The 115907-nt window shown below is 38.9% G+C and overlaps 12 protein-coding genes and 1 pseudogene across 15 annotated transcripts; 7 read left to right on the top strand and 6 right to left on the bottom strand.

Annotated features, from left to right (window-relative positions):
* Window positions 1-10755: 10755 nt before the first annotated feature.
* LOC136241608 (uncharacterized) lies at window positions 10756-12542 on the top strand. Its single transcript, XM_066032846.1, has 8 exons — window positions 10756-10903; window positions 11083-11240; window positions 11429-11548; window positions 11600-11971; window positions 12030-12097; window positions 12147-12212; window positions 12298-12344; window positions 12399-12542. Exons 4-8 carry the CDS (start codon window positions 11908-11910, stop codon window positions 12454-12456), a joined length of 303 nt encoding a protein of 100 aa, XP_065888918.1. The 5' UTR covers window positions 10756-10903; window positions 11083-11240; window positions 11429-11548; window positions 11600-11907; the 3' UTR covers window positions 12457-12542.
* A 6103-nt stretch (window positions 12543-18645) lies between these two features.
* On the bottom strand, window positions 18646-20607 carry LOC136241604 (WD repeat-containing protein 86-like). The gene is made up of 5 exons (XM_066032840.1): window positions 19869-20607; window positions 19593-19813; window positions 19248-19383; window positions 18923-19026; window positions 18646-18869 (listed from the first exon to the last, which is right to left on the bottom strand). The coding sequence occupies exons 1-5, from the start codon at window positions 20443-20445 to the stop codon at window positions 18771-18773; spliced, it is 1137 nt and encodes a 378-aa protein (XP_065888912.1). The 5' UTR covers window positions 20446-20607; the 3' UTR covers window positions 18646-18770.
* LOC136241605 (deoxyhypusine hydroxylase-like) lies at window positions 20551-22235 on the top strand. The gene is made up of 2 exons (XM_066032842.1): window positions 20551-20691; window positions 20745-22235. Exon 2 carries the CDS (start codon window positions 20800-20802, stop codon window positions 21718-21720), a length of 921 nt encoding a protein of 306 aa, XP_065888914.1. The 5' UTR covers window positions 20551-20691; window positions 20745-20799; the 3' UTR covers window positions 21721-22235.
* Window positions 22236-23987: 1752 nt separating this feature from the next.
* LOC136241523 (low-density lipoprotein receptor-related protein 1-like) lies at window positions 23988-36102 on the top strand. 2 transcript variants are annotated; one of them, XM_066032750.1, is made up of 41 exons: window positions 23988-24084; window positions 24572-24697; window positions 24827-24949; window positions 25005-25124; window positions 25332-25445; window positions 25756-25869; window positions 25954-26073; window positions 26127-26249; window positions 26636-26758; window positions 26807-26938; window positions 26992-27117; window positions 27172-27288; window positions 27341-27469; window positions 27629-27852; window positions 27905-28074; window positions 28121-28521; window positions 28657-28929; window positions 28980-29111; window positions 29269-29385; window positions 29432-29548; window positions 29604-29726; window positions 29780-29905; window positions 29957-30082; window positions 30134-30247; window positions 30301-30420; window positions 30478-30600; window positions 30708-30779; window positions 30831-30962; window positions 31010-31412; window positions 32122-32666; window positions 32718-32837; window positions 33639-33749; window positions 33807-33926; window positions 33977-34099; window positions 34152-34274; window positions 34324-34723; window positions 34775-35187; window positions 35266-35520; window positions 35572-35659; window positions 35708-35765; window positions 35819-36102. In XM_066032750.1, exons 1-41 carry the CDS (start codon window positions 24012-24014, stop codon window positions 35909-35911), a joined length of 6762 nt encoding a protein of 2253 aa, XP_065888822.1. In that variant the 5' UTR covers window positions 23988-24011; the 3' UTR covers window positions 35912-36102. The 2 variants fall into 2 exon arrangements, with proteins under 2 accessions (XP_065888822.1, XP_065888820.1); XM_066032748.1 differs by having other exon boundaries at window positions 30657-30779.
* Window positions 36103-39096: 2994 nt separating this feature from the next.
* On the top strand, window positions 39097-40962 carry LOC136241273 (pro-epidermal growth factor-like). Its single transcript, XM_066032466.1, has 8 exons — window positions 39097-39101; window positions 39383-39436; window positions 39514-39576; window positions 39628-40039; window positions 40118-40372; window positions 40424-40511; window positions 40572-40617; window positions 40671-40962. The coding sequence occupies exons 1-6, from the start codon at window positions 39097-39099 to the stop codon at window positions 40439-40441; spliced, it is 807 nt and encodes a 268-aa protein (XP_065888538.1). The 3' UTR covers window positions 40442-40511; window positions 40572-40617; window positions 40671-40962.
* On the bottom strand, window positions 40792-44403 carry LOC136241527 (uncharacterized). The gene is made up of 3 exons (XM_066032755.1): window positions 43279-44403; window positions 41810-41884; window positions 40792-41753 (listed from the first exon to the last, which is right to left on the bottom strand). The coding sequence occupies exons 1-3, from the start codon at window positions 43418-43420 to the stop codon at window positions 40972-40974; spliced, it is 999 nt and encodes a 332-aa protein (XP_065888827.1). The 5' UTR covers window positions 43421-44403; the 3' UTR covers window positions 40792-40971.
* On the top strand, window positions 43866-45852 carry LOC136241528 (delta and Notch-like epidermal growth factor-related receptor). Of its 2 annotated transcripts, XM_066032756.1 has the most exons (6): window positions 43866-44337; window positions 44389-44807; window positions 44886-45140; window positions 45192-45279; window positions 45328-45385; window positions 45439-45852. In XM_066032756.1, the coding sequence occupies exons 2-6, from the start codon at window positions 44567-44569 to the stop codon at window positions 45529-45531; spliced, it is 735 nt and encodes a 244-aa protein (XP_065888828.1). In that variant the 5' UTR covers window positions 43866-44337; window positions 44389-44566; the 3' UTR covers window positions 45532-45852. The 2 variants fall into 2 exon arrangements, with proteins under 2 accessions (XP_065888828.1, XP_065888829.1); XM_066032757.1 differs by having other exon boundaries at window positions 43866-44807.
* Window positions 45582-50639, bottom strand: LOC136241525 (uncharacterized). The gene is made up of 4 exons (XM_066032753.1): window positions 50422-50639; window positions 48687-49896; window positions 46578-46652; window positions 45582-46521 (listed from the first exon to the last, which is right to left on the bottom strand). Exons 1-4 carry the CDS (start codon window positions 50581-50583, stop codon window positions 45740-45742), a joined length of 2229 nt encoding a protein of 742 aa, XP_065888825.1. The 5' UTR covers window positions 50584-50639; the 3' UTR covers window positions 45582-45739.
* A 64-nt stretch (window positions 50640-50703) lies between these two features.
* LOC136241526 (EF-hand domain-containing family member B-like) lies at window positions 50704-53393 on the bottom strand. The gene is made up of 11 exons (XM_066032754.1): window positions 53295-53393; window positions 53159-53221; window positions 52959-53102; window positions 52508-52688; window positions 52281-52391; window positions 52094-52223; window positions 51961-52044; window positions 51682-51907; window positions 51136-51636; window positions 50882-51082; window positions 50704-50833 (listed from the first exon to the last, which is right to left on the bottom strand). The coding sequence occupies exons 1-11, from the start codon at window positions 53337-53339 to the stop codon at window positions 50765-50767; spliced, it is 1755 nt and encodes a 584-aa protein (XP_065888826.1). The 5' UTR covers window positions 53340-53393; the 3' UTR covers window positions 50704-50764.
* On the top strand, window positions 53374-67477 carry LOC136241524 (cell division cycle protein 27 homolog). 2 transcript variants are annotated; one of them, XM_066032752.1, is made up of 21 exons: window positions 53374-53476; window positions 53531-53586; window positions 53639-53714; window positions 53898-54048; window positions 55078-55203; window positions 55258-55355; window positions 55656-55895; window positions 56324-56555; window positions 57785-57920; window positions 58469-58767; window positions 58933-58957; window positions 59005-59064; window positions 60183-60387; window positions 64906-65078; window positions 65125-65176; window positions 65369-65550; window positions 66194-66321; window positions 66367-66484; window positions 66532-66660; window positions 66886-66955; window positions 67197-67477. In XM_066032752.1, the coding sequence occupies exons 2-21, from the start codon at window positions 53557-53559 to the stop codon at window positions 67223-67225; spliced, it is 2559 nt and encodes an 852-aa protein (XP_065888824.1). In that variant the 5' UTR covers window positions 53374-53476; window positions 53531-53556; the 3' UTR covers window positions 67226-67477. The 2 variants fall into 2 exon arrangements, with proteins under 2 accessions (XP_065888824.1, XP_065888823.1); XM_066032751.1 differs by having other exon boundaries at window positions 66886-66960.
* Window positions 67478-82096: 14619 nt separating this feature from the next.
* Window positions 82097-87526, bottom strand: LOC136241440 (retinol dehydrogenase 12-like; annotated as a pseudogene).
* Window positions 87527-89867: 2341 nt separating this feature from the next.
* Window positions 89868-90854, bottom strand: LOC136241271 (uncharacterized). The gene has a single exon (XM_066032464.1). The coding sequence runs from the start codon at window positions 90852-90854 to the stop codon at window positions 89868-89870; it is 987 nt and encodes a 328-aa protein (XP_065888536.1).
* A 953-nt stretch (window positions 90855-91807) lies between these two features.
* On the top strand, window positions 91808-111409 carry LOC136240648 (rho-related protein racA-like). Its single transcript, XM_066031671.1, has 7 exons — window positions 91808-92021; window positions 99041-99304; window positions 99352-99475; window positions 101639-101995; window positions 102044-102407; window positions 102458-102758; window positions 111130-111409. Exons 1-7 carry the CDS (start codon window positions 91823-91825, stop codon window positions 111342-111344), a joined length of 1824 nt encoding a protein of 607 aa, XP_065887743.1. The 5' UTR covers window positions 91808-91822; the 3' UTR covers window positions 111345-111409.
* The last annotated feature ends 4498 nt before the right edge of the window (window positions 111410-115907 follow it).

Below are 115907 nucleotides of genomic sequence, written 5' to 3'. Positions count from 1 at the left end.
GTGGAGGCTGGGGGGTGGAGGCTGGGGGGTGGAGGCTGGGGGGTGGAGGCTGGGGGGTGGTGGGGAGGGCAAAAGTTAGACCTCAAAATGGAGGCAGACCACGATTGGAGTCCAGACACGAGATTACAGGGCTGTGCTGGCTCCTTAGTGGCTGATATGTAGCAAAATCAACAGAGAACACGTCTGGCCAACATTATAAGGCTGTCCACCAGTAAGCCACTGACTCTTGCCAAGCCAGGTCCTTCACAAGGCCTGAAACCGCCATTTGAGCACTCCACACCACCCAGAAAAGACGTGTGTAAAAACCAGCCTCGTGTAGTTTGAGTAGTGCTGAGGGTCAAAACTTGTAGTACGATGGTGTAGCTATCCACTGGTGGTGTTAGTTTGATTTTGCCTGATGTGCGATTTGGATCGGTTCTGTAAAATCTGGTCACATATGTCTTCTTTCAAACTATTCATGTCTTCAACTCTCAGAATCTAATTCTATTGTCACCGAAACTGTTGTAATTATTGAATGGTTAGTAATTCTGTTGGCTCCTTCCAGCTCAGAAGTTACAAACTTATATAGCTGCATACATCAATGACAAACTGACATGATTAGTGGTGAAATATGCCAGGCATGTACGTCCTTAAAACTAACTTTTTAACTTGTAAAATTAATATGTGTAAATTGATGTATTGGAATGAAAATCATAAAAAGTGGAAACAGCAATCATAAGAATCATGAAAATAACACCCAGGCAATGTCATAGGCTGTTGGTACTGGTGACTTCTGAATTTTACACTTGAGATCATGCAGTTTTCGCCAAAAAATGCTCTGTCTTATTCCACTTGGCACTATGAAAATTATTTTTTTACTAGGCTGAAAATCATGAAATTAATACCAAATATTTAGCAGGTAGTTAACTGGTTATTATTGTCTACTTTATAGTCGGTAACGAGTTACATTTACAAAGTAACTGTCCCAACACTGCATACCATCATGTGTTAAGCACATAGTACTACCCTCATAGTTCTATCCCTGGAATGTTTTCCTGTACAACACATTTGCATTGAGTCAGTGCATGCACTTATAAGTTATAAGTAACATTCAATCTACCCAGATGTATATTAAATTGCTATAACTGACCAAACTACCCGTCTCAGTACAATCTAACGCATAGTAGATTCACTTGCAAGAGCTCCTATTTGGGGTACTTTTATTGCATGTGTAAGCGATACAGTAATACAATTGGTGGTATCAAGTGCTGATTCAGAAATTTATCAAAGGGGCAGGTTTCAAGTTGGGCTGGAGAGTACAAATGAAGGATTGTATATACTGTCTGAAACACACCCATGCAGTATTTGCATGCTCATTCTAGGGGCTACGGTGTGCTATCATATGTGAAGCAGACAGCTACTATGAGGTCATAAAACCATATTTAACTTTTGGTGTACAGGCATGGCACCAGATGCTGAATTTCAAGAATGTTGCCTACGCAGCTTTAAATCTAGTAATGTTATTTCAAGCTGTCAAAATATGACTGATAATGTCAACAAGCATTCTTATTTTTTCATGATCTTTCAAAGAGACAGCAAGTTATATCCTTACGTTGTAATTGTAAAAATTTGGGAACAGACCTGCTACCCGCTAATGATGATAATGAAATGTATTCTAATTGGATTTGGGATTCTGCCAAATCTTGAAGTACTGCCAATGGACTGAAGCGTATTTTTAATAGCTTTGAGCACGTAATTACGCATTTTTGCTGTCACTATTGGAGCCAATCAAGCCAATTGCTGAATGCTTCAAAGGACAACTCCAGGAAGTATTCAATGAGGTCAAGCAGTGTTATGAGCAACTTTGGGTACAGCTATTATGTACCATGTTAAAATCAAAATGGAAACCACAGCAGAAGGCAACCTTGATAGTGCATGAGCTTGCTAGATGGCAAGCTCATTGTCATAAATTCTCTGCAACTTTAGAAGATAAATTGATAACTCATTTTTAAGTGGAATTGCAGACTCAATATTTTTCCCAAACTTATGAGAACTCCTGTGCATTGAAGCAAAAAGATCATTATCTTGTCACCAGGATTCATTCATAGTTACATGTTGCCATGACAGATAACAGACTGGGAAACCTTGAAGTAGCTATTGCTGATGCAGGGATCCACCCCCTCTGTATCAGCCCCAGTGGTATGGTGGTTGAAAGGCTGTGGCTTAAGCAAACTTTACTTATATTGATCTGTGGAGTCTATGGCAAGATTCTCTCACAAAACAAAGGAATGTAAACATTTGTAGCCACACATACTACACATGTATTATGCACACTTTCACTTTGTTGCCGTACGCACATCAGAAGCATAGAATTGTATTATTAAATTATAAAGCTGTGCTTTACTTGGACAAGCCTATAATAGATGATATGCTGCTTAAAAGTACCAGTTGATATGAGGAGTTAAAAGGAAATGTACACTGCACTATAGGTCAGGTGTTATAGTCACTGTATCATACTTTACACAAGAGTTGGTAAAAGAATACAGCATAAGTCTAGATATTTCTTACTGGTTTATCACTCTTCACTGCTACAACACCCCCTCAAAACTATATTGTAACATGACTCAATTTTTTCACAGTTATATGCATCAGTACAGCTAGAAAGGTCCTATCTACAAAGAAACCATTCTATCAGATGGCCAATTGCTGGTACACTTTATAGCATGATGAAAAGGTTGCTCTATATATATGTCATGCAGTTAAATTATTAATGATCCCCATGCCCGAGTCACCATTATCATTTTTGATCCTAACATTTAATGCTGGACAAAAGTTAATGAAATAAAACTATATGTACTGTCTGTAGTGTGCGCCATAAACAGAAGTGGTTCATTAATAAGGCTTCTAACACCTTACCACATGCAAAACAGCATCGCAGTAAAACACCTCTGACTCCCAAGATTTATTTCCATCCAGACCATTGTAGTCAGTACTGCTCCAGGCATGGGGCGAAGACCAAAGCCCATTTAGCTCTAAAGTGAACTAATGTAGGTATGAAATCATACACAAACAATGAATATAGACAGTTATACAGTTATGCTAGAGTTCCTGTGGAGATATATATATACTTGAAATTGACAAGGAGAAAACATCCTGACTGCCTGGCAGACTCTTGTAAGCATTTGAGCATTAATCAGATGGCTGCAGGTTTGAGGCTGCCCAGGTCCAGTCATGGATATTTTCTCCTTTCTCCACCTTTTCAAAAACACTTTATGTAACAACTTTAAACAGGCTGTAGGACCAGGTGTCCTACAGACCTTCAGCACTTGTGCTGTAAAGCCTTAATAAGTAAAATGCCAGTAACAAGTGAGTGATAATAAGCATCTAAATGTATGGGCTGCACACTGCAGTCATTCCTCCAAATATGCCAGTATCCTTCATTGTTGTATACTTTCCAGACACTAGTTCCACATGGTCAGCTTCTGGGATTATATGAAAGCCTTGTTGGCAATCTAATCATGTTGTTTGCTGATCTGTCTTGTTTCTTGGGAATATGTCTTCCTTCTTTCAAGATGCTTTCATCAGTTCCTAGATTAAGGTAAGTGGATAATTTATTCAAAGGATTCTTCTAGCTGTTTTACTCTTCTTGTCTTCTTTGGTCTGACTCTATATGGCTGCTATTAAAGTATGTTGCCATGTAGAGTCTGGCCATGCAAGCATGTTTGCAAGGTGAAAATGGCTCACTGGTAAGAACTCAGTTTAGTTGGACTCACCAAATTCCTGTTCTCCCACCATAAACAGCCAGCAAATTGCATCAGGGTTATTATTTCCAATTTTTCCAATTGGCAGTCCTTTCCAGATAACCAATCTGATCATCAAAGTGAGTTTCATCATCACACTGGAGTTGGGCCAACACTGCCACATACATGTCCACACATCCAATACATTTCTCCTTGAGATTGACTTGAAGCGTACTAAGCATTCCTGCATGTAGAAACGTGGTAGGTCTGATGACACTATTGAAAAGTTATTGGCGAGGTCACTAGTAATTTCACTGACAAGTGTGGTAGTCAGAGTAGCACATAAAGGAATATGTAGCTGGGAAAGGCTATACTCTCTGTCATAGCAGAAAGTTAATGTTGTCAGCACAAAACGTCAGGTGAGTTATAAAGGCATGTCAGAGGTGACAGGTATTATACAAGTAATTTCTGTAGCTAACATGTATGCAATTTAAGCAGTATATGCAAACACAGATGTACAGGTGTCTGACATGTACACCTTCTACTTATAGAGTTATTATGTTTAACGGAAGATGCAAACATGTACGTATACACATGGTTGATCAAATTAGTATAGATACCATTCAATAATAATGTCTTACATTACAAACCCATAATGCTCTCTTAATGGCTCCACATTATCTAATGTCAATTATATTTTGTCTTCCACACAATTGATGATTTAAGTAAAACTGAAGCAAGCAAATTCAGTAATGATTTAAGTCACAACAAAACACTCTATGTGTCTTTTAATTGTCCATGTACAATAAGCAAATGACTTTGAGCAGTAAATATTGGAGTGCTCAGATGATTGTTTGTCATGTGATACTTGCTAGTTACAAATTAGCTACAACGTATAAAATTTACTTATGCATACCACAATAACTGGAATATACACTATTTCACAAGCCTTACATGTTATACATTGTTGTACTTGGCTTCCTTTTCATTATCTATAGTACTTCCTCATTCCTAATAAGAAGTCACGGGCAATTCCCTTCTATTGCTTCACTAACTGATATCACCATGTTAGCTCCTTTGATCTGCCACCCATTCATTCACTGGGTTATATCACAGTTCCAGTGTATATTTCATTACACTGGGACACAATGGAGGCCAGGTGTTAACATCAGGGATTGCTGTCATTGGCTTCCATCACATCTGACATTTCCAACTGCTACTGCTGCTGTTCAGTGGAGCATTGCCACTTACAACACACTGCATGCAAACTGGTATAATAGCTAGGAGCTCTGTTAGTATACACAGTACAGTGTGGCAATGACCATATTATAACCTTGATGAGGACAGTGTACATTTATGGTATTCTTGGTTGTTATTTGTGTATTCTAATACAGCACTGGTACTGTATACAGTCATGATGTAATTGATATTGTGTGATTCATATATGACCTATCTAGAAAATAATATCAGGATAAATAGTGTATAGAATAACAATAATTTTAGTATTAACATGTAGCTAGTGAAACCTGCTTAGTGCTATTCAGACAAAACTATTGTGACCTGAACAGACTGCTGGTCATGGATCAGAATAGGAATTCTGGTTTCTAAGTTGGTTGGCATAGAGAGGTGACCTCTTAAGACAGATGGCTACTACAAGCAGGTTATTCCAATGAGTGCATGTGATTTGTAAGTCCCATCCATGCAATAAGAAATTAACCAGATCAATTTCTAGGCCATTCATCATGTTCATACTAATATTAAACACATAGGTGTTACCTATGTACTAAACATCTACAACTCAAGACTAATTATTACAAATTATACTTTTAAGTTACCGTTTATTGTTTCATCAACCTGTTGCATGATAAACATGTGATCAGTTAATATTTGAGAAAACTTCCTTGTCTTGTACCACCAAATTGCAGTTTCATAATATTTCAGTTCTGTACCAGACAAGTCATGGATTATATGATATGTTTGATGTGGCCACATAGCAGGCGGTCCTATTAACAAGATTAGGTTTAACTGCTGAAGCTATATAACTCATGCTTTAATTTCTGGACAGAAGTCCTGTAAGAAGAAATCGTACAGCTTTGTTTCAAATAAGTTTATGATATTTAGTTTATAATATTATGAGTTACTGACTACACGAAGTCACACATATACTTGTGGCATGGTCACTACCATGTTATTAAATTCAACTGGAGTGAATGGCCCACACATTAGATAACGATGAGATTCAGATGTTATTTTGTAATGAAATGTAATGAAACACTTTAACAGGTGCCTAGAAATGTCTCTGGAATATGCAGCTAATAGGGAGTTACGGGACATCTGCTCCATGAGTTTCAGTGATGTGAACAATGCAAGATGGTTATCCAATGTTGTATCTAGTATAGTCAGCAGTAAATCTACTTTTGACATGTAACATTAAATATTAAGGATATACCTTCAACAAACTGTACAACTTGTTTGTACGCATTGCACTGTATGGAGAAGACTTAGACTTATAATATTAGCAGATGCATATACATAGCCATATTAGGAATGGTGGTTAATGGAGGGAGTCATTAAACATTGGCCAACAAAACAAATTGATACTATGCAAGAACCATATATCCTCTATTTCACCACATTATTTTCCATTTTTGTCAGATTTCTGTGGAGACAATGAAACCACTGGGCTTCTACAGTACTACTGACACAGCAGATTAATAATTCAACAGAAATGTATGGAAACCACACAACACTGTTGTGACTTACAGACTGGTTCTATAGCTACGAAGAAATATTGGGTTTCCACCCCCAAGGAAGCACCACGTAACTATGGGAGCAATTTGCCTGATGCGTCAAAACAAAGCCACATATGGTGTCGTTGCGGTTCCAGGCGTCAATTTTATGAATGCACTTCCTAGTTATCATGCATCTGGTCAACATTAATTCCTATTAGACGGCCATACAGTGTAACAATGAGATAACTCCATTACATTGTTAGTGTAGCATTTCAGTAGTTACATGTACACATTCCTTGAGTGGGAGGTTGCAATTATATTCATTAGTTGTTCGTCCGCTAGACTGGTCATCCACACGTTATTGACACTGATCTAATCATGACAGAAAACTTATTCGATAGTGAAAGATGTCACCATATGAGTGGTGGGCTTAAATGGTACACTGATTGCTAACCGCAAACCATTGTTTGTAAATAATGAACAACATAGCCAACATTTTCAGTGATAAGCCTGCAATACAAAACAAGACATAAGCTTTTGAAAAGAGTGTTTTTATTAAACATGTGATTAAAAAGGTCAAAAACATGAAAAACATTTTAAACAGTTGTACCAGGTAATGAATTATCAAGAAATGAAATATCCCAGACTTTGACTGCCTTATCATATGAGCCAGAGTATAGGCAATCACCATGTACCTTCAGTGACATCAATGATAAGAGTCTTTATGGGATGATATCACTACACTTACATACCTGCATGCAATTGATAGGGTAGCTGTGACCTTTGAACAGCTTTCTACAAATGCCAGTCTTGATGTCCCACGCTCGCACCAAACCATCTCTACTGCTTGCAAACACCACAGTAATGATGACATAATTACACATCATTACTGTTGTGCCACACATGGAAACATTTAATAATTCATGTCAATTTTGTGCTGATTGTCTAAGCTTAGTCAGGGTACATGGGCTAGTCAAACCATTGTTTGTCCAATACTACAATCCTCAGACAAGGGAGGAATTAACTTAATTTAGCATTGTCGAAAACATAACATGAAATATGAATAAAGCAACGTACCGACATCGTCCTGAGCAATAACACAATTTACAGTGCTCTGATGGCCACGATACACCCTCAAGCATTCTGCAAACTCCACTTGCCAGCATCGAGCCATACAATCAGCACTTCCAGTAAACAATAGACTGTCTGAGAGCTGCAAAGGTTAAAACAAATGACATAATTTGGTCAGAGAGTAAGGGCTGCCCAGCCTCCCACTAGCCAAGTCACAACCAAACTAAACAGATTCGGTCAACAGATTAGTGTGAGTTATTACACTAGCCTTAGAAGTTCACTACACACACTTTCTCAGGTTGTTATAAAAATGAGAATCAATTAACCTGCGTACAAGTGACTGGCACTTGATGGCCTTCGAATACTCCGAGCTCAGCGGTTGGCCAGTTTCTACATTCCAAGACCTGGCAGTGCTATCTGATGAGCCAGTGAACAGTTCCCTATCTGGTTCACTTGCAGCCATACACAATACCACAGAGTCATGTCCTAATGACACTAGTATCACTTTGTAATGTCTGGCCATGCTTTAGCAGTATTATCTGCTGAACCTGAAAAATATGTCTCCACTGTCAAAATTATCATTACTAACACATTAATCATCCTATTTGTTCATACATACTGCTAAAATGCTGTTTAACCGTAGAAAGCACATGATGCTTTCTTACTGCACAACTCAGCCTGTTTTTAATATAGTTATGACTACTCTATTAGAGTATATTGATCTTTAGAAGGGAGGGTTTATAAATTAAGGCTTCAATGAAATTACACGGGGCTTTGGCCTGTCTATGCTCCCTCTGCTACACTTATGCTTATTATAAGTTAATTTCAAAGCAGTTTTCTTGGTCTGTTCTATAGCTAGTTACTAACTTTACATTCAGCTTCTCAATAATGGTAAGCTTAGGGGGCATCTCCAAACTGATTTTGGTATGCTTAACGTCATAATGACGTTAGGGGGGGGGGGGGGGGTTCAGCCCGTGACGTTATAATTTTTTATTAAAGCGGTTATAGTGTAAACAGCTAGGAACAGAGAAAGTGACGTGATTAAGCAGCAATACTGTTTGCGGACTATGTTTTCAGGTAAAGAATATAACGCTTTGTGCTTCTATTGCCAATACATTGTTTTCATAGTGTGACGCTACGGGGGGGTCTGAAATTAGAGTCACTATGACGTTAAGCGTACCAAAATCAGTTTGGAGATGCCCCCTTACAAAAAATCTTTGCGGTGAGGAAAACGGCAATACGAGCGGGGATGAAAACCTAACGATTTAGTTCATGTGACATATCACTATGATGTTCTATTGCAGACATGGGCTATGCCTATGGTCACCTACTGGCAGTGACAATTATTACAGTTTGCTGTACTCATTGTTGGGTGGTAAAACTGTGGACAACGAGATTACCATTGAAGTGTTGGAACTAGCTCTGTACTGGCAGTGGAATTGGTATGTCTCTCACAAAGTGTCTCTATTTTACGTTATGTTCATGGAATGCATAACACTATATAGTTACAGCTTTACCTTCATGTTTGTTAGCTATAATGCATGGGCACATAATATAGTCAGACCCTTCTCAGTTGTATTTTATTATTTATTATTAGCACTTTACAGTGACCAGCACTGACCGCCTACCACCCCCAGCACAAAAGGTATGTGTGCTGGACTCAACTGATACAAAAATACAATTGTCAGTTGTATTTGTATCCGACAACAGCTACTAGTACTTGTATCCTAGTATTTGTATTTGTATCCTGTATCCCTTCTCAGTTGTATTTGTATCCTACAACAGCTACTATTGCTGGAGCTTATAATGATAAGAACTTGATGCAAGGCTATGCTGTTGCAAGATAATATTCTATCATCAGTGCATGTTTGCATAGGAGCAGGACTGGGGGGACGGGGTTTCTTATTTAACAATCTGAATATTGCATCATCGTCATGCTTTACAATATAATGTAATTGGATCTATGAAACCAAAATAATAGCACGATTCTCAGTTTTACAAAGTATTCATTACAATGCTTTTGGTTAAAATGTCTGGTTCTTAATGAAGGAAATTGCAACAGCAAAAACCAGGCTATTGTCATATTCACCCGAGGGGTTGCCAACACCCACGCAAACTACTAAATTGTGTACGAGAGTCCCAATATTTAAGTATTTCAAAACGAATTTCTCTATTATTTCAATAATATTTCATGTATTTATAATTGGATTTCTCAGATAGTGTATGAGAGTCCCAAGACGTTAGCTACTCCTCGTACTCACCATTGTAAGGGAAATTTAAAGATGTTTTATTGCAAAAGCTAGCTATATCAGTGGAAACATGAAATATGAGTGTTTATTTATATCTGTTTCTCTGCTGTTTTGTGGTGAAAGAAGATTAGACAGGTTAAACCCTACACAACAAAATACACATGTACCTGCAAGCTTGTAGCAAATTATAATGCAATGGTTCGATTACATATAATGCTCCCTCCATTTGTTAGTATATAATGGGGACTCCCCCCATCTCTCTTGTTACTGTACGACAAGAAATTTTGAAGAAAGGAAAAGTTGACGAATCCACACTTCATCAGGATGAATTAAATATTGATAAATCATAGGCATTTATGGACATTAATTTTGATGAATTATAACTGATTTGTCTAATTCGTTAACTTTTTCTTTCGTCAAAATTTTCCTGTCATCCAATAAGCACCATAGATGTTTGAAGCTTTCTTTAATGTATAGCTATATAATTGGTTCATATGTCTTCTTTCAAACTATTCATGTCTTCAACTCTCAGAATCCAATTCTATTGTCACCGAAACTGTTGTAATTATTGAATGGTTAGTAATTCTGTTGGCTCCTTCCAGCTCAGAAGTTACAAACTTATATAGCTGCATACATCAATGACAAACTGACATGATTAATGGTGAAATATGCCAGGCATGTACGTCCTTAAAACTAACTTTTTAACTTGTAAAATTAATAATATGTAAATTGGAATGAAAATCATAAAAGTGGAAACAGCAATCATAAGAACCATGAAAATAACACCCAGGCAATGTCATAGGCTGTTGGTACTGGTGACTTCTGAATTTTACACTTGAAATCATGCAGTTTTCGCCAAAAAATGCTCTGTCTTATTCCACCTGGAGTGAATCCACTATGAAAATTAATTTTTTACTAGGCTGAAAATCATGAAATACCAAACATTTAGCAGGTATTTAACTGGTTATTATTGTTGACTTTATAGTCAATTGAGGTGACACCTCAGTTTATGATGGAGTTACAGGGATTAGAGTATGGAGCTAGAGACAAGGGGTGTACCCAGTGTGGCCAGAGCTATTGTTCTTGCTAATGCACCCGGTGACCTGAAAGATTTCGTCTATATCTTATTGAGGTAATTGTACTGTGGCAAGTATCACATAAAGTTTCATGTATATATGTCTGTGTGCAACAAATGAAGTGAGTCTGCTGTAATTTTTGAGGTGAACCAATTACAAGTGTATTCACAGACCAAATAAATATAACTTCTTTAACCTATACCCACCTGACAAGCAATACTTTGTTATCTTTTAGAGAGTTCAATTCCACGGTGGCTGAATTGCTTCCTGAGTGATCACCTAAAGTTGAACCAGCAAAGGGGCTGCAATGTTCCATGTTTGTGGTTTGGGGTAAGAGAACAGCTAATGGACAACTATTTTCTGGTAGGAATCTTGACTGGAACAAAGACACTGGTGAGTGACTACAAAATAACAGTATATTTTTTTTACCACCGTAATTTACTCTATTTTTTATTCTAATATTTTTGTATGCAAAACTTGTACAAAAATTTACATGAAAATTTTTATCACCAAATTTTTGCATGATAATAAAGTGAATTACAGTATATATGATTGATTGAACAAATATGGTCTTGTTGCAGGTATCAACAAATACAAGTTGGTGGTGGTGAATGTACCTAAAGACTCATCTACCTCAGTTTCCATTGGGTTTGCTGCTCTTTATGGCACCATTGCTGGAATGAGCTCACAGGGACTGACAGGTAAAATATATTCACTCAACATTTAGGTATGTCTCGTCTCTTTGGATGAAGGGCTTATTGAGTCAAACTTTTGATGACCAAGAACAAGTGTTGTTGGAGACATTGAACTGGGGACATTCTTGTGCACCACCAATGACCACCCACTACTCCTGCAATTGTAATGCCTGGGCAAAAGTTCTCCTTTGATAAATCAATGTTTTGGGCGGAAGCCAGGTTTTGCTTACTGCTTAAAATTTTACAACCCTAATAATGCCAATGGGGCACATATTGGGTTCCCTCTCAAGGAGGCAGTGTGGAGGACCAATCATGCTGTAATAAGGGAACACTATGAGTGGAGCCAGAGCCCTACATCCTGGTCCATGCAGCGATACATGTTCTTGCATGAAGCATTTGTTTATTATGATTCACAAAACACACTGATTGGTGAGTATTTTGACATATGTAACAGTATCGTAGTTATTTCATTATTGCTGGCATCCAGATTATCAGGAGGCAGTTAATATCACTTCAATAGCTGGAGATAAAGGAAAACATGCATACTCTTGTGAAGTAAGTGATACCTACACTACTACACTACCCTGCCACCACTGCACTATAGGACAACACCGATGGGTCCAATGTAATTAGTGTGACATTCCAGCCACACACATCCAAGTCCATTCTGGTAAGTTACTTCCTTGAGTGTTGCAGTAGCTTTTGAATAATTGTAAGCAGCATTATGTATAAGATGATATGTTATCATAATATAGTATGCTGCTTGGGAGAGTGGTTCAGGAGACAAGTGGAGACCGGGAGTGTAAGTGATGTGGTGGTTACATGTGACTCTTATATAATTTCTTATCACTTACAGATGCTCTACTTACATCAAGTTAGAGATGACAGATTGGTTTAGTAAGCCTGGCTGGTAACTCTTAATGCTTTCTTTGAGTACATAATGTGAATAACAGCTGAATTGCTTATTGTACAAAAGAATACAAGAAATTATATATTTTGATACACTTTTTCTATTTTCATACATAGCTACATACCATCATGTGTTAAGCACATTAGTACTACCCTAGCTCCTGTGGAATAATAGTTCTATCCCTGGAATGTTTTCCTGTACAACACATTTGCATTGAGTCAGTGCATGCACTTAAGTTATAAGTAACATCCAATCTATCCAGCTGTATATTAAATTGCTATAACTGAGCAAACTACCCATCTCCTTCATAGCAGGTACAATCTAGTGCATGGAACTTCCAACAGGCTCACCACTCCTATTTGGGGTACTTTTATTGCATGTGTAAGCGATACAGTAATACAACTGGTGGTTCCAAAGAAATTTATCAAAGGGGGCAGGTTTCAAGTTGGGCTGGAGAGTACAAATGAAGGATTGTATATACTGTCTGAAACATACCCAGTATTTGCATGCTCATTCTAGGGGCTACGGTGTGCTATCATATGTGAAGCAGACAGCTACTATGAGGTCATAAAACCATATTTAACTTTTGGTGTTCAAGCGCTGTACCAGGTGATGAATTTCAAGAATGCTGCCTACGCAGCTTTAAATCTAGTAATGTGTTCCAAGCTGTCAAAGTATGACTGATAATGTCAACAAGCATTCTTATTTTTTCATGATCTTTCACAGAGACAGCAGTTTTTTGAGCACATGTATGATTGAGTGCTTGTGTCCATCTGCAAAAAAACAACTTATAAATTAGAGTTGTACATAACAAGGGGATAAAACATCGCCATACATTCACTGCAATTCTAGAGTTATATCCTTATGTTGTAAAAATTTGGGAACAAATCTGCTTACCAGCTAATGATGATGATGAAATTTATTCTAATTGGGCTTGGGATACTGCCAAATCTTGAAGTACTGCCAATGGACTGAAGCATATTTTTACTAGCTTTGAGCACATAATTACACATTTTTGCTTTCACTATTGGAGCCAATCAAGCCAATTGCTGAATGCTTCAAAGGACAACTCCAGGAGGTATTCATTGAGGTCAAGCAGTATTATGAGCAACTTTGGGAAAAAGTATATCGTAAATGCTGTAATTTGTACTATGGACATACAGCTATTATGTACCATGTTAAAATCAAAATGGAAACCACAGCAGAAGGCAACATTGCAACCTTGATAGTGCATGAGCTTGCTAGATGGCAAGTTCATGGCCATAAATTCTCTGCAACTTTAGTAGATAAAATAAAATTGACACCTCATTTTCAAGTGGAAATACAGATTCAATACTTTTCCCAAGCTTATGAGAACTCCTGTGCATTGAAGCAAAAGATTAAAAGATTATAGGATTCATTCATGGTTACATGTTACCATGACAGATGACAGACTGGGAAACCTTGAAGTAGCTATTGCCGATGCAGGGATCCACCCCCTCTGTATCAGCCCAAGTGGTATGGTTCTGGCTGTGGCTTAAGCGAACTTTACTTATATTGATCTGTGGAGTCTATGATAAGATTCTCTCACAAAACAAAGGAATGTAAACATTCAGTTTTTATCAGTCACACATACTACACATGTATTACGCACACTTTCACTGTGTTGCTATACGCATATGAAGCATAGAATTGTACTATTAAATTTTAAAGCTGCATTTGCTTTACTCATAAATTGGACAAGCCGATATGCTGCTTAAAAGTGATAGTTGACTCGGGCATAGATGATATGCTGCTTAAAAGTACCGGGTGATATGAGGAGTTAAAAGGAAATGTACACTGCACTTATCTATAGGTCAGGTGTTATAGTCACTGTATCATACTTTACACAAGAGTTGGTAAAAGAATACAGCATAAGTCTAGATATTCCTTACTGCATGGTTTATCACTCTTCACTGCTACAACACCCCCTCAGAACTATATTGTAACATGACTCAAATTTTTTCAGTTATATGCATCAGTTCAACTAGAAAGGTCACCCTTAACCCTATCTGCAAAGAAACTATTCTACCAGATGGCCAATTGCTGGTACACTTTATAGCATGATGAAAAAGTTGCTCTATATGCAGTGCAATATATGTCATGCAGTTAAATTATTAATGATCACCATGCCCGAGTCAACGTATAACTTTCTCCATTTATTTATCATGTTTGATCCAACATTTAATGAAATAAAACTATACTGTCTGTAGTGTATAAACAGAAGTGGTTCATTAATAAGGCTTCTAACACCTTACTACATACAAAACAGCATCGCAGTAAAACACCTCTGACTTCCAAGATTTATTTTTCCATCCATATCATTGTAGTCAGTACTGCTCCACGCATGGGGTGAAGACCAAGGCCTATTTAGCTCTAAAGTGAACTAATGTAGGTATGAAATCATACACATGCAATGAACACAGACAGTTATACAGTTATGCCAGTAACAAGTGAGTGATAATAAGCATCTAAATGTATGGGCTGCACACTGCAGTCATTCCCCAAATATGCCAGTATCCTTCATTGTTGTATACTTTCCAGACATTAGTTCCACATGGTCAGCTTCTGGGATTATATAAAAGCCTTGTTGGCAATCTAACTATGTTGTTTGCTGATCTGTCTTGTTTCTTGCCAACATGTCTTCCTTGTTTTAAGATGCTTTCATCAGTTCCTGAACTAAGGTAAGTGGATAATTTATTCAAAGGATTCTTCTAGCTGTTTTACTTTTCTTGTCTTCTTTGGTTTGACTCTATATGGCTGCTATTACAGTTACCATGCAGAGTCCATGCAAACATGTTTGCAAGGTGAAAATGACTTACTGGTAAGAACTCAGTTTAGTTGGACTCACCAAATTCCATTGTTTTATATGAATAACGTTCTCCCACCATAAACAGCCAGCAAATTGCATCAGGGTTATTATTTCCAATTTTTCCAATTGGCAGTCCTTTCCAGATAACCAATCCAATCATCAAAGTGAGTTTCATCATCACACTGGGGTTGGGCCAACACTGCCACATACATGTCCAATACATTTCTCCTTGTGATGTACTAAGCATTCCTGTATGTAGAAACATGGTAGGTCTGATGACATGCTCTATTGAAAAGTTATTGGGGAGGTCACTAGTAATTCCACTGACAACAGTGGTAGTCAGAGTAGCACACAAAGGAATATGTAGCTGGGAAAGGCTATACTCTCTGTCATAGCAGAAAGTTAATGTTGTCAGCACAAAATGTCAGGTGAATTATAAAGGTGTATCAGAGGTGACAGGTATTATACAATTAATTTCTGTAGCTAACATGTATGCAGTTTAAGCAGTATATGCAAACACAGATGTACAGGTGTCTGACATGTACACCTTCTATTTACAGAGTTATTATGTTGACGGAAGATGCAAACATGTATGTATACACATGGTTGATCAAATTAGTATAGAGGCCATTTAATAATAATGTCTTACATTACAAACCCGTAATGCTCTCTTAATGGCTCCACATTAACTAATGTCAATTATATTTTGTCTTCCACGCAATTGATGATTTAAGTAAAACTGAAGCAAGCAAATTCAATAATGATTTAAGTCACAACAAAACACTCTATGAGTCTTTAATTGTTCATGTACAATAAGCAAATGCTTAGATTATGACTTCAGGCAGTAAATATTGGAGTGCTCAGATGACTGTGTCATGTGATACTTGCTAGTTACAAATTAGCCACAATGTATAAAATTAACTTATACATACTAGAATATGCAATATGTCACAAGCCTTACACGTTATACATTGTTGTAGGCTTCCTTCTCATCTTATGCGCGCTATCTATAGTACTTCCTCATTCCTAATAAGAAGTCGCGGGCAATTCCCTTCTATTGCTTCACTGACTGATATCACCATGTTAGCTCCTTTGATCTGCCGCCCATGCATTCACTGGGTTATATCACAGTTCCAGTGTATATTTCATTACACTGGGACACAATGGAGGCCAGGTGTTAACACCAGGGATTGCTGCCATTGGCTTCCATCACACCTGACACCTCTACCTGTTACTGCGGATGGTGCTGTTCAGTGGAGCATTGCCACTTACAACACACTGCATGCAAACTGGTATAATAGCTAGGAGCTCTGTTAGCATACATAGTACAGTGTGGCAATGATCATATAACCTTGATGAGGATATTGTACATTTATGGTATTCTTGGTTGTTATTTGTGTATTCTAATATAGCAGTCATGATGCAATTGATATTGTGTGATTCATATATGGCCTAGCGAGCAAATAATATATCAGGATAGAATAACAATAATGTTAGTATTCAAAACAATTAACATGTAGCTAGTGAAACCTGCCTATAGTGTCCAATAAAACTATTGTGACCTCAACAGACTGCTGGTTGTGGATCAGAAGAGGAATTCTGGTTTCTAAGTTGGTTGGCATAGAGAGGTGACCTCTTAAGACGGATGGCTACTACAAGCAGGTTTCGGTGTATATATAGTAACAATGCATGTAGAAAATTGATCTGAATACAATATACCCATTACAATGTAAATCTATCTTTGGCAAAGACACTGCCGCAAGCTGATGCAAAGATATATCATTGTTCAGTATATAATGTACACCTTTGTAAAGAAGCACAGTGCTAAACATATATTTCAATGAGTGCATGTGATTTGTAAGTCCCATCCATGCAACAAGAGACAAACCAGATCAATTTCTAGGCTGTTCATTTTCACACTAATATTAAACACATAGGTGTTATCTATGTACTAAACATCTACAACTCAAGACTGATTATTACAAATTATACTTTTAAGTTACCGTTTATTGTTTCATCAAATGTGATCAGTTAATATTTGAGACTGAGAAAACTTCCTTGTCTTGTACCACCGAATTACAGTTTCATAATATTTCAGCTCTGTACCAGACAAGTCATGGATTATACGATATGTTTGATGTGGTCACATAAGAGGTGGTCCTATTAACAAGATTAGTTTTAACTGCTGAAGCTATATAGCTAATGCTTTAATTTCTGGACAGAAGTCCTGTAAGAAGAAATCGTACAGCTTTGTTTCAAATCAGTTTATGATATTGAGTTTGTAATATTATGAGTTACTGACTACACAAAGTCACACATATACTTGTGGTGTGGTCACTGCCATGTTATTAAATTCAACTGGAGTGAATGGCTCACATATTAGATAACGATGAGGTTCAGATGTTATTTTGCAATGAAATATAATGAAACACTCTAACAGATGCTTAAAAATGTGAACAAAATTCTCTGAATTATATAGCTAATAAGAAGTTGTGGGATATCTGCTCCATGGGTTTCAGTGATGTGAACAATGTGAGATAGTTATCTAATATTATATCAAGTATAGTCAACAGTAAATCTACCTTCAACATGTAACATTAAGGATATACCTTCAACAAACTGTACAACTTGTTTGCACGCACTGCACCGTATGGAGAAGACTTACGCTTATAATTTTAGCAGATGATATAATGCATGTCACTATATTGGGAATGGTGGTTAATGGGGAAGTCATTAAATATTGGCTAACAAAACAAATTGATAATATGCAAGAATCATATATCCTCTGTGTCACATTTTCCATTTTTGTCAGATTTCTGTGGAGACAATGAAAGCCACTGGGCTTCTACAGTACTACTGACACAGCAGATTAATATTCAACAGAAATGTACGGAACCCATACAACACTGTTTTGACATACAGACTGGTTCTATAGCTACGAAGAAATATTGGGTTTCCACCCCCGAGGAAGCACCACGTAACTATGGGAGCAATTTGCATGCGTCGAAACAAAGCCACATATGGTGTCATTGCGGTTCCAGACGTCAATTTTATGAATGAACTTTCTAGTTATCATGCATCTGGTCAACATTAATTCCTATTAGACGGCCATACAGTGTAACAATGAGATAACTCCATTACATTGTTAGTGTAGCATTTCAGTAGTTACATGTACACATTCCTTGAGTGGGAGGTTGCAATTATATTCATTAGTTGTTCGTCCGCTAGACTGGTCATCCACACGTTATTGACGATGATCTAATCACGACAGAAAACCTATTCCATAGAGAAAGATGTTGCCAGATAAGTGGTGGGCTTAAATGGTACACTGATTGCTAACCGCAAACCATTGTTTGTAAATAATGAACAACATAGCCAACATTTTCAATGATAAGCCTGCAATACAACACAAGACATAAGCTTTTGAAAATATTGTTTTTTATAAAACAAGTGATTAAAAAAGGTCAAAAATATGGTTTAAAAACATTTTAAACAGCTGTACCAGGTAATGAATTATGAAGAAATGAAATATCCCAGACCTTGACTGTTTTATCATATGAGCCGGAGTATAGGCGGTCGCCATGTACCTTCAGTGACATCAATGATAAGAGTCTTCATGGGATGATATCACTGTACATACCTGCATACAATTGATAGGGTAGCTGTGACCTTTGAATAGCTTTCTACAAATGCCAGTCTTGATGTCCCACGCTCGCACCGAACCATCTCTACTGCTTGCAAACACTACAATAATGATGACATAATTATACCAGGACACTGTTGTGCCACACATGGAAACATTTAATAATTCATGTCAATTTTGTGCTGATTGTCTAAGCTTAGTCAGGGTACATGGGCTAGTCAAACCATTGTTTGTCCAATACTACAATCCTCAGACAAGGGAGGAATTAACTTAATTTAGCATTGTCGAAAACATAACATGAAATATGAATAAAGCAACGTACCGACATCGTCCTGAGCAATAACACAATTTACAGTGCTCTGATGGCCACGATACACTCTTAAACATTCCGCAAACTCCACTTGCCAGCATCGAGCCATACAATCAGCACTTCCAGTGAACAATAGGCTGCCTGAGAGCTGCAAGGGTTAAAACAAATCACATAATTTGGTCAGAAAGTTATGTACACATTGCAGGCTGCCCAGCCTCCCACTAGCAAAGTCACAACCAAACTAAATAGATGTGGTCAACAGATTAGTGAGAGTTATTACACTAGCCTTAGAAGTTCACCACACACACTTTCTTGGGTTGTTATTAAAATGTAAACATTCATTGAGAATCAATTAACCTGCATACAGGTGACTGGCGCTTGATGGCCTTCGAATACTCTCAGTGGTTGGCCAGTTTCTACATTCCAAGATCTGGCAGTGCCATCTGATGAGCCAGTGAACAGTTCCCTATCTGGTTCACTTGCAGCCATACACAATACTGCAGAGCCATGTCCCTTGTATACTACAACACTAGTATCACTTTGTAATGTCCATGCTCTAGCAGTATTATCTGCTGAGCCTGAAAATTACGATTCCACTGTCAAAATAATCATTACCAACACATTGTGACTAACCAGTAATGAGGAGGGCTTTGTGTTGTGCTGATGAGAACCGAGTTGTTGTGGATAATTTTCTTTCAATTTTAGACCGGGATTTTCTTCTCTCTGGTCGCCGGTCTTGAGTCATGAGGTTAATGAATAGTAAACATGATATGGATCTTGTATGTCCACGGTAGATGTGCAAACACTGGCAGGTCTTGAGGTCCCAGTGACGAGCAGTCTTATCCAGGGCTGCTGAGAACAGATGGTTACCGTGGATTAACACCTGAGTTATAACTGATTCATGACCAATAAATGTTGCCAAACAGCAGCCAGAAAAGACATCCCACTTTTTGATCAGCTTATCAGCACTCCCAGTTACTATGACGTTCTCGTTCATGTCAATACAACTAGTGTACTGTGTGTGACCTGTCATTTGCGATTCTAAGCTGAATGTGACTGACTCCCACACTCGAGCGGTGCTGTCTTCAGAGGCAGTACCAACAAGGCTGCCATCCGTACTAATACACATCGCATTGACACTGCCTTCATGTCCAATTAATGTAACTGGCCACTTTTGTTTGGGGGAGAAGACACTTACAGCGGAACCCATTATAGCTGAGTAGCTCGACAAGGCGGAGGTGACGTTCTTCTCGAGCCCTCTTCATACATCTGCACAGCGGGAGCCTATTGCACTCTGCAACAACAAATTAAGTGATAAACTTTAAATTGGAAATTAATTGTTTGCAGAGCCAAGTTTCTTTGACCTCCAACCGACAACGTGGGCGTTTGTTTTGTTTGTACGCTGAATGGCAGAACGGGGGCGTTAACTATGATCTCGATACTGACAGTAACAAAGGTATAGGTTCTGTTAAGGTTACTTTTGTGATGTGCGTTGTACTGTTCTTATAGGCGTTCTCCTAGTAAGAGTAAAGGTGGTGATCTTCAATTGGAATATACTTAACCAATGGCTGAATCTAAATTCTCTGAAGACACAATTTCAAAAGTTGGGATCATCCTAAATGACCAATCAACAGGCATGGCTGAACGATTTCGAGCTCTCTTCACACTACGTAACATCATGGGGGCTACTGCCATTAAAGAGATCTCCCGGTGTTTTACTGACCCTTCTGCCCTCCTGAAACATGAGTGTGCATATTGCCTTGGACAGATTCAAGATACCAGTGCTGTTCCAATACTCATTAATGTTTTAGAAGACCTTAGTCAGGAAGCCATAGTGAGGCATGAAGCAGCGGAAGCTCTTGGAGCACTATCCAGCACCACTACCCACGACATTGTTATTCCTGTGTTACAGAAGTATACCACTGATGCTGCTGGAATGGTAGCAGATACTTGTTGTATCGCTCTGGACCTTATTGAATGGAAACAAGTATATAATACAGAACTCTTGATGTCTCCTTTTAACTCATTTGATCCAGCGCCACCCTTTGAACAAGGCAATCTCAGCTGCTGGAGTAATGATTACTTGAATTCTTCTCTTAGTTTGTTTCACCGGTACAGAGCCATGTTTTCTCTGAGAAACATTAACAGTACTGAAGCAGTTGAAGTGTTATTAAAGGGGTTTATGGACAGTAATCCATTATTTAAGCATGAAGTGGCATTTGTACTTGGCCAGCTTGAACATCCAGCCGCTGTTGCAACACTTAAAAGCAAATTAGAAGACGTTACTGAGAACCATGTAGTACGTCACGAGTGCGCTGATGCGTTGGGTTCTATTGGTCATGAAGAGTATCGAGAAGTTATCCAAAGGTTCATCAGTGACCCTGAACCAGTAGTCAGTGAGAGTTGTATTGTAGCAATGGATATGTTCTCATACAAAACAAGTGATGAATTCCAGTATGCTGATGGAGTGAGTAGAGTAGAATAGTTGTTTACAAGGCTTGGTGTGTGATTGTATTGTTATAATAAAATTAGTTGTAAATTTATTTATTTTAACACTATTCAATTTGACCACTATACAATAGTAACATACTTTCATAGTAGTTTATCACAGCCAGTATTAATTAACTGAAGCCAGTGCTTGATTCAGGCTAATGTTGTGTCGCAGTTGAATTTCATGTACACTGCTCACCATACTGGCATATCATTACACAACTGGAAGGAACAATTTGCCCTATTTTGGTTATACTGCTAACAGGGTATTGCTAGGTGTGTGTCTGTTTCTGTTGAAGAGGAAATGAGTATGCTGTGTGCTATGGGTACCCTTTGAACTCGTGTTGCATTACACTGAAACCAGCAAGTACAAAGGAACATCTGTGGAGTCAGTTACATGGAGTTCAAACAATATACTGAACCTTGAGGAGAAATAATGCCAATCATATTTCTTGTTACTGTATGCACGCAATGACATCAATATTTATTGAGTGTACATGATCAGTGGTAACTAAGGTATCATACTGTTTCCATGTGTCATTCCACAACGTTGTCATGGAAGACGGGATGGTTTGATTTCTTGATCATTGTGAGCAACCTTACCACAAGTTGTAAACGTACAAACAATTGTACGTTTACAAATTTGTAGCCAATTACAGTGTATATATGTCTTCACTGTGAAAATGGGATGTAACTAGGTCGCCAACTCACAAATGCTCATTGCATTATATCATCTTGCCCAACCAATGAATAAGTGAAACACACTACTTTCAATATCTTTGATTTGGGATCTTCACTTAAAAATAATTATGTGGAAGGCATAATAATATTCTAAATTGCGTCACAAAATGTCAAGCATATAATCAGGCTGATCTGGTTAGTGTGTGGATTAACTGCAGACAGGTATATTTTACAAACTGATATATTACCCTTGTTATATACAGCTGTAGGGCTAATGATGCAATGTCGCTGTTTACATGGGATATGGAAACTGATACAACAATGAATGGCTGCATTCTTAGTAATTGTATCGTGTCTGACCACTATATTGTTTAGTACGTAGTAGCTCACAGCCCAACCATTCTTGACACGTCACTATCTAATTTTTCTACTGCACAGTGACACCACCTCTATGTTGTTATGACTATAGCTAGCGAGTGTAACACAGTGGTTACATAACTGCATGTAATATGAATGCAATAAGGTAACGGAAATATACAATAGTACCTGGCCCGACTGTAAAAGGGTGTAATAGGACATCCAGTTGCTTAGCAGTGGTTTATAACTCCCTACCGGGAAATTTATTTTTATACAATAAGTACAGATAACAATGTGAGTACTATTATAACATTGCATGGAGAGTATTTCTCAGCCAAAAGAATTTGTGAGATCAGCAGCCACCATAACTGCCCTCGCTTTAGTTTTGACAGATGATGCTACAGGAGCTCTGTCAATATAGTTACAAGTAACTAGTAAGTGTTGGGGCAAGAGTATGTAACTCTTGCTTGAAATCTGCATTTTAAAAAAAACAATCAAGATTTCATATACTGCAGCATATTAGCTCTACTTTTTTATTTTGTAGTACATATTATTACCAGAATTCCCAATTTACTTCTTTAGATGTGTACCAACAATTGGATCAGCTTGTTAATTCTCTTCAATGTTTTGTAGTCTGTAACTAGTTTAATATTTTGGAGTCGAACTCTGAAGTGACATCAGCTGAAACTTTGATATCTGTGTTACTATCAAAATGTGGAGGTTTTATACACACACTACTTTTCAATGAAAAGTTTAGTACCTGTGGATTAAAGGAAGCATAATTTTAGGACTACAGCTACGCTTATATAGGGACCAAGCCTTATTCTTAGTCTCGCCAGCCAGCCATCCAGTTGGTATCAGTCTTTTGTCAAAATACTGGCTGGCTTGTGAGACCATCTCTGTAGTGTATTTCTATAGGTATCCTTGGTCAACATTTGTGTCTGTTAAAAGACGGCCAAGTAATTTGCTGATATATCTTTGTAAATAGGATAATATGAGAGGAGACTATAATGTGTTTGTATTTCCCTTGAGAATCTCTCAAACTGTATAATTAATGATTTAATAAGAGCATTGTCAGGTGAGATCATATATATTTCATGCAAGATTCAATTTTAGTGCATTCTTTCCTAATTGAATATTAAATAGTTTGAATATTTAATTAATCAAATGAAGCCATACACAAAGCCATGTAGTGCTATAAAAGCAGCCAATGGTATGTCCGGCTGCATTTTACTACAACTGCTCACAATGTGCAGACAATTTCTACTAATACTGCTACTGCTGCTGACCTCAAGTCCCAACTTACTGTGGCAAGCTCAAGGTGAAACATCTACTGCATATCAGTTGTAGATAGTCTTGTATAGCTATGATGTGTAGTGTGGTGATGATAGTTATAGGAAGTGTATGGTATAGTTTTGCAGCAGCTAGGTTATTTATATATAGCTACAATATTATGTGAGTGTGTGCTGCACAACTTCTTGCACTATAACTATTCATTAGTTTATAAAACACAATTGATAACGGTATGCTGATGAAACTGGACAAGTGCAGAATGTGATAAATGCTTGTCCAACAATGATGATACCACTTCCTACATAATATTTTTGTGGCCAATTGCAACATGCAATTATTAATTGACATGCTATGAATAAGATTGAAGCTCTGCGGAATTCCATCATGGGATATAAGGGAAATGGTCTGTGGGTGGCTTGAAGGAAGCCAGAACAAGTTATAAACTACCTATGAGCTAATACACTGTACAAAATACAAAATTTGTAATACTTGATGTATTGTTGTCTACCATTTAGGCCAGAGTGGCTCTACATGTGGGATAAAGGAGTTTAAATGTGGCAATGAAGAGTGTATATTAGCATGGAGAGAATGTGATGGTCACGATGACTGCACTGATGGAACAGACGAACACCTCAATTGTGGTCAGTGCTTAGTTTTTCAGTTATAAATATCATTATGCCACAGTATATAATTAATACTGCCTATATGTGCCAACTGATGCATAACACACGACATTAAGCACTGCAATGTTATGTATGATTGCTGTGCAGGTACACTGACCACAGGATGCTCGGAGGGATTTCAGTGTGATAATGGCCGATGCATTTCTAAACAATGGTACTGTGACAACGTGAATGACTGTAGTGACAATTCAGATGAAATCAGTGGCTGTGGTTAGTGTATATAAAAGCTGTGGGGACTCGTATAATAATAATTGTTATTGTTTAGTTAAGTTTTGCACTGACGGAGAGTACCAATGTCATTCAGGTGACTGTATTCCTAATGATTATGTGTGTGATGGAGACAATGATTGTGGAGGATGGGAAGATGAAGAAAACTGCACAAATGGTAACTGATATTGTGTGGTGTTATCATCAGAAGTCCTTTGTTTCAAAGATGTGTTACTGTCAATGTTTGCTAAATAACACCTATGAAAAGAAAGTTTGCTTTTTATCTGTCACCCTAATATAATGTTTCATATTTTGTAGCTATGAGCCCTACAAAATGCCCCCCCCCCCGCCCTCATCTAGCTATGCATGGCAATTTTTTTTGCAGTAAGAAGTTGCTACTCCTTCGAATTTACTTGCAACAATTCCAGATGTGTTGACGAGATACTAAGATGTGACTCAGTTGATCATTGTGGAGACAATTCAGATGAAATTGATTGTAGTAAGTTGCCATACAATGGTGTACCTACATAATGCAAAGAAGTTAAGACAAAGAAGAGTGTATGTAGGACATTACATTAAGTAGGGCTAATGGCAATTTTGATTGTATAGCATGAAGCCAACAGTGGTCGGTTATTTTAGTGCACACTTTTGTTTTTATATGATTAAACAAAGTACTTCTAAATGGAGCGGAAGTATTGCATTACCTTGGTACACATGTTGTAATGAAGTGATATTATGAGAAGCCTGCATGTATATACTGCCCTATAGTCCATTTGCTGTGGTAATCTGTTCTATGCCTTCTTTTGCAGCGGTGTGTCCTCCTCATAGATTTCGTTGTAACAATGGTGAGTGCATCCCAAACACATGGGTATGTGACGAGGATAATGACTGTGGTGACAATTCTGATGAGCATCATTGTTCACGTATGTAACAGTATACACTCTAGTATATATATATATATTTTTTGAAAAGCTATTGTGATATTTGCCATTTGGTTTATACTATAGCGGCATCACCTTGCTCTGATGACCAGTTTGTGTGTAACAAAACTAGTGAATGTATACCACTGGAGCAAAAGTGTGATGGTGACGTGGACTGCAAAGATGGAAGTGATGAGGCTGACTGCTGTAAGTGAATGGTTGATAAGTGCTCTAGTTATTTGATGTGATCATGTATACAGGGGAATTTCGGTTATGTCCAGTGGAGCATTACAGGTGTCCTGCAAATGGTTTGTGTATTGGGCTTGACTGGGTATGTGATGGAGAGAACGATTGTCCTGATGGCACAGATGAGATGAATTGTTGTAAGTTGTCACTTAAATTCATGTACATCACTGGTAATGTGCCTTACAACTGTGCCATATAAGTTTGGTCTAGTCTAAAACTAATTTTGTTATCTTAACTTTGAACAGTATGGGCTTTTGATGTAACTATGCAGTTCAATGTTCTTTGCTAAATCTCTACAACCAGTTTATTAAAGGTGTGGCTACCATTTACTGCTAAAACCTTACAATAGGTAACTCAATTTCTGTTGGACAACTTTAGCACCGGTCATGAGGGCGCTTCTAAGCATTTAACCACACCTGTACATTTCTATGTCCTATTAACCAGGTTTACCTAACTCTACTGGATTAGTAATAATTTAGATATGACACATGGCTGATTAGAGATCTCACATCCATTAATTTAGCTGTGGAGTGCTCTAGTAAAGAGTACAGGTGTCGTAGTGGTGCTCAGTGTATTCCAGTGAACATGCGTTGTGATAACTGGACTGATTGCCTTGACTTCTCAGATGAAGATGGATGCTATGACAGTATGTAATAACTGTAATAATTATTACTATCATGGATCAATAATTCAGGGGTTGAGTGCACAGAAAAACAATTTGACTGTGGATTAGGCTCAACTCCTAGGTGCATTTCACAGGCATGGGTTTGTGATGGGGAACAGGATTGTGAAGATGGATCAGATGAGCTGAACTCCACTACTTGCAGTATGTTTCACAAGTCCATGTTTAGTTAAGGGTTAAATTCATGTGTCTTGCAGTGACACAGCGATGCAGCAAGGACAAACATTTTCAATGCCTCAATCACACAAAGTGTATTGACACTCACTTCCTCTGTGATGGCTCACCAGATTGTGCTGATGGCTCAGATGAAGGACTATTCTGCAGTAAGTTAAAATGATAGACACAAATCTGTTCCCAACTGATCCTGCTGCCTTTAGACTCCAGTAGTTGCCAGGATGTAAACTGTAGTTTTGGATGCATTGTTACATGGTCAGGAGCACAGTGTCAGTGTCCATCTGGCCATCAACTTGCCAGGGATGGAATAACTTGTGAAAGTCAGTGTAATAATATGTTGTACAATACTAAATTACAGTGTTTGCACAATAGGTATTGATCAATGTGCAATGAGCAGTAATATTTGCCAACAATTGTGCATCAGTAATGCAAGTACATTTGAGTGTCAATGCAGTGATGGTTATGTTATGAACACAGAAAAGAGCACCTGTAAAGCTAAAGGTATGTGTATACATGATCAGTGATGTAACTGTAAGAAACAGTCTATTAAATAAATATTTTTAGTCTGAAATTTGAAAAGGAAATCACTGTAATTCAGACATTGTATGAGTAATGCAATTATTTTTACTGTTAACTTTACATGTTATCTTTACATTTTAGGAGGAGAGCCACTACTGCTGTACACTAATCACCATGATGTGATTGGCTACAATTTGAGAAATGCTGCTGAAAGCCCTATCTTGCGGGACGAGCATGTTCCAACTTCTTTGGCTTTTCACTACAAGAAAATGCTCATTTTCTTTACCGATGTAGACAGACAAAGAATCTACAAATCTAACATCAATGGTACATTCTTAACACCAATTATTTCACAAAATTTAGCTGTAAGTGGTTGGAGGTGTAAAATGATGCAATTTTTACTCTGCTAACCCACAGAGTCCAGTTGCAATACATGTTGACTGGATTAATGATAAAATATACTGGAGTGATCATGGTGCTGGAAGAATTGAGGTAGCTGACTTTGACGGTAACAACAGAATAACATTAGTAGAGAGAAATCATACCCAGTACAAGCCACTATACCTTGCTGTAGACCCTCATAAGAGGTAACCAACATACTGCATGTTATATACATTATAAACATGGTATTAGGATGATGTTCTGGAGTTCAATTGGTAATAGTAGTAGGATAGAAGTAGCCAGTATGGATGGCTCCAGTGTAAAGAATCTGGTTGACACTAAAATTGGGACAGTATCTGGACTAACACTTGACTATATTCAAGAAAGGGTGTATTGGATTGATTATACATTGAAGTCAATAGAGTCTTGTACTTACAGTGGAACAAAGAGATTTACACTACTTCATAGTGCACGGTTAATTCAGCATCCATTTTCACTGGCAATATTTGAGGATCGCTTGTACTGGACAGATGTCAAACTGTTTTCACTGAGGACAATACATCGCTACAATGGTTCTCTACCTGCAACTCTTATAGGAGGACTACATACACCAAGATCAGCAGTAATCTACCAAGAGCAAGTTCAACCAGATGGTAAGGCAACATGTGTGGCTTATCAATTTATAATATGCAGTTACCTTGGAGAATGACAATTGTTGGCAAGGCTACAATGTCACTACATTGTCACTTCAAAGAAGTGTTATACATAAGTGCTTTGTCTGTCTCTAGGTAATAATTACTGTGCAGATAATAAATGCAGTCACAGCTGCTTGCTGTCCAGCATTTCGCCGAACAATTACACTTGTACTTGCCCTGAAGGACTAAAGCTAGGATCAAATGGCATTAGCTGCATTCCAAGTGAAACCCATCAACTTGCTCATCACCCATCATGTGACCTTGATAAGACTTTCACATGTTCAAATGGAATGTGCATTCATAAGAGTTTTGTGTGCGATGGGAATGATGATTGCGGAGATGGCAGTGATGATGTTGAGAATTGCAGTAGGTGGTATCCACTGTATCCACATTGCCCTTTAGTTTCTTACTTATAGCTTCAGTATTCTGTGGAGAAGGCGGGACATTCTTTTGCCCCGGGTATGTAACACTTTGTGCTAATACTTCTGCAATTTGTGATGGTAAAATTGATTGTCTTGATCATCGAGATGAGCCACAATCATGTCATAGTAAGTGCCAGTTACCGCCTTAACAGGCAGCACTATAAGACTCATTAGTCTATCAATTACAGTAGGACTTGTTAAATTATTACTAATTGTATTGCCATTGTCTAGTCAGTGGTTTTACTTTCATGTTACAAATTGTACATCTTTTTATGGTAAATAGGAACCTGTGAAGGACACGAGTTCACTTGTTCTAATGGTTTGTGTGTTGATGCATCCTGGACCTGTGATGGAGCATCCGACTGTGCAGATGGTTCTGACGAGACTGAGGCTCTATGTGGTAGGTATCAAGTTACCCTGTAATGGGTTTATGTAATATGTCACAGCAAATCAAACATGCAAAACAAATGAATTTCGTTGTGCTAACCATGGCTGTATCCCTAATGATTGGGTTTGTAATGGAAAAGCTGATTGCAGTGATGTTTCTGACGAGATCAATTGTGGTATTGTCCTAGTCATCACTATAACATTAGGCTGTTATAAACCATGTTTTGGCAGAGACATGCAAATCCAATGAATTCATATGTGGACAGTCTGCGGTAAACCATTGTGTACCACTGAACTTTGTATGTGATGGCATGGATGATTGTGGTGATGGCAGCGACGAGTCGCTAGATAATTGTATGTACTGTTAAGTAAACGTTGTCGTGGTGTAATTTGTTACTGTGTTGAAGGTACTAGCTTCACAAACTGTTCTATTAATCAGTTTACATGCACTAATGGTCAGTGTATTCAGCAGCAGTTTGTGTGTGACAGTGATGATGATTGTGGAGATAACTCAGATGAGCTGGAAGATTGCTGTATGTCCTGAGCTAAGTTGTGCTGCTACTATTCTATCATAATATCACTAGTTTCTCTACCGTGTGAGGGATCCAGTGTGAGATGCAACAATACTGGTGCTTGCTTGCCATTCTGGAAAGCCTGTAATGAAGTTGATGACTGTGGTGACAATAGTGATGAAGCCAACTGTCGCAGAGGTTACCACATTGTTGAATAATTCATTTTGTGTTACACTGTGATTATTTTAGTACCTGCTTGCGCCAATAATGAATTCCAGTGTTACACCCAGCATTGCATTCCCAAGGCTGTACATTGCGATGGTTTTGAGGACTGCGTGGATGGCAGTGATGAAGCCAACTGTGGTAGGAGAATTGAATACCTGTTAATAGTATAGTGTCCATATCATCATTCTCAGGTCCTTCCCCTTGTGTTAGTGGCATGTTTCACTGCAAACACAGCAATGTGTGCATCAATGCTACTTTTGTTTGTGATGGAGACTTTGATTGCCCTGACCACTCAGATGAAAAGCGTTGTGGTAATATATATGCCTTATGTCCTTCAATCCAGATGACATTTATTACATCACATGTAGGGATTGAGCCAAAATGCTCCAGTTTGCAGTTCAAGTGTTCCACTAATAACCAATGCATTGATACTGATTTGGTGTGCGATGAGAAATGGGATTGCAGTCAAGGAGAAGATGAAATCAGCTGTGGTTAGTTGACGCACAATGCCTGTACTGCCAAACAGCAGTGATTAGGATATTCATAGGGATTAATGAATGTGATATCCTTAATGGCTACTGTTCACACATTTGTGAAGACCAAATATCTTCCTACAAGTGCAGCTGTCTGACTGGAATGAGATTAAGGAGCGACAAAAGAAATTGTGAAGGTTATTCATAAGTTGTGTTGTCTATATATTTGGCTAAGTAAAATCATGTAGACATTGACGAGTGCTTGGAGGTCTTTGGTGTCTGTGATCAGGTGTGCACCAATGTGAAGGGCTCTTATCGCTGTAGTTGTGAGGACGGCTTCACACTTGAACCAGATGGTCACACGTGCAAATCAAATGACGGTAAATTATGATAATTAAGTGTATCTTATCAAAGTTAATGTACACAGAGGCCAGCCTCTATGTCGCAACTGGAAATCTGATAACACGAAAACTACCACATTCTCTTGCATCAAACAATGCAGTGCTGGCCTCTTCAGACAATACAATCAGAACTGTAGTTGTTTACAAGAATGATATGTTCTATGCTCCTGTTCATGGCTACATAATGAAACATAGCAACGTCCTTCGCTTCTCTTCTATAGCATACAATACAGATGCAGAGAATTTTGTTGCTATTGATGAAGTACTGCTGGACATGGCTGTAGACTGGGTTGGAGGAAAGCTATACTGGACTACCTCGAATAGTACTATCTACTGTTCTGATATTGAGCACCCACAGATTGCCAGAGTAGCTTCTGAAGATAGTGGCCTGGGAAGATTGGGAGAGATTGCGCTGCACCCAAAATCTCAGTAAGTACATACTGATTTACTTCTCAGGCACTGTAGCTTAAGACAAAACTCAAACATGAAAAAAACCTTATCCGGGCTCTGCCTTCTATACTCAGTCTACAGTGCATAACTAGTCAGTGAAGAATATAAGCTAGGATCACCAACTAGGAATGGTAAAAAAAAAGCAAACCCACATGTGACTTGGTGGCCAAAGGCCAGAGTTGATGGTCAACCAAACAAGGGAGACCATCTAAGTAGAAAAATTTTAACATGCAGACAAAGGCAGTTAGTTTATTATTGAGGTGGCCAGGGGAACCTAACAAGTAATTTGTCCAATAAAATAAAGTGGATAAATCTCACCATAGCAGCTAACAGTTCTAGAGCTGTACTCACTGATCTGTCACAACATGTCTATAATATGTACATGTGGTGTACACAATACAATGCGGTTTTGCTAAAAGCCAGGTGGTTACATAACTTTATCATACCACACATGTTCGTTTCCTTTATTCACAGCACCCTAGTCATCACAATTTTGAGGCTTCATGCACTCTGACCCTGATGAGGGTGTCTATGATAATAAGTATGACTTGTTCCACACTATAGACTTATTAACATGATACAATTACGCATATATGATTAGGACACGTGTTACTAATTATGTGACTATTGGTTGTCTTTTGATGATCAGGTTGAAGCCATTTACATTACAGCCATTTGTCCTTTACAGGTCTATGTTCATAGTAAACAAGAGACACAACTCATCTCTATTCCATATTGAGCGGTGGAGTTTGAATGGACAGTTCATACAAACGGTAGTATCCAGCAAGCTTTCCAGTCCAACAAGTTTGATAGTAGATTCTATCATTGATCGCTTGTATTGGTCAGACAGTTACTATGGATATATACACACAACTAAGCTGGATGGTACTGATCGGCAGACAATCACAAGTGGCTTGCAACCATTACGAGGCACCAGAAGTTTCCGATCACTGCGAAACATTGCTATATACGAGGACAAGATTTACTTCAGTTCTCGCAATTGGATTGGAACTGTAAACAGATTTGTGGTGAACAACGCCCCAGTTAACATCACCCATAACACCAATTATGTCTACGACTTGGTGTTTAATGCTTCAGCCATGTTTCCATACACTAGTAATCCCTGTCAAAACTCTTCATGTACTTACATGTGCTTGGCAGGATCCAATGGAACTCACTCTTGTGTGTGCCCCCCACAAGAAACTTTACTAGAGGATAAAATTAGTTGTGCCGGTTAGCACATGTCTTATAATATGCATCATAAAGTAGTCCATAATGTTATAGGTGTGAAGCCCTGCAGTGCTGATACTCAATTGTGCAATGTGACTGGTTTATGTCTTCCAGTTAGTGTTATATGTGATGGACACAATGACTGTCCTGATGGATCAGATGAATTTGATTGTGGTACGTTATGCTATATGAGAGTGTATGTGGATACATGTGCAGTTAGCAACAGAAAATAAGTATCTCTCAAATACCATTCATGGTCTTCCTACATGCTTCTATTGTGGTAGTGGTCAAATTATGTTTCTGATGATTGCCCTCAGGGTTACATATAAATAGAATTACCACATGTTAGGCATATAGTCAGCATTTAGTAGTTGTTGCGGTTTTGTTTCGTCAAATTCCAGTAGCAATTGTCTATCAGCTAAACATGTACATTCTAACCAACAATTATTTCATTAACCAGTTCAAGTGTGAAAATGATTGTCTGTGTTTACCATTTGACATTACGTACATACAGATGGTAGTAGCGTACTCCTACACAGTGGAGAACACTGATACGACATTTTCTGATGATGGCTAGACATGTTGCCTGTGACTTTTGCTATTTAATATCCCCACAGCTATAATGAGGAGGGGTACCTTCATGTACTCAATGTAATAGTTATCCATTGTTCACAGATACAACAGGTGTCAAATAACATCAGTCACAGGGATCGTTTGTACTACTGGAGTACTTCAGTAACAGTTATACAATGACTGTATGGTAGTCTAACTCATATCACTGAAACACATCATCAATTCTGATGTCTCAGTGGCATCTGGTAGAGCTAACAATGTAGCGATAATCAATGTTTGTACACTAATCACACACTTCAACACACTCTGTACATGGAACGCTTGCTTGAACAGGAAGTAAAATAATGCATGGGTGCTGCTAACAGAAAATGGTTATTTACTACAGTTCTATTTACACTACAGGTGGCTGTTCAGAGTCACAATTCAGATGTGCTGATGGTGGATGTATACCACTACTACTCAAGTGTAATAAAGTCCCTGACTGTAATGATAAAAGTGATGAGAACAATTGCTGTAAGTGTACAATTGCTCGTACTGAAATGTGAGATTAAAGTTTTACTTCACTCTTAGCTGCAATTTACAACTGCTCAGATGGACAGTATACTTGCATAAGTTCACAGTGCATAGCTCAGCATTTAGTCTGTAATGCTGAGCTTGACTGTGATGACGGGTCTGATGAAGTAGAATGCAGTAAGTGTATAATGTTCCAGTTGTCAAATAATGATAATAACATAATACAGATGACAGCTGTGCTGTAGATAATGGAGGCTGTGACCACTTGTGTTATGCAGCAGATGATAACACTCCCTACTGCTCATGCTTCACAGGATACAGACTGAATAATGACAGCAAATCATGTGTTGGTATGTGTTAATACAAGCCAGTCCATTTATCACATGGTCCACACATACTTAGACATTGATGAGTGCAAGATCAGCAGTCACTGTAGTCAAATGTGTCAGAACACAATTGGATCATTCCAGTGTTCTTGCTTTGATGGCTTCACTCTTTTGGAGAATAGAACTTGCAAAGCATTACGTTAGTTTAGTGATTGTGTGTTGTATTTGATGATGTACGCTGTAAATAGGTGAATCCATCTTGTTCAGCGTTGATGGCTCAAAAATAATGAAATACAAAATATCTACAAACACCTTCCAATACGTTTACACTTCTAATGAATTAGTGACCTTTATCAGTTTTGATAACAGAGAGATGAAGCTTTTGTGGTTAGAACACAACCAGGACACCATCTTTAGTTTAACTGTCAAGAAGTATCAAGACGAATACATTGTCACCAAGTCAATACTCATAGATCAGCTAATATCTGCGACATCATTTGCATATGACTGGATCTCACAAACAATCATTTGGTGTAGTGAAGCTGAGAGGAAGGTGATAGTCTCATCCCTTAATGGAGTCCATTACACACTACTGCAACTACCAGAGTCAATGATACCATCAAGTATTGCAGTAGATCCATTCAGACAGTGAGTAGTAACCAATAACATTTGACACTTGTGTTAACACTGCTGCTGTAGGTATGTATACATTACTACTACTAATAATGGGACAATTGTTAGGACTTCATTACAGTCACAAGATGTTAACCAGTTTGATGTACTGGTAACAAACTTAACTAAGCCAACACAGATTGTAATTGACTTCTACACTGGCTTGCTGTTCTTCAGTGATATTGGTCTTCATGTGATAATGTCAATGAGATATGATGGGTCAAATTTGACTGTAGTGTTGGGTCCACAGCATGTCTACATGCCACAGTGCCTGGCAGTGTTTGAAGATGAAGTGTTTTATTGTGAGACTGTATCACATCAGTTGTACCATGCAAACAAGTTTGGCCAATCAAGTCCACACCAATTAGAGGGTAACTCCAGTGCTCTAACACTTGTTCATCCATTACTACAGCCAGAAAAAGACCCCTATGAAAGACAGTGTAAGTTGTCTTGTGTCCGACTGTTGTATTAGAGTATTACCAGTGAGAGTTCTATTAGAGAAGTTGCTATTTTCATAGTGTCACAACCCTGCAGTGGAAACCCTTGTGGTACTGGTCTGTGTTTGCCAGCTAATAGCACTTTCCACAGATGCATGTGCCCCGATGGCTACAAGGTTGACCACACTAGAGGGTGTATCAAAGACCCCTGCCATGGGGAGCCCTGTGGACCTGGGGTGTGTCTGCCGGCAGGGGATGGTTACTCCTGTGACTGCCCACATGGATATCAATCTGAGGGCAGCCACTGCAATGCTTTACAACAGTCAGAAGAGAGAGGTAGACTATAATAGATATCATTCCTGACCTTGACGTGTGTTCACCTCACAGCTCAGAGCAAGGCTATAATTGCTAGCATCAGTGTTGTGATACTAATACTCTTTGTAGCTGCTGTGATCAGCATCATCATGGGATACAGGTTAGCCAGACATCTCTAGTACATTCACTCATTGTACACTCATGCCAGATACTACTACAGAACCCGTCAACTGTCAAGCGATGAAAGAAAGTTAGAGCCCAGAGATGTAAGTATAACTATAATGATGTAGACAGATGATTAATGTGTCTATTCTATTAGAGTGAAGAAACAGTCAGTTACACTGAGAATAGATCGGGCCAGTCATCACCTGATGACAATGCACAACATCACCTCATAAGCACACAATTTTAATGATGTTATCCGTCATTCTGTAACATAGTTAGATGAAGACTGGACGAGTAAAATTTATATGACAACATTTTGTACACGACTGACACTTTATACAATCCAAGACTGTATTACAAAAATTAAGAATGTTTTTATAGTTAGTAAACTGATCATTATACAGTTAATAAAAATGTTACATTTGACATTAAAAAGTTGATAAGTTATACTAAGTATTAAGGTTTGAAAGTTACTCTCTTTTTAGGTTTAAATGCCATCAAATGAGCAGGAGATAAGCTCTTTAAAAATGTGGACATGCGATTTGTGGGAGATTGGAGGGGTGGACTGTTGGGTGGATTGGACGTTTTAGGAGTTCCAGGAATAGAATCTTCAGGCTCTTCCATTGCAACAGATAGTCTCTTATTGAATCTGTCTGTTGGTTTAAAGTGAAGTATTTCTGATTCGTCATTACTAACACTGTCGCTTGACCCTAGTTTAAATTCACTCTCAGAAGTGGCAGCATGCATCAATCGTCTCTTACTGCGACATGTGCCTAAATCTCCCAACAAATCTGTTGACTGACTGAGAGTTGTTCCTAAACTGGTTAGAGTTTTGGACCTTAGGTCTTCTGCTGATCCATGTCTACTAAGTTTTGTTTCTCTGGGAAATGTAGTTGCACGCTCAACATCAGAAAAATGCTGAGAACCAAACAAATAATGTTCAACGCTGGCATGACTTGGGTTAAACTGGCTTTCTGATGTCATCTTGCTGTCTGATGTAAGCAATGTTTCACCGCTTTCACTTTTACCCTTGTCAGTTCTGTCAGATAAGTCCTGTACAACAACTTCAGGGATATCCAGATTAGAGGTGGCTGTTTTATCTTGCAGAAGTGACGATGATGGCAAATCATCTTCAGTGGTGGTAGCCACAGGCTCAATCGGTTGTTGGCTGGTATCAGTTCGCACACCACTATCACTACTTATGATTTGAACACGCCTACTGAGTAGATCATTCTCTTCTACATACACACATAGACCATTATACACAACCACAAAATCTCATTGTTTACATTACCTCTTATCAAGAGTCCATAATTTATTATGGACTCTTGCTCTTATCATATCATATTTTACTGTCTCAGTAAACTGCTGGCCTGCTGACTCTGTGACAGTAATGGTAGGAATTCCTACAGCAAGTAGTCACCAATGTGAAACACTGCCTGATCTTTTAACATACAAAAGGTTTAGGATATGTGGCAAGGAGGAAACTAGATATTAACTGAATTACAGTACAAAGGTCATGGAACACATATCATTATTATTCATTGTACATAGTACAAATAACTACAACACTTTCTTGCAGGTATGCAGGAACAATGTACTGCATAGGACAAAAAATCAACACAGGTATATTTTGATACATCGGACAACCAAGCGTTTTGATGAGTACATTTGATGAAATCTTTCAATGCTTGTAATACTCTAAATCTTAAAGTTGAAGAGGGAATTTTTTTTGACAAATAGAAAGTGAATCATTAGTTCTTTGTGCTGCTATATGCCAACATGTGACTTTAGTATCACAAACATGTACACTAGGCAGCAATACATTGTGCTTTGATGGGTAAAAGTCATAAACAGAAAGTCTTATTAAATTAAAATGTATGCTTTGTAGAGAATATTATGTTGATCATGAATGTCAACTCAAACTTTTTAAAGCTGAAGCCAACAACATGAGAGAGTTAATGAGAACAGTCAAGCACAGGAAATCACATGGAAACCATACAGGTTTTAGTTTGCAAACTGGACATTAATGTGATACATTAAGATATATTGATTAGTCTGCAATACCAACTGTTAATTAATAAAACATGCGTAAACAAACTGGTAAAAATAATTACCAAATTATATCAACAACAACAGGACTAGCTAGTAGGGTAACTTTGCTGATTAACTTTTACTAAAGATGGAACCATTTATGACCTTCCAGAACATCTTAGTACAACAACCACCTTTTATAATTTTGTGTTGGTAAACTTTGCAAACCAGGGAAAAGCAATCGAATGTCTTACAAAGGCTACAGGAGAACTGTAGGGACCTTTACAAAGTGTAATATAGAAGGACATATGGTTAGTATAAACTGTTAGCCAGTTAGTATAAACTGTTAGCCAGGCAGTATAGCCATCCACCATCTCGGCAGATGTCAGAATAAATGGTCTTCCATCTGGCATTTTAAATTTCTTAGCATTACAAAACACAACTCAAATATGTTTCTCTCCATATTTTTTTTGTTATGGCTGACATTTAAAGAATAGAATTTCTTTCTTTAAGCAATACAACGTCATGTAAGACAATTCCTTCACACCCCAACCCTTAACAACACAATTGCTTAAGTGTACTTGCATGTCAACATACGCACCCTCCCTGTCAACAAGACGCACCCTCCCTCCCTCTTCCGCACAATGTAGGAGAGTACACCATTATGGGATATACAGAGACATGGGATACTACTCATCATGTAGTTCAAGGTGTAATCAGTTTATCACACGTACACATTTGATAACATAATCACATTCTGTTAGTATATCACATCATACTACACAACAGCAGCTGTTCCCATCACACCAACACATACCAACACACATACCTGACTCTTTTAAGGTGGGAGAGGATGATGGAATTCGAACATCTAATAGTTTCTTTTCCAATATGAATGACCTGTTTAGTTCCATGTATGCACGTCTTCGTACCTTTGCGCTACTGCCTGACCCCGGACGTAGGTGTTTCATTTTTGTTCATACTTTTGATGTAGTTGCTTCAGGTTGTGATGGAGACTGGGAGCTTTCTTCATCTTCTTCACTTGATGAATCACTTGTTGACGACAGTTTATTGTACTTTTTATTTTCTCTAGACTTCTTGTATGCCTTTGTATTGTTTGAAGATGACAGAGCATATTTTCTGCTGCTGTCAACACTCTTTGGCTGATATGCAGTTAGTTTCTCAGCAGTATAAGAAAAGGGATGCCTGGTCAATAGTCTGGATTGCTGCTTAGGTACAATACGAAACAATTGTAGACCTCCTTTATGTCGCAGGATGCCACCAGAGCCTGCTCTCCTGGTAAACTTTTGTTCAAAGTTTTGAGCTGGGAAGAATGTGTAAGAAATTGATGGTGGTCGGGCAGGATACTGAGGCACCAGTACTGGTACTGGTACATACATGGGGTAAGGGTAGTACACCGGGGCTGCTGCAATTATCGACTTTGGAGGGATGCTGGCAAATCTCGGAGGTAAGGGGTTGTACTAAGGATCAAGTTGCTCAACAGTCAAATCTTCCAAATTTGCAGATTTCATTTTAGTTTTACCAATAAGGGGTTGTTTAGATGTAGGCGAAACAACTTTCTTTGATCTAATTTTTGAAAACAACTTTGGCACTGCAGGAGCTTTCTTGGTCTTAGGACTGAATTCCAGTGGTCTTTCACTATGAGTTTTTTTTTGTGAAATAGAGGACTCCCAGGCTCTTCATCGTTACCACTGTCATCAAGTGGAGTATCAGAAAAGTAAAAAATTCCTGCAGGTTTAGCTCCTGCAAATTTACTGGGAATACCATCAGGAGGAGTTGTGGACACATTGGCAGCCTCAAACTAGTTGATCGTTTTGTCCACGTACCTTCAGGTATTGCAGTAGACCCATTCAGACAGTGAGTAGTAACCAATAACATTTGACACTTGTGTTAACACTGCTGCTGTAGGTATGTATACATTACTACTACTAATAATGGGACAATTGTTAGGACTTCATTACAGTCACAAGATGTTAACCAGTTTGATGTACTGGTAACAAACTTAACTAAGCCAACACAGATTGTAATTGGCTTCTACACTGGCTTGCTGTTCTTCAGTGATATTGGTCTTCATGTGATAATGTCAATGAGATATGATGGGTCAAATTTGACTGTAGTGTTGGGTCCACAGCATGTCTACATGCCACAGTGCCTGGCAGTGTTTGAAGATGAAGTGTTTTATTGTGAGACTGTATCACATCAGTTGTACCATGCAAACAAGTTTGGCCGATCAATTCCACACCAATTAGAGGGTAACTCCAGTGCTCTAACACTTGTTCATCCATTACTACAGCCAGAAAAAGACCCCTTGAAAGACAGTGTAAGTTGTCTTGTGTCCGACTGTTGTATTAGAATATTACCAGTGAGTGTTCTATTAGAGAAGTTGCTATTTTCATAGTGTCACAACCCTGCAGTGGAAACCCTTGTGGTACTGGTCTGTGCTTGCCAGCTAATAGCACTTTCCACAGATGCATGTGCCCCGATGGCTACAAGGTTGACCACACTAGAGGGTGTATCAAAGACCCCTGCCATGGGGAGCCCTGTGGACCTGGGGTGTGTCTGCCGGCAGGGGATGGTTACTCCTGTGACTGCCCACATGGATATCAATCTGAGGGCAGCCACTGCAATGCTTTACAACAGTCAGAAGAGAGAGGTAGACCATAATAGATATCATTCCTGACCTTGACGTGAGTTCGCCTTACAGCTCAGAGCAAGGCTATAATTGCTAGCATCAGTGTTGTGATACTAATACTCTTTGTAGCTGCTGTGATCAGCATCATCATGGGATACAGGTTAGCCAGACATCTCTAGTACATTCACTCATTGTACACTGATGCCAAATACTACTACAGAACCCGTCAACTGTCAAGCAATGAAAGAAAGTTAGAGCCCAGAGATGTAAGTATAACTATAATGATGTAGACAGATGATTAATGTGTCTATTCTATTAGAGTGAAGAAACAGTCAGTTACACTGAGAATAGATCGGGCCAGTCATCACCTGATGACAATACACAGCATCACCTCATAAGCACACAATTTTAATGATGTTATCCGTCATTCTGTAACATAGTTAGACGAAGACTGGACGAGTAAAATTTATATGACAACATTTCGTACATGACTAACACTTTATACAATCCAAGACTGTATTACAAAAATAAGAATGTTTTTATAGTTAGTAAACTGATCATTATACAGTTAATAAAAATGTTACATTTGACATTAAAAAGTTGATAAGTGATACTAAGTATTAAGGTTTGAAAGTTACTCTCTTTTTAGGTTTAAATGCCATCAAATGAGCAGGAGATAAGCTCTTAAAAAATGTGGACATGCGATTTGTGGGAGATTGGAGGGGTGGACTGTTGGGTGGATTGGACGTTTTAGGAGTTCCAGGAATAGAATCTTCAGGCTCTTCCATTGCAACAGATAGTCTCTTATTGAATCTGTCTGTTGGTTTAAAGTGAAGTATTTCTGATTCGTCATTACTAACACTGTCGCTTGACCCTAGTTTAAATTCACTCTCAGAAGTGGCAGCATGCATCAATCGTCTCTTACTGCGACATGTGCCTAAATCTCCTAACAAATCTGTTGACTGACTGAGAGTTGTTCCTAAACTGGTTAGAGTTTTGGACCTTAGGTCTTCTGCTGATCCATGTCTACTAAGTTTTGTTTCTCTGGGAAATGTAGTTGCACGCTCAACATCAAAAAAATGCTGAGAACCAAACAAATAATGTTCAGCGCTGGCATGACTTGGGTTAAACCGGCTTTCTGATGTCATCTTGCTGTCTGATGTAAGCAATGTTTCACCGCTTTCACTTTTACCCTTGTCAGTTCTGTCAGATAAGTCCTGTACAACAACTTCAGGGATATCCAGATTAGAGGTGGCTGTTTTATCTTGCAGAAGTGACGATGATGGCAAATCATCTTCAGTGGTGGTGGCCACAGACTCAATCGGTTGTTGGCTGGTATCAGTTCGCACACCACTATCACTACTTATGATCTGAGCACGCCTACTGAGTAGATCATTCTCTTCTACATACACACATAGACCATTATACACAACCACAAAATCTCATTGTTTACATTACCTCTTATCATATCATATTTTACTGTCTCAGTAAACTGCTGGCCTGCTGACTCTGTGACAGTAATGGTAGGAATTCCTACAGCAAGTAGTCACCAATGTGAAACACTGCCTGATCTTTTAACATACAAAAGGTTTAGGATATGTGGCAAGGAGGAAACTAGATATTAACTGAATTACAGTACAAAGGTCATGGAACACATATCATTATTATTCATTGTACATAGTACAAATAACTACAACACTTTCTTGCAGGTATGCAGGAACAATGTACTGCATAGGACAAAAAATCAACACAGGTATATTTAGATACATCGGACAACGAAGTGCTTTGATGAGTACATTTGATGAAATCTTTCAATGCTTGTATTACAGAATACTCTAAATCTTAAAGTTGAATAGGGAATTTTTTTTTTTACAAATAGAAAGTGAATCATTAGTTCTTTGTGCTGCTATATGCCAACATGTGACTTTAGTATCACAAACATGTACACTAGGCAGCAATACATTGTGCTTTGATGGGTAAAAGTTATAAACAGAAAGTCTTATTAAATTAAAATGTATGCTTTGTAGAGAATATTATGTTGATCATGAATGTCAACTCAAACTTTTTAAAGCTGAAGCCAACAGCATGAGAGAGTTAATGAGAGCAGCCAAGCACAGGAAACCACATGGAAACCATACAGGTTTAGTTTGCAAACTGGACATTGATATAATACATTAAGATATATTGATTAGTCTGCAATACCAACTGTTAATTAATAAAACATGCGTAAACAAACTGGTAAAAATAATTACCAAATTATATCAACAACAACAGGACTAGCTAGTAGGGTAACTTTGCTGATTAACTTTTACTAAAGATGGAACCATTTATGGCCTTCCAGAACATCTTAGTACAACAACCACCTTTTATAATTTTGTGTTGGTAAACTTTGCAAACCAGGGAAAAGCAATCGGTTGTCTTACAAAGGCTACAGGAGAACTGTAGGGACCTTTACAAAGTGTAATATAGAAGGACATATGGTTAGTATAAACTGTTAGCCAGGTAGTATAGCCATCCACCATCTCGGCAGATGTCAGAATAAATGGTTTTCCATCTGGCATTTTAAATTTCTTAGCAATTTAAAGAATAGAATTTCTTTCTTTAAGCAATACAAAGTCATGTAAGACAATTCCTTCACACCCCAACCCTTAACAACACAATTGCTTAAGTGTACTTGCATGTCAACATACGCACCCTCCCTGTCAACAAGACGCACCCTCCCTCCCTCTTCCGCACAATGTATAGGAGAGTACACCATTATGGGATATACAGAGACATGGGATACTACTCATCATGTAGTTCAAGGTGTAATCAGTTTATCACACATACACATTTGATAACATAATCATCACATTCCGTTAGTATATCACATCATACTACACAACAGCAGCTGTTCCCATCACACCAACACATACCAACACACATACCTGACTCTTTTAAGGTGGGAGAGGATGATGGAATTCGAACATCTAATAGTTTATTTTCCAATATGAATGACCTGTTTAGTTCCATGGATGCACGTCTTCGTACCTTTGCACTACTGCCTGACCCCGGACGTAGGTGTTTCATTTTTGTTCATACTTTTGATGTAGTTGCTTCAGGTTGTGATGGAGACTGGGAGCTTTCTTCATCTTCTTCACTTGATGAATCACTTGTTGACGACAGTTTATTGTACTTTTTATTTTCTCTAGACTTCTTGTATGCCTTTGTATTGTGTGAAGATGATAGAGTATATTTTCGGCTGCTGTCAACACTCTTTGGCTGATATGCAGTTAGTTTCTCAGCAGTCGGTATAAGAAAAGGGATGTCTGGTCAATAGTCTGGATTGCTGCTTAGGTACAATACGAAACAATGGTAGACCTCCTTTATGTGGCGGGATGCCACCAGAGTCTGCTCTCCTGGTAAACTTTTGTTCAAAGTTTTGAGCTGGGAAAAATGGGTAAGAAATTGATGGTGGTCGGGCAGGATACTGAGGCACCAGTACTGGTACTGGTACATACATGGGGTAAGGGTAGTACACTGGGGCTGCTGCAATTATCGACTTTGAGGGATACCGGCAAATCTCGGAGGTAAGGGGTTGTACTAAGGATCAAGTTGCTCAACAGTCAAATCTTCCAAATTTGCAGATTTCATTTTAGTTTTACCAATAAGGGTTGTTTAGATGTAGGCGAAACAACTTTCTTTGATCTAATTTTTGAAAACAACTTTGGCAATGCAGGAACTTTCTTGGTCTTAGGACTGAATTCCAGTGGTCTTTCACTATGAGTTTTTTTTTGTTAAATAGAGGACTCCCAGGCTCTTCATCGTTACCACTGTCATCAAGTGGAGTATCAGAAAAGTCAAAAATTCCTGCAGGTTTAGCTCCTGCAAATTTACTGGGAATACCTTCAGGAGGAGTTGTGGACACATTGGCAGCCTCAAACTAGTTGACATACTCATCGTTTTGTCCACGTACCTTCAGGTATTGCAGTAGACCCATTCAGACAGTGAGTAGTAACCAATAACATTTGACACTTGTGTTAACACTGCTGCTGTAGGTATGTATACATTACCACTACTAATAATGGGACAATTGTTAGGACTTCATTACAGTCACAAGATGTTAACCAGCTGCAGTTTGATGTACCGGTAACAAACTTAACTAAGCCAACACAGATTGTAATTGGCTTCTACACTGGCTTGCTGTTCTTCAGTGATATTGGTCTTCATGTGATAATGTCAATGAGATATGATGGGTCAAATTTGACTGTAGTGTTGGGTCCACAGCATGTCTACATGCCACAGTGCCTGGCAGTGTTTGAAGATGAAGTGTTTTATTGTGAGACTGTATCACATCAGTTGTACCATGCAAACAAGTTTGGCCGATCAATTCCACACCAATTAGAGGGTAACTCCAGTGCTCTAACACTTGTTCATCCATTACTACAGCCAGAAAAAGACCCCTATGAAAGACAGTGTAAGTTGTCTTGTGTCCGACTGTTGTATTAGAATATTACCAGTGAGTGTTCTATTAGAGAAGTTGCTATTTTCATAGTGTCACAACCCTGCAGTGGAAACCCTTGTGGTACTGGTCTGTGCTTGCCAGCTAATAGCACTTTCCACAGATGCATGTGCCCCGATGGCTACAAGGTTGACCACACTAGAGGGTGTATCAAAGACCCCTACCATAGGGAGCCCTGTGGACCTGGGGTGTGTCTGCCGGCAGGGGATGGCTACTCCTGTGACTGTCCACATGGATATCAATCTGAGGGCAGCCACTGCAATGCTTTACAACAGTCAGTAGAGAGAGGTAGACTATAACAGATATCATTCCTGACCTTGACGTGTGTTCACCTCACAGCTCAGAGCAAGGCTATAATTGCTAGCATCAGTGTTGTGATACTAATACTCTTTGTAGTTGCTGTGATCAGCATCATCATGGGATACAGGTTAGCCAGACATCTCTAGTACATTCACTCATTGTACACTCATGCCAGATACTACTACAGAACCCGTCAACTGTCAAGCGATGAAAGAAAGTTAGAGCCTAGAGATGTAAGTATAACTATAATGATGTAGACAGATGATTAATGTGTCTATTCTATTAGAGTGAAGAAACAGTCAGTTACACTGAGAATAGATCGGGCCAGTCATCACCTGATGACAATGCACAGCATCACCGCATAAGCACACAATTTTAATGATGTTATCCGTCATTCTGTAACATAGTTAGACGAAGACTGGACGAGTAAAATTTATATGACAACATTTCGTACATGACTAACACTTTATATATTCCAAGACTGTATTACAAAAATAAGAATGTTTTTATAGTTAGTAAACTGATCATTATACAGTTAATAAAAATGTTACATTTGACATTAAAAAGTTGATAAGTGATACTAAGTATTAAGGTTTGAAAGTTACTCTCTTTTTAGGTTTAAATGCCATCAAACGAGCAGGAGATAAGCTCTTTAAAAATGTGGACATGCGATTTGTGGGGGATTGGAGGGGTGGACTGTCGGGTGGATTGGACATTTTAGGAGTTTCAGGAATAGAATCTTCAGGCTCTTCCATTGCAACAGATAGTCTCTTATTGAATCTGTCTGTTGGTTTAAAGTGAAGTACTTCTGATTCGTCATTACTAACACTGTCGCTTGACCCTAGTTTAAATTCACTCTCAGAAGTGGCAGCATGCATCAATCGTCTCTTACTGCGACATGTGCCTAAATCTCCTAACAAATCTGTTGACTGACTGAGAGTTGTTCCTAAACTGGTTAGAGTTTTGGACCTTAGGTCTTCTGCTGATCCATGTCTACTAAGTTTTGTTTCTCTGGGAAATGTAGTTGCACGCTCAACATCAGAAAAATGCTGAGAACCAAACAAATAATGTTCAACGCTGGCATGACTTGGGTTAAACCGGCTTTCTGATGTCATCTTGCTGTCTGATGTAAGCAATGTTTCACCGCTTTCACTTTTACCCTTGTCAGTTCTGTCAGATAAGTCCTGTACAACAACTTCAGGGATATCCAGATTAGAGGTGGCTGTTTTATCTTGCAGAAGTGACGATGATGGCAAATCATCTTCAGTGGTGGTGGCCACAGACTCAATCGGTTGTTGGCTGGTATCAGTTCGCACACCACTATCACTACTTATGATCTGAGCACGCCTACTGAGTAGATCATTCTCTTCTACATACACACATAGACCATTATACACAACCACAAAATCTCATTGTTTACATTACCTCTTATCATATCATATTTTACTGTCTCAGTAAACTGCTGGCCTGCTGACTCTGTGACAGTAATGGTAGGAATTCCTACAGCAAGTAGTCACCAATGTGAAACACTGCCTGATCTTTTAACATACAAAAGGTTTAGGATATGTGGCAAGGAGGAAACTAGATATTAACTGAATTACAGTACAAAGGTCATGGAACACATATCATTATTATTCACTGTACATAGTACAAATAACTACAACACTTTCTTGCAGGTATGCAGGAACAATGTACTGCATAGGACAAAAAATCAACACAGGTATATTTTGATACATCGGACAACCAAGGGTTTTGATGAGTACATTTGATGAAATCTTTCAATGCTTGTAATACTCTAAATCTTAAAGTTGAAGAGGGAATTTTTTTTAAACAAATAGAAAGTGAATCATTAGTTCTTTGTGCTGCTATATGCCAACATGTGACTTTAGTATCACAAACATGTACACTAGGCAGCAATACATTGTGCTTTGATGGGTAAAAGTTATAAACAGAAAGTCTTATTAAATTAAAATGTATGCTTTGTAGAGAATATTTTGTCATCATGAATGTCAACTCAAACTTTTTAACCCTTAAACGCGCATAAGCCTATATATAGGCAGATTACGCATGGTCTTGAAAACGCATAAGCCTATATATAGGCTTTTACGCATGGTTGTAAACAAAGCGCTATAACTTTTGAAGCGTTTACCATATGGCTTTGTAACTTGTGCCATTCTACTTGTGATGTAATAAGCATTAAAATGATACCTAGGGGTTTACCCTACGACCAAAGCATAAGACCAAAAATCGCCGTGAAAATAATTTTCAACAGCTAACCACAAAAAGTATATTACATACCTTTAGAAATGATCCATAACTCCTTGACAGTTCGTCCGATTTGCTTCAAACAAGTACTATTCGAATGGCCATATATAGCTGACGTGACTAAACCCACAATCGAAACTACGATTGAAGCGAAGAATGTGGTGTTGCGATAAAGCGAGACATCGATCTTCTTCGCTTTATAACAAGTAAGCCATTGTTGTTACAGTGGTTATTTAGATAGGGTTACGCGCAGCTGCCATTTTAATTATTACGTAAACACTAATCACATGACGCAATAAATGAATTTTTGTGGCAGGACGTATGGCTTCGTTTGTAATGGCTTCAAAAAGCACGACTTCCAGGTAACTGCCACCTCAAGGGTTAAAGCTGAAGCCAACAACATGAGAGAGTTAATGAGAACAGTCTAGCACAGGAAACCACATGGAAACCATACAGGTTTTAGTTTGCAAACTGGACATTAATGTGATACATTAAGATATATTGATCAGTCTATAATACCAACTGTTAATTAATAAAACATGCGTAAACAAACTGGTAAAAATAATTACCAAATTACATCAACAACAACAGGACTAGCTAGTAGGGTAACTTCGTTGATTAAGTTTTACCATTTATGGCCTTCTGCTAGGAAATCTTAGTACAACAACCACCTTCTATAATTTTGTGTTGGTAAACTTTGCAAACCAGGGAAAAGTAAGTCCAGTCATTGAATGTCTTACAAAGGCTACAGGAGAACTGTAGGGACAAAGTGTAATATAGAAAGCAGACCTGGACATGTGGCTATTACAAACTGTTAGCCAGGTAGCATAGCCATCCACCATCTTGTGCAGATGTCAGAATGAATGGTTTTACATCTGGCATTTTAAATTTCTTAGCATTACAAAACACAACTCAAATGTTTCTCTCCATTTATTTTTTTACGGCTGACATTTAAAGAACAGAATTTCTTTCTTTAAACAATACAAAGTCATGTAAGACAATCCCTTCACACCCCAAACCCTTCACAACACAATTGCTTAAGTGTACGTGCATGTCAACACGCGCACCCTCCCTCTTCCGCATAATGTAGGAGAGTACACCATTTTGGGATATACAGAGACATGGGATACTACTCATCATGTAGTTCAAGGTGTAATCAGTTTATCACACATACACATTTGACAACATAATCACATTCTATTAGTATACCACATCATATTACACAACAGCAGTTGGTCCCATCACACCAACACATACCAACACACATACCTGACTCTTTTATGGTGGGAGAGGATGATGGAAGATCTGATAGCTTCTTTTCTAATATGAATGATCTGTTCAGTTCCGTGGATGCACGCCTTCGTACCTTTGCGCTACTGCCTGACCCCGGACGTAGGTGTTTCATCTGTGTCGATACTTTTGATGTAGTTGCTTCAGGTTGTGATGGAGACTGGGAGATTTCTTCATCTTCACTTGATGAATCACTTGTTGAGGACAGTTTATTGTACTTTTTATTTTCTCTAGACTTCTTGTATGCCTTAGTATTGTGTGAAGATGATAGAGCATATTTTCTGCTGCTGTCAACACTCTTTGGCTGATATGCAGTTAGTTTCTCACCAGTATAAGAAAAGGGATGTCTGGTCAACAGTCTGGATTGTTGCTTAGGTACAATACGAAACAATGGTAGACCTCCTTTATGTGGTGGGATGCCACCAGAGTCTGCTCTCCTGGTAAACTTTTGTTCAAAGTTTTGAGCTGGGAAAAATGGGTAAGAAATTGATGGTGGTCGGGCAGGATACTGAGGCACCAGTACCGGTACTGGTACATACATGGGATAAGGGTAGTACACTGGGGCTGCTGCAATTATTGACTTTGGAGGGATGCCGGCAAATCTCGGAGGTAAGGGGTTGTACTGAGGATCAAGTTGCTCAACAGTCAAATCTTCCAAATTTGCAGATTTCATTTTAGTTTTACCAATAAGGGGTTGTTTAGATGTAGGTGAAACAACTTTCTTTGATCTAATTTTTGAAAACAACTTTGGCACTGCAGGAGCTTTCTTGGTCTTAGGACTGAATTCCAGTGGTCTTTTGCTATGAGGTTTTTTGTGAAATAGAGGACTCCCAGGCTCTTCATCGTTACCACTGTCATCAAGTGGAGTATCAGAAAAGTCAAAAATTCCTGCAGGTTTAGCTCCTGCAAATTTACTGGGAATACCTTCGGGAGGAGTTGTGGACACATTGGCAGCCTCAAACCAGTTGACATACTCATCGCTTTGTCCACGTACCTTCCACCTGACCTTAGCATAGCCATAACTGTTATAAGCAAGAATTATTCCTTTCTCCCAGTGGTCACTGACTTGATTGTAATACAGCACATCTGTCCCAGGTGAGAGAATTATACTGTCATTTGTGTTACCATCTAGCGACTTCAATTTTGTTCTCTCCAATAAGTAGATGTCACGGTCAAGTATGCTTTTTACCTGAGCAATTCAATAAATAAACAAATCTTTTGTTAACACAGCAGCCTCTATTGTCTAACATGTTACTTGCAAAACACATTAACACGAGTACTATTCAAACACAGACACTTGCAGACAGTACCCAATATAATGTGGTCTGTAATTGTTGCCAATTGAATGACTATACTTCCAAGCCTTGAGGAGACTTACCTTTTGCATATATATATACCTTTACTAGGTCAACATGTTGGATAAGACATCTAAATTGAGCCTCAGTTGTATGCACTCTAGCAAGGTGTTGAGACATGCACTTGGTATATGAAAGGTGTGCATCTTAATGATTAGACCACACACAACTACATGTAAACCATTACAATATGAAAACCAATTGCATTTTGTCATATTTCAAATTCCACTGAAAATTCAAAATTAACATCTTCATACAACACGCCACGACTCAAATCTACAAACTATCATGCAGTAAACGCCTCGGGGACATAACACAATGTTTAGTAAACAATGACAAAGTACAACGCTCTTGCTAACCTTGTAAACGTACGTGGGACCACACCCAAGTAGTTCACCAGTGTGCCAACTGCCTTTCCACTTTATGTAAACCGGTCTTCGCTCCTTCATGTGGCGGCGAATACTAGCGTTTACCATCAGATCCATAATCTTGCTCTTCCTAGGCGAATATCGCTTGTGCATAATTACGAGGCGAATAAATACAATAAAACAAAGTTAAGTCTCGTGGGACAATTAATGACGTAAAGCCCCGCCCGCCAGTCAGTCCCATACAGAGTTGGTGGGAAGCGATAACCGCAGCAGTTTAATTGAGGTATGAATTAATAGATGCATAATAATATTGTTAGTGTGTGTATTTGTGTGATCAAGTTGGGATAGCTATTTGAAGAGCTTGCACTTCTTCCATTACTGCTCTGAATGACTCCACACTGACCTATAAACAGCATATGTTTAGCAGTAACACACTACCATTATTAGATACCTCTCCATTCGGATGTCTCTTTGATGCTTCATCCCATAGTTGTTTGAACACCTCTGGTGGCAGTGATACTCCAATATTCTCAAATACTGTCTGGATATCTGACTCTGATCTTGGCTGGAAAAAGTCCTTTTCATACACTCCTCTATTGGAGTATATTGAAGGGTGTACTACACCATAAGCATCCGACTCATCTCCATAGTTCTGGAACATAACACAACAGCTCACTATCCAATATAACACAATGATGAACGTACTGTGTTATCAGACACTCTCTTGATCCTGGGGGCAGCTTTATCAGCTCTGATGGTAGGTACTCCACAAATGGGGTACCTTGCATTACTGATGTTACCCACTGTAGCACCAATTGCTTGAGATGATTTTCTGTAACTTCCACCTGGAGTATGAACTAGTATGGACTGTTCTTGTGCTGGTGGTGATTTCATGGTTACTTCTTTGGAAGGAGTGGCTTGCTGATCTTCACCGCCACTCGCATCCTCTGTACTGTTACTGGCAGTCATCTTGTTAGCTAGCTGTATGCTAGGGATGGAGCCAATTGTGGTTGAGTTAAGCTTATCACTAGGTAGTGAGTCCTTCCAGTTAATATAGTGCAATAATAATGGGTAGTGTACAAGGTCAATAGCCTCCGGGACTCTACACCAATTGATTAACATCTTCAACATGTCCTCCTCAAGTGGTACTCCAAACTGGAAGAATAGTTCCTGTAGAGACCCAATACCTATCACCCCTGCCATGTCCTACAGGACTAATGATAATTAACAAGGTATTGTAATTATTGTCACCTTATCTCTCTGTTGTAAAGCATCTTGTAAGGCTTCAAGGGAGTGAAAGTTGCTAAGTTTCAAGTGTTGCCGGATTGTTGCTAGTACACCAGCGTTAAACTGATCCTGGCTACTGTCAAATAATGATGGTGATGTTAGTTGTAGCAATTTGCCTGCTCCATACTCATCAGGTTGTACCATTATACCAAAAGTGTAGCCATCAGGAACATTTAGAGTATCTGCAATACTATTTGGTAGTGATGGTAGTAGGATAAGGTTGACTGGGTAGCTATAGCTTACGGGTCAAACACTTTGCCTAACTGATGGTGTGCTTTTTCTCTAAAGTCATCCACTCTCCTTACCACAATGGGAGCCTTGCGTTCACTGTAGCATTACAAATAATACCACAAACAGAATGTTAGGATTAACTAACTTTTGAGTCTGGGTTAGCCAGTGTAAAGAATCGCTGACTTGTTTACCTGTTGTGTCATGTGGGGTAGGTACACCATACAGGCTTGACTTGGTAAACTTGCTCCAATCATAATTCCTATCAAATGTCTCACCTAAGTAGCAACATACAGGACATTAAAACTAGCACCAAACCAGGGTTACTGACTAACCAACATCATAGCTGAGATGACTCTTCTTATATAGTTCACTACCAACTGCTGATTCGTCCATTATTTGAGCTGGAGTCTTAGCAGGGTTTACTACATCACCAGCCATGTCACCTAGACAAAAGGGTGTGTTTTACATTTGCAAGGTTTGCTGGGAGCCACAAACCAGTAGTTTATACAAATTCTCTTAATTGTGAGAAATATGTTGAGCATGTGTAAAGTCAACTAACCTCTAACCACTGGTCTACCAAATGTGGTTGTGAGGGTGTTTAGCCCCTCAGGCAGTGCTGGTGACTGGTCATGTGCACTGCCCAGGGGAGCATTCCTCCTACTAGCATACAAGCTCTCCTTAATATCAACTTGAGTTTGCTTGTAGATTGTGTTTGGATCAGGGTTGACAAGGTGGCTAGCCTATAGTGGAAGTACTTTCATATAAGGAATGATAATTACTTCCAGTACAATAGCCACAGCTAATTTAGCATGTTATGAATGGCATGTTACACATGTGGTAGATTGGAACCTGTTACTATTAATGGACACCTACAAAATCCACACATTTGGTAGTAGTATATAGGACACCTGAACACTATTGTGTTTTTGGTGCCAAAGTAGAACACATCTGTATGCTTCATCTTATGGTTTGACTTGCCTTATAGCATACGTTAAACACAGTACACTTACATCAAGACTTGATTTGGATGATACTCCATGTCTCATTTCCTTAGCCACTGGTGGATCATTAGTGAAAGAGTAAAAGACTCGTTGAGCCCCGGCTGCTGACTGGGTCATGCCACGGAATGGTCTCACCTGGTCTGGAGTACTTGCCTGTGCGTTTACATCATTACATGTGTACTATCCTACTGTAAATGATGTATACTAACTCTGTTTGACATTATATCCAAACATTGCCCAGCACTGCTCTCTCTGGGAATTCGTTTTCCAGCCTAAGAAATGAGTGAGCAGTTACAAATACGCACAATCAGTCAGGCAATATTAATTAAGACATCCGTCACTTACGGGTCTTATTCCAGGCATGTTGTCCCTTATAATCTTGGGCTCCATTGCTTCGCCTTGTTATTTAAGGTTTCTATGGTAACGTTCCCGCCCTTTTAAGTTTCTTATTAAAGCTCACCAGGTACTGTTTAAGAAGCATGGTTAGTAAACAGCTGCTATATCTTGTATAGTTATCGTTCGTACAGGTAATATTTGAACGATTTGCAGGTATAGTTTTAATGATTTTTATCAATTTGCAGAATTAAATGAGTGAGCATTATTTAGAATGACACTATTGAACCAGGAACCAGTTAGAGTAAGAGAACACTATTAACGTGTTTTATGATATTAATATTTTGCATGCACAGGCGGCTATCTGGTATGCTATCAACAATTATCAGTTTCAAGACGCGATATTTTTAGCTGAACGTCTTCATACAGAGAGTGAGTTGTATGAGTATTGTACTATTATGATGCTGTCTTATATCCAGACACATTTTTCTTTTGTGTGTAACGCAACATGCAAAAAAGGATGGGTCTGGATGCAAGATGAAAGTGGACATTTAGCTAGTTGTGTTGGAGAAGCGTGTGTTGTTATTACCTGTGTTGATGTTGTCTTCTAACTAGTTGGTACATCAGAGACAAGATACCTTCTGGCTACGTGTTACTACCGTGCTGGTTACAAGAGACAAGCCCTACACCTACTGAAGACTGGTGGAGAAGTGTTAGATGCTTCATCCAAACTACTCTGTGCTCGGTGTTATCTTGACTTAAAGGAGTAAGTTATGAGCTTAATTGTAGTATGTTAGCTGCATTGCATTAGCTGGTGATCTGGTTTGGGCATTCCTATCCAAAATATATCACCCTAAAATAAGACTAAGAGAATTTAGATAAAAAAGATACCTAAATCACCTATCATAAATGAGATAACAGTAGATCTTTGTAAATCAACCACAATCAGATGAACAACTTGCGGAAAGGTGTCAAATTAGTTGGGAAGTAATAAAATGTCTGACTTAACGAATACTATGTGTCAACAAATATGTAAAACTGTGTTTACAAAACAGTCCTGTGGTGCTACGTCATTATCGAGATAGTATCGGTTATCGAGATAGTCTAAAATGGTTGTCGCTTATCAAGATATAGCTTTTACTGTTATTGCACAGCTCTACCCTAAAACCAGATAGCTTGTTAGTATTGAGGCCCAAATGTGCCTTCAGGGTGACCCTAAACACTCCCAATGACTGATACCTTAAGGTTATTATGAGCTACTGTTTGCTTCTTTGTATCCTATTTTCTGTCTATAATTGCTGAAAAGTAATGTAATAACTCTTTATTATGAACTCATAGTATAACTGCAGCTGTAGACAACCTCCCTTGTTACATTGCTTTTTATTTCTATGATCATAAAATTTCTAGTTACGTAATACCAAAGGTATTGACAAAGCAATAGCTACAGTGTTTGTAAGACATTTAAGGCCTTACAAAAGTCTTGATAGTATGTACAAGGGATTAGAATTGGTATGGTATTGTAATCGTAACAAACTAGAAATAGCTGAGTACGCACTTCTATTGTCTTACTGCCAATTATAACTCTTTTCATTAAACTGTTTTTGTATGTTGTATACTTTTAAGAGTACTAGGACGGGTAAAGTGACAACACCAAGGTATTGCCTATCAAAATACTGATTAGAACTGTCTGTATACATTTAGTTTGAGAAGACACTTCTACACCAGACTACTTGACTTACACTTCCAGTGATGAATATACTATATTGATATAATGTAAGGTGATATATTGTTACAGGTACAAGGCTGGTCTGGTGGTGCTCAATGGTCTAGTGTGTCTATCAGATAATAATGAAGAAGACATTGTGATCCAGTTTGGGGCAGATGCTGGGCTAGCCTTCTGGCTACTCGGTGAACTGAACAGGTTAGTGAGTTAGCTGTGTTGGGAGGGTTGGGAGGATTAGTGTTGTTGTTGTAGGCTGTCTCACGTGTTTGATGAAGCTGTGAAGCATTACCGTAACAGCCTCAAGTATAATCCTTACCTGTGGTCATCTTTTGAGGCCCTTTGTCATTTAGGTATGTGTGTGTGCGCATGCACGTGTACGTGTGTGTGTATGTGTTTGCAGTATAATTACTATTAACGTATCACTACACTACACAACTTTGCTGCACATCTTGTGTATTGTACCTCCATTAATCCATTATCCTAAGGACAGACAGTCGGTCCCTTAGTGGTGGAAGGACAAGGTATAGCCTATTGGCTGTAGGAACTGATTAGGTACACATTCTTGTTCACTAAGTACACTGAAATAATTCAACAAGGGTATCACTGCTCCTCTGGCTCTCATTGGTTATACATGTTTACTGTCTTTGTAGGAGTAGATGTGTCTCCTGAGGAATATTTTATGGCAGAAAAATGTCCAAAGTTTCAAGCACAACACATGACTGTGCCTGACATTCAACCACAGAACATTCATCTTCCTGATGTAGTTGAGAAAACTGTGACTGAAGTAACTAGTAATGTAACAACCACAATGGAGACTCCTGAGCTGTATGCTAACCCAGCATTGGGATGTGCTCAGGCTTCGTCCACCCCTGATCCTTCCAGAGGACAAGGTGTGTGTGCGTGTGTATGTGTGCGTGCATGTGTATGTGTGGTAATGGGTACCTTGCGACCTAGGGAAGCAGCCCACCCGGCTGTATTGTCAATGGGTACTTGGCATTAAAGCGAGGAAACAAATGCCAACTATCCATCAGGGTGACCTGTCAGGTTGTCCCTATGGGAATTGCCTGCACTGACTCATAGCACTTGAATAACAGCATACAGTTGCCCCTAGTGCTAATTCACTGGGTAGACATGACCATGCTAGTATTCTAGCACTTTGAATTTTTGCTTTGTGTGTGTCCCTCTTTATAGGGTACTGTGTGAATATAATTAATGTTTTGGTCTATTATTCATGTTCCAATTTTTCTACACAATGAACCTATAGTACCCATTAATGAATGACTCTCTATGTGACATAATGTAATAATAGTTCTTACAGTTCCACAGAAGGATCACAATTTGGATAACATTACTGATCCATCCCCCTCATTATGGGGTAGCGTCAATTCACTATCTACTGCTCCAGGAAATTTGCTTCCTCCTGGTCTCAGCAGTGTTCGTACTGTACTCCATTTTGGGTCTGGTCGATCATCGGTTCCCAGTACTGGAGAGAAGAAAGTTCCAAGGGCCATTCTACAATCTGGTGGCTTGTTAACTCCGGTAAATCCAAGGTGTGTAGTGTGTGTGTGTGTGTGTGTGTGTGTGTGTGTGTGTGTGTGTGTGTGTGTGTGTGTGTGTGTGTGTGTGTGTGTGTGTGTGTGTGTGTGTGTGTGTGTGTGTGTGTGTGTGTGCTCGAATATATTTATATAAATAATTATACAGCAGGGCATGTCGTAGTATGAATGGTGCAATGCTATCAAGATTAAGAATAAGAATGTTATGAACTCTTGATGCAATCATACCGCAGAAATCATTTTGAAACTTTGCAACTTTATAGAGTAGCTTGCTATATGTGAGATGGGATACCTTTTTTTGCAGTTTATTACAGAAGTTTACGATTATATTACATGCCATTATCTTTGTTATTGTAATGCATGTGGGTGGTATTAATCATTAATGAAATATGGCCTCAGTGATGAGGGTATGAAGCACATCTTGGGTCACCGTCCTACTGTAACTGGTTTATAATTAGGTGGTTGAGGTTGCCGCTAAGTGAAGTTTTACTTTAACCAAATTCTGATTAGAGAATTTCTCTAGCATACTTGTAGTGTGGTATATATGATCAAGTGTTATGTGGTATGTGTTACAACTAAGGAACTAGCACCATATAGTCCTGTAAAAGATAATTTTCAAGAGTTTATTTCACATTTAATCACAGAGATCATCCCAAACATGAGGGCATGTGCTCAACTTGGCCAGCAAGAGCAGTGCTGTGTTGTATTAAAGAGTAGAGGTGCACTGATAATTGGATTGGCTATCAGTTATCGGTTATACATCGGCCTTGTTTTTGCATATTGGTATTGGATTGGTAACATGTGTAAACAAGTAGCAGATAGAGTTATACATAAACATCTATTTTATGGGCACTTGTGCTCTGGTAATATCCTAGCAATGCCTGTTTATGTTATGTCGGCTGTTGATCACAGTCCCCTTTTGTCACTCTATAACCAAATTTAGAGTGCAAATTGTTAGAGAAAACGTCTATGCTACCATAGTCGATCAGCTTTGTTTATTGGCTTGATATTGATATTATTTTTGTATCGGTTGTTGGAATATCAGCTAAAAGTCATAGCGGTTTACCTCTATTAAAGAGCTTGGCTGATAACTGTATCACTTTGAATTTTCAGACTTATGTTCAGGAAAGAAGCCGTTTAATTTCTGTGCATTAATCTTTTCGGCATTAGGCACTCTCCTTTCCACAATATAAACTCTTGGTATTATTATAAACTTGTTACTATAGTTTTGGGATGCTATCGATGATGACTGGTACACACCTCACCACACCCTCACAAACCCCCAACAAGCCCAACTTGTCAGATATTGATCAGTCTGCCTCATCAGCTGTCACCTCAGCTCCTAGGAAGAGACATAACATAGTGAGTTAATCATGATGTAATTTAATCACCATTTACTATATTAGCAGTTGAGCAATGTCTAAAATGTGTTGGTTTGTGGTAATTGTTCATCTTATGATATCATGTTTGTGTTGGTGTATCTTCCTACCTGAAGTGTAGTCATAGACAGCATGTGTGGGTGTGTGTCTTATTTTTTTCATATTGAAAAAACTAAGTGTGTTTTGTGTGTGTGTTCAGGCATATGTGTATGTGTAATGTGTGTGTAATGCGTAGTATAGTGTGTTTGTGTATGTGTGTGTGTATGTATGTGTGTGGTATGTGTGTCCCATACTATTGAGATGTTTTACTAGAGGAGGTTTGTCACGTGTCATCATAACCTTATGATGTACAACTACACATCTAACCAGGTGTTAATGGCTGTTTATTTGCTAGTAAAGCAACACGCCAAGAAGATTGTGTGTTGATGTTGAAAAATGTAAAATTTCTTTGAGATCATAAGATGAGTGATGATGCGTTAACCAACCATTTATGTGGTTTCACAACATATAACATACTCCATTGCTCCACAGCCATCAATAGCTAGAGTGACACACTCGGGAGGTGTCAGGACCAAATCAAGGGTTGTTAATGTGGCAGCCGAGAACTTCACACCCTCTTCAGACACACCCCTGCCATACCTCACTCCAAAGGAGGAGGAGAACACATCAACCAGTGATGGAGACCACGCCCATGTTAGTGATGATGATCACAGATCTGCAGAGAATATGCAGCCTAGCTACACCCCCAGCAACAACAGCCACACCTCCATGAGGCCAGAATCTGCTCCACGGAGAAGTGCCAGACTGAGTACTGCCAAACAACAATCAAGGTATATACAAATCTGATTGTTATTGGTGTTACCCACCCAAACTCCCCTTCTTCATATTTCCACTAACAACAAGTGTAACAAGTACGGGCGGTTCCATAACAGGGGGGTTGGGGGGGTGGGACAATATTTTGGTTTTGTATTCTTGTTCTTCATGTTATTGTGTAGATTTCAAGAGCTCAGTACACCTGTGGTGAGTCCTTGTATGGAACAGGTAGTGTGTATTATGATCATCCATAGATCAAAGGAAAAAGCCGGGCTCAGTCCTCAAGGAACTTAGCGACTGATCGACTTAAGAAGGTTATTAGTTGCTAACTGTTTTGCACCTCAACTATTGCTCATTTAAACTGTTACCACTAAGCTTAAGGTGCAGCACTTCTTGCAGCCATGCTATTGTCATCAAATGAAAATGTTATTGTCATCAAATGAAAGTAGTCTGGATTAAATTTCTAGTCACTCATGTGAATGGCCATGTAGAGTTTGCATTAACTCAATTTTTATCCCAAAGGTTTGGAATAGTAGTGCTACGTATTTCTCTTGAGTACTTTTCTTTTTTAGCTGTTTTCTTTAAGGTTCAGCTCAATATGTACACTAGGGATGCAACAATATGGGTAAACTCCATATTGCGTATTGTTTTCAAAATATTACAATATATTGTTGTATTGCAATATTTAAATACGATGTTGAAATGTAGTAAAGTTAGTGTTGCAATTGTTTAAATAGCCCATATCTGTATGCTGAGGTACAGCAGACAGTATACCCACAGGTCAAGCAACCATCATCAAATGCATTTACAAGTAGCTAGGCTAGTACTACTGTGCTATATGTTCAGGGTATATCTTCTGGTCATCAATAAATCATCAATTATTACTTTCTGGTGCCTTTGGTGCTGGGTAATTATCCACAAACCACAGCTCTGCAGTGTATTGCAATACAGCAATGACAATATTGTATTGTATTGTGGTAGAAAATATTGCAATATGTTGATATATTGTTGCATCCCTAATGTACACACATACTTTATAGCGTAGGAAATGTGTTTGAAACTGTTAACTTGTACTAATATTCCACATGAGTGGCTGGAGACAACAAATTTGATTTCCACACAAGTAGTATTTGACCTGTCATGATTTATAATTACATTATAAATCATTACAATGTTAAATTTGCAATGCTAAAACAGCATATGTAATGATTTTCCCAAATAAAATGTACAATAAACTTGTCCAACCAAAACTTTTGGTCAAATGTTTAAAATGGGCAACTGTTATTGATAGCACTGTACTTGGTAGCAACTAACAAACCTTTGAGGTGTTATTGGAGTTGTTGAGCCAAGATGGCACTGGCCATATGCACATCAACCTACACTGAGAAAACATAGGAATGTTTAGTTCAGGCCGTATTATGTTTTACTGTAGGCTACAAAAGGTGGCAGTAGTTCTCAGGGTGTGAGGAGAATTGTATCATCATCACGACGATCAAGTCCACTCACACCAGGTAACAAGCAGAACATTCAGAGGAGTGGGGCAACTGTGTCCACTCCCAACATGGAGACAGAGGATGATGTACTGAAAAAGCCACCAACAACATCAGAGGAAGTGATGATATACTCCAACAGTATCTGTGAGTTTACTGATCTGCTTATTATGGTACCGCCCAAGCACAATGTTGTTTCTTGTGAGTGCACGCAATTTAAAAACTCACCAATTAAAGGGCGTGGCAGGCATTTGCTAGTGAGTCATTAAATTGCGCTTGGGTGGTAGCGTACATCCCATTCACATTATCTCGGATTGGGTTGACTTTAGTGTACACCACTATGTCTAACATAAGCTTGAAACTGATTGTAGTGTGTGTTGATAAATAAAACCCAGTTACAAGAAGCTGTACCAGAAGAGGTTGGTCACCCTATGACATCCATGTGTTTTGTGCAACCAAAAAGGTGCTTGAAATTGGCTTCATCAATATGAAGTCCTTTTATCACACTTCCAAGAAGTATTCTGTATAGAAAGGATTTGCTATAAATTCGCCAAAGTTTAACCCACCAATTACCTGTAGTGCCGGAGATTATAGTTAAAGATTGGGCTTGAATTTGCCAAAGTTTATTTCGCCAAATACGATTTAGCTTGCTATTCTCCAAAGTTTCCCTCTATATGGTACATAATGTAGTGTTTTTTCTTAGTTAGGAAAGCCACAGAAAGTATTGGAAGGGATTTGTGAACTGTAACTTTTTGATATTGGTTAGTGCATTAACCCTTTAAGGACCAGTGTCATACATGTACGTCCAAATATAGCCTTACACGAAAGCCCAGTGTCGTACATGTACGTCCAAGATATTAAGCAGTAAACAAAGAGCTATATCTTCGCAGTATTAGAAGCTATGGGCTTTAAACAAAGACGATTTTGTTTGCCATTAGTAGGCGATTCTTTAATATACAATACCAATATATTATGTGAAACTACGCTAGAAAAACTAGCCTTCTAATTTTAAGTATAATATATTTACACAACAACAAAACTAACCTTGTACAAATCTGTCCCTAACTTTTGCCTTGTTGCTGGTATTAAGCTACAATAAATTTCATGGCGCTCTTCATTTAGAGATGCATCTAATGATATACAAAATCACGTGATGGCATTCTTTAAAAAAAGTAAAATGATGGCTTGTAACAGATCGCATCGCGAAGAAGACAGATTGTCACCGGTGTTAACAAATCGCTTTGCTAGTTGAAAATGGTAAGTTCTACACACTTATAACTTAGATAGTTCTGCTTATTACTAACTAGCTGTAGTACCTGCCCTATCGTGCAGGGTGGTATACGTACTAGTAATAGCATGGGTAGCAGTGAAATTTGGGATAAATATCACGAGTGTTGTATTGGAAATGGGGATAAATTTCACTAGGCGAAGCCGAGTGAAATTTACCATTTCCAATACAACAAGAGTGGTATTTATCCCAAATTTCACTGCTACCCATGCTATTCCCAGTTAATACCATACTCGCTGCATATGCTGCATTAGCTTTGCTATGTACGCAATTTGTCACTATGTACTAAACACGCGTCGACACTAATTGGCGCTACATTGTTAACATAAATTCTACCCAATGAAATTGCAATTACAACTTTTTTCACTGCTGTCAGTGAAATACGGGATAAATATTTATACATATAGAAATTAAATGAAATTACAGTTTATTTGTTTACATCAGTAATGGACTGGTGATAATTCAGTAATGATACATGAGGCACTGTAAGAATGTCATTCCAGGCATAGGGTTTTGTAGACACTGCATACCATAGAATTAAGGATTTGGTTACTGTATTTGTATACACTGTAAGTGATAGGGTTATTGAATCATATAGATATGAATTCACTACAGTGGGATTGTGCAAGATAGCTACTATGTATATAGTGCAACATGATAGATGGCACTTTGTCCAGCATCTCAGTGTAAGGAACTGTGAGGGTAGTTATGCCTGTTGCCATTGGTGACAGCCATGTCCATTCTATTGCATGGGATAGGCATTGTTGTTGACTACATAATCCCATAGTTTTGCTGTTAGGCATGTATAGCTGAGCTATTTCATTAGCAGGATGATAAACATCCCCATCTACCATTGCATCCCGCAAATCCTGGTAGCAATCAGCTTGTAGTGACTTCTGTTCACGCCTGAGAAACTGTAAGCGCTCAGTTTCAATCTTACAGTAGGTGTCAACCAGGAATTGCTGGAAAAGCCGTTTAGCCTTAAGCATTACAGGCACTTGCTGCCTGACCATGATGTGGTAGCGGTAATACACCATGGCTGTTAATTTCCTACCATTAGCCAATTTCAGGTTGATGTGCCATCCATCAGTGCCATAGGAAAAGAGTAAAGGATACTGCAAAGGATCATATCCCCTATGAAGTTCAGAAATGCGTTTCAAAGACCCATCCCTATAGTGCAAAACTATGTCCCTATTATTTACATTATCATTAGGCATTAGCACTCCTACCTCGTCACACATCGGGTTATTATACCTCCTAGCATGCTCTCCTACGGGCCGTTTGTTCTCGTTAATCACTACCCTAACATTCGCTGGCTCATCATGCTGCTCAAATATTTCTTTAGCTACTTTAATAAGCTGAACATAGTGATTATTGTCATGCAAAAGCTCATTAATGCCCCTAACTATGTCAAGCCTTAACCCATCAACTATTCCACATCTAGTAGCTAATTCAGTTTGCTGATTGTCAATAAAATAAATTTGGGAAAATTTAGGAGACTCACCTGCTGATGGAACTATACTACCTATACGATGATAGACCTGACCCTGTACTCTCTAAAAGAAGGATTGAAGCCAGCCATAGTTATCTTGTTACAGCCGAAGCTTGTCATTTGAAATGCACTATTGTACTTACGTATGTTATGTAGAAAATGTCTACCTGCCGAGTCCGTACCTTCATACAGGTGTCTTAAGAATGACTGAGGCTGTTGAAATGCCTCTAACTGGACATTTCCCTTCAAGCAACAAAGGGATTCCGTCTCCTCGGGAAATTTTAATGCGCCACAGTGTGTGCATTCTACACTAAGTGCGCCTACATCTGTAATGTTGAAGAAGTTGTGTGGCTGATAGTTAAACCCCCTAAAGCTTGGGTGTGTGCTTGCACGTACCTGTTGTCTGCGTGTGGTGTTAGCCTGCTGCTCCTGAGCTCTGTAGCGTGGATCAGCCCGAGATTCTTGATTAGCAGTTGTATTTTGTTGTTGCTCCTCCCTCCTTGTGGCTGGGTCCTCACGCGCCAGTCGACGGGCAGATGCATCGCGGATCCGTTCCTGTGATCTTCTTTCTTCGTCCTGGCGGGCCACGCGATGGGCTTCTGCGTCACGTTGTCTTTGTCTATGTTGTGAGTCGACTTCACACCTGGCACTGGTCGAGGTGGTAGCTCGAGTTGAAGCCTCCTGGCAGTGCAGTCTTTGTCGTTCTGCTTTTTCCTGTCTCTTCGCTGGATCTAATCTTTGGTTCTGCTTGTGTCTCTTTGCTTGAGACGCACAAAAGGTAGACGATCGTTTTCGCTTAGGCGGCATGCTTACACAGCACATCAAATGAAATTTGAATTTGCAATGTCACGTGTGTACAGTCTTGGCAAATGTAACGTGTATGATCATGTGTTTACAGTCATATACAGTACAGGATTCGAACTCACGGTACACATTGAAGTTTCAAAAGGTACCCAGAGTGACTAAAAGGTGCACTGAAAAGGTACCTGAACGAAAAAAAAGTGTACTGAAAAGGTGCCCAAATCAAAAGAAAAAAAGTTATCACCAACTGGAATTGAACCCACAACTTCTACACGTAAGGCGGCTGTCTAACCCATTCACCTACCTGCCCTACACCCGAGGCTACACCTTTATTTTTGTCTTATAAAGACCTGTACAAATGGACTGAGATAGGTGTCTACTTGCGGTTTATAATTTAAGTCATTTTTCTTCTACACCTTCGCGTTTAAAGAGCGGTAACGGACAAACGATAGCTTGCACGAACTTTTCGAAACCGTCATTGTAGAGCTGGATAATGAGCGCTTATTTAGACACAAAGATGCTTCGAAACGTGCAGCGGTTCAAGAGTGCATGCCTGACATCAAATGGAATGCAGACAGACGGACGGACGGCTTTCAGTCTTATAATATAGATAGGTGAATCTGTACTACAGTTTGTATTAGCCCTTACCACTTCCTGGGAATTTGGTGATTCTACAAACTTGCTAAGTAATAGAATACGCCAATTTCATAAAACTTGCAGGTTTTCAGGGTAGACACTGCGTAAATTACTGTAGTCCTTAAAGGGTTAAATATATACTTTGTTGCTGTGTGCTCCTTTGGCTGGGAATATCAAGAATGGGGCTTACTGGAAGCATGCTGTGGACATAGAAAATGCTTCCCAACTAATAACACTTTAATTTTGTCATCCCAGAACATGTTCATGTTGCATCATAGCCAGGGTCAACTACATGTGTCCACTGATCTGACACACTTCAATTGATTCACAGTGTATATTGTTTATTCCAACCATACCATGCTATACCAAATTAGGAGATAGTGTGAATGAGGTGTTATAATGTGTAACTTGTAGTATTGTGATTGCTGACTGGTATACTATCCTATAGCTTCTCTGATGAAACTAATGGCTAGTATTGCTACAGCCTACAAGGCCTTGTCACGGTATGAATTGGTGCAATGTTTAGAACTGTTCTCAGGACTGCCCTCTCACCAAATGAACACCTCGTGGGTGTTTAGTCAGTTAGCAAGAGCTCATTTTGAACAGGGTAACTACAATGAGGTTAGTGACTGTTCTATTAGAGTGTTTTGTAGTTATATTATTTTAGGCAGTAGGACTGTATCAACAGGTTCAGTTACTAGATCCATACAGGTTCCAAGGTATAGTGGCATCTTAACTAGTCATTGTGTATGCTCAGATATACTTATATCCTAAGTGATAGCTTACTAAGTGATAGCTTTGTTTACATTGGGTAACGGTCCATTCACAGCAGTGGCCCAGATATTATGTATATGGGCCATAGCAAAACTCAGTGTGTCTATCTATTGATAGCAGCAGAAACTATTCCATAGGTATGGAGTACTATTCAGCCTCACTATGGCACTTGGAGAAGACAACAGAGTTGTCCCTACTAGCTGACGACCTCAGACATGCTGATATCCTCAGACCAGAGACATGGTGTGTGATGGGTAACCTGATGAGTTTGAATAAGGATCATGAGTCAGCTATTAAATTCATTGAGAGGGCAATTCAGGTATGTTAGTCTGTCTGTGTGTAGTGCATACTTATGTGTATGTATATTTGTGTGTGTGTGTGTGTGTGTGTGTGTGTGTGTGTGTGTGTGTGTGTGCATGTGGGGCAGCATAGCCAAGTGGTTAGGGCGTCTGCCTGGTAATCAAAAGGTTCCAGATTTGATTCCCAGCTGGGTCACTTTGGTGTTGTTTCCTTGAGCAAAAAACTTTACTCACATTGCTCCAGTCTACCCAGCTGTTAAAATGGGGATGGTGCCAACTGGGAAAGCAGCCCACCCAGCTGTAACATCAGTGGGTACCTGGTATAAACTGGGGAAGCAACTGTCCATGTCTCAGTTGAAGGTCCAGGTGGGACTTTGGGTGCCCACACCTTCAACTGTGAGACATGGTACAGCCTCCTGCGGGTTACTAGTCCTGCCCCAGGAGGGCATGCCTACGCTGACTCATAGCACCTGAGTAGTGTGCGGGTGCCCCAGTGCTGGCCACTGGGCAGCGTGACCACCTAGCGGCAGCTGAAGGCTTTGCTTTTTGTGCGTGTGTGTATGTGAGTGTGTACGTGAGTGTGTGTGTATGTGAGTGTGTGCGTGCGTCTGTGTATTATACTGTCATGGTTTGATCGTTATACACTTGTCACTAACATGGTAGGTGTGTCCCCAGTTTGTCTACTCTTATCAGTTACTCAGTCACGAGTACATTATCACTGAAAATTATGATAAAGCCTTACAAGCGTTGAGGACAGCAGTCAGCATCAACCCCAGATCATGTGACTCATGGTAACCATCTTATCAACTACTATGTAGACAATAATCCCATCACAGGTTTGTTATGGGGGTGATCTACTACTTACAGGAGAAGTATCGCTTTGCGGAGCATCATATTAAGAAAGCCATTGCCATAAACAAGAATAGTAGCTTAATGTACAGCCAACTGGGAATGGTTAGTGAGTCATGTGACATCATGTGATGCATATACCACACCCACAGGTATACAGTGCAACAGAGGCTTACAATGAAGCATTAGAATGTCTGGACAGAGCAGTGAGGTTGGACCCTTCTAAAGCTCTACCAAGGTTTGATCGGACGAGGGTACTACAAAAGGCTGGGAGGCTACAGGTTAATGTGGTACAGTGGACCCTTGGCTATCTGAACCCTCAATGGTTTCAAGTAGTCACCAAGATGTTTAGATAAAGGAACTGTTTGGACATGCAAAGTTATACTTAAATACTATAACAGAACATTATAGTCTAGCCATTTTTCAATTTTGGTGGTGTAAAGAGGGTTGGATAACTGAGAGTCTGCTGTAGAATTGTAAGGGTGTGTCACTATCATGTGATGCAGGAAGCTCTTAGTGAACTGGAAGAACTAGCCAGACGAGTACCTAAAGAAGCACAAATCTACCTACAAATGGGTAAGGTGAGTGATGCTCAAGTAATGGTGGTGGTAATGAAGTGGACATTGGCATTGACAAAAGTTAGCGTTGTACCACTCTTACTTCAAGTTGTTGATTCCTTACAAGGTTTTTGTGGTCTGTTGATGTATCTTTAGCACTTATAAAAATGTATAATTTTGATAGCTATATGTTAAATAGTGTTCTTTGCATACTAATGTGTACATGATATACACGTCATCTTATCGTGTTCCACACACAGATCTACCAGCAGTTAGGTCAACCCCATGAAGCTGTTATAAAGTTCTCTTGGGCTCAGAGTCTGGATAGTGGCCGCAGTGACAGTCAAATCAAACAAGAAATAGACCGCACCTTCCAGCAGTGGCCACGACAAGGAACAGCAGAAGAATTTGACTGTTATGCTGAAGTTGATTCTTTTAATTCTACAAACAATTCTGACACTGAAGACCCGATGGAGAATTAATTTCATTTCTATAAATCACTACTGAATTATATAAATAATACTCAATTTCAGAGTCAGAAGCCATGCCCGCTATCAGTTCAGTAGGACAGCCACTGTCCTCTTTAGCACCATCCATATATGCTGGGCCCCTTGTACTATGCTTTGGATAGGCACCATCTCTGCTTGAGTAGCAGGTACAATTTTGGTTCACATTTCAGAATCTTGCATGTGGGTAATTCCATTGTGACAGATACAATTCACACAACAAACTGACCTGTAGACAGTTACAGAAAGGATCTATTTTTGCACAATGTTTATTTAAGGCAAAAGCTTGACCTAGAGTATATATATACATTGATGCAGTTGGGTGGACAATTCTATGAAAATAGGATGATCATTTATTTTATGCCTCTGCTTCAGTGTGGTCCATGCCAATCAAGGTTGTCCTTACACTGCTCTGGAAACTGTAGTTGATTGGGCCCATCTTGTTGTTTGCCCAGCTTCTGCACCATTTCAATTTTTGAATGAATCCTAGGCTTGGGTAGCATACTCAAGAATTGGTCATACAAGTGTTGGTGGTTTGTTGGTAATATTGTTGTTGTGAGATGCGTGTACTGTCAAGAAGTAACCCTATAGTATTGTATGGTCAGGTTGTTTAGGGTATAGTTACCTTTTAGAGGTGAGTGACGCCTGGTAAATCTCAGCAAAGCAAGATATAACAAAGACAAAATCTGCCCATTCACCAGCACTCTGTGTTCATCCTGTTAGCCATTCAGAAATCCAAAAATGTTTCTTGTCATCAATTCCATAATACTGTAATATTGTTGGTGTGTCAAATGTTTTTAGCAAAATCCAAAAAAAATACATCTCTATGCCTTTAGCTAATCCTTCAGTGAGGGTAAGTGTTGCGCGAGTGTCTTGATGTCAATCTGTTGGGTTATATTAGAGTGGTGAATAGCATATTCCATCATCAACAAACAGAAGTCAGTGAGATAATAATAATTTGTAGGAATGCAAATTGTACAATTATTGGCTTGGACCCAGTCACTAGGAGGGCTCCTTCACTGAACAATTTATTGGGTGATATGATCTGTAGTATTGGTGTGATTTTTGCAGTACATGTATGATTTAAAAATATGGGCTGGGATACTATCCAGTCTTTCCAATATACAATTATACATTTAATACCTTAAGTAGAAAAATCAATTGTTATGAATCTTTGTAAACTGAGAGGGATCATCAGTTTTTATGAGTGTTAAATAAATAAAAATGGTTTGTTGTTGCTTGCTTTGTCAGTGGGAGAAGTAAGTATACACAGGGTGCATGATTTGTCTGTAATGAATTTCACTAATAATTTCTGCTACAATACTTACTGTTTTCACATGTGTGTAGCGACTTCCACTACTTTCTTGTGACCCTCACTACTGAATGTCACTATAGGTAGTGATGGTCACTACAGAAGTAGTAGTGAGTAAGTGACTGTCACTACATTAAAAGTAATGCTGAATATTGTGGCAGAAATTCAGGTGTGGGGGAAGGGGCCTAATAGAACAGTCACATTTTGTACATAGATTGGAATCCCCACAGGAGGTCCCAACAGGGTTAGCAGCCTGCAGTGTAGACACAATACTCTGAAATAATGAATAAATAACTAAGTTGAATAAAAAAGTGGTGATAAAGCATCACCCTGGAAAACTCCAAGCTCAATGAATAGAAAATATTAGTCTCTTCCAGTTCTTTGTAGAGATAGTTCCTGGTTATACTGATAGTTTTGAATAACAGCTGGTAATGTATGAAACAACAGGAAGCATACCTGACTGAGGAGAAGGTAACTTGATATTAAGATTTGCTTGACTCTAGTGTTGTATTAGGGTGACTGCTCTGTCAGAGTATGTCACCATCAGTGTTAAATTTGTTGTCGGATGTACTATTAGGATGACTGCTCTATTAGGGTATCTTGATGTAGTTGTTTCACTGGAATTACAGGTAGTCTCGTACCCAGACCGCTTTTTTTCTTTTTGTGTGGGGGCGGAGAAATTCTCCGCCCTCACACAAAAAGAAAAAAGCGGTCTGGGCACGAGACTAAATTGCAGGCTATTAAAGCATTTGTTTAATGACAGCAAGAGATGCCCCCCTTGTCCCTGGCGCTAGGATAAGTTCAGATCTATATAATCTTGCGCCGCCCGCCCCTTCGCAATGTAGCCTGGCACCGCGCTCCCACCACACAAAAAAGGTGGGGCTATTCGCTAGACTCCCTTGATCCATAGAGAGCGAACTCTATAGCGCGCTCTCTACTATCTATGCTTGATCACTAGACCTAGTCTCGCGTGGCCAGACCGCTATTTCTCCGTCACGGCGCTTATCGATTAGAGATTATAAGCGCCTACTGCGAAATAGGTTTCGCAGTAGGCGCTTATAATCTCTAATCGATAAGCGCCGTGACGGAGAAATAGCGGTCTGGCCACGCGAGACTACACTGGACCAGCAGATGGCTGAAGGAGGTTATGACTACGATTTCTTAGAGCCCCTTCCTGATAGGATAATATGTAAGATTTGCCAACTACCGTGTTACGATGCAGAAAAGAGTAGCTGCTGTGGTCACGTGTTTTGCAAGCGGGATCTGATGAAAATGAAGAGTTCATCTCGTGGTTATGTGTGTCCAATGTGTCGTGTGAAGCCATTAGTGACATATCCTGACCGAGCAATAGATCGTGAAATCAAAGAACTAAGGATTTACTGTCCATACAGTCGAGATGGGTGTAAGTGGTCAGGCGAGCTCGTGGGTCTTGAAGATCACCTCAATAAGGGTAGAAATTGTGTGATGCGGCGATGTAACAAGTGTAAACAACGTGTTCACCACACTGCAATGACCAGCCACACTAATAAAGAGTGTCCATGTCACTGCCAGTATTGTGGCATTACAGCAGGACGGGCAATGATCCATAACCAACACAAGGAGAATTGTCAGAAGTGTCCTGTGTCATGTCCAAACAATTGTGGGCTGAACAACATTCTCCGATGCGATATGAAGAAGCACAGACAAGAGTGTCCTCTTGAAATGGTACCATGTGCTTACTGTGGGGTAGATGTGGCTCGTAAAGATGAAGAACTGCACAAGAGAGAATCTGTTGAGCACATTATGTTAATGTGTGAGAGTGTTTACTCAGACATGGCTCACAAACAAGCAGCCGATCTTAAGAAAAGCATTGATCAAATCACTGTGTATAACAGATCTTGTATGAATATGATGGAAGAAAATTCTGCTTGTATGATTAGGATGGAGGAAAATTATAGCAAAATAAATTACTATTTCTGTTACATAGGTTTGGCAGTATTATTCCTTATCTTGATAGGTGCATCCTTTTGTCAGTTGGACCATAACGTGGAAAAGACCAATTTGTCGCAGTTTGATGAGATACCACCACTAGTTGCACCAGCTGTCCTGAAGATGTTTGGGTTTGCTGAGAAGATGAGGAATAATGAACAATGGTACAGTGGCCCATTCTTTGCTTTTTGGAAAGGGTATCAAATGAGTCTAAGGGTTGATGCCTATGGCAGTGGTGATGGTAAAGGTACACATGTATCTATTTTCCTATTCCTAATGAAGGGTCCTCATGATGATGAGCTAGCTGAATCAGGTCATTGGCCATTGAGAGGAAAATTTACTATAGAATTACTCAACCAACTCGGAGACATTAATCACTCTGTCTTTTCAGTAACGTTTGACACTAATACTCCAGGAAGTTGTGCAGACAGAGTTTGTCATGATGAGAGAGCTAGTGGGTGGGGGCTACACCAGGTTATATCTCACAAAGACATCCTCCATCATGGTAAATACCTTAAGAACAACATCCTATACTTTAGGATATCGTATGAAGCATAAAATAGTAATATACAGTAGTTGGTTGTGATGAGTAGATGTCTTATTGTTAGTGCATGCTATGCAATATCTCATATAATATGATATGCATAAGATAATTAGAAATTTTGATACAGTCTTGATAATTATTACGTATCCATGTGTGTGGAGTAATTGTGTAGGCAGCTATAAACATTTGTTAACTATTGTATATCAAGACACACGGTAGTGTGTCGTGCGGCCCAAGAAGCCGGCGCGTAACACCCATGAGTATATTGACAGGAAGGAAGAAAACGCAATTTTCGCACCTCCGTAGCTCTGTGCTGCCTTGATGAAACAAGACGATTTTTGCTGTGGACACTCCCTCCACCTTCAGCACTCCACATTCCAAATTTGAGCGAAATCGCTTCCAGCGTTCCCGAGATATGCGACTTCAAAAATTGGCTTAGTTTCTTCCTCTTTTCGCACACTTACAAAAACTGCTATAAAACGCGAACGCCATATCCGATTGCCTTGAAATTTGGCACACTGAAGCGGGGTATAAAGGCGCATCTCTGTACCAACTTTGGCTAGGATACAATAAACAGGAAAAGAGTTATGATCGATTATTCACGAAAAATAACACCAATATGTTGTCACGCCTACAGGGTAAACTGCGTACGGGAAGAAGCTGAAAATCGGTGGGTGAATAGGTTAACTATTAAACCTCAAACCTTTTGTGGTTTGAAAGAAATCGAGCTAAAAACCAGGAAGATACAATGAAAAAACCAACAGTGTGTAACAATTACACAATCGAGATTAGCTAATAAAAAACGATTACTTGCCATGCCTACCAGATAAACCACTTGGGGTAATGCTTTGAAAATCGCTGTATAGATGGAGTAATCATCTTAGAAAAGCTCTTCAATGGTGTAGAAGAATCAGACTTAAAGTAGGCATTCCAGCCCGATTTTTAAATTTTGGAAAAATGGGATTTTTATATGCTCAATAGATAGAGTATTGATTGCTGATCTCAGAAATATATAGTTTGTTGGGTTGGAATTAGCTACTTTGGCATGCACAGTACTTAAAAACTGAAAAAAAGGTACATTTTTTCTCCTGGGCTCCCCATACATTTAAAAGGGAAAAATGGCACAATTGAATCAGGAAGCCATCTAGCAATCTGGACTATCTTGAAACTGCAGTTGCTTCTAGCTGCAAGTTTGTACATGTAATGAAAGTAACTTCAGATCGTATCGGATCTCAGTGATCTTTGTATGCTTTGTGGTGAACAAATATGTCTCACCCACTGCACACTTCTCAATACAATGGTGTATACCCATAGCAAGTGGCTATCTCAAGTAAGTAAAACAGGGGCGTAGCCAGGGGGGGGGGGGGGGGGGGGTGTTCAAAGGGTTCGGACGAACCCCCTTTTCAGAGTTAAGTTTTTTAAATCGTGATACTGGTTAACTAGAACTGAATTAACTTACACAAATCCACTGAAATGGGTAGCTACAGGTCTTCAGGCAGAGGAATTCAAGTACCTCTACTCGCTATTGCGAATGAATTTATAAGAATACACATGTTTACACGTGTACACGTGTTTACATGTGCACACCTACGAAATAAATGAAGCGTAAAAGTGCTACCTCAGGTGGCATTCTAAAGTTTTTTTCGAAAAGAATCCATGCAGAAATCTAGAAGGCCAGATTCTAGTAAGTTGTAGCACATAGGCATATTTCTGTGCAAGAATTTTGTGGCTAATTGCAGATACAGCTGCACGTGGTTAGGCCAGCTAGTTGTGTTTGCATTATCACCTTCAGAATTATTATTGATCCATGTTTTAGGCTTGTCTTCCGAATCACGTGTGTCCTCATCTGATGTTCCACCAAATGTAAATGCTGAACAGCTTCCACCAGAGATTCAAGTTGGATCAACTTTAATACCAAACAATAACGAGGTAGATCACGTTTCTGACGGCAAATCTGATAAAGAAGAGCCACAATGCCAGCTGAATTTGCAGACAAGTCCTGATGGTAAGGTACCAGTAGTACATGGTACAGCTACTGAGATTGCTGCAAGTCATGTGAGCGGTGAATCTCAATGTTATTCTTTTGTGCGCAGTTCAGCAATAGAATCAGTAGATCATGAAATACCTCAAACTAATGCTGAGGTGCTTACTAGTAGTGTGTCACTATACTTATTTTCTAACCCTGCTGTTAAGGGTTCAGTAGATTTCACAACGTCTGTCACTACTGAGAATGCTGCAAGCACTTTGTGTAGTAAGTCATATTACTTGTTCAGTGATCCCATTGAACTGTGTTCAGTGCCTGGTGATACTGAGGTGCTTACTAGTAGTGTGACTGACGAGTCACAACAGTTAACATCTGAATTTGTTGCTTGTGATTCACAATTGCATATGGTTGAAGATATAGCCCTATCCTCTTCTGAGGAAGCTATATGTAGTATGGCTGGTGAGTCACACAACTTGTCTAGTGAATCTGTTGTACAAAGTTCAGCAGGTAGTATAACCCCCATCACTACTGAAGTAGCTGCAAGTAGTGTGACTAACACCACTAAATCTGGCTGTAATGATATTGGTACTTTGCTGCTTCCATCCAAGTCAATTGATGAAATAACCTCTATAATGCGCAACCTGTCCAATTCGGAAAAATATTCTCTCTTATTCAATCACATTGAGCCTCCACATGTTCTCCCATGTACCTATGCATTTGGTTGTAGCCGCAAATTTAATGTTGAATGGCTTAAAAAGTATGCATGGTTAAGGTACAGCCCGAAACTAGATGGAGTCTTTTGTGGTCCATGTTCTGTTCTTTTAACTGACAATAGAGCAAGCAAAGGTTTGTTTGTTAATAGACCTTTTTCACAATGGGTTAAAATTAGTGATTCTCTTAAGAAGCATGCAAAGCTTGTTTACCACCGCCAAGCAGTTCAGTCTGCAGATATATTAAAGGAAACTATTGACAACCCCAACTCTCGTCTTGATGTAATGTCTAGTAGCATTTTGCAGTCAAATATTACAGAAAACAAGCATATTTTTAAGCAGATTGTTCGTGCCATAGAATATTTGGCAAAACAAGGATTGGCATTTCGAGGTCACAGAGAACGTACTGAGAGCACAAGTAATCCTGGTAATTTCTTGTCATTGCTAAGGGTATTTTCTGAGGATGATGATGTTTTACGAACTCACTTACAAAAGCCTAAAGTTAAGAATGCAACTTACTTGTCACCGTCATCTCAAAATGATATAATAGAAGTAATTGGATTTGATTACATCCGGGCCAATATCATTGCAGACATTAAGCAAGCACCATACTTTTCAGTTATTGCTGATGAAGTGTCATCACATAACAGTGAATATTTGTCATTGTGTTTGCGATACATTGATGCTGATTGTGAAATCCAGGAGAAATTTGTAGCTTTTGTAAAGCTTCCTAGGATAAGAGCCTCTGACATTTCAAAGGCCATTTTGGACATGTTGGGGAAACTGGAACTGTCAGTTTCAGATTTAAGGGGGCAGTGTTATGATGGAGCCTCAAATATGCGTGGACAAAAATCTGGAGTGCAGAAGCAAATACGAGATTTGCAGCCGAAAGCTCTGTACACACATTGCGCAGGACATTCCCTCAACTTGGTAATAGTGAGTTCTTGTACCATTCCATCAGTGCGAAATTGCATCAGCCAGATTAAAAGTCTTACTATATGGATCAAATCCTCACCAAAACGGGAAGGATTTTTAAAATCCATAGTACAAAAGGGTATCCAACAGGGAGTAATTTCAAATCGCAGTCCAATTTTGAATGTTTGCATAACCCGCTGGGTTGAAAACATAAATGGATGGGAAAGATTTTGTCAGACCTTTCCATTTCTTGTTGAAATGCTTGAATGCATTATTTATGGAACAGCAGACAGCGATTTTGAGACATACAATGATGGTTGGACAGGTGAAGATAAGACAGCCGCATTGGCCCAGTTAAAGGCATTGGAAAGTTTTGAGTTTATTTATGTACTTGTAGCATTGCAACGCTCATTGATGTACATAAAGGAAGCTGTCATTAAGCTACAAGGCGAGCAACAAGACTTAGCTTCAGGAATAGCTCAAATTGAAAAGTGTGGCAAGGATTTGAAAAGTTTGCGGACTAATGCTAATGATTTTTCAAGTCGAATTTTTTACCATGCTTCTGCAATAGCTAAAAAATGTAACATAGCTATATCCAGTCCACGAATTAGCAGACACCAGCAGCATCGTGCTAACCAGCCAACAGAGTCAGTAGAAGAGTACTTCAAAGTTTCTGTAGTAATCCCTTTTCTGGATCATTTGTCAAGTGAATTGTCATGTAGATTTGATGCTCACATTAAGCAAGTAGCACTGGTACAACATTTAATTCCACGCAAAATCACACAAAGCTCTTCATATGCTGATATAGATCAAGTAGTGCAATATTACAAGGATGACCTCCCTAATAGATGCATTGTTGATGAAGAATTTGATAGGTGGAAACACAAGTGGGTATCAATACCTGTTAGTAAGAGACCGGAGACTTTAAATGAATGTCTAAAAGAAAGCTGTCTTAAAAGTCTTCCTAATCTCTTTGTTCTTTTACAAATCTTTGCTACCATACCAATGACCTCCTGTTCTTGTGAACGTTCTGCATCTGGCATAAGAAGATTAAACAACTACCTGAGAGCTACACAAGGTGAAGAAAGACTCGGCGCTTTGGCTGTAATACATAGTAACTATGGTACCCCTTTAGATAGGGACCATATTTTAAGACTGTTCATGACAAAACATTCAAGAAGAATGGAATGTGGGACACTTCTTTAGTAACTAAGTGTGTATTGTGTAGCTAACTATGACTATATTTATGATCATAATTGTAATTTTTAATTGACTAACAGCATTGCTTTTGATGTATATATTTTTATTGAAATCACCAAAAAAGTTAAAAACCGGATGATTATAATATGTATGCGTTGTCAGCGGCTGGGGGCTGTGGCCCCAGACCCCCGCTGTGGAGATTCTATACTTAGGGCAGAAGCCCCCTTTTGGAAATCCTGCCTACGCCCCTGTAAAAACATCAAGTTAACAACTTATAAAGGTAAACAACTAAAGTGGAGGTACCACAATGATGCAACAATACCTAAGGTGGAGTTGTGATTTCAATTATGGCATTGTTATGCCGACTTTGAAGTGGTTTATACTTTTGAGCTGATGACACAGCCATCAGAAAATTGCTCTGGAGCTGAAAATCGCTAAGCCGAGCGAAGTAACTACGCACTTTAAAGTAAGTACCAGTGACTACCTTCCACCCAACAGTACGTTTTTAGAAGTTTTAAAGTATTCTACATACATTGCATGGCTTGAAAAGATTACAAAACAACACAAAACTTACTTATATGTAATGCGCACTATAAAACTAAGATTTTCATGATGATCAGCGTGTGGACAAACCCCACAGCGATTTTCATCCTCATTGGAGCTCGGACGACGGAGCAATCCCAAGTTAAACACGAGTTGTCATTTTGAGCCAGGGTTCTATTGGGGAATATACGGAGAATTCTTTTATTAAAAAATCTTGGATACTGGAATGCCTACTTAAAGCCACGGAGTTATAACACGAAATCCAACTTGGTGCAGAAAGTGCGAGATCGAGATACTCTAATAGAGCAGTCATCCTAATAGAGCAGTCATCCTAATAGAGCAGTCATCCTAATAGAGCAGTCACCCTGAAGAGAATTCAAGAGATCAGCTAGAAACAGGTAACCTGTATAGAGATCAGCTACAAACAATTCACCGTGTAGAGTGATCAGCTACAAACAATTCACCCTGTAGAGAGATCAGCTAGAAGAAGTTACCTTGTAGGGAGTTCATACAACTATGGAAAGAGATAGTTCAGCTAGAAGAAATCACCTTGTAGAGTTCAGCTACAAAGAAACTACCATGTAGAGAGTTCAACTACAAACAAATCGCCCTGTAGAGAGATCAATAGAAGAAGTTACCTTGTAGATAGTTCAGCTACAAAGAAACCATCATGTAGAGAAATCAGCTGCAAAAAAAATCACCTGTAGAGAGTTCAATTACAAACAAATCTCCCTGTAGAGAGATCAGCTAGAAGAAATTATCTTGTAGAGAGTTCATCTATAAACAAATCACCCTGTAGAAAGATCAGCTAGAAGAAGTTACCTTGTGGAGAGTTCAGCTACAAAGAAACCATCATGTAGAGAGTTCAGCTGCAAACAAATCATCTGTAGAGAGTTCAGCTACAAACAAATCACCCTGTAGAAAGATCAGCTAGAAGAAGTCACCTTGTAGAGAGTTCAGCTAATAAGAACCATCATGTAGAGAGTTCAGCTGCAAAGAAATGACCTGTAGAGAGTTCAGCTACAAACAAATCTCCCTGTAGAGAGATCAGCTAGAAGAAGTTTCCTTGTAGAGAGTTCAGCTACAAACAAATCATCCTGTAGAAAGATCAGCTAGAAGAAGTTACTTTGTGGAGAGTTCAGCTACAAAGAAACCATCATGTAGAGAGTTCAGCTACAAACAAATCACCTGTAAAGAGTTAAGCTACAAACAAATCTCCCTGTAGAGAGATCAGCTAGAAGAAGTTTCCTTGTAGAGAGTTCAGCTACAAACAAATCACCCTCTAGAAAGATCAGCTAGAAGAAGTCACCTTGTAGAGAGTTCAGTTACAAAGAAACCACCACGTAGAGAGTTCAGCTACAAACTAGTGACCTTGTAGAGACATCAGTTACCTTGTAGAGAGTTAAGCTACAAAGAAACCATCATGTAGAGAGTTCAGCTGCAAACAAATCACCTGTAGAGAGTTCAGCTACAAACAAATCACCCTGTAGAAAGATCAGCTTGAAGAAGTCACCTTGTAGAGAGTTCAGCTACAAAGAACCATCATGTAGAGAGTTCAGCTGCAAAGAAATCACCTGTAGAGAGTTCAGCTACGAACAAATCTCCCTGTAGAGAGATTAGCTAGAAGAAGTTTCCTTGTGGAGAGTTCAGCTACAAAGAAACCATCATGTAGAGAGTTCAGCTGCAAACAAATCACCTGTAGAGAGTTCAGCTACAAACAAATCTCCCTGTAGAGAGATCAGCTAGAAGAAATTGCCTTGTAGAGAGTTCAGTTACAAAGAAACCATCATGTAGAGAGTTCAGCTGCAAACAAATCACCTGTAGAGAGTTCAGCTACAAACAAATCTCCCTGTAGAGAGATCAGCTAGAAGAAATTACCTTGTAGAGAGTTCAGTTACAAAGAAACCATCATGTAGAGAGTTCAGCTGCAAACAAATCACCTGTAGAGAGTTCAGCTACAAACAAATCTCCCTGTAGAGAGATCAGCTAGAAGAAATTACCTTGTAGAGAGTTCAGTTACAAAGAAACCATCATGTAGAGAGTTCAGCTACAAACAAATCTCCCTGTAGAAAGATCAGCTAGAAGAAGTCACCTTGTAGAGAGTTCAGCTACAAAGAAAGCATCATGTAGAGAGTTCAGCTACAAAGAAACCATCATGTAGAGAGTTCAGCTGCAAACAAATCACCCTGTAGAAAGATCAGCTAGAAGAAGTCACCTTGTAGAGAGTTAAGCTACAAATAACCATAATGTAGAGAGATCAGCTGCAAAGAAATCACCTGTAGAGAGTTCAGCTACAAACAAATCTCCCTGTAGAGAGATCAGCTAGAAGAAGTTTCCTTGTAGAGAGTTCAGCTACAAACAAATCTCCCTGTAGAGAGATCAGCTAGAAGAAATTACCTTGTAGAGAGTTCAGTTACAAAGAAACCATCATGTAAAGAATTCAGCTGCAAACAAATCACCTGTAGAGAGTTCAGCTACAAACAAATCTCCCTGTAGAGAGATCAGCTAGAATAAGTTTCCTTGTAGAGAGTTCAGCTATAAACAAATCACTCTGTAGAGAGATCAGCTAGAAGAAGTTACCTTGTGGAGAGTTCAGCTATAAAGAAACCATCATGTAGAGAGTTCAGCTGCAAACAAATCACCTGTAGAGAGTTCAGTTACAAACAAATCTCCCTGTAGAGAGATCAGCTAGAAGAAATTACCTTGTAGAGAGTTCAGTTACAAAGAAACCACCATGTAGAGAGTTCAGCTGCAAAGAAATCACCCTGTAGAAAATTCAGCCACAAACAAATTGCCCTGTAGAAAGATCAGTTAGAAGAAGTTACCTTGTAGAGAGTTCAGATACAAAGAAACCATTCTGTAAAGAGCTCAGCTGCAAACAAATCACCTGCACAGAATTCAGCTACAAACAAATCACCCTGTAGAGAGATCAGCTAAAAGAAGTTACCTTGTAGATAGTTCAGCTACAAACAAATCACCCTGTAGATAGATCAGCTAGAAGAAGTTACCTTGTAGATTATTCAGCTACAAACATTCACCCTGTAGAGAGAGCAGCAAGAAGAAGTCACCTTGTAGAGTATTCAGTTACAAAGAAACCACCATGGAGAGTTCTATGATAAATATATGTATTATATATATAATTTGTACATTTACTGATAAAATCAGAAATATTTAAAGTACATCTGCTTCACCTTTTCTTCTTCCTGTAGTAAAGAAAAAAAGACAGGTTAAAAAAAGTCCCAAAGCTGGCCATAGGCCGGCTTTGGGGTATACAAATACAAAAAGAAATGAAATCTAATCCAAAACAGCCAAGCTGTAAAAAAACAGCGCAGCCCTCAAAAAGGCTATGGTGAAAAAAGATGTGAAATCCAAGGTGGCGGCCAAGAAATGGCTGTGATGGTAGGTTAATGGTAAAAATTTTAATAACGGCAATTTAGGTGAATTTTTTTGCCAAGACCAAGTGGCACAAAAATTCACTTGAATTGTCATTATTAAAATTTTTACCATTAACCTACCATCACAGCCATTTCTTGGCCGCCACCTTGGATTTCACATCTTTTTTCACCATAGCCTTTTTGAGGGCCGCACTGTTTTTTTACAGCTTGGCTGTTTTGGATTAGATAAAGTAATAACAAGAGTACATGTAACATGATCATGTACTTTGGTCTAATAACAAATCAAGCTTCAAATAAGAATGTAGTTTCCAGTCTGAGCATTTTGAAAATGAGGTGAGGGAGGAAGCCTTCATTATCTTATTCATTATTGCATCAGTGATTTTATGCAAAACTAGCCATGAAATGATTAATATAATGCACAAATGAAGTCACAACAGTACTGTTTTCAAACACTACATCTCACAAGTCCTTTAGTTGCATTGAGCTCTATACTGGACCAGAGCAGTGGTGATGACTTGATCCACACAGCCTGGGACCTACATGTGCGTGTGTAAACATCATGACTTGTGTTTACATTAAGGGTTAATTCATTGATAGTCACTATCCCACTAGGGACAAAATCTTGGGAGTTTTAGAAGTACAAAGGAGTATTTAGAGTACTGAAAGATCATACAGGTAAAAAAAAAAAATCATATAGGTATGATACCACATTGAGAAATCTAAAATAAACAATTTTTAAAATGCCGTACAACATGCCTAAATGTAGACATCCATAACTTTAGAAATCCAACTAACAGTTTTTTAAAGTCTACTCATATACTTTGCAATATCATCATGATTGTATACTCACGAATCCTTGAATGTTCTCTTTGAATAAAGCCATGCAAAAACAAAGATTTCTATATAAATCTTGTTAGAAACATTTGAAAAGTCTGGTAAACAGTAGCTATAGCATAACTAATTATCATACATTCATAGGCTGCAATATTTAGTCAGTGTGCTGATGTATTGTCACTATTGCATTAAAGTGGTCAAATTATATTGAGGTTCATGACAATTTGCATTATACATTACATTAGAGCATTGCATTGGATACAATGACATCCACTAGTGATGAAATAAGTAGATTTACAACCCTTATGTATTGTATATAGCACATACTGTAGTATAGACACTGTATATTGACCGTATAAAAGTATATTTTCAGCAATATGCAATGTTTAATGCATGACACATGATGAAGCATCATTGATTTGCCAAAGTTTCCTACTACACGGTATACCAGCTACGGTACATTTGTGACAATTATAAGTCTTAACATCAAGGTTTAATAATTGTATCCAGGGCGTATTTAGGGGGGTTTTCCTGGAGGTCCGGAAACTCCCTCTGAAACCTTTTAACTTATAGGCTTGCAGTAGAAACACTGGACTATCTTAGTTTGGCAGTACAAATATACAGAATAATGGGAAATGGGCAAGGCGGTATAGCTACAGTGTGTAATAAGAAACCTATATTGATTCCTCAAAAACTGAGTAAGGGAGAACAATTGAAAGATTGAGATACTCTAATAGAACAGTCAGATGTATTCTAATATATAGAACATGCAGTCAAAACTACTCTAATAGAACATTCATAACGGAATACTAGTAACCAAGCATATATTATTATACTATCCCTGAAATCATGAATGTAGTAAATGTTGAAGCAGTTAATTAAATGTTCAAAATCTGTCAGTGGTTGAGGGCTGCACCCCCAGCACTTATAACTCACTACCAAATCTGGAAATCACCTTTGAAAAATCCTGGATACACCCTGAAATCACAGCCTCTAAGCAAAAATATAATTTTAATGTGTTACTAGCTATGCAGTATGTGTTTACAACTTGTAGTTTTCTGCATGAAAACCAGCAAATTACGTCAAAGGATTGACTTACGTGATTTCAACTGTGACTTGTGGTGATCTAGAAAGGTTGAGGCATTCTATCTATCAGAACAGTCTCACTATACATGACCGTATTAATTTGTGATAAGGGTTATCCCATTTTATCAACTTTGAAGACTCATAGCAATGGCTACTCCCTAGCAACTGTACATCATGTAAAATTAATTGGTAGGTTGAAAGTACTATAATAATTATCATTATTGATGCAAAGTATTTTTGACAAAATTAATTTATATCAGTGTTACTTGTTCCAGATTAACAGTCCATAAAATCACTCCTTTTGTAGTTTGGTCCACTCTTCACTTCTCTTCCACAAGTTCTCAGTTGCTTCTTCATCTAAGGTAGCCTTGCTAGTAGCTTTGATTTTGCAGTCAGAGAAATATTTACCTGATAAAAGTAACAGTATAGTACAGTACATTGTTATGTATCACACAACTGATTTGGTTTTAACACTCCTCCTCCCCCCCAACCATACATTAATACGATTGTGCTTTTGGTAATATCAAGAAAACAATTGTTGTAATGTTGGTAATGTAACAATTGTTGTTTTGGTAATGCTGTGCCTCTCTTTAATTTTCCTTCATGCCAGCTTGGCAGCATCAGTTAGACATAATCAAGCTCAAAAATGTCTTCAGAGTGACCCCAAACACTTCCAACAAGTTTCTATGAAATTTTATGTAACTGAATATTCCAACTGACTCACAGACCGACTAATTGATGTCTTCAGCCAAGCATAACTCAAGGCTACAGCCTTGATTTCTTCACTGTATGATGTGCACGCTTCAACCCAGATACACCTTTCGACAACCACAGCAGCTACATCATGGACTTACGTAATTGCTGGGGTGCTTCTTGTACTGTTCTTTGTTGTTAACGCTGTAAAACAGGTGGAACATAGCTGAAAATGAAGTGGAATGATCTCTATGATTTTCGGTAATTGATAGTTGGGCACACGTTCAGTCGCACAAATTAATTTTTAAGTGTATCTGTCACCATTTTACTTTGTTGTGGTGTGCACTGGCTCACTGGTAATGATTTATGTTATGTAAACAAACAAGTGCGTGGAAAAAATTGAAGTTTTACATTATAGTAGGGATAATAGCAATAAAACATAGAAGGTCATCTATATACACCAGCAGCTATACTAGTGGAAATCTATAATCTCTACTTTAGTTATAGCTGTATTATAGACAGGCTGTATATTTGACTGGATCTGAAAGAACCCCACATGTTTGTGCATTTTTCGAATTCCATCTTGAGATAGCCAGTGGGATGGTCAACTAAAGTTTCAGCCCTAGAAACTGAGAATCTTAGAAGCTACAGCACTACAAAGTGATAACAATAAAAAGATCAATTTGTAGTGGTAATGAGGAAAATAAACTACAAGTGCATATAATGGAATGGTCATGCAGCCTGATACGGAGATGTAACTTACAGTATCAAAAATGGGTGAATCTATTGCTGAGTCTCACACGTCTTTCCTATGACCAGGACGAAGGAAAAACTGGTAAAAAGAAGAAAAATGAACCACACATCTAATGTGAGGTGAAGTAATTCTCATATCTTGCATCTCCTAGGAAGAAACGAAGTTGTTTGAACTCCATTTGTTTTGGGAAATATTATGACACCAAAGTTTTTGTCATTAGCACCTTCCTTCATTATGAAACACATGATCAAAAAATTGTGAATTATTTTGTTAATTTGTAAGTATTCCATCCATTAATAATATTGTCTAATTATATATGTGACCGGATTTGTGAAAAGGGGTCTTCCACACACATCCAATTCTATGAACTTGGAAGATCATAACTTAGTGTTCAAGGAACATATAAGCCTGAAATTTCCTCCATCCATTAAACTAAGCTGGTACTCACTGCTGACCAAATTTCAAGTCATTAGCCTATTCCAATCTGAAATTACAGATTGTCAAAGTTGGTAAGTTGGATGTGTGTGGAAGACCCCTTTTCGCAAATCCGGTCACATATAATGAATTCTGCTGAAAATCAGGCTTGTGTGAACATGTGAAATTCTTGCAGATCCAGTCACATATGATTCAGTTAGGAATTAAATGTCTACTAGCAGGTGTATATAGATGATCTCCCTTTTTGATTTCTATTATCCCTACTTAAGTCTAAAAAAAGTTTGCATGGCAGTAATGAGTGATTAGTAAACTGCCTAACACTGGTCACATTTAAGTGTACAATTAATAGTTGTAACATAGGCATGAGGGCTTTGCCTGATATGTATGCCCGAGGGTAGAGGGTATACTTATCAGGCAAAACTCAATCGAATGCCCTGTGTTACAGCTAACATGTAACACTTACCAGGCTGATAGCCTGTACAGGGTGATCAATCACCCAAGTTAGTTCAAGTGCAACCACTGGATGTATTATATATGCATACCTAAAATTTTTGATTATGGGTCAGCAGCTAGTATGTTCTGGTTACGATGAATGAATTTTGGTTACGCGAGTTAAATGTTTTAATCAGTGCTATTGAATCATTTATGGAAAAGTACGGAGTTCACTAAACGCTTAGTTAGATAGGTTAGCTTGCTTGTAGAGTGGTTACTCCGTGCAGAGTGGTAGCTTTGTGATGGGGGTGTGTCCGTATTTGAAAATGTGCGGAAACAATCGGTGAATAAGCTATAGCACTAGCCCAACGTTTTAAACTCGTAGGATGGCGAGGGTAACAAAACGCTCTCCATCTGAGTGGTTTTCATGGCGAAATCCAAGTTGCGCACCCTAATCATGTGTGTATTAATCGATCCCCACAATCGATTTCGACCTCAAAGTGCCTAGTTGTAGCCCGGCTAGCTGGGCTACATACGAAATGTAGCCCGGGCGGCTCCTTTGATCTGAGGTGTGAATGTGTTACATTGATAATACAAACAAGATAAGATAAAACCATCAATAACACCACCTCACCACTAACTCCCTTGACATCTTCAGACACAGCAACACATGATGGATGGTAGTTTGTGCTCCTTGTTTGGAATTCTTTGCCACCAACCAACCAATTACACGAAACAAAGCCTACAAAACAACAAGAACACACTCATCTAAAGTGTAAAACATCCAAGTTAACATTTTATTCGAATCCCTCTGATAGAGGTCACAATTAACATTGTTTGCAACACTATTTCCTTAGATCTAAAACATGTCTCACAATTGTTTCATTGTCACTAAAGCTTGCTTGCAAATTAGTCACTAAGTGCAAAAGCTACAGGGTACTGATAAGTCTTAGCCATATGAGAATAGCTGAGATGGGTTCACATTGCTTGCTTGAATGTACCACACCTTCACCTTAGTTATAAAGGATAAAGGCTCCCTAATAAGGGATAAATGCTATAAACACGTAGACCAAACATTACAACCAATAATCCTGGAACCGCCTCTTTTAAAAGCACTTGCAAGTCATGCTTTTAAAAACATTTGTACCAAAACAACCATTTTCACTTTCAACCCATGTAGGTCATAGTACTCTCAATCATACAATCCCAGTGCAGTACTATAGACGGGTTGCCTTTTTAAGGCATGGTCATTTTACCGTAAATTTTCCACATACTTTCCAAGTTCGCTAAGTCAAAAATGTATTACGGCTAATGAAGAAAATGAACGTTTCGGTTAACTTTAGCAAGCAGGAGTTAGCCAGCCTTCAGAACGGAAAGTATGTTATAGAGAAAGGTTCGAGCTATAACATATCCAGCGTGTAAGGTGAAGGCTGAACGAGAAGACGATTTTCTCTCAGTCTCGGGTTTTTGGAAAGCGATAAAACTCGCTGAAAACATTCTTTGTAAGACTTTGCTACTACTTAGAATGATAGACTGAATAATTTTAACTCACCTTGTACCTTTGAAGAATTAAAAATGTTTGTCAAACTATTTTTAAAAATGGGTTTTTTGTTGACTTCTTGACCAACATTGTAATCATGCGTAAAACGGAAAGTCGCGTTTGCTCGTGTTACACAAGGGACACGCCATAAATAGGCAACCCGTCTATATACAAGCTGGCTAAAAAAAACTTATGCATTTCACTGTCTGCATGCTCTCTGAAACTCGATGTTTTTCCATTAGAGGAACCTTATGTACGCCAAACGAAACTTTCTTATTGAATCATTTGAATTTACAACAAATCTTGCATCTGAGTAGAGAAACACTATCACCATCCATTTCAAAATCAAACCACGTCATAGTGCTGTGACTTGTCATGTCTCACATCCACTTCTGAACAGTTTTCTTTAAAACTGAAAGCTTCTTACTAGCAGGTGCTGTTAACAACAGCTTGAACCTAGGCTTGAACTAATTGCTGCCATGTCATGTCTTCTATGCATAGAAAATTAAAAACCAGTCAAACCTGTTTGTTCACTTAGTGGCTCAAAACTTTTTAACCGCTCAAGGTAATGCACTGTGACAAGCCATTATGGAAGTGGCTATGAATGATGCTCCATGCAGGGGAAGCCGAATGGTGTAAATAAAGTGAATACTGTATTGGTCATGTGCATACAAATTGTGTGCACTACAAACCACAATTTTATGGTCCGGATTTTTTAAACCAGAGATTCTAACTCAGAAATTCTACAAATTATCCAGAAATTTGCCGATTGAGAGACATTATTTTGAGCACTGCACTAATGTACTAATTCATCCATGATTTGTGGGGGCAACAGCAACACTAAGTTACAATTACTGGGTCCTGTGAGCACAGCCCCCAGCTGCCAAGAGACTTATAAATTAACATACCAAGAGTGGTAAAGAGTTGTAACGTCCCAGCTCAGTAGCGACTACACCAGGATGAAGAGATCGAGTTTGTAGTGACATTGGTCCCTTCTAGCCTCTTAGCTAATGCCTTAGTGAACAACACGTTAGCTAGTTTGCTCTTGTAGTAGGCAGCAGATGGACTGTACTTGTCTTCAGAGTTGATGGTGTCTAAATCTAAGCATTTGGTAAGTGTGTGTCCAAGTGAGGAGACATTGATAATTCTTCCTTCAGGTGCTTGTTTGATCCTGCCCAGTAGGAGTTTGGTGAGTAAGAAGTGACCAAGATGGTTCACACCAAACTGCATTTCAAATCCATCTTCAGTCTTAGTGTATGGCGAGGTGTATGGACACCTCATTACTCCAGCATTGTTGATCAGGATGTCCACACGTGACTCTTCTATTACTTCTTTTGCAAATTTCCTGATGGAGGTGAATGATGATAAGTAAAGCTGACGGAAATGAACGTCGTTGTTTCCGCTCTCTCTTCGCACGTCCACTTCAACCTTCTTCCCCTTCTCCTGGCTCCTACACGCAAGAATCACCCTCGCGTTCCTCTTGGCCAGGGAAATAGCAGTCTCCTTTCCTATTCCAGTGTTTGCTCCAGTGATGATGACCGTCTTTTCATCTAGTTTAGCTTCTGAACGACACACTCCACCTGCAAAGTACTTGCGAATCATCCATAACCCTGAGACTATGACCACTATTCCAACTATATAGGACAACATCTCGAACTTGAGTTTATAGTTTATATCACAAGGGGTAGTCACTTCCATACCGCCAGTTGCTGCGCTCGCGACCGGGATCAAAAAGTTTTATCGCCAAAATATTGCCTTGATTTTTTTTTTTTTCATTCATTAATGAACACGTTTTAGGCCCCTATTTGGTGATTATTAGTTTCTCATCCACCGCCCGCATCCTTCTTAAGGTTACGGGATACTGTAAACCCCACATGTACACTACCGATCATTTTTCATGATTAGGGGTTTGATTTTTCTTAATGCATTGTTATCAAATATTTATGCATTCTTAACTTCTCATAAATCGACATGGAATTCAAATGTTGTTATGGAAACATGAGTTGTCCCCATGCCAAACAGTGAAAACTGTGAACCAAAAATCAGACCAATGAAGAACCATGAGAACTTACTAACAATTCTAAGGTTTGAAGAACATCACTTGTGAGGGACTGACAAGAGGATTTGTGAATAATGTGTGTAGTTGCTGAAATATGACTACAATATGGCCTAAAGCAAGACACTGTGGTCACTAAATTAATTTTTAAATTGATATCACAAGCACTAGAAACATTATTTCTAACAAATGGCTCCGTCAGGACCTAGACAAGAAGCCAGACTAGTAGTCTGTTTATACAAAATGTTAACAACTAGTTTGACAGTCCTGATTTTTGGTTCAGGAAAATATCGCCATTAGTCAGCAAAACTACGCATGCGCTTACAGGTGCGCCAGTTGCTAAGTGTGTTGTACTGCGGTTTTCCAGGTTCTTGCAATTCAAAGCGTCATGCGCTAATAATGTGTCAGTATGCGCAGTTCTTTAAATACACCTGTTATATTCTGTGGCTGTCGAGTTGTATGCGTAGGCATCCTTGAAGTCCTGTGAGTCAGTAGTTGTTACTGAAAATCTACTGTTGAACAACTGCGCACGTACATGCTCGTATAGCGCATGACGCTTTGCATTGCAAGAACTTGGAAAACCGCTGTATCTATGTTATCTTGTACTGTTACGTGTGTTTTCTTGTACCTTGTAACTGTCCAGTCAGCACGCTATTATTCTCCCAACAATTTAAGCCTGTTACCAGCTGATACAAAACACAACAACACCAAGCCCGCCTTAATTACGTAATAAAAGTTTTGTTTGACAGTCGCTCACTATCCCGTAACCTTAAGCTACAGGGATTTGCGAAGTTCTTGCAAACCCGTAATTTAAAACATACGCACATGCGCATTACTTTGCAGTTGAATTATTGGCGCGAACTAACAGTAAAGGCGGCCAACTGCTTGTGCGTGTGCCAGTGAAAGCATCAGTGATGAATCAGTGTACTAATAACCAACAACGTGTATCTTCGGCACCATCAGTAACGGTACAAGTGTTACACTCATCTTCGAGCTCATCTTCATCATCCGGTTCCCAGGCCAGTGTTATTCCCATGGCCGCTACTCCACTCGGGGTTCCAATTACTAATAACCGTGACTCAGTACGAGGCTCTGTAGCCGGTGACAAGGTAAGACTGTTCAGGTAAAGTAACTCATGTAATCACTAATGAATCTCTTTTTCAGGTGCCTTATACTTATAAAGTTAGGATAATAAATCCCAACAAAAAGAGTGATTTCATATTACGCCAGCTTCACCGACACCACTCTCGATTTTTGACGGTCACTGCCATTCGAGTGAGCATGATAGATGAATTCGATGATCAGGTACCAGATTCTGTGAAGTTCAATGTAGGCTACATTGATGGTAGACACCAGATGTCACTGTTTAACGTAGATGATTTGAGCCTGATGTATTCCAAATACAAACTAGGTGGTGAAATAATTCTATGGTGTGAGGGTAGGTGCATAGAAGATAACCGTGGCAGTCGAAAGAGAGGCCTAGAAGCAGCAGGTCAACAGAAACAAGAAAGAGAAGACCAGGTAGATAATGTATTTGCAGATCTCAAGTCTAAACATAATGAAAAGTACACTGTGCCACAGCTGAGACTATGGTCAAGAATGGTGTGTTCAGGCATACACGATGACATGGACAAACCACCAGATGTTCCTGCTTTTGGAGCCAGTGTTAAAAAGCCACGTAAAGAGTCACTTGCAGATGCTATTACAGGAGCAGCAGCTACTCTTGTGAAAACATTTGGAGCACCTGATGCAAGTTCCAGTGAAGTGCATCGTGAACCTACTCCTACTGTGATGGGTGTATCTCCTGGTAAAACTGTTCAGCTACGGATGAAAAACCTAAAGCAGCTACGATATCTTCAAAGTTTATTTGAAGATGGAATACTCAATGAAAGTGAGTATTCAGAACAAAAGACTTGTATTTTGTCATCGTTAAGGAAGCTATAAGCATTTGATCTGCGTATATAGAAAACATTTCAACTACATAAATAATTTTTGGTGTTATCATGTACATGTACAACTATTACTTATCTATAATTATACAGTCCACTTTCAGAAATCCAGTTTTGACAATCTTGTGGTGTGATAGTTGCAAAAGCTGCTAACAAAGCAGTCTCCACATCCATGCTTGTTTGCTCATCTACTTTCATCAAAGTTTTCACTTTAGAAAATGCAAATTCTATTGGCATAAAGTCAGGAGAATATGGTGGAAGGAAGTGCACAATTGCACCAACTTCTTCAATCATCTTGACTATACTACTTAGATGATGAATGGAACAGTTATCCATTATTACCACACTGTGTGGATTTTTTCCATCATAAGGCAATAAGCAAGGTAAAAGGTGTTTTTCAACAAAGCTATAAAAGACATCACCATTGGTTACACCTCGCACAACCTTCACATCTAATAAACCATTCACAGACATAAAAGCTATGCCAGATAGGTGATCTCCTCTGATTAAAAGCTGATGACTCACAATTGGCTTTCCTCTCATGCTGTAGCCATAGTGCCGTAATGTATTTCTTCGATCAGTTCCAGTCTCATCAAGAAAAATCAGCATTTCAGGGCTGTAAATGGACACCTCTGATATATACTGTTGCCTCAAAAAATCATCCCTTTGTGTAGCAGTGATCCTCAGCTTCTGTCTTGTAAATCCACTCTTTTGCAAGAATCTACATATGTTTGAAATGTGAATGTTCACTGACAATGAATTTAATAGTTCCTCCTGTATTTCTTGTAATTTGATTCCTGGCCTTCCCATTGCAAGATGCAATATAAGTAACTGAGCGGGATCTGTTAGCTTTCTAGAAGCTCTATCTGTTGGATATTGAAGTTTGCTTACAGTTCCAGTGCTGAAAAATCGTTGTAAAATCCTACGAACAGTAGATTGATCAATGTTTAAATTCTGTGCGATTACTGCATCACCATATCCCAGTGCTTCTTTCTGCCAAACGATTCGCCATCGTAAATCTTCACTATATGCATGCGATCGTTTACTTTCACAAGATGCCATTCTCGATTCGCGTACAAAGACCAGTGTTCGCGCCAATAATTCAACTGTAAAGTAATGCGCATGTGCGTACGTTTTAAATTACGGATTTGCAAGAACTTCGCAAATCCCTGTACCGCATGGTAAGCCATTATTTACTCTGCGCATGCTCAGAAGAACGCGTGATACCAAACTGTTATAATTTTTGTTGATGAACGCTACAATGTGCTATATATCACCAGGAGAACTGTTGTTTTCCTTAGCAAATTGCTGCAGTGCCAGTTGCAATCGTGCTCTATCGACTTCATCAAAGCAGGCTTTCAGTTGACTGTCGAAAAACAGTTGGCGATCACGAAAAGTAGAATCAGCTGGTAAAGGAAATGTTTGTAGCAAGAAAGAAAGACAATTTGGACAAGGTCTGTACATCAGTGTGTTAATATTATAAAATAATGGCGTAATGGTAATACCCTCCCGCCCGCATCATAATAATTAGAAAGCCTGGATGAGAAACTAATAATCACCAAATAGGGGCCTTAACAACACATAAAAACAATTGTTCTAATCACTTGATTTCATCTTTCCAAGAGCCTTGATTCTTGATCCTCAACCGTAAAAGCTTAGTAAATTCTCGTGTTGCTCAAAGTTAGCTTTCCAAAGGTGCTTGATCGCCACTTTTTCGGACACCTTGATCGCTTGATTCACTGCAAATATACCCCTTGATCACTTGATTAAATCTTGATCCCGGTCGTAAGCGCATCAATTGGTAGTATGGAGGTGACTACCCCTTGTATCATAGGGTTCGTCATATTAAAAGCGTAGGTTGTGTAGCGCAATTATCGAGGCGAGAGTCGAGGGCGATCCTAGTGCTTACGACAAGGAGGACAGCGCTTAGACTAATTTTCTTATTGAGAAGTAACTAGCGCCTAATCGGTCTGGGTACTGCGCGTATCGCGAAGAGTCCCTCGGAGTCCGTACACAGTGAGGTGCTCAGGATGGCATACAAACATGTTAAGAAGGCAGTGATCGTTGGGGACTATAACGTGTTGAAGGTGCACTTCTTAATGCAAACCTTTGGCCGTTATGATCAACATGATGGAGAAAACATCTCAAACACGTACTTGAAAGCGCGAGATGACCGATTTGATGTCGAGGTTTACGACAAGAAATTTGAACTGGCAATGTGGAACACTAGTAAGATATATAAATCTATGCATAGGTAATCCAGCCCGGGAAAAAAAAAATGCATAGGTAATGGTGATAGATGAGTTGTCTGGTTAAATAGGCTTGTCACATTCAGATCACTGTCCTGGGCATCAGGAAAAAAGGGTCTGGTACACCTACATTAAGAATTCTGTGTAACGTTCCACTGGTCAGGGTGAATGTTGATTGGTGAAGCCCTAAACTTCAACTAAGTGCAACCTGATTGCTGCATATGGTTCTCCTGTATTGCATGAACATTAAACAGAATTCTAATGCAGACCCTTTTTTCCCCCGACACCCACACAAAAGAAAAAAAGCAGTCTAAAGAAAGCAGTTCATATAATGAATAGAACATGAACAGAACAGTGAGCTTACAGTATGCCCAGCAATGTACACTTCTCACCTCCAATGTCTTTTTTAGAGTGACTTTTGGCTGTTCCTGGCTATGTGAGACTAGGGGAGGACGGTGTACCAGGGTAGTCTCATACCCAGATCACTTTTTTTTCCTTGGGTGGGGAAAAAAGGTACCACACTCAAATACAAAAGGGAAAAAAGTGGTCTGGGTATGAGACTAATGCCAGGGTAGTATTCGGTATATATAAGCAGGAGTTCTGGGGGGAAGGGTATATATGTAGCTTCCCCCAGAGGCTATCAAGACACATGGTAGTGTGTCGTGCAGCCAAGAAAGCCGCCATGCCACACCATGAGTATATTTAGAGGAAGAAACTAAATGCGACTTTTACGCTCTGTGCTCCCTTCTCGGATTGGAATCATTTTTATACTGCAAACGCCCTCTACCTTCAGGACCCCACATACAAATTTGAGCAAGATTGCTTAACGCACTTGTAAAATATAAGCCTTCAAAATTCGGCTTAATTTCTTTGTTTTTTTTTTCTTTGTTTTGGGGGCTTGGATTATTCTTTTCGCACACTTTACAAAAAACCATTATAAAATGCAAATGTGTAGCTCAATTGTCTTGAGCTTTGGTACACTTTAAGAATGTATTGCGGCACAATCACTTACCAAGTTTGGTGCAAATCTAATTAATATTCATAGAGCTATGGATGGTTATTTGCATTAAAAAAAGTTGTCACGCCTACAGGGTAAACCACTTATGGGAATAACTTAAAAATCGGTATGCATATAGGTTAACCATCATAACTAAAACCTTTTGTGGTTTAAAAGAAATTGCATTGACAGCTACAGAGTTATAAGGCAAAAACCAAACAACTGTAAATCGTGGGGTCAAATTACCATCGAAATACTCTAATAGAACAGTCACCGCGGGGTAAAAAAGGTATCTGTAGGTCCATAGTGCTTGAATGGCATTTCTGCAGTGGAAGCTTCCTCAGGGTAGAGCATCTCCCATTCCTAGTTTGAGTTGAATCTGCTCAGCTATCATTGGGCTATATGCACCTTCAAAATTCATCTTATTTCAGTTCTTTATATAGTCACGCAGTCTTTGATGATTCCTGTAGTAAAGGGAAAAAAGTCAAAAGGAATTATCAAGGTCAACCATAGGCTGGCCTTGGACAAGGTCAACCATAGGCTGGCCTTAGAACTTGCAATTACAAAAAGAAGTGATATTCACACAAAAACAGCCAAGCTGTGAAAAAAGGTGTAGCCTTAAAAAGCCTAAGTGAAAAAAGTTGTGAAATCAAAGGCTGCAATGATAACAATGCACAGTCATTATTAGCATTAACATTTGTTGGCTGCCACCTTTGATTTCACAACTTTTTTCACTTAGGCTTTTTAAGGCCGCACCTTTTTTCACAGCTTTGCTGTTTTTGTGTGGATAAAAATTAACATTGAAATTTGTGTGCAAGTAGCATTGGTAGCTACCTGCCCTATAATGCAGAACTGTCTCCACATTGTCTGAAATTCATAATAATTAGGCCATGACAAATTAATCTTATGTTTCACGAATGCGGTGGATCAATGTTTTGGCAAACCTAAAAATAAATCATGGTGATCTCTTAATAAACCATGATGATCTCTTAAAAAGACTGCTAATGTGACTGTAGACTCTTTAATTTTGCACAACCAGTAACAGGTGTAGTACCAAAGGGGAAGGAAATGGAGCTCCATCACTTTATTTTGGAAGGACATTAGCTTTTGCAACTGTCAAGATTAAGTTACTCTAATAGAGCAGTCATATAAACTCTAACCAATCAGTCAGTTGCAGCTGAAATGATATACATTTTTATTTATATTTCGACCTGCTGGGTCACTACTAGAGGGCACACACAATCTGTGAAACATATGATCAATTTGGTATGGCCTTAATGTACAATAATAGTAACCAAGCAGTAAATACCAGTTCCATTTTCGGTTCCATTAATGTAGCATGTATGGTGATGTCACTTTTAAAGAACACAAGTGGGGCTGCCTTATGCCATCCTACATAATATACCCCCATGAAACTGCGCCACGTGTCAATAGCCTTTGTACAAGAACTAGTGTTCCTAGGCTGGTTTTGTGCCTCAACCAAAGTTAATTCTATTATAGCCGAACGGTGGCATTGACAATTATATTTTGTAGCATGCATGACTTGTATATTTTGTAGCGTGCATGATTGTGTTGTTATGATAACTTTCTTAGTAAAGTTTGACCACTTTGCAAATCTTACAATGGCGGTATCATATACTGTGGGGTAAGCACATTCTTGGCTAAACTAAGTGTTGTTTATAGAAACAGGAAGTACCACAAGGTTAACTATGCTAAAAAGAATAGACTTGGCTAAGTAATATGCCCACTACTTGAAACATTACAATATTGAAACTTCAGGTTTTCGCAATCTGGAATCTATCATGAAACAGGACACATTTTAAAGTTTTACGTACAGTATCTCACACAACAACACTTGTATTGTAGCATTACCAATAATTTTGGTGAAAAGATCAAAATACTCTAATAGAGCAGTCAGGCAATAAAAACTACTCTAATGTAACAGTCACTTGGTTATAGTGGAAACCCCTTTTCAAAATTTCTGTGTACACCCCTGTAGTGCCCACCTCTTTGTATTGCATCACTCTAGCATTCGTAGTAGGTAACACCAATCAAGTCATAGTGTTATAGTGCTTTTGTGATATTTGTTTGTGATATTTGTTTGCCATAGACACTAGTATTAGACACTAGGGCTGGGACAAATATTGAAATTTACCTTCGAATATTTGCTAATAAAATGTTCGAACATTCGAAGTTTCGGTGTTAGCTTTCAAGTTACAGGTTTTCTTATATTTAAGCACGTCCTTCTTAAGTTTTATCTTTCTAAACCTATTTAATAAGTTTGTAAGCATTTGGAAAGTGGATAGCAGCAGTACTGAATGACGTGATCGATCGATTGCAAATGGGCGTGTCCGCTATACTGCAATCATGCACAGGTAAATACCAAGTAATGGCTAAAAGTACGCTTTCCATGCATTGTCTATCACTTTATAAGGTGTTTTAAGGCTGTAACTATGGTAGCAAGCTGAACTGCGATGGTTTAAAAATGGGCGTGGCACACGAAGATCAATCGCGAAGAGACAAACATTATTATTATTATTATTTAGTGTACTGTGTAGAAATCAAGGTGATTATAACGCACAGGTGTGATTATCTAAGAGGGTACAAAACTGATTGTAACATTGATCACGCAAGAGGAATATGCAGCTGCAATAAAGATAACGACGTTTATTTGTAATTCTTTCGTAGACTATGAGTGCATTGCAAAGCTTCGAAGGATACTTTTATAATTCGAAGTTTACTTAACCTTCGTACCCATGAAGCATTCGAAGCTTTGTCCCAGCCCTATTAGACACTGTGGAATTATGAAAGAGTTTGTCACTAAAGAGTTTGTCACTAAAGTTATGTGAAGATGTTTGAGGTTGCTTGTAGTTACCAGTTGGTGTTTGTTTAAAGAACAAAGGTGGGAAGTAGTTAGAACCTTGTAGTTGGAATTCTAATTGTTGTGGAAAGGATCTTGGTTATGTTAGGAGCATTTTCATCAAGTACTGTTAACTTTGTGTGGCCCTCAGGTGTGCCGTTCTTACTGCTGTTATTGTGACATTGTTTAATTACGTTCTATTGTTACAACTCAGACCAGAGTGACCTGCACAGCTCTTTATGTTGGAGTCTGAATAATAAGAGGTCTTGGTTTGGGCATGCATTGTGGGGCAGGTTCTTATACCACTACCAGAAATTTTCCCAAAACACCTTATGCTCATCAGGGAAAGCTCCACAGTCTAGTGTTGTTAAAGGCCACTCTCATGTTTCAGCTTAGCTGTTTTGTTGTATTCTTAACAAGTATGAGATTTCACTCAGAACTACCTACCTGCCAAATATTAAATACTTCAGCCAAATGCGATAGCTAGGGCTTTTCCCAAAAAAAAAGAAATAATTTTGTGATACAATAGCCGTCTGATTTGCCACTGCACAGAACTTACTGATGGATATCGTATTTATCAATAAATTATATGTAAAAACTTCAGAGTTTCCCTAAACTGGTAACTATGTGTGACAACAAATCTATCTATTATATATAAAGCTGAAAAGCCGTCTGTCTGTCTGCATTCCATTTGAGTTCATGCATTCTTCTTGCCAGTTGCTGCACGTATTGAAGTGGTTTTGGGCGCTCATCATCTAGGAATAAGCTAGCATTTAAATGAAGCTTCTAGCTTCAGTTGTTTGTCGTTTGCAGCGCGTTTAGTCCAAGGGTGTAGAGTAAAAACTTGCTTGAATTCTTTCTGTAAACCGCATGCAAACCACAAGTAAACACCAACTTGTGCATGCCTTTATAAGATGGTTTTTAAGGCTGACTGTTACTGTTGACAATTGGCTTTGTGGCTAGGGTACGTGCTTCATAATACAAGGTCCCAAGGTCGAATCCAGATAGATGCTTTGCATGCCAAGATACTGTGAGCTTAAAAAAGTGTGCACAAAAAGGCTGCCGAGCGAAGGAAAATAGCCTTTACGTATCGATGCAGGATTTTAGCAAAATTAAACCTCCATCATCTGGCATTGCTGTAGCAAATCGATATGTGCTTTTGTTTGTTTTTATAGGCAACGAAGGCATTGGTATAGGGAAGGATCACTGAAAAGTTGAACTACATTCCTGTCAAAATCACAGACAAACAGCTGTAGTGATTTGCACACCCCAGGAGAGTATAACCGACCTGGGCCTAGGTCATGTTTTTTTTTTTTTTTCACTTTTGGAACCTTTTTGATGCACCTTTTTGTTCTATTTGTTCCATGCAATTTTTTTATCCACAAATTCTTATGCTCTCAGTTTTTCAGCACTGGCACATAAATTGCCTTACATTGTCATGGGGACTCTTACAGCACTTTTGTGGTAGGGCAGGCGAATTGCCAACATATTTGTCTATCTGTGTGTTTGTCCAGTGTGTTAGGTAAAAGCTTCTTTCACACTTAATTTGTATGACACTTTACCTCATTACTGCTGTAGAAAATAAACAACTTAATTGCGGATTATGCGGTACCTTAAAGGTCATAATTATAGGACATTAATGATAATGTTTGAACACTTGTGTGGGATTTTGTAAGGCAAAAAGGTATAGCTATGTGTCACTACAACATTAAAAACTTAGCATAGGGAAAGTTCTGAACCTTTGCTTGCTTGCAATGCAGTAACTGTAATTGCAAATTGTGTTGGCTTTAAATTATGCACAAGTTCATTTTGTTGGTAGTAAGGTAAACATCATGTAGAAACTGAAACTGTGCTATGTGTACACCACCTGTAATGTAGGTAGCTTGCATGTAGTTTAACTAACCCTGCATGTTCGTTATTTCACTTAGAAGATGGCATAAGGATCATGCACTATCAACATGCATGCTACACAGACACTATAATATTTATGCTTGGCCTGGTTCCCAATGTTTTATTATGTCACATTAGTTGTCCTGCATGTAAAGCAGGTACCAATGCTTTTGTTTGTTCTTTACAAACATGTTGAAGGCACTGGTAGGGAAGACTCAGGTAGGTATAAACAGTGTACCCGGGGAACAAGGACCCGGGGACCCACAAGGATCTGGAATTTTATACACTTCACAATATTCTATACTTGTACTAGGTACCTCTGCAAGTAGTCTTGCATGGCCAATCCACTTTTCCTCGTCACGGTCTCACATATTGTTTATACCATAGATTTTATACCAATTAGAAATTAATTATAAGCACTTCTGAAAAGTGTCTAAAGCTGACTGCTGCACAATGAGCATATTAGTCTATTATGTCACCTAACTACAGTACTAAAGTTTAGAAATATTGTGTAAATAATTATTCCAGGGAAATAGTACTAAGCCTCGTAGCCGGCAAGTTTCAGCCCAGGAACTCTACAACCAGACCTCATGCAACATGGTGCATTTTCACAATGTTTCCAAAGCTAGGCAACATAATATGCTCATTGTCCAGCAGGCAAGTGGCTTATAAATGCAGTCAGCTTCAGACACTTTTTCAGAGGCGCTTATAATTTTTAATCGGTATAAACATCGTGTGAGACACCGTGATGGGGAAAGAGTGGATTGGCCATGCAAGACTACTTGTAAAGGTACCTAGTACAAGTATAGAATACTGTGAAGTGTATAAAATTCCAAAAAAAGCTGGATCCTCATGGGTCCCAGGTCCTTGGTCCCCGGGTCCACTGTTTATACCTACCCGGAAGTCTCACTGAATAATTGAGCTACATTCCTGTCAAAACCATAGACAAACAACTTTAAGGTGTTTTGAATCATTAATTTCAGTATACTTGCAGGATGGCATAAGTAAACCTCATGTTTTTATAAAGTAACATCACCTTGCATGCTACATAGCTACATGGTGTTTAATACTTGGTCTCTGTTTCAGGCATTAAAATGTTTATAGTCCTGCACGTAGGGCAGGTACCAATGCTAGTTCTTATATAAGTGGTATTATCAGCAGAGAAGCTAATTTTTCAAGCTGTGTTACATTATAAAATACCCACCGTCTATCACTGATGTAGTTATTGTGGTGAATATGAATTTGTTGGTAGGTGGAATAGAGGAACATACTCAATTGCGTCCATTGTCCTATCCAGACACCGACTTTCTGATGATGTTGTTTTGTGTTGAGTCTAAGGAGACTTTACAAAATTGTGTACAGTTGTGGGGACCAGAGGTGTCCCAGTATTGTCCTGGTGTGCCGATAATATTGGTGGGTGTGTCACACTGCTATCGTCCACACTTTGGTATTGACCAGCCACCTTCAAACAGATGTGTTAGTGAAGAGGAAGGGAAAGAAGCTGCCAAGAAGATTGGTAATATGATTTGAAAGTGTATATTAGTGTAGTTTTTGTTGTGTTAGGAGCTTATGCCTATTATGAGTGTGACTTGTACAAACACTATGAGGTGTATGGGGCAACACTATTGGGAGTGACTGCTGTGTTAAATAAGAATGGATACCAGGAGCAGGGAGGAAAATTATACAAGTAAATCATGTTGTGTCTTTCTGTATTCTTTGATAAAACTACAGAACATACAGGTGCAGTGAACCTTAGTGATTGTCACTTTTGTTCAACATAAATTGGGCTCAAATAAACTCGTGGCCCCAACTACATAACTTATCAACTTTTTTATGGAGATGCTAAGCTATAAGCTGTGTTATAGGTTGTCTCACTAAAATATTATTGTAAGTGCTACCCCAATGCCGAGTACACACCAAGAAATTAACGAATAGAGATGCTGGCCTTATTTACTGTAAATGCTGGATCTACTATTAATTTTTTAGGGAATAAACACTTGGGCTTTTGTACAGATAAAGTGCTTCTGCATTTAATTCCATTTCCATGCATGTTACAATAACCTTCTTGCTTTCTGGTTATTCTGAATACAAACACTACTTAATAAATATACAGTGATGCCTTATTGTACTATTACTGAGTAGCTTATGCTTGGATTCAGGGAGGATTTTCTGTAAAGGGGTTCGGATTTGAAGTGCATGGAGTGTCTTTGGGGGGAAGGCCTGGGTTCTTCCCCTGAACCACATTTGAGCGAAAATGATGCATATACAAAATGTGCCCTTGGGCAGTAACATTAAAAGGTGCTGTTTTTGCATCTAACCAGCTAAAACCTACACATCGCTATTTAAGCAACTTATAGAAACTATTAACACTACCTAATCTTCACATCCAGACAACATACTGACAGCCAACTTCAACTTCTTAGCACATGGGATCTTTTCACATTTGAGTCTCTTGGTTGGCAAGTAATACTTTCTTTTGGGGTATTTACATTATTCTCGGTTGGTCCTCCTATTGATGATGGTCAGTAACTTCAGACTTGGCTTGTACTCCAATACACATCACATGCCCTCAACATGTGACAAATAAACAAAACACTCATCATGTAAATATACATCAATAATTCACTGTTTGTGCTAACCTGACACATGTATAACATGACCACTCAAGTTTATCGCAGCTGCTACCTTGCAACAGTGCTTCCCATTTCCACCATGCATTGCGTGCACGTAATATAATATTTGATTCATGGATGATTCAGCAAAAATGCAATGTGACCCTCAAAAGTAGTACAGAGCCACACCAGTGTGCAAGTAGGTGCTGGAGAGCTCCAAGATTGTAAGAATTGGTGTGATTTTTCATTTTTTTTAAATTGTGCCTCTGAAAGGGAGGTTTGTCCGAAACCATCAAGACCTTTCCTGACTATGCCCTTGAGATTAGGTACTGTATGTCATGAACAGATAAATTTCATCATGGGTTGGATTTTACATCAGAATACCTCTTTGCAGCATTGCTGAATCCTTCATCAATAGAGTTATCACTCTGCACTAGAATACTCTATTAGAGCAGTCAAGAATTTGATGGACCAGCTGGCATATGCCACATCAATGATTTTTTTTGTACTACTAGTGGTGTGTATCTTCTTGGTTTATGGCCATCCATTCTTGATGTACGAGTAGAGTTTCTGGAGGACAGGATCAGCTTTTGTTGCCTTCTGCCTTCTGATACTCAGTATAGCCTGTAATCCATGATATAATGCTAGCAGCATATGCATACATGGATATATAGCAGAAGGGATAGGAGTTCATCTCCATGGTTTACCCTGCAAGCGTGACAAAATACTGGTCTTTTTATATGAAAATAATCATCCATAACTCGGTGAAATCCATCAGATTTACACCAAATTATTTGAATGCATCACATATTACACGTAAATATTAACAGTGAAAAGAAAATTTTTAATGAAAAACTATTCCCCTAAGTGAATCCCTGGCCCGGGACCCCCCCGGCTGTATGCTGCAAACAGCTCTGCAAGTTAGTAACTAGGTAGAGAAGGCTAAAAATAGCTGTGTTCTTGGTTATGTGAGCTGTGTAATTCAGCTATAAAAATAAAATTTGAATCTGCCTGTGATGCTATTTTGAGCATTAGTAGATGAGAAACTAATAATTAAGTTTATATGGCCTAAAATAAATACAATGACTTTTCCTTATCCTTTTAGAAATTAGAAGTGTAGTAGTGTAAGTGAGCAATGAATAAAGTTCAGTGTAGCAGTGATGTATTCAAATATAGCAAAGGGTAAACAAGATCACACGTTTGTTAGCATGGTGTTTATTATGTTTTTTATCATACAGGCATTCTACTTTTCTTGGTGGATTATTTAGCAGAGGAAAAAAGGGTCCAGTTAAACCTCCAGTACCAGATAATCCTGATAAACTGTTACCAGTAACACAACCAATGAGACATCAGGGTACACACTCATTCTCATTCACTACACTGTGGAATAATGAACTATTCTCTGATGTCATCATACATCATAACCAGATGGTATATCATGCCCATGCAATTGTCTTGTTCTCACAGTGTAAACTGTTTACCACACATTTCAACAATAACAATGAATCAGTGAATGAGTCAACCTCAAGTGTAGCTAGTAAGCTAACAGATGCAATCAAACAGTCAACATTCTTCACTTCAGCAAGTATGGAGAGGTTAGTAATAAGTGTCATTGAGTAGGTATTAGTATGGTGATTCTGTAGTGAGTCAGGGAAGGTGCACCTTTATGTGAACAATGATATTCCATCAGTGATAACTGAGGCTGTGTTGTCATGTTTGTATAGTAATAAAAGAACAGTTAGTGGTGTTGTTGATGGAGTAAAATTGACTGCTGTTTGCTCTGAGCTCTCCATCAAGGTGAAACAATTAACAGAGCACAAGTGGGATTTAGAATTACCATTGAACACTGATAGCCTTCAGTGTTTCCTCTCATCTGAAGAATTTTGTGATGTGAGATTTGTAGTGGAAGGAGAGAAGTTGTGTGGTCATCGTGCCATTGTGTGCTGTCACTCTGAGGTATTATCAGCAATGTTATCAGGTGGTTTTGCTGAGAGTCATCAGAAGGAGGTACAAGACACACATAACCATCACTCATATACTATTAACACTCCACACAGGTGATGATACAAGACTGCAGCCTGGTGTCTTTCTGTTGTCTGTTAGAATGGCTGTACACTGGCAGGTCTGACTTCAATCCCAGGGTGGGGTTGAGTGCATCAAGAGGAGCAGCAAAGTTATCAGACACTGAAATGTTGGAAGTGATGAGATTTGCTGATCAATATGGTCTAACAGAACTAGTAACTGTCAGTGAGGTGCAGTTATCAGAAAGAATCATCACCAAAATCAAACCCTCTGCCACAGAGACACAACAGCCAAAACTTGACTCACAACTTGAACAAGTTTTGGATAAGCTAATTGGTTAGCAGCAAGCATAATTACACCATGCTCATGTTGTATACAATTCCTTGTGTGTGCATGTGTATGTGCGTGTGTGCGTGTGTGTGAGTGTGAGTGTGAGTGTGAGTGTGAGTGTGAGTGTGAGTGTGTGTGTGTGTGTGTGTGTGTGTGTGTGTGTGTGTGTGTGTGTGTGTGTGTGTGTGTGTGTGTGTGTGTGTGTGTGTGTGTGTGTGTGTGTGTGTGTGTGTGTGTGTGTGTGTGTGTGTGTGTGTGTGTGTGTGTGTGTGTGTGTGTGTGTGTGTGTGTGTGTGTGTGTGTGTGTGTGTGTGTGTGTGTGTGTGTGTGTGTGTGTGTGTGTGTGTGTGTGTGTGTGTGTGTGTGTGTGTGTGTGTGTGTGTGTGTGTGTGTGTGTGTGTGTGTGTGTGTGTGTGTGTGTGTGTGTGTGTGTGTGTGTGTGTGTGTGTGTGTGTGTGTGTGTGTGTGTGTGTGTGTGTGTGTGTGTGTGTGTGTGTGTGTGTGTGTGTGTGTGTGTGTGTGTGTGTGTGTGTGTGTGTGTGTGTGTGTGTGTGTGTGTGTGTGTGTGTGTGTGTGTGTGTGTGTGTGTGTGTGTGTGTGTGTGTGTGTGTGTGTGTGTGTGTGTGTGTGTGTGTGTGTGTGTGTGTGTGTGTGTGTGTGTGTGTGTGTGTGTGTGTGTGTGTGTGTGTGTGTGTGTGTGTGTGTGTGTGTGTGTGTGTGTGTGTGTGTGTGTGTGTGTGTGTGTGTGTGTGTGTGTGTGTGTGTGTGTGTGTGTGTGTGTGTGTGTGTGTGTGTGTGTGTGTGTGTGTGTGTGTGTGTGTGTGTGTGTGTGTGTGTGTGTGTGTGTGTGTGTGTGTGTGTGTGTGTGTGTGTGTGTGTGTGTGTGTGTGTGTGTGTGTGTGTGTGTGTGTGTGTGTGTGTGTGTGTGTGTGTGTGTGTGTGTGTGTGTGTGTGTGTGTGTGTGTGTGTGTGTGTGTGTGTGTGTGTGTGTGTGTGTGTGTGTGTGTGTGTGTGTGTGTGTGTGTGTGTGTGTGTGTGTGTGTGTGTGTGTGTGTGTGTGTGTGTGTGTGTGTGTGTGTGTGTGTGTGTGTGTGTGTGTGTGTGTGTGTGTGTGTGGGTGTGTGCATGGGTGCGTGTGTGTGCGTGTGTGCGTGCGTGCGTGTGTGTGTGTGGTCAGTCTTTTAAAGGCTATGTTAATTGGTGCCTCCGCGTGGTGACCCCTATGCAGTGTTTGTTTTTACAAACAAACACTGGCTAAAGCTGATTACTCTAGGGATCTAGTTTCTTGTGGCTTCTCGTACTGATCAATCAGTTTCCACTTGAATCCTTGGAGCCTTGCACTACAGTGGTGTAGCGAACCCTTAGTGTTTTCCATCACTGCTTTGCTTCAGAAGCTGTATGTCACTGGGAAAGCACCCTGGCAGTTTTTACTGCCTAAGGTCTTTACATGTGGGATGCTGGAATGTTAGAAGCCTTGTCGAGATAGATGGTGGTATAAAGACTGCTACTGTTCGACCTAAGGGTCATCCAGTATCTGTTGACAAGAAGATCAATTTTCTGGTACAAGAATTGAAACATTTCCATATGGGTGTAGTATGCATTAGTGAGACCAAGTGGTTTGGTATTGATGTCTATGAAGTGGGTGGATTTATGGTGCTTCACTCTGTTGTATATAGTATTCCTCAGGCTGGTGATACCATCCAGCGTGGTGAAAGAGTTGCTATTGTGCTGGATCCCTAGATGGCACAAACATGGAGGGATTCATTGGTCTGCCATTAGCTCAAGAATTGTATCTGCTCGTTTTCAACTGTGTCTAAGTGATTCTAGCAAACTTAATGTTACCATCATTAGTGTTTATTCCCCAACCCATCAGGCACCTGTTAAGATAAACGATCAGTTCTTTGATGATCTGCAGGCTGTGATCAGTTCAGCACCCCTTGATGATCTTTTATTGGTGATGGGAGACTTTACTGCAAGAGTTGGATGTGGAGAAGACACAGATCCATTATGGTTGGGAGTAAGAGATATGTTTGGAGTTGGTAAGTTGAATGAAAATGGAGAGCACTTGCTTAGCTTCTGTGCAATGAATGAGCTTTGTATAATGAACACAATGTTTACAAAGAAGAGGATACATGGCAACATCCAGGCAGTGGCGTAACTACCATTGAGGAAACCGAGGCAGCTGCCTCGGTAAAAATGCTCAACAACAGAATGAGCAGGCCTGAGTTTTGGCACCCCGGATTTTCTACTCAAACGTTACTAGTGTACCACACAAAATAGAATCTATGGTTGTAGTACTAAGCAGGGATGGAGCCTATGGTGACATGGTGCCTTGCATGGTGCTGGACCACTTTTCAGCTACTTGAATTTGTAAAAGATCGAGATGCTCTAATAGAGCAGTCATCGTAATATACTCTAATAGAGCATTCAATACAGATTATAACCACTTTTCTCTTGATCATTTACATTGATGTTAATTGTCTTTACACTACTTTTCAAAAGTTCTAATGAGTCAACTGCATGGCATTACATTGAGTTAATTGATCATGTATATCATGCATTAGCAGTTACAATAAAAAAAATAGCCTCCAAATGACATTTCATATTTTCAAAAATTTCCTTGAGGGAGCATTCCCCCAGACTCCTTAGCTTGACATGCTTAGCACATGCAGTTGAACATCACTTGAAAAAGATAATTATCTCTTGACTTAAACATCACATCAGATCAATAAAAAGTAGTGCGCTTGACTATGATGACCTCCATTGCAGTTCATGGATGGCCTGACCGCTCAAACTATCTCCAGAGTAGTTGCGTTGCATGCAATTAAACTAGTCTAATAATTGAAGCATGGTATACTGTAGCTTTAACTATGCTGGAGCATTACTTATGACATGTAAATGCTCAGAGTCTTCTAAAATAGTTTCCTCCATCCAACCAGATAGTCAACCTGCAAATGCTGTACCACCCATACTTGGAAGTATTTGTGAATCAGTTGAGTCAGAAGCAGACCCTCTCAATTTGGTCAATGTATAAACTTTGCCTCGGAAAATTTTTTTTCCTGGCTATGCCACTGCCAGGTACCAAGGTTATTGACTACATATTGATGCGCTATTCACAAAGATGGTTTTGCACTGATGCTAGAGTGTTTCACTCAGCTGGATGCTGGACTGACCATAGATTGGTTTGTACTACACTAAGGCTTGCTCCAATTTTCAAGAAATGAACATCATGTAAGCAGAAGAGGTTTAATGTTGGTCCTTTACATAGTGGAGAATTTGTTCAGAAATTATGTGGCTCAACTGTTGGGAGATGTATGGGATGAAGCAGCTGATGGGCAGGCACAGTGGTCTGTGATTAGAGACTCAATGCTACAGACTTGCAATGAGATGTTAAGGAGAGGTGGTAGGTAGCAACCTGACTGGTTTATTCCTGCAGAGAGTTCCCTCAAACCAATGATTTCTAAGCGCAATGAACTGTTCTCCCATTGGTTGCTGTCTGGAAGTAAGGCTGATAGGCAAAGGCACCTGTCTCAGAAACATTGTGTTGCTAGTGCTATGAGATCTAGTAAGAATAAGTGGCTTCAGGAAAAGGCACAGTCAATCCAAGATGCTTTAGTTCAGGGTAGACCTAGTGTGGTGTGGCAGGATATTTGGGCTATCTGTGAATGCAGGGTTGGTCTTCAGCCAGTACGGTGTTCTGCTATTAAGAAGAGGGATGGGGAACTGTGTGTTGGACTTGAAGAGATTTTGGGTAGATGGAGAGAACACTTTGAAGGAGTTTTAAACGTGACTGGTTCCTTTGAGCAGACAGCACTTGATGAAATACAACAATTGTCAATAAGGAGTGAGCTAGCCGATCCTCCTGATAGGGATGAGATATTGGGGGCTCTTGGATGACTTGCTGTGGGTAAGGCTGGTGGTATCAATGGTCTGTTGCCTGATGTTTTAAAGTGTTTGTGGTGGGCCATTATTGGAGTATATCCTAGCTCAAGCTGTTTCAGACCGTTTGGGAGGAGAGATGTGTGCCCTCAGAGTGGAGAGATGCCTGTGCCGAAGAAAGGAGACTTGTCCTGTTGTGATATCTGGAGAGGCATTAGCCTCTTGGATGTGATGGGAAAACTGTTGCCAGGGTGCTGAATGATAGGTTGCAGTTGGTGGTGGAAGAGACAGTCTCAGATTCTCAGTGTGGGTTTAGGGCTGATGGAGGTTGTGTTGACATGATATTCTGTGTCCGTCAACTAATAAAGAAGGCCATTGAACATAGTACTAATTTGTTTTTGCTGTTTGTTGACTTGCATAACACCTACCCAGAGTAGCTCTTTGGTGTGCATTGCAGAAGTATGGTGTACCTGATGTTATGATTGAGCTTGTACGGTCTCTTTATGATGGAATGTCTGCTACAGTGACAGCTGGAAGTGGAAAGTCACAGCCATTCTCATGGTTTGTGTCAAGGGTGTACCATCGCTCCCACTCTATTTATCCTGTACTTTGGGTTAGTGATTGATAGATGGCTTAGTCGGTGTCAAGCAGTAGGTGTGGAAGTGCAGTTTAAGCTGGGTGGTTGGAGAGAGAACTAGGAAACCAAGCTCTTTTGTACTGTCAGAGTGCTTGTTTGCGGGTGATGCTGCTCTGGTGTGCTCTTGTAGAGAGGATATGGTTTTGGCTACCAGGATGTTTGATGAAGTAGCTAGTGAACTTAATCTTACCCTAAGTGTCCCTAAGACAAAGCTGGTGGTTGCTCGGATTGGTGTAACTGATCATGACCTGGTGTATAGATCTGTAGTGTTGGGAGTGTTGTTATATGGTGCTAAAATCTGGGCCCTCACCCAAGAGTTAGTAGGTTAGACAGGTTCCACCGACAAGGTGTTCATTCAATCTTGGGTGATAGCAGATCTATTCAGTGGAAGGAACACCTTACTACTGCTGAGCTGGGTGGTAGATTTGGCATGATAGAGAATATTGGTGACTTACTAATACAGTGCAGGCTAAGATGGTTGGGACATGTAGCTAGAATGTCAGAAAACAGACACCCGAAGAAGTTGTTGTTTGGGTGGCTCCCTCAGAAGCATCCTACACATGGCACTAAGCTTCGTTGGAGGGACAAGGTTCGTCAGGATTTGAAGAAGTGTGAGATAGATGAAACATCATGGTATAAGGAAGCTCAGGATCATACCAGATGGCGTTTACTGTGTACTTTATGGACTAGATAAACATGTGATGGTGCCACCTTTAAACAAACCTTTTATTTGTACCACCCACCATTGCTCATTTAGGAGAACACATAACATTGCAAGGCATAAGTGTACCACTACTCGTCCTTGTCGAAGATAGGAAAGGGTGCATGACCACATCCCTGGACTACATCATCTCATGGTGGCTGGCGTCACGTGTGTGTGTGTGGTGTGTGTGTGTGTGTGTGTGTGTGTGTGTGTGTGTGTGTGTGTGTGTGTGTGTGTATTTATATGCAAGAACCATAAAAATGTCCAATGAAGATACTTTAATAACAGAAACCACTTGAAGTTAAACATTTTTACAAAAGATGTACAAAATTTTGAAATTAATGCTCATACCGCCATTAAGACCCACATACTGAGCCTGTATCTATTTGTTAGGTTTTACCAAAATAATGTTCTATTTGAAATGTACAATGAAATTTTGGTTTAAAATTTCTAGTATTAATGTTGTGGAAATTTCTAGACATTGTTGTAAATGATAGTTCTAATTAATTACTGTTATAAGAAACTAAATAATTGTCTTGATTCGCATATAGAGGTGGCTATGTGACAATTGCAGAGGCTTATTTCTTGTGTTTTTATGCCTCATATTTGGCTTGTGGTCTTCCTGGCATTTTATTTAATGCTCTAAACTTTCAGATCTTTCAATGCTGCATCTGACTTTAATTTTCACGCACCTTCAGTTTAGTGTGTCATTTCCCAGACACACATGGACAATTGCACTGACAAGACTACACCAAATAGCATTTCTGCAGTCATAAGCCAAACCATTTTATGTCAATTTCACCAAAGTTAAGAACATCCACACAGCTTGACTAATTTTATGCTGTGCTGGCATGTGATCAAAACTACAATCCAAATTTGAACAGCTACTTAACTACCTGCATGTCAGATGAGTCTTATAACCCAAGCAAGTGGATTGGGCTATACGTGTTTGGTTGTAAGTTTATGGCCCTTCACTACTTGCACCTTGAAGTTGTTAAATATCATTTCAATGTTACCATGCAGTGGAGTAACGTGTAGGCAAAGCAGGTTCTTCACAGCTTGTAAATCATTACCAACTAGTAGCTGTTATAAGATATTTGTTATTCCTACATTCCTTGTATATTAAAGCCATTCCACATGCATGCAACTGTGTTTGTTATTGTTCACTAATGTAGCCCCATCATAGCATGTGCCATAGTGCGCCCTCTATACTACGTATTGTTACTATCAATCCAGACAAGAGCAGCCAAGCTGTGAAAAAATGGTGTGGCTTTAAAAATCCTGGGTGAAAAAAGTTGTGAAATCAAAGGTGATGTTAATGCTATAAATTTTAACGATGTACACAGCCATTATTAAAATTTATAGCGTTAGCATCATTGCTTGGCCGCGACGTTTGGTTTCACAACTTTTTCACGCAAGCTTAAGGCCGCATCATTTTTCAGTTTGGCTGCCTTTATATTATCACTTCTTTTTGTACTTTATAAAGCCCCAAAACCAGCCTATGGCTGACTGTGAGGTTTCTTATAACTCATGTTCTCACATTTCTTCTTTTCTATCCAGACACAATCATGATTATTGAAGACAGTCAGACTTAAAAAAGTATTGTATGTATTGCATGCTTTACTTCAATATTATCTAACACATTTTTGAAGACTTCTAATAGAACATACTGTACATAGAATGTTCTAGAACAATGTGGAATTTCCATTGGTAGGTCTATTGTATGGTTTACATCAATATTTGGTAATATTATTGTGTACTGTAATAGAGTGCACACTTTTTGAGTACTTCTAATAGAACATACATTTAATGTTTTAGTATATACTTCTATTGGTAGATCTATGAAATTACAAATGTTTATTTATAAGCAGATTTAACCTATAATTTTCATTTCTAAAGCAGACATTAAGTGAGGTGATCAGCAGTAGTTTAGTGGTTAAGGGTGCGGGTGTTAGGTACGGAGGCCCCCGGTTTGAATTCTGATAAGCTTTTTTTCAACATTTTTGTGCACCATTTTTACCTCGTAGTGACTGCTCTATTAAAGTATCTTGATCTTGTGATTTTACAGTCATGATTGGCATTTTTGTTATAACTCCATAATTACACTACGATGGTTACTCATGTACAGACCGATTTTCAAGTCATTTGTTCAAGCGGTTTACCCTGTGGCCGTGACAAAAAATCGTGTATAATTCCCTTGTTCTTTTTGCAATGTATATGAAATTTGGACTGTAAAACATGCTGCATTACATTCTTACTGCCTTCCAAATTTGAAGAAAATTGACTAAGTATTTGCAAGTTATAGCAATTTTCCAAGTGTTGCGAAAAGAATAATGATAAGAAAAAATGCAAAGAAACAAAGATGAACTTTGAAGATGCATATCTTAGTGATGGCTTGACGGATTCAGCTCAAATTTGAAATAGGAAGTGCCCTACCTCGAGGGAGTTTCCACAGCAAAATGGGTAATTTCTGGTTAGGCACTATTGAGCTATGGATGCGTGAAAAATGGCATTTTCTTGGTTCCTGTAAAATACACACTTGTGACTTGTCTGTCTGGCATGCCTGCACTTCCTGTACTTGGCTGCACGACACACTATCATGTGTCTTGATACACTATAAATGTGACGGGATTTGCGAAAAGGTACCTTTCCACACATTTGACATACCAGCAAACAAAATAATGTAACACTTGACTCCTTATACCAATTAACTTGCTCTTAGTATCAAAATGTAACCAGATACTGTGGCTACATTCATTGAAAATTTCAAGCAATTATATGCAATGATCAAAATGTTATGAAGCTTTGAAGTCCAAAAAATGGGTCAAATTTTGTGTGTGAAAAAGGTACCTTTTCGCAAATCCGGTCACAAATAATTATGCCGTTTTTCCAAAGGGTAAAAGTTTCAGGATTTTTGTGGATTTGCAGCTTTGAAAAATTTGCAGTTCAATCAAAATGATGTGCTTGAGTTATTATAAATGCAAAAAGATTCTGAAGAAGCAAAAATTTCCCTCCTCAAAATTTTGAATGGTGGCAATCTGCCCCTTGAAATAATCCCACCAAGAGTTAATAATAAGAGAGAATTAACTCTTGATCCCACTGTATGGTAGTGGGAACTAGAGTATTGTACTTCATAAGTGTTTTCATTGTCATTTTAGACCTGACTTCCTTCTGCAACAATTGTGGAGGAAAGAAGCTAAAGAAATGGATATTGTTACTGATTGCTAGTAACTATGGTGACATCTGGGATGAGTGGAAGACCAGCAAGAAGGCATCAGAATTACCTGAAGATGACAGAGATTTCATTGAGGATAAAGTATGGAACAAAGAATACTTAAATTTCAGTGAAAAGTTTAAATCTTTGTACTGGTAGAATATTTTATGTTCATCACAATGTACATGACAGCGTTTATTATGTAAGTAAGAATGGAAAGTAGTAGAAAGGTAAATGCAATCAATTCACATTTGTAAACTATTATAAGCAAAGGTGAAGGTTTGCTATATACTTAGTTTACACTAGCTGGCTGTTGTTTAAAGTCACCTTACACTATTAGCTGCTGCTGGGTTACCCTACACCAGGGGTGTATTTAGGGGGGTTCCTGGGGTTCCGGAGACCCCTTCTGAAATTTTAAATTGTCACGTCTAGCAGCAGGAACATCAGACTAACTATATCTTAGTTTAGCAGCACAATTATACAGAATAAATGGGAACGGGGCAATAGGAAACTTACATTGATCCCTCAAGGATGGATTTGGTGAGCTCTAATAGGATGGATTCTAATAGGAAGGATGGATTTGAGATACTCTAATAGAACAGTCAGGTGTAGCCATTAACCAAGGATTGACATTTAAAAGGGAACAAAATTATACTGAAATAATCCATGGATCTAATAAAGTTTGAAGCATAATAGCATTTTAATGTTCAAAATCTGTCAGCTGCTGGGGTTGTACCCCTAAACCTCCTGAACTTAACCTCATTACCAAATCTGGAAACCCCCCTGGAAAAATTCTCCCTGCTACACCTTTGATAGAAGAAAAAAATGATGAATTACTTATCAAATTCATCACATCTTAAAAGCACCTTAAAAATAGAGTATTATTTTGTAATTTTTAGCAACACGTTTATTACTAGATCACATGTTGAGTTGTAAAGTGACATAATTGCATTGTGAGCCAATTTAATAATGCTACTATGTGTGTGATTAGAGGTTGTTACATAAAATGTCTCATACCTTTGACAACTTGATACATCAACATGGATGATAGTTATACTTTATGTGAGCAAGCCTTTGTCAACCATGCTTGCTTAAGTGAAAATTTAGCTACACTTAAAACATTGTTATGAGCTCATGTTTTGATGTCCTGCATGTGCTCACTGTATAATCCTGCATGCTTGTGTTGTTATATGTTCATTCAAATCTTCAATAAAATCTTGTCATTATTTTGTGGTCATCCATTAACATGCGTGTATGGTCCAATATAATTAATGCACCCATGGAGTATGCCTGTGGTTTCCCACACATGTGGCAGGTGATACACTATACCAGCGTTGGAAGTGTGTCAGTGTTGTTGACCCGTTTGACCCACTGACCCGAATAGTAATCCGGATGGGACCCGGATCTGACCCGCATGCGACCCGGTTTAATTAAAATAGAGGCGTTCCCCAAGAGCTACATTAAAAGTCCACAAGTTACACTAGTCAGCCCTACATTTTTTACACTATAAAAAATTGTCTGCAAGAAGTGAGTATTAAGTGGGTGTGGCTCCACGTACGTATTATTATGTGGGGGTGGCTCCACGTAAGTTTACATGCAGCTACTATACAGAATTTCCAGTAGTAAGTTACCTACATTTCAAGTAGCAATACGGATCTGGTGATGCATGCACGCCCACAGAACACAGCTGGTACAATTCTGATAAGTGGGCGTGGCTCTACATACCCCGCACAGACAGAAAAGCGTATTCCTGAATGGTGGGCGTGGCTCCACGTGAGTTTCTTGAGTGTTTACAACTGCATTTCCATCAGTACAATCGACCTAGTTAACTTATAGTCACACGTGAGCTCATCCGGGTCAGACCCAGGTATTCAGTGAAGTGGATAAGACCCACTTGACCCGGACAAAATGTGACCCAAATGACCCGGCCTACTTCCAACGCTGCACTATACCACAACATGGCATGCAGGCACTTGTTCTGCATACTGATATTGTGGAAGTCTGGGGCATGAGACATCTTAATATTAATTTCATGCATCAATTAGTACATTAATTAATTTTATTTATACTTGCATGGAAAAAATAATGTTCTTGCCAGAAATATCCTCTCTGAGGCCAGGATACTCTGGTCAGTATTATCCAAACGCTTTCTGACAGATAGTATAATATATATCAGGGTTAGAAAAATCCCAGTAGAGCTGAGGCCAGTTGATAATGACCAGACTGCATACAAATGCTGAAATTTCAATGGTCTCATAGCACCTTGAGAAGTTCAGTTGAACAAATTCTGCCAATAATATAATTGCAGGGGCATAGGAAGGGGGGTTCCAAAGGGTTCAGAAACCCCGCATAAAATTTTGATTTCTGAGTTTGCAGCAGGATCCAAACACACCATTTAGTGTGGCAGTACAAAATGAGTGAGTAATAGTGTATGGCACAGCACAACACCTGCATTCATCTCTTGGAAGGATTTACAGATGAAGATTGATAGACTGCCTATATACTCTAATAAAGCAGTCACGTATACTCTAATAGAACACGTTTGTTAATATACATATGTCACAGTCAAGGAACTTCATTAGTGGAGATTTTCAGACATTCTAACATTTAATAAATGCAAAACTGAGCATGACCTTATACTGCTACAGCTTTGGTGTGCAGTGTTTAAAGGATATATAACTCCAGTCAGTGGCGGATCCAGGATGGGGCATTTGGGGCAAATGCCCCCCCCCTTCAAGAAATTGCATACAAGATCGATATACTCTAATAGAGCAGTCAATTACTCTAATAAAGCAGTCACAATGTTCATGAGGCAGTGTAGCTTACCTATGAAGCTACAAATAGGATTTTATTTTACATAACAGACGTGATATAGTAGGTAAGGATAACTAGCTATTATTGTTGTGACCTTTTTTTTTTTTTTTTTTTTTTTTTTTTTGGTCTTCAACTGTTTTTCAGAAAGGTGCCCCCCCTCTTTCGAAACTCTGGATCCGCCCCTGCCAGTAATTTATCACTTGGGCATGCAGAATGAATCCATGCTATGCATATTTGTAGTTACATTCCATTTGTGTCAGTGGATTGATGGTTTGATTACTTGAGCTCAAAATTTTGCCTTTAATGTACATTTTGGACATCTACGTATGACATAATGTTTTTTATCAAAAGCCTAAAAGCCTTTACCAAAGCATTTAATATCACTGACTATGTTAACTTCACTTCAGGAAACACACGATTAGGATCTAGCTACAAACTGCAACATGTAAGAAATACCAATGTTTCCAGCAGCAACTTCTATTTCAGCAGACTCCCTCTTATATGGAATGTTTTACCAATAATAAATTACAATCTTAGTCTACCTACTATCAAGTACAAACTTACACACTTTCTTTGGAATCATTTTTGAACAGAAGTTTGATCCTGACAATGCATGCACTTTTTCTTTTGTCTGTCCCTGTAGTAACTATAATCCACCCCAAAAACACCTTCGCTGTAAAAAAGATGTGCCCAAGAAACTACAAGTACCTGGAACCCAATGTAAAAAAACAAAAACAAAACAGCTCAGCTGAAGTGAAAAGTAACTGGTAACTTAAAGAGCTGATATCTGAAGCGGCCAAGAATGTAATTACTAAAGTTTAATCCATGCAAGAACACCTTGGCTATAAAACAGGTGTGTACATGAAAGTAACTGGCAACTGAAATGGCTGATATCTGAAGCGGCCAAGAATGAATGGTCATATACAACTAATTCAAAAATTTAACACTGAACCTTTATAATTCAGCTGTGTTCTATATTCACTCTTACTGCATCGTAAAGTAATTCTTTTAACTCTAATTGGCTGGTAATTTGGCCGCCTTTTTTAATAGTTAGTATAATAGAGCAAAAAAAGGCGGCCAAATTACCAGCCAATTAGAGTTAAAAGAAATTACTTTACGATGCAGCAAGAGTGAATATAGAACACAGCTGAATTATAAAGGTTCAGTGTTAAATTTTTGAATTAGTTGTATATGACCATTCATTCTTGGCCGCTTCAGATATCAGCCATTTCAGTTGCCAGTTACTTTCATATACACACCTGTTTTATAGCCAAGGTGTTCTTGCATGGATTAAACTTTAGTAATTGCATTCTTTGCCGCTTCAGATATCAGCTCTTTAAGTTACCAGTTACTTTTCACTTCAGCTGAGCTGTTTTCTTTTTGTTTTTTTACATTGGGTTCCAGGTACTTGTAGTTTCTTGGGCGCGTCTTTTTTACAGCAAAGGTGTTTTTGGGGTGGATATCACTCATCTTTGTCAGTGATAGACTCTACATTTGGTTTAAAAGGTAATTTTTTTGGAAATGAGCAATTAACATTAATGCAGAATATTATTTTGGAGAGTCAGTAAAATCCAAACATAATAATGATTGTTTCATAACACCATAAATTCGGAAGTATGAATTTACGGTGTAGTATGACTGTTCTATTAGAGTAAATCTATCTTTACTGCCTGCATGTGACGAATATATCTCATATCTGTGCATGTTAAATGCTTCAGACACCTACTTAAACTTGCAAGTGACTAATTAGTTTACAGTTGCTACACAGCTATAAATACATTTGTAATTGTTATCACCATAATCATTTATCGTGTTATAACCATTTTTTATTATTTTGGTCACAACTTCAGGATTAGAGCAGCAGAGAAAGGAATAGAAGACTTAACCATCAAGACTTGTATATGGGAG

The sequence above is a fragment of the Dysidea avara genome, chromosome 12 (assembly GCF_963678975.1).
Source record: "Dysidea avara chromosome 12, odDysAvar1.4, whole genome shotgun sequence".
Lineage (NCBI taxonomy): Eukaryota > Metazoa > Porifera > Demospongiae > Dictyoceratida > Dysideidae > Dysidea > Dysidea avara.
Note: the sequence above shows the minus strand (reverse complement) of the source record. Positions and strands in the feature narration are given on the sequence as shown.

Bases quoted from the DNA above. Each gene is read 5' to 3' on its own strand.
- LOC136241528 (XM_066032756.1), top strand. From the start codon at position 44,567: ATGTCAATGAGATATGATGGGTCAAATTTGACTGTAGTGTTGGGTCCA. The intron at 45,141-45,191 runs GTAGACTATAAC...TTCACCTCACAG, and splicing joins ACAACAGTCAGTAGAGAGAG to CTCAGAGCAAGGCTATAATT. The intron at 45,386-45,438 runs GTAAGTATAACT...CTATTCTATTAG, and splicing joins GAAAGTTAGAGCCTAGAGAT to AGTGAAGAAACAGTCAGTTA.
- LOC136241526 (XM_066032754.1), bottom strand. From the start codon at position 53,339: ATGGAGCCCAAGATTATAAGGGACAACATGCCTGGAATAAGACCC. The intron at 52,224-52,280 runs GTTAGTCAGTAA...GTTGCTACTTAG, and splicing joins TCATCTCAGCTATGATGTTG to GTGAGACATTTGATAGGAAT. The intron at 52,045-52,093 runs GTTAGTTAATCC...GTAATGCTACAG, and splicing joins TGGCTAACCCAGACTCAAAA to TGAACGCAAGGCTCCCATTG.
- LOC136241605 (XM_066032842.1), top strand. From the start codon at position 20,800: ATGGCTGAATCTAAATTCTCTGAAGACACAATTTCAAAAGTTGGGATC.
- LOC136241525 (XM_066032753.1), bottom strand. From the start codon at position 50,583: ATGCACAAGCGATATTCGCCTAGGAAGAGCAAGATTATGGATCTGATG. The intron at 49,897-50,421 runs GTTAGCAAGAGC...TGAATTGCTCAG, and splicing joins GTCCCACGTACGTTTACAAG to GTAAAAAGCATACTTGACCG. The intron at 46,522-46,577 runs GTAATGTAAACA...GTGTGTATGTAG, and splicing joins AAAATATGATATGATAAGAG to AAGAGAATGATCTACTCAGT.
- LOC136241271 (XM_066032464.1), bottom strand. From the start codon at position 90,854: ATGGCATCTTGTGAAAGTAAACGATCGCATGCATATAGTGAAGATTTA.
- LOC136240648 (XM_066031671.1), top strand. From the start codon at position 91,823: ATGGCATACAAACATGTTAAGAAGGCAGTGATCGTTGGGGACTATAAC. The intron at 92,022-99,040 runs GTAAGATATATA...ATTTGTTGGTAG, and splicing joins ACTGGCAATGTGGAACACTA to GTGGAATAGAGGAACATACT. The intron at 101,996-102,043 runs GTTAGTAATAAG...GTGATTCTGTAG, and splicing joins ACTTCAGCAAGTATGGAGAG to TGAGTCAGGGAAGGTGCACC.
- LOC136241273 (XM_066032466.1), top strand. The intron at 39,577-39,627 runs GTGAGTAGTAAC...CTGCTGCTGTAG, and splicing joins GCAGTAGACCCATTCAGACA to GTATGTATACATTACTACTA. The intron at 40,040-40,117 runs GTAAGTTGTCTT...CTATTTTCATAG, and splicing joins AAGACCCCTTGAAAGACAGT to TGTCACAACCCTGCAGTGGA.
- LOC136241527 (XM_066032755.1), bottom strand. From the start codon at position 43,420: ATGAAACACCTACGTCCGGGGTCAGGCAGTAGTGCAAAGGTACGAAGA. The intron at 41,885-43,278 runs GTATGTGTGTTG...TACTTGCTGTAG, and splicing joins TCCCACCTTAAAAGAGTCAG to GAATTCCTACCATTACTGTC. The intron at 41,754-41,809 runs GTAATGTAAACA...GTGTGTATGTAG, and splicing joins AAAATATGATATGATAAGAG to AAGAGAATGATCTACTCAGT.
- LOC136241524 (XM_066032751.1), top strand. From the start codon at position 53,557: ATGACACTATTGAACCAGGAACCAGTTAGA. The intron at 57,921-58,468 runs GTGAGTTAATCA...ATTGCTCCACAG, and splicing joins CTAGGAAGAGACATAACATA to CCATCAATAGCTAGAGTGAC. The intron at 66,661-66,885 runs GTTAATGTGGTA...CATGTGATGCAG, and splicing joins AAAAGGCTGGGAGGCTACAG to GAAGCTCTTAGTGAACTGGA.
- LOC136241608 (XM_066032846.1), top strand. From the start codon at position 11,908: ATGCAGCGATACATGTTCTTGCATGAAGCATTTGTTTATTATGATTCA. The intron at 12,213-12,297 runs GTAAGTTACTTC...ATCATAATATAG, and splicing joins ACACATCCAAGTCCATTCTG to TATGCTGCTTGGGAGAGTGG. The intron at 12,345-12,398 runs GTAAGTGATGTG...TATCACTTACAG, and splicing joins GACAAGTGGAGACCGGGAGT to ATGCTCTACTTACATCAAGT.
- LOC136241523 (XM_066032748.1), top strand. From the start codon at position 24,012: ATGTGCAGACAATTTCTACTAATACTGCTACTGCTGCTGACCTCAAGT. The intron at 29,727-29,779 runs GTATGTACTGTT...ACTGTGTTGAAG, and splicing joins CGACGAGTCGCTAGATAATT to GTACTAGCTTCACAAACTGT. The intron at 34,724-34,774 runs GTGAGTAGTAAC...CTGCTGCTGTAG, and splicing joins GCAGTAGATCCATTCAGACA to GTATGTATACATTACTACTA.
- LOC136241604 (XM_066032840.1), bottom strand. From the start codon at position 20,445: ATGGGTTCCGCTGTAAGTGTCTTCTCCCCCAAACAAAAGTGGCCAGTT. The intron at 19,814-19,868 runs GTTAGTCACAAT...CGTAATTTTCAG, and splicing joins CAAAGCCCTCCTCATTACTG to GCTCAGCAGATAATACTGCT. The intron at 18,870-18,922 runs GTATGTACAGTG...ATGTCACTGAAG, and splicing joins ACCCTATCAATTGTATGCAG to GTACATGGCGACCGCCTATA.